Source organism: Propithecus coquereli, unplaced genomic scaffold (assembly GCF_000956105.1).
Source record: "Propithecus coquereli isolate 6110/MARCELLA unplaced genomic scaffold, Pcoq_1.0 Scaffold1, whole genome shotgun sequence".
Classification (NCBI taxonomy): Eukaryota; Metazoa; Chordata; class Mammalia; order Primates; family Indriidae; genus Propithecus; species Propithecus coquereli.
The window spans coordinates 10,602,166-10,722,783 of NW_012133857.1; the positions used below are offsets into that span (position 1 = coordinate 10,602,166).

General features: G+C 46.2%; 3 protein-coding genes and 1 pseudogene across 4 annotated transcripts; 2 read left to right on the forward strand and 2 right to left on the reverse strand.

Annotated features, from left to right (window-relative positions):
• Nucleotides 1-5,647: 5,647 nt before the first annotated feature.
• PTPN23 (protein tyrosine phosphatase, non-receptor type 23) lies at nucleotides 5,648-32,406 on the forward strand. Its single transcript, XM_012663973.1, has 25 exons — nucleotides 5,648-5,836; nucleotides 15,241-15,315; nucleotides 23,739-23,866; nucleotides 24,124-24,200; nucleotides 24,698-24,747; nucleotides 24,854-24,985; nucleotides 25,244-25,324; nucleotides 25,399-25,530; nucleotides 25,617-25,664; nucleotides 26,067-26,123; nucleotides 26,256-26,314; nucleotides 26,489-26,568; nucleotides 26,691-26,805; nucleotides 26,900-26,965; nucleotides 27,348-27,493; nucleotides 27,785-28,096; nucleotides 28,177-28,331; nucleotides 28,433-28,584; nucleotides 28,674-28,853; nucleotides 28,947-30,684; nucleotides 30,781-30,965; nucleotides 31,089-31,193; nucleotides 31,270-31,408; nucleotides 31,501-31,614; nucleotides 31,693-32,406. The coding sequence occupies exons 1-25, from the start codon at nucleotides 5,753-5,755 to the stop codon at nucleotides 32,170-32,172; spliced, it is 4,890 nt and encodes a 1,629-aa protein (XP_012519427.1). The 5' UTR covers nucleotides 5,648-5,752; the 3' UTR covers nucleotides 32,173-32,406.
• Nucleotides 32,407-32,668: 262 nt separating this feature from the next.
• SCAP (SREBF chaperone) lies at nucleotides 32,669-95,726 on the reverse strand. 2 transcript variants are annotated; one of them, XM_012664143.1, is made up of 23 exons: nucleotides 95,598-95,726; nucleotides 67,748-67,967; nucleotides 54,746-54,875; nucleotides 46,400-46,557; nucleotides 45,318-45,538; nucleotides 45,022-45,127; nucleotides 44,213-44,385; nucleotides 43,685-43,811; nucleotides 42,119-42,231; nucleotides 40,888-40,982; nucleotides 39,424-39,522; nucleotides 39,041-39,259; nucleotides 37,902-38,278; nucleotides 37,228-37,416; nucleotides 36,948-37,149; nucleotides 36,758-36,873; nucleotides 36,130-36,655; nucleotides 35,966-36,051; nucleotides 33,982-34,064; nucleotides 33,714-33,880; nucleotides 33,496-33,576; nucleotides 33,169-33,375; nucleotides 32,669-33,071 (listed from the first exon to the last, which is right to left on the reverse strand). In XM_012664143.1, the coding sequence occupies exons 2-23, from the start codon at nucleotides 67,867-67,869 to the stop codon at nucleotides 32,826-32,828; spliced, it is 3,843 nt and encodes a 1,280-aa protein (XP_012519597.1). In that variant the 5' UTR covers nucleotides 67,870-67,967; nucleotides 95,598-95,726; the 3' UTR covers nucleotides 32,669-32,825. The 2 variants fall into 2 exon arrangements, with proteins under 2 accessions (XP_012519597.1, XP_012519530.1); XM_012664076.1 differs by having other exon boundaries at nucleotides 36,130-36,658.
• Nucleotides 77,488-78,633, forward strand: LOC105826263 (annotated as a pseudogene).
• Nucleotides 95,727-106,344: 10,618 nt separating the features above from the next.
• On the reverse strand, nucleotides 106,345-118,394 carry ELP6 (elongator acetyltransferase complex subunit 6). The gene is made up of 7 exons (XM_012664361.1): nucleotides 118,175-118,394; nucleotides 116,434-116,512; nucleotides 115,304-115,374; nucleotides 112,369-112,487; nucleotides 110,762-110,963; nucleotides 108,096-108,242; nucleotides 106,345-106,905 (listed from the first exon to the last, which is right to left on the reverse strand). The coding sequence occupies exons 1-7, from the start codon at nucleotides 118,301-118,303 to the stop codon at nucleotides 106,777-106,779; spliced, it is 876 nt and encodes a 291-aa protein (XP_012519815.1). The 5' UTR covers nucleotides 118,304-118,394; the 3' UTR covers nucleotides 106,345-106,776.
• Between the last annotated feature and the right edge of the window lie 2,224 nt (nucleotides 118,395-120,618).

A 120,618-nucleotide genomic window follows, 5' to 3' on the forward strand; every position in this document is an offset into this window, starting at 1 on the left:
AGGATGACCATTCTCCTGACTTCAAACACTACTAGAAACATGGCGTGAGGTGGGACTCTGTATCAGTCTGGGTTTGCCAGAGAAACAAAACCAACAGGAGATAGATAGATGATAGATAGACAGATGATAGATAGATTTTATGGAATTGGCTCACATGACTGTGGGGGTTGGCAAGTCCAAAGCTTGTAGGGCAGGATGGCAGGCTAGACACTTAGGTATGAGTTGATGTTGCAGAGTCAAGGTAGAATTTCTTCTTATAAAGATACCAGTCTTTGGATGAGGACCCACCTTAATCCAGAATGACCTCATCTTAATTCGATTATATCTGCAAAGACCCTGTTTCCAAGTAAGGTCATATTCACAGATACTGGGCAGGGGATGTTTAAGGCTTCAATATATCTTTTGCGAGGACAATTCAACCCATAACAAACTCCAATTTAATTTTTTGCATATGGGTGACCAGTTGATCTGCATCATTTTTTCAGTAGTCCCTCCTTTCCTCACTATCCTACAATACTACCTCTGAAGTCTAGTGAGTGGATGTGGATACCTTGGGTCTGTTTCTCGGTTTTCTATTCAGTTCTGAGGGTCTAATGTTGTATTCCTGAGCAAATACCCCCATTGTTCCAATAACTTGGCTTCCTAACAAGTCTAGATATCCAGTGGAACAGGTCTTCTCATTTTGTTTCTCTCCTTTAAGACTATCTAGTCTCTTCTAAGGCCTTTGCTTTTCCACATAAATTTGAGAAACAGTGTGTCAACTTCCACACACAAAAAATTGGGAGTTTGGCAGGAATTGCACTGAGCCTATGGATCACCTTTCTTCTTCCTGGAGGCCTTCCCTTCTCACCAGCCCCATCAGTTTCTCTCCCGTCTATAGGTTCACACTATCCCCACCCCATTCTGTGGAGGTGATTTGGCCTTTTCAGCTGGCCTGAACACAGCACACTCTTCTGCCACCAAACCCTTGCGGTATGTTCCTTTCTAAAGTCCCCTTCGTATGTATCTTGTGTGTGTCCATATCCATGACCTGACCACAGTGACCCTGAAGGCTAGATCTGAGTGATAATAGTTCTTCTGTTTCACCCTCCACCCTCCGAAGGCCAAAACAGTGTCTTAGGAATTGGTATGGCCCTTTCTTCTAGTCCCCCCTATCCCCAGTCTATGTACAGCAGTCAGTGCAACCCTTAAAAAACTTGGGTCAGATCACATCCCCAGGTCTGTTCTAAACCCTCTCATGGTTCCCCAGCTCATGAAAAGAAAAGCCCAAGTCCTCACCATGGCCTTCAAGACCTGACTCCATCTGCAAGGCCCTCCCTACCTCTCCCCATTGCCTCTCTGACCCCACCTCTTGCTATTTTCCACACTCACTCAGCCTCAGACACTCTGGCCTCTTTGCTGTTCTTCAGGTATGCCAGGTACAGTCCTGGTTCAAGGCTTTTGCTGTTCCCTTTCTAAAACACTCTGCCTCTGGCTTGTTCCTTCACTTCTTTCAGATCTCTGCTCAGCCAGTAAAGCCTTCCCTGACCACCCAATATAAAATTGCAAATGTCCACCTCTCCACACTCCCATCCTCCTCTCCCTGCTTTACTTTTTCTTCTTACCACAGCAGTTATTGCCATCTAACATACTATTCTTTATTGTGTTAATGTCCATCTCCCTCACTAAAATGTGCCCTCATGAGGGCAGAGATCTTCACCAGTTTTTTCTTTCTCTTTCTAAGTGATTACTGGATTCACCTGTTTTGTTCAATAGCACCTAGTACAATGTCTAAGATGCTGTGGGTGAAAGGTGGCCTTACTAATAACCTATCTAAGAGAGGAAAAAAAACTATCAAACAGAAAGAGGAATAAATTCACAGCACATAATTGCCCCTTTGAAGAGAAAACTTAAAGCACAACTGCCCTCTTTGTTTTGTTTGATTAAACACCTGGAGCTCAACCGGTCTTTAAGTCTAACTTGTTATCTCTAAGAGTTTGTTTCACAGCCTTGAAGATTCCTAAGTGGACAACAGGGGTACAAGCTCCCCTGCTCCAGCTCTTGTTAGCACCAGATTCCAAGGACTCTGATAAAGTCAGCCTCACAGAAAAAAGAAAGGAAAAAATGGAAAACACAAATACGGCCGCTTCTGTTATCAGCTGGCAGCCATAACTATTTTTTCTTCCCTTAGTCCTCATAAAATCCTGAGCTGCTTCTGCTCAGCGCTGACACTTCTGTGTCATGCCCTTCCCACTTTTGAGAAGTAAAATAAACTTTCTTTCTTTAAAACTATTCTAATCTTTAAGGTAAAATAAACTTTTTATTACTTTTGGGTGAAAAATCTTTCTCCACCTGCACTGTGAGCTCCTCGTGGGTCCCCACCCTTTCAGTGGATGTTGAATAAACACTTGTTGAATAAATGAACTAAGAGGGAGGTGACCTAGGCCCAGCCTGGACTCTCACATTCCCTTGTTGAGAGACTTTGGGTGGTCCCCTCCTCAATCCGGCCCATTTCTACATCGGTAAAATGGTGAAGGGTATCTGTGTGTCTTTGAGGGCCCATCCAGCTCTGCTGAGTGTGATAGGGATATTGTCTTGAGAAAAGCTGAGCTCACCTGGATGAATAGGGTGTTTGCTGCCCCTTTGTGATGGGGCTGACTCTTCCCCAGAACCAACCCTGCCAGGGAGGAAATAATGTGCCTTAGGAAGGCACCCCCTGCCCTGGAGACATCCTTCCTGCTGTCTCACCTCCATTGGCCCACCCCACCAATGATCTCAGCATTCAAGGCCTGTGAAGGGCCTCTTGATCTTTGATGCCTTTCACATCAGTTACCCTTCATGTTACTGTGACCCTGTGTTATGGGTTGAATTGTGGGCCTTCCCAGCCCCTCCTCAATTAATGTTTAAAGTCCTAACCTCCAGTACCTCAGAATGTGACTGTATTTGGAGATAGGGTCACCATGTGAAGACACAGGGAGAAGACAGCCATTGACAAGCCAAGGAGAGAAGGCCTTAGTAGAAACCAGCCCTGCCAACACCACCTTAACTTTGGACTTCTAGCCTCCAGAATTGTGAGAAAATACATTTCTGTTATTTAAGCCATGCAGTATGTGGTACTTTCTTATGGCAACTCTAGCAAATTAATACATTCTAGAACTCACAGGGTATGTTATATCTGTTGTTGTCGTTCAACTCCAGAAGCAACATGTGGGGCCAAGCTGTTCCCTTTCCAGAGAGTGAGGCTAGGGAAAGGAAAGTCAGTAGGGTCAAAGCTGTCACTGTAGGAAGCTCATGAGGTAGGGACCTGTCTGCCTGGCTCCTCAGAATCCTGAAGCCTGGCCAGAGCTCCCTTTGGCACCTGCAGTTCCACCCACCTGGAATGCCCACCTCAACAGGTCTTCTTCCCTGGCTTGCAAGGCCCAACTTAGGGCTTTCTACTCCTCCTCCACCTCTCTCTCTTCCTGTTCCAGCCCATACTGCCCTTTAACTGCTTAAGCCTGACCTCTTGCTGGTCTAATGTTTGGGACCTTGGGCTGTCTGTGTCCAGTGGCCAAGCTGCTGCCTCCTTCCTTGCTCAGTGATGCTATGATGTAGCACCTATGCCCCACCCTGCTCTGGATCCAGCTGCTGTGCCTAGGTCTTACAACTCTCCTATGGCTGACAACTCCTTCATCATCAGAGAGCCTGAGGGTAAGCTGCTTTATGCTTTTGCATTTCACTTACTATAAATTGTGTTGGGGCAATTTTTCAAGGTGTGGGCTTTGTCCTCAATTCCCCCACCTCTGACCAGGTGACTTCAAGATAGTCTTCCAGAAATAAGCTCTTTCAAGATGCTGGTAAATTTCCTTAGGTCTTATATTTTCTTTTTTTATCATTGTGGTAAAATATACCTAACATAAAGTTTACAATTTTAACCATTTTAATGTGCACAGTTCAGTGATATCTAGTTCATTCACACTGTTGTACAATCATCACCACTATGCAGCTCCAGAACTTTTTCATCTTCCCAAACTGAAACTCTTGTATCTATTAAACAACAACTCCCCATTCTCCCCTCCCCCAGCCCATAGCAACCACCATTCTACTTTCTATCTCTGTGAATTTGACTACACCAGGTACCTCACATAAATGGAATCACACAACATTTGTCCTTTCGTGACTGGCTTATTTCACTTAGCATAATGTCTTCACAGTTTATCCATGTTATAGCAGAATTTCCTTCCTTTTTAAGGCTAAATAATATTCCATTGTATGTATATACCATATCTTCTTTATTCATCCATCCATGGAGGACCTTTGGGTAGCTTCTGCCTTTCGGTTATTGTGAATAATGCTATGAACATTGGTGTACTTTCATTTTCTTTTGCTCTGACTCCAACTGGCATGAAGGTAGGCCCTTGACAGAGTCTTGAAAGGTTTTGGGGTCTCATTGAAAAGGGGACCTGGGCCCTACCTTATGGGTGAAGACTGTCTTATGAGCCCAGATCCCACATCCCATGGTTTCCACATTTCATCTTGAACAACTCAAAGGCATCTATTTGCAACTTAACACAGACAGACCTGAATCTTTGCTCCTTCCCTGTTTTCCCATGTCAGTAAACAGTCCCCCAGCTACACAAGCTAGAAACTTGGAAACCATCCTTGACATCTCATTCCCTTACATCCATCTACCTCAACTTTTGACCCTTTTGTTCCCAAAATATTCCTCAAATTGGGCACAATATTTTTCTGCCTACTTTTTACCTCTTCTTTCCCAAGCCACAATCACCTGTCTCCTGGAAGACTACAAAAGGCTCCTCACTAGTCTCCCAGTTTCTTCTCTTGCAATCCGTATCTCCAGGCCATTCTCCATTATTTATTTCCAAAACTAGGTAATACATACGTATTTTAAAACAACTGCTCTACAGGTCCCCTCTCCAGAGCAACAACTGTTCTCCAATCCGTGGTTCCCTTCCAGATAGTCTGGGCATCCTTAGGTACTCACGTGGCCGGATATGTCCACCTACCCCACCTACCCACGCGGCTCTGGGCCACCTTTTTACGCTTTCCACTCCATCTAGGTGCTCTTTCCCTGTCATCACAACTGGATGCGTCCGCCTCATCTAGGCAGTGCGCGGCCTTCCAGGCTGGGCTGAGTGTGCCAGTCTCCCACCAGACACTCTTCTGTCCCGAAGCTCAAAAGCCTTCGCGGCACTTGGAATGAACTCCCTTGCTCTCTTCTTAGCCCCAACTCCCTCCGGCTCGGCGCCCCTGTGCACCCTCCCTCAGGGCTGTTTTCACGTCAACTCTTCCGGGCTGTCCGCCCGCCACGTTACCTCTACACAGCACCTGCCCCAGTCCCCCACGGCCTTTGACAATACTTGAGACTACAAGTTCACGGTAGTGAACTCCTCTAACGCCCTTCCTCGGAGGGAGTAGCGCCGCGGGCGGAGCCGGAGCATCTGTCTGGCCTAGGAGGAGGAAGAGAGCTTGCGCGGTGCCTCGCCCCTTAGTAAAGGAAGACTGCTATTCCCAGAAACCTTTTCGCCTCGGGCTGGCGAAGTCCCTTCCTCACTCCCTCCGCGCGAAGAAGACTGAGCATGCGCAAAGGAGACTAAGCGTGCGCGAAAGCCTGGGCGGGCGGGTACTGCATCTCCCAGCAGGCCGTGTGGCATTTTTCATACCCCTCGTGACAAGTGACTTCCGGCGCGGAGGGGCGGGGCCGGGTGCACGGCTGAGCCAGCAGCTGGAGCAGGGAGGGGATCAGTCGGGTGGCCGGCGGGTGCCCGCCGCCATGGAGGCCGTTCCCCGCATGCCCATGATCTGGCTGGACTTGAAGGAGGCTGGTGACTTCCACTTCCAGCCAGCGGTGAAGAAGGTGAGCGCACCTCCCACGTTTTCCCTCATCCGCCGCGTATCTCCGTCGTCTGCCAGCTTGTGACGCCCCCTGCGCGCCCATCAGCTCCCAGGCCCCGTCGCAGGATCTGGAGAGGCCAAGAGGGGCCTCCGCCAGTTTTCCTCAGCCTGTCCCATCCCCCCGCTCCCGCAGACCGTTCTTCCCCCCTCTCCTTTCCGCGGGCTAGCCCCCTCATCCTCGTTGGAACCCGCTTCCCCACTTCTGCCCCGAATCATCCTCAGTTCCCGCTGAGACACCACACTTCCTCCGTGTGACGCTCTGGACCCAGTTCTGCCCTGCCCCTTCTCCAAGCCTGGACCGCCCCTCGGGGGAGCGGTGGGCGGCCCTGCCGGGGACCGGGACGGAGCCTCAGGGTGTGTGTGCGCTCAGCGTGTGTATTTGAGACCGGAGCCCCGCTGGCCCAGACAGATGCCTGACTCCTCTGCGGTGGGGGTCTCTCTGACACTGGCTGCAATTCTGCATGGTTTCAGAAGAGGAAGAATCCTACTCGGGAGCCCCTTTGAACCAAAAGATACAATTCCGTGTCGTTTTCAGGAGGGTTACTACTTTTCATAACTGGCCGGAGGGCATAAACAGTGTTGTAACTGTCGGAGAAACCTTACCAGTCATTGTGTTGGGTAAAGCAGGCAGGCAGGTATGGCGTTGACTGAGGCAAAGAACTTCTGTGGAGAGATCAGGTATGGTGATTGAGATCAGGTGCCCTCTGACTGTAGTTACCAGTCCGGGACCTGTTAGGGACCAGGCTGCAGAGCTCTGCTGCAGAGCTCTGTTGCACCGCGCCCCTCCCTCCCCCAGCTCCCTCCTCCCCCAGTCCGTGGAAATATTGACTTCCGTGAAACTTAGGAAGCTGGAAAGTGCACAGCAGGAGGTGAGCAGCGAGCGCAAGGAAAGTTTCATCTGTATTTACAGCCGCTCCCCATAACTCACATCACGGCCTGAGCTCCGCCTCCCGCCCCGCTTCCAGGATAAAATTGTCTTCCATGAGACAGGTCCCTGGTGCCAAAAAGGTTGGGGACTGCTGCCCTCTGTGACATCTGTTGCTTTGGGTAGGGCCACCTGGTAGCATTGGGGACCAGCTCAGAAGTGAAAAGGAACAACCAGGAGGTTGTTCCATGCAGAGGGCCTTGTGGGCACAGTAGCTGCCAGAGTAAGTCCCAGACCCAGACAATCTAGATGGTAGGCCACTCAGCAGGGTGCTTGAGAAAAGAAATAGGAACAAGAAAATGGGTTTGGAAGTAGCTTCGCAAGAAGCTTTCTCCCATCTTTCTTCATATCACCACCGCCTTAGTTCAGGCACTATTTGTCTATATTTCTTTGTGCCCATAGCCTCTTGGGCCTCTTTTTCCTCATCTGTAAAACAGGAAATTAGATTAATTGACCTAAAATTCCAGAATTTTGTTAACACTTCCCCAAACTTTGCTTTCTTCTCCATATGTTCTTTCATATAGATACAGTACAATTGGATGAAGTTTTCTTTTCTTTCTTTTTTTTTTTCCTTCCCTCTCAACCCAGCTTTTCCTGACTCTGGGAAGAACCCGGAAGAGAAGCTCGATAAATTTTTCTAAAACACAACAACAAAACTCTTCTGTTTTCTGATTTTACAGAATAAAGCCAGTTTCCCATTCAGAATTCTTCCTGACCTAGCCTAGTTCTTTCAGCATTTATTGAGGCCACACTATATGCTTAATCTGTGTGCTTCTGATACAGGTATCCCGGATTCTGTTCACAGCCACTTGCTGTTCCATTACCATGCTCTGTGTGGTCCCTCTTCTGTGCCTTTGGTTGTGGAATTCCTCCTACTTAGAAGAGTTATTATTTTTGCCCTATGGGGTGGTAATGGGGCCCTTTAATCTCTGTAAATTGGTTCTTTCAATGTCTAGCTTATACTTTCTTTTCCACAAAGCCTTCCTTAATCCTTTTATCTGAATTAATCTTTCCTTTCTCTGAATTCCCCTCTTTCCATCTTTTCCCTGGTGATAGTTATGTGTGCTATGAATACCCCATTTTAGTTGTAAATTACCTGAGAGGCATCTCTTGGGTTCCTCATAGCCTAGCAGGGTACCCTCTACATAGCTGGCAGTCAGAAAAAAATGTTTCTCAAATGATTAAATGACAATTGAGAGGGAATTTAGAAATGGTGACCATAAATACATGGGAATCCAGTGGATAAAATCTTAGTCCAGAAACTCCTAGGAGATATTTTTGTTAGAACTTAGTCTTTGCTGCTCTGGTCACTCAGGCCTAGCCAGCAAGGTATTGTGTGAGCATTGACTTCCCTGGGAGCACTTGGGCCTCCATGAGAGGAGTTACTTATTAGCCATTTAGCCTGAGGTGGTATCAGATACTCAAAAAACAATTTTTTTCCTACAGTTGGAGGAAATTCTGCAGAAGCCACTGTAGCCTGGGAACTCTTCCTGACCTGGACTCCCTTCTCCAACTTTAGATCCCCTGCTCTGCCTTCTGCCACTGGTACCCTTTTCCTTCTCCATCCTTGGTCTGAGCTCTGGGAACCTCTACCAGTGACTTGGAGCTGAGGGGTAGAATTTAATTTAGGATAGTAAGGTAAAAATTGGTTGTTTAAGCACTGTGCTGAGTCCTGATAATACAGACAAATAAGAGACAATCCTTTTTGCAAGGAATTCATAGTCTGGTAGAGGAAAGTTAAAAATTAGAGTAATGACATTAGTGTAAGCATAGAAATATTTGCAGTGTACAGAAGCCACAAACCTAAGGAGGGGCCATCAGGGAAGGCTTGCCAGAGATGGGTTTTAGAGGATGAATAGGAATTTTCTAGACAGATAAAGAATTTCTTTCTTTGTGAGGGCTGGGCTTTTGACAAAACCTTTCATGGTTTTGTGTTGGTGGTTAGTATTGATTTTCACTGCTGATGGACATGCCTTCCATTATGGGATAATGTGAAATAGGAGCCAGGAAAAGAGCAAGCTGATTTTGAATTGCAGTGCCAAACTTTAGGTTAGCATACCTGGCCTCATATAATTTTTTAGTGGGAAAGTACTGCTGGTCCTACACTTTTTAAACCTGTGCTTTGGAGACCAGAGTGCTGACTCACCGGAAACTGATGAAGGATGACTTTTCTGTTCTTCATCGGTGAGTGATTTGGCCACAAGTGTTAGTGTTTGAGGCTCTCTTTTCTTTCTGTCCCAAACACTTGCCCTTGACCAACTGTATTTGATCCCAAGTCACGCTCACTTGGACTGAGTTGTTGTATCCATCCCTGATTCATTTATTGAACAAATAGTTATTGAGTGCCTATCATGTGCCAGACTTGGGAATACAGTGGTGACAAAAATCTCTGCTTTCAAGGAGTTTACCTTCTAGTAATCCGCATAGTAAACTATCCTCAAGTGCAGGTGTAGCCTGCACTTGGTTGGTAGCCACCCTGGCTTTCAGTTGGCCTCTCCTCATCTCCCCTCTTCCCACTCTGGCTGAATTGATATTTAAATCTCCACTTTTCCACTAGGCTCCTCCAGAGAAAACCTGCTGTTCAGGGCCTGTCACTGGCTCACTTCAGCCTACCACTCTAACTTCACTCCCCCAATCCTTTCCTATGGGAACTTGTATCCTCTCTTTCTTCCACATCTGGTCATTGTCCTTGTTCCATTCCTTACTGGAATTCCTTTCCTCCTGTTCATCACCCAGGTTGTATTGGACCTCATTAGGATTTCTCCACCTGCCTGGCAATTGTACCATCCTCCTCTGTATTCAGACAGTCTTAACATCCAACACTGGGTTGACCTGTACCACACAGTATACACTCTTATTGCCTCTTCTTAATGTTCCTCTTACTCACATTTAGGTAGAGCCTGGTTTTTCAGGTTTGTGGAATTGTTTCCCTTTCCACATTTCCCATGGGACAGCTAACTGTTTTGAAAAACCAGCTTACACATGTGTGTACACAGACACACACACACACACACACACACACACACACACACAAATGCACATATAGAAAGGTAAATTGGAGGACCAGAAGCCTAAACGGCCCCTGGGTGCTCATCAGTGAGGGGCATGGGACATTGCCAGTTACCTGTGGCGGTGACCTGTCTTACCTCTTAGCACAGATTTACCTGAGCCTGTCTGCCCACTTGAGTTTTTGCAGAAGAATGGCTTTAGGCACAGATGACCTGAACTGTCCACTCATTCTTCTCTGACTTTAATCTCATACACCAAAAGCCTATCTCTATTTCACTTAGGGTTTAGACTAGATTCTTTACTTGGAGAGTAATTGATACTTGTGTGTAGAGAGTGCTTAACAAGTGTCGGGTGAATGACCTAGTCTAGTTCTAGCACCCTTTGGGAGATGTATCTTCAGTCTTCCTCGTGTGTTGTTCAGACTGGCGAGAGGCCATTAAGAAGAGTTGTGGGAGAGAGGTTATGCAGGGGTATTGTAAGTATTATGTAGGGGTTAGAATAGGGAAGGATGGAGGTGTATTCTCATCCTCGGTACTCTTGCCCTGTGGTTTTCTCTGAGGCTTGCTGATGTGGACCAAGGGGCTGAAGATTTCTCTTGGCAATACTTCTTTCTCTGAATAAAATTAGTCTCATTCAAAATTCAGTAGCTGAGCATATGTTGTGTTAATTAGCAATACTATATGTAGGCCTCAATTTTATGTGTATTTCTGTGGAACAGCCCAAGGAATACCCTATGTTTAAGGCAACTTTGGAAATGGAGAAAAAAGAAATGTAATTGGTGAACAAAGGCAATACTAACATAATGATGCCTTTTATTGTCCTTCTTGGCTTACTGCTTTAGTTAGCACCATGAAATTCCAAGATGTTGTACCAAATTAAGAGTAAAGCATACATAGAAGAATGAGAACATGCTAGTATAAGAGAAGCTGATGCAGAGGGACTAATAACTAGGTCAGGAGTCAGGAAATATGGCTTGTAGTCCTAGTACTACCATTGCCCAACTCTGGTTTCCCATTTATCTAATCTGCAAAATATTGGCAGGATCAGGGTGGATGTTTCCAGTGATCTCATCTAGCTACAGAATTCTCTGCTGTTTCAGACTAGCATCATAGAAATAGCATAGCCATTAGAATCACATCTTGGTTTAGGTCCCTCCTGGTCCCATTAATAGCTGAATGACCTTCAGCTGCTACAAATGATTGCATAATGAATCTGGTCCTCACTTTTCTCACCTGTAACATGGAACTACTAATATAAGCTTGTGAGAATCAAGAGTTAATGCTTATGAGTTCTTCGTTACAGGTCTTGTGATATTGTAAACAGTATTTTCAGCTGAGCATCCTCTTTCCTGGTTTAGGAAATAGCTCAAGTCCTTATGACAGCTCTGTTAGACAGTTACACATAGCAGGTAATATTAACCCCCTTTTTACATACGGAAAAACGAAGCCCAGATCTCATAGCAACTAGAGGAACAACCAGGACTTTCCTTTTACTGTTTTTCACTTGCAGCTCCTTTCTCTCCTTTTTTCTTTCCCCAGCGGCTCTGATCCCTGGACATGTTCTCACTTACAGACCTGTCCCCAGATCTTCTCTTATTCCCTCAGAAAAGGATCCTCAACTGCTCCAAAGCCTGGCTGGTTTTGGAGGTTCTCTAGTCCACCTCCTGCCCCTACTTCCTGTCAGTTGTGTAGGCTCACTGGGGGGCTGTCAGTGCCTCTGGTTCTACTCTTGGTCTGCTGCTGGGCCTGTTCTCTGGCTCCATTGGGAGATTAATACGCTTGGCCAGACCATTCTGAGTTCTGCAGAGTTCCATACCATAGTGAGACTGAGACAAAGTCTCTCTCCCTTACTCCAGAACTTTCAGCCAGCTTCTTGCCTCTTTTTTTTTTTAGTGGGGGAGTGATCAGTCATAGAAAATTTTGTCAGGGTTTAGAAAATATCCTCACTGTTCCACTGACTTACTGTGTCGCCAGGGATTCGTTTTCTCTGCCCGTTTTTCAGAGTTGTTTCTGAGCACCATATTAAAAAATAGAAGTGGATTGGTCTAACTTGTAAAGAACATGGGCTCTGGAGCCTAAATGCCTGGGTTTCAGTCATATCTCCATCAGTTATTAGTGTAATGACCTTGGCAAATGCCCTAACCTCTTTTCTTCAGTTTCCTCATTTCCTCATCTATAAAGTGATAAAAGTACCTACCTCTTTGGGTTGTTGTAAGGATGAAGTGACTACTGCATACTCAGTACAATGCCTGGCCTGTGGTAGGAGCTCACTTAGTGTCTACTGCTGCTGATCTTGGAGGACGAATGAGACAGGTAGAAGGTGACCTCTAGGGTCAATTTACTGGGTGTAGGAGCAGCATCTTTCTTTCACCATTGTGTGAACAGCAGGGACGGATGTCCTTAGCGAAGTCATGTGAAGCCTTGTTTCTAAGATACTCAGATATCAATCTGATTCCTTTAGCTTCTTCCATGGGGCCTCTAGGCTGCACTTTTACTCATTTTCCCTAACCTAAGGGTGGGAAAACTAAAACCTATTACTTAAAGGGAATTAAAGAATATGCTCTCATTTAGATAGTCAAATTTTACCTTATAGCTTAGGCCACATTTTATACTTGCGGAGGTTTTGTGGTGGTGGTGTTTTAATTTAGGGGAAGGGATAAGCGGGGAGGAGTTGGATAGATCAGAGTAGGAATTAACCAGGAGCCCATAAATGGGCTTCAAGGTTTCTGTGAACCCCCTATGATTATTGGTAAATCTTTGTGTTTGTGCACAGTTGAATATTTCTAAGGGAATTTCTTTCATGGCTTTTATCACATTCTCAAAGGATTCACAAAAGGCTAAAAATCACTGACAGAGGGGAAAGTGTCTTTCAGGTATCATTTAGCTCTTTCAGCAACTTTTAAAACATTTGTTTTCCAAATTTCAAACATATTGAAAAGTTGCAAGAATAATGCAGTACTCATCCAAATTTTCACTACCTAGTGTGTTTTGTTTTAAAAAGATGGGCTATTTTTCTGTCACTCAGGCTGGAGTGCAGTGGTGCAATCATGACTCACTGCAGTCTTGAACTCCTGCCCTCAAGCGATCCTCGTACCTCAGCCTCCCAAGTAGCTGAGACTACAGGCATGTGCTACCACACCCAGCCTACACTACTTAGTTTTGATGGTTATATTATACCATATTTGCTTTTTCTTGATAGATAGATAGACAGAGATCCCATGAGCCCTTTGAAAGTAAGTTTTCAACATCATGACATTTCTCCTGGACTCATCTCAGCATCTTATTTCCTAAGAGTAAGGACGTTCTTCTACATAACCACAATATTATTATCACATCTAAGAAAATCTATAATAATTCTCTATTATTTATATTTAAATTTGACCTATTATCCCAAAACATCTTTTATGACTCTTTTTATTCAGACTGAGATCCAACCAGGGTTCTCATATTGCATTTAATTGTTCTGTCCCTTTAATCACTTTTAGTCTGTAATAGTCCCCCCAAATGACATTAATTTTTGATAAGATTAAGTTAATCATTGGGTGAAATGCCCGATCTTCTGAATTTTTTTCTGAGTGTCTCCTTTTTAATTTGTCTGTCTGTCTTCTGCATTTTCTGTAAAGGCAACTGTTTGCTGAGTTTACAATACATGTAATAAGGCCCCTACCATTCTGTGATGCTTATTGTTTGGAGTAGGAAGTCACTGGCATGACCTTGTCATGGGTACAGTCCGATGGAGGCATGTTCAGAATGGGAGGAAGTGACATTTTAGCTGAGTTTTAGTAGAGAAGGTGGAGACAACATGTAGGTAAGCATTGATACCTGAAAGCAGTAATTCCAAAGTGCTGTTGGCTGGGTGTCCCTGGGAGGTGCCAGAGGCCAGTCCTCGAAGGCCGTTGGGAGCAGGTTGTGAAGGGTTATGAACTCTGTAACAAGATTAGATTTGGTCCTACAGGCTTTGGGAAGCTACTGTAACACATTCTTTTTAGATTATAATTTTTCTCTGTAGATTATGCCGCGCTTCCCATAATCTCACTATCCTGAGATAAGCATGTTTTGGTCTATGTTTCCCCAGGGTGTGTGTGTGTTTCAGAAGGCTTTAAAGCCTGGAGTGACATCAGAGTTAGAAAGACAATTCTGGCCACTGGGTAAGGGATGGATTTGGAGGGCTGTATTGTCCAGGAAAGAGGTGGCAGTGGGATAGAGAAGAGAGCTTATGGACACAAGGACTTTCAGCAGGTAAAACCAACTGGATAAAAGGGGTTAGAGTCAGAGGTTTGGGAAAGTAGCTGCATGGTGCTGTAATTAGCTCAGCAGTAGCCTCCCTTCTGTCTGTTCCTCTTCTCCTTTTGCCTACTAAGGCAGATAAAAGCTGTCATGCAGCCTTCCAGGTTCCTACTTAGCTGATCCCTTAGCTGTGTGTCATGGGTCCTGCAAAGGGACCCCAGGAAAGGTGGGCGGGCCACAGACATGGTGTGAGTGAGTGTGCTCTTGGATAGAGCAGGCCACCTCTTAAAGCCTTTACCAGCCTCCTTCTCTTTCCACCTCAGAAACATTAGTTAGGGCCTTAAGGAGCCTCATGAGTTGGGCAGGAATGCCCATAGTGTTTTTGGAAAGTAGATCTGGCCAAAACACCAGGCAGCAAGTACTGCAAGAGTGGTAGTTTCAGTTGCCTTAGTCTGTTGATCTTAGTTGAACAAGGGGCCCTTTGGTCCAGGCCTGAGCCTCCAGGCTTGAGTGTATGCTCACTGTCCAGGACAATCAGCTTTTGCCGTGGTGAGTGCTTTTGTGGACGGGCATGCCAGTCCCCTCTCTGATGTAAGCAGTGACCTCCCCTTCTGCCATCTGGGTTATTATTATTACAAACCTGCAGGCCTTTCCTCACAGACAGGGACACTGCAGATCCTGTTTCTGTGGTGCCCTTTCCCAGCCAGAAGGGTGGGTTGGTGAGGAAGTCTCTGTATTCTTACTCTTGTTTGGTACTTCTTGCCTGCATTTGCTATTAGCTTAGGGTTCTGGTTGTTACCCCAGAGCACAGCAGGGTCCAATACTGGAGAGAGGCTTGAGTTTGCAACCCTTTCTGGGATCCTTATTAGAATTCCATTTTGACCAGCTAAGTTCCCTGGCTTTTCCTGAGTTGGCAGAGTCTGGGACTTCATAGAGAGGACTGTAGCATTATGAGGACCTGCCAGGGTATTTACGCAGAGGTACAGTCTTATTTTCCATTTTGCTCTAAGGAGGAGGAGACTCCTCTGGTCAGCATCTTGGTGCTGCCTGTTACTGAGGCAGTTCCCTGGTGGTCTAGGAGACAAGCTTGTGATTGTAGGTCTGGACTCGATCCTGAGCCTTGGCTGGTCATTGTCCAGGACTCAGAGGGCAGGAGGAGATGGTCTCCTCTCATTGGCTTACAGTCTTTTCTCTCTCTCTCCCTAGTTTGTCCTGAAGAATTATGGAGAGAACCCAGAAACCTACAATGAGGAACTGAAGAAGCTGGAGTTGCTCAGACAGGTAGGAGGGTAGTATCAGTATGCAGGCATGAACAGGTTTGGTTTGATAGGGAGATAAAGAAACTACCCAGAACTGTGGTTTTACTTGAATTTAATCAGTCTCCTCTTTAAGACTATTAGGTTAGTTCAGTTTTTCTCCATTGTAAAAACTGCTGTCATAACCTATGTCTGTGAGTATGTGGGCATTTCTAGGGTTGTTGCTGTAGGAATTAGTGGATGAACAGGATGTACTTGTTTTAGTCTACATACCCCCAGGAGGGTCTGCCACCTGCTCCTAGCAGTCTGATAGGTGAAAAGGGTATTTAATTTTAATTTTCAATTATTTGGTTAATAGTAAGGTTGCACAATTTGTTGTTTTTGGTTTTTATTTATTTATTTTTTTATTTTTGAGTCAGGGTCTCACTATGTCACCTAGGCTGGAATGCAATGTCATAATCATAGCTCACTACAGCCTCAAACTCTTGGGCTCAAGCAATCCTGCCTCAACCTCTCAAGTAGCTGGGACTACAGGCTATCACACCTGGCTGATTTTTAAATATTTGGTAGAGTTGGGGTCTTGCTATGTTGCCCAGGCTAGTCTCAAACTCCTGGGCTCAAGTGATCTTCCTGCCTTGGCCTCCCAAAGTGATGGGATTACAGATGTGAGCCACTGCACCTGGCCAGGTTTATTATATATCTTCTTTTAGGGATTGTTTGTTAATATCTCTTGTCTGTTTGTTTTTTTCTTAGGGTATTATAACTTTTATTGATTTGTAAGACTCCTTCATACATTAATGACATTGTTCCTTTATCTTATATGATGTAAATATTTTTCTTAGTTCAGTTTAAAAAAAATTTTTTTTTTTAGAGTTAGGGTCTCTGTCACCCAGGCTAGAGTGCAGTGATGCAATCATAGCTCACTGCAGCTTTGAACTCCTTGGCTGAAGCGATCCTCTTACCTCAGCCTCGCAAGTACTTAGGACTAGAGGTGTACACCACCATGCCCAACTAATTTTTAAAAAGTTTTTGGTAGAGATGGGGTCTCTTTATGTTACCCAGACTGGTCTCAAACTCCTGGCTTCAAGTGATCCTTTTGTCTCAGCCTCCAAAGTGCTGGGATAATAGGCATGAGCCACTGCACCTGGCCAGCTCATTGTTTTTATTTATTGTGTTTGTATTTGTTTTTTTGAGACAGGGTCGTACTCAGTCACCCACCTAGAGTGCAATGGTGTCATCATAGCTCACTGTAACCTCAAACTTCTGGGCTTAAGCGATCCTCCTGCCTTAGTCTTCCAAGTAGCTGGAACTACAGGTGTGGGCAACCGTGCCTGGCTAATTTTTCTATTTTTTGTAGAGACGGGGTCTCTCTCTTGCTCAGGCTGGTCGTGAACTCCTGGCCTCAAGCAGTCCTCCTGCCTTGGCCTCCCAGAGTATTAGGATTATAGGCATGAGCCACCACACCTGGCCTCTAACTTTCTTTTTCAAGTTTTCCATGGCTATTCTCACTCACATATTCCTAAAATGCATTTACAGTCTCTTTGTCAAGTTCTAAAAAAAGTGTTAGGATTTTTGTGAGCTCATAAAATTTAGAGATTGATTAGATAGAATCAACATTTTTATGAGGTTACTTTACTATCTAGGAACAAGATAATCTCCTCATTTCTTCTCAGTGAAGTTCTGTGATTTTCTGCTTGTAGGTTTTACACATATCTTATTAAATTTATTCCTGGATTTTTTTGTTGCTATTACTGAGTGTCTGTCCTCCCCTCCCATTCTGTTTTCCACCCATTATAGTTAGTATAGAGAAAAGCAATGGAGTGATTAATTTTGTTAATTCTCTCACGCTTTCTGATTGTATTTCAGCTTATTTTCTTGGGTGTTTTAAGTACACAGTCATATCATATACACATAATTTTGCTGCCTTCTTTCCAATAGTTGTACCCTTTATTTTCTTGTAATTGTTAGGTACTTCCAGAACAATGTTAATAATCACAAGGTTGACCCAAAAATGAAAGAAAAAGTCATAAATGCTTTCAAAAAAAATCACAAAACTGTCCATCTATAACTTGTTTCTGGTGTCCGAGTTGATGCAGGGTTGCCACAAACCTTCAATTTGTAAAAAATGAATTATCTGCAAAGTGCAATAAAGTGCACAATAACACAAGGAATTGCTTGTATTTTTTTCCTAATTATTTTATGCACTGTTGTATAGCAACATGTTGTGATGTCAGGATTGAGCACAGTACTGGCTGTGGTGCTGGTTTGAGACGGTTTGTTCTACATGCGGAGGGTTGGTGGAAGTGGGGCACCGCAGCCCTCTTAGTGGCTCTCATCTCAGGGGGGGCAGGAGGGTCTGCAGTGTCACTCACTTTGTATTCCTATGTATTAACACATCATAAAAACTGTAAAAACTTGGAAAATAAGAGAAATGTAAAGAACAAAACAACTATGCCCAGAGACAGCCTTTGTACCATTTCCCTTTTATTTAAAAAGCCAGAAGTTAAAATAACACTGCCAAATAACTATTAGGCATTTGCTTAGGTGTGTAATATGTGAGGGAAGGCCCAAACTTATCAATGTGGTAAGCCCCTTTTAATTGATGAAAGATTTGGTTAATGTGGCAAATTTTGTTAAAACAGTGTTTTCAACCTTTCTTAACCTGTGCCCCATAGCAATAACCAATAACTAAATGCTGTTTCTGTAATTAGTATTATGAAAACAATTTTTTGTTTTTTTAATAAAAATTACATAATGTTGAATACTTTCATTTCAGCCTCAATTCCAAGATGAAGAGGACTAAGAGGAACTCTTCATTCATCTTTTTTATATACTAGAATTTCAGTCATGAATCATTCATCCCATTAACAGACATTTATTGAACCCTTTCTTACATCTCAGGTACTCTTCCAGGCACTGTGGATTTAGCAGTTTACAAAACAAAGTTCCTGTGGAGTTATGTGGAATTCTAAATAGATTCCTTGAGCAGGAAGGCACTGGTATGGTACATCGACATTAGGCTGAGTCTGCAGTGGCAGGGAAGCGGGCTGGGGCCCTGCAAAAGGACACCCAGTGAATGAGTGGCTTCATGAGGGATCCAGAGAGTGTGACGCTGGAGTAGTGATTTCATTTGGCAGTGTTTTGAGCGAGGCTCTTATTCTTCAGTTTCCACGTGGCTTATTGAGTGCTTGTCTCAGTCTCCTGAGGTGGCATGCTCCTGCCCCAGTAATCCATGCGTTGGCTCATCATAGAGACATGGTTATTAGAATAACAGGTATGCAAACCAGACCTAAAAGGTTTGATGTAGGCTCAGTTCTCAAACAAGAAACTGTTTTCCTGTTGTCTACAGCATTGTGAAAGAATTGGAAACAGTGTTATCAAGGCTAAGTGCAAACTTGCTTATTTTGCTTTTGAAAAATTTGCCTAAAAATTTGAACAATGAAAGCCTCCAATTAAGGGAGCAGCATATGAGTCCACTGCAGATCCTCTGGATGAATAAATTTATGGAAATCCATACATTTCTGGATTTGGTTGAAGTTACCATCCCATGCTGGTACTAATTTTGAATAGCGGAAGTTGAAAATTTTTTCAGGCCAGGCACTGTGGCTCATGCCTATAATCCTAGCACTTGGTAAGGCCGAGGCAGGAGGATTGCTTGAGGCCAGGAGTTCAAGACAAGCCTGGGCAACATAGCGAGACACCACTGCTAAAAAAAAAAAAAAAAAAAAAAATTGGCCAGGCGTGGTGGTGGTCATCTGTAGTCCTAGTTACTTGGGAGGCTGAAGTGGGAGGATCCCTTAAGCCTAGGAGTTCAAGGTTATAGTGAGCTGTGATCAAGCCACTGCATTCCAGCCTGGGCAACAGAGCAAGACCCTGTCTCTAAAAAAACAAAAAGAAAAGAAAAATGTTCTTACCTGGTAGACTAAATTAAACTGTATCCAAAATTAACGGATCAGTCCTATACTAAAAACAGTCACCAGTACTGCTGGTTTATTGGAAGGATGGATGGAGGCATTGTTGTGTGGCCCATAATAGACAAGAAAACACTTAATGGCTATTGATTTCTACAGTGGTTATTTACATCACTGATACCCACTGGAGTCAGCCACTCCAGTGCAGACTTCAGACCCTTAGACTTCAAACAAACAAACAAAAAAAGGAAACATGTTGCTATATAATAGTGCATAAAATAATTAAGAAAAAAATAAGTCATACCTTATTTTATTGCACTTTGCAGATACTGCATTCTTTTTCTTTTTTCTTTTTTGAGACATAGTCTCACTCTGTTGCCCCAGGTAGAGTGCAGTAGTGTCATCATAGCTCCCTGCAACCTCAAACTCCTGGGCTCAAGTGATCCTCCTACCTCAGCCTCCAAAGTAGCCAGGACTACAGGTGCGTGCCACCACGCCAGCTAATTTTTTTCTATTTTTGGTAGAGATGGGGTCTTGCTTTTGGTCAGGCTGGTCTCGAACTCCTTACTTGCTCAGGCTGGTCTTGAACTGCTGACCTCAAGTGATCTGCCTGCCTCAGCCTCCCAGAGTGCTAGGATTACAGGCATGAGCCACCATGCCTGGACAGATACTGCATTCTTTACAAATTGAAGGTCTGTGGCAACCCTGCATCAAGCAAGCCTGTTGGCATAATTTTTCCAACAGCATATGCTCATTTCATGTCTCTCTGTCATGTTTTGGTAATTCTCACAGTACTTCAGACTTTTTCATTATTATTATGTCTGTTATGGTGATCTGTGATTAGCGATCTTTGATGTTACCATTGTAATTAATTGTTTTGGGGCACCATGAACTGCACCCAAATAACAGGGTGAACTTATAAATGTTGAGTGCATTCTGACTGCTTGAGGCTGAGGCAGGAGGGTCGCTTGAGCCCAGGAATTTGAGGCTACAATGAGCTATGATCACCGCTTGTACTCTAGCCTGGGTGACAGTGAGACCGTCTCCAAAAAAAAAAGTCTTTGTCCATCATCTGCTCTTTCTCTGGGACAGTTTCTCTTTATTTTTTTTACTTTGGGCTATACTTTCCTATTTCTTTGTATGCCTCATAATTTTTTTGTTGAAAAACAGACATTTTAATTCTCTGATATAGTAACTCTGGAAATCAGATCCTTCCCTTTCCCCGGGGTTTGCTGGTTTTTGTTGTGTTCCTGATTGTTGTAGACTGTCTCTGTGCCAAGGATCAGCCTGGGGTATAAACTTAAGATCATCTCAGGCCTTTTCTGAGCCTGCATCTTTTCCCGCATATGTGCGATGACTTTCTAATTTCCACACGTATATGTGGTTGCTTTTGAATGTCTTAGTCTTCAGTGTCTATCTCCCAAAAGAGGAAAAAGAAAAAAACGAAGGAGGAAAAAAGATGCCAGTCCTTTAAGTCCTTTGCAGGTTACTTCAGCTAGAGGTGGAGGAGCTTGCAACAATGAGGGGAGGTGCAATAGCAGTGGTCTCTGCCTCTTTGTCTGAACCTCTGTGATAAGCAGCAGCAGTCAGCCATCAGAGCACAAAACTCCTATATTTGGAGGACAGATCCTTTTTGTCCACATTAGCTCCTGCAGGCTGCTCCTGGAACTGGTACACAGCTGCCTGCCAGGTGCTGAGGATGAGAGATGGGTGGCTGCTCGTGTGCTAGGAGCCAAAATTGACTGAAATTAATGGCAATATACTACTGTACTGTCCAAGCCTTCCCTAGAAGTTGCAAGCCTTCAATATATGCCAGAGTTAAGTAAGACAGATTCTGGTTTTTGTTGTGTTAAGCCAATGCAACTGTTGTCTAGTAGGGGGGACAGATTTCTGGTGCTTCTTATTCTGCTATCTTCCCAGAATCTTCCTCATAAATTGAGTTTTTAAAAAGAGTTTAATTGAACAAAGTTTGAAAACAAGTGAGATAACCTTATCCCCTAGCACTACCACCATTTTGCACATACAAAACACATACTACATACATGGACACAACACAGCCTAGGAGGAGCATTATCACTGATCTCTTTTTATTTTTTAAAATTTTTAAAAACTTAAAATTATTTTTAGAGACAGGGTCTCACTCTAGGCTAGAGTGCAGTGTCACAATCATAGCTCACTGCAGCCTTGAACTCCTGGCCTCAAGCAGTCCTTCCATCTTAGCCTTCCCAAGTAGCTGGGGCTACAGGCAGTCCATGCCACAGCTAGCATCACAGATCTCTAAAGCATCCCCTGAGGCAGATCCTCTAAGGCTGTGATCCCTAACCCCTGGGCCACGACCCAGTGCCAGTCAATGGCCTGTTAGGGACCAAGCCACAGAGCCCCACCCTTGCCCACCCCACCCCAATCCATAGAAAAAATTACCATATTAAAAAAAAAATCCCAGACTAAGCAAGATATAAAGCAAAAACCATGAACTGGGCTTGGTGGCGAGTGCCTGTAGTCCCAGCTACTGGGAAGGCTAAGGTAGGAAGATAGCTTTCGCCCAGGAGTTTGAGGTTGCAGTGAGCTATGATGACATCACTTCACTCTAGCCTGGGTAACAGAGCAAGAAGACCCTGTTTCCAAAAAAAAGTAAAAACCAAATGAACCATTAGAGCAATTTTAGAACTAACACTGGTCAAGTTTTCAGTGAAATAGTAAGTGGGTCAATGCATAGAGACATACAAATCAGAGACAGCATACATAAGTTAACCTTTTGCCATACTCAGAGATTTGCAGTGGAACAAGGGGTGGATATAATTTGGGAAGCTTTAGGCAATCCTTTCTTTGGCCTGAGCCTCAGTTTCCTCATCCGTAAAACCAGGGCTGGAATAGTTGCTTCTCAGACTTTCCTTTTCTAACTCTGAAATAAATTTTTGGCTCTGTGATTACAGGGAGTAAAACTGACAGGTGTAGGGGGTGGTGTGGGGGTGTCATATTGGTGTCATGGCTCTGTCCCACCACATTTAACTCATCAGAGTCTTGACAGACCAGGCTAGGACCAGAGGGAAGACTGCTTCCATTGTTTCCCAAAGATGGCTTTAGGAAGTATAAGATAAATATTTTTCATTTTTTGTATGTGCTTTAGTGACTATTGAAAAAATGTGTACCTAGCACATCAAACCTGTTATTTTAGAGCTGTTATTGCTTAGGATGTGGCTCTAATTTTAAAAGTAGATGGTTTAAAGAAAAATGTTATGTACAGGTGGTATTTGAATATAGCAGAGGTCCTGATGGAGGGGGTGTGATAAGAATGACTAGATTTGAGAAGCCCTGGCCAATGGGACAGGCCCCTGAGGTGGCACCTCAGCAGTGTGGCTGTGACACAGCTTATTCTTGCACTGGGTATTCTAGAGGCCCTACCACCAGGGAGATTGTCATTCCTGTTTAAAGAGGAGACTGAGGCCCAGAGGGGAGATGGTCTCCCAGGACACTGCTGGGAAGTGATGTAGAGTGGGACTAGTGCCAGACTCTTCTGCTATGGTGTCCCACAGAGCGTGTGCGCCCCTCCTGAGAACATCCCTGTTGGCAGCGTGGAGCTGAGCTCAGGAGAGGAACGTCTTGAAGGATTTCTTCTAGTCTTGCTGCTGGGCCCCTCAGCTGCTGCATCCTAGTGAGGGACTCGGGTCCTCTCAACAGGGGTGAGGCAGGCACAGTGCTGAAGCCCATCCCCTCACTGTGTAATTGCTTCTTGGAGGGGGTGTTGTCTGCTTTTCTATTTAAACAGAGGGTTCATTTGCTTTGTTTTGTTTTTTTCCCCCAAATGGGAATAGCTTTGCTGTTCATTATAAAAATTGAAAATGTTCAATATAAAGAATACATAAACAATATAATAATGAAATACATGTTTCTGTTAGAGACATACATATCTATCTATCTATATAGAATAAGATAAATCACTTAAATCCTATCACCCGGAGATAATCACTGTTAACATTTTGGTGTACAATCTTTTGAATTTTTTTCTATCTATATACCTACTTGTATTATCAATATCTTTATGATTTTACACAAATGAGATCATACCATTTGTCTCCTACATTCTTTCTTTGCCTGACAGTATGTCATGGCATATTAATATATGAATAACTACAAACCCTTAAGTTGTCATAGCTGCAGAATATTCGCTTGTGTGGATTGCCTTGACATAATTTATTTAAACAGTCCTCTTTACTGATGTCTTTACTGATGTCTTTACTGATGTTTATGTCTCTTACAATAAATTTTTAGATATAGAACTGGGTCAAAAGTACAGTAAAAATTTTAAAACATGTTGCAAATTGCCTTGCAGAAATGTGGGGTGGATTCACAGTCTGACAGCCTTGGCTGGTGGGATGGTTTGTTGAATGACTAGAGGTATAGCCGTGGCTATCTTTGGATCCCTTGGAGTGTGCAGTTTGCCAGCCTCTATGTGTGTTTCCCAAATTCGTGGCTGAGCTGACCTGCCTGTCCTTTACCCCACATGATGACAGGTCTGTTCTCCTATCCCGCCCCCTAGAATGCCGTCCGTGTCCCCCGGGACTTTGAAGGCTGCAGTGTCCTTCGCAAGTACCTCGGCCAGCTCCACTACCTGCAGAGTCGGGTTCCTATGGGCTCGGGCCAAGAGGCTGCCATCGCTGTCACCTGGTGAGAGCCAGCAGGCAGGGCTGGGGGGTGGGGAGCCTGGATGGTGCCTGGGATAGCCCCGGGGGGTCTGGGTGATAGGAATGTTCCTTCCCTCCCCTTCCCTTTCTTCCCCTTGCTGCACAGGATGGGGAGTGGCCTTGTGTGGTCTCCCCAGGCCTCCCCTTCTGACCCCACATTGGGGTAGCTGGTCCCCTTACCATGTCTCAGGGCTCTGGCCAGCTCCTACCCTCTAGATGACTGGGGTGGCATGTCTGCAGGACTGAGATCTTCTCAGGCAAGTCTGTGGCCCATGAGGACATCAAGTACGAGCAGGCCTGTATTCTCTACAACCTTGGTGAGCTGCCTGATCCCTTCCCCATGGCCCCACTCCCAGCCCTGCCAGCCTAAGATCTCAGCTCATCAGATAGCCACAAAGGCAGTGAGCTAATGAAGGGAGGACTCCTGGGTTCCGACCCCTCCACAGCCTCCCCACAGCTCTGCCAGCTCCTCTACTGTTTGCTGGGCCCGTGGGGAGCCGCTGTGCTGGGGAGAGGCTCCACTGGGCTCGCTGCCACAGAGTTGCCACCGTGTGCTCCGGCTGGGAGAGATGGCCTTTCTTCTTTAACTGGACAGCCTCCAGCTTATGGTTTTGGGCTGCTTCAGGCAGGAGGAGAACAAGGCTGGCCTCAACTTGCCCTGCTGGTCAGCCTTAGCCTGGCTCGAGGGAAAAGCTTGGGGAGCCCCAGAGTCCTGTGCAGACATCCCTGCAGCTTCAGGACTGGGCCCCTAGGACAGGAGTCCCTCCTTCCCGAGTCCCAGGCTCCCCTAACACCATGTCCTCTGCCTCCCCAGGAGCACTGCACTCCATGCTGGGGGCCATGGACAAGCGGGTGTCGGAGGAGGTGAGGCAAGGGGTGGTGGACATACCAGGGGGAGGCAGCCTCCATGGTGTGGATGACTTCTGTCCCACAGAGGGGACACAGGCCATCCTCCTCCCTTCCGTCCCAGGGTATGAAGGTCTCCTGTACCCACTTCCAGTGCGCAGCAGGTGCCTTCGCCTACCTTCGTGAGCACTTCCCTCATGCCTACAGTGTTGACATGAGCCGCCAGATCCTCACTCTCAATGTTAACCTCATGCTGGTGAGGATGTGCTCTGGTTAAAGCCGAGTTGAATCCAGGGGATGGCCAAGGGAGGGAGTAGTTAGGTGGATCCTGGACCAGGCCATGTGCACATGGCAGTGAGGGACTGGCAGGGGCCCTTGGCTTTCGTCTTCTGAGCTCCGGGTAGATCAGGAACAGGCCGTGCTTGTGGGGGTAGGGGAGGATCCCTTGGTCTACCCCCGGGGAAGGGAAAGCCCTCTGCTGAGTGAGGGAGTGCACCTGCACGTGTCACCCCAGGGCCAGGCTCAGGAGTGCCTCCTGGAGAAGTCAATGTTGGACAACAGGAAGAGCTTTCTGGTGGCCCGCATCAGTGCACAGGTAGGGATGGGGGCTGAGGGCAGGCCTTTGCTTTACTCCTGACCTTCACTGACTAGGCCCCATCTTGGCTCCAGGTGGTAGATTACTACAAGGAGGCATGCCGGGCCTTGGAGAACCCTGACACTGCCTCACTGCTGGGCCGCATCCAGAAGGACTGGAAGAAGCTTGTGCAGATGAAGATCTATTACTTTGCAGCTGTGGCTCATGTGAGGGCACCAGGGCACTGGGGCGGGGCTGGGCTGAGTTGCTGCAGCTCAGGAAACAAGTCCTGACATCTCTTCTTCTTTTCCAGCTGCACATGGGAAAGCAGGCCGAGGAGCAGCAAAAGTTTGGGGAGCGAGTGAGTGAGCTATGGCGAGGGGACTCGGGACTGGTTCCAGCCTTGAGTGAGATCCTGGTTTAGTCCTGTCCCTTACAGAACAGGGAAGGTAGTCTTCTGTCTGCCTCACCCCTACATCCCTGGCCACAACCCTGCTGCAGGCCTGGTGTCTTACATGTTGTCCCATCTTTGTAGCCTGCGTTCCTTGGGGTCTGAGGCATGGCAGGCTCCCCACGGAGAGGTAGCTGGGGCAGGCTGTGGTGCTACCTTGGTGCTGTTGGCTGGGCTGGCACCTGGCTACCCCCTGAGCCTATCTTCTGATGAGTGGCCTGATGGCCAGGCAGGGCTGCCTCTGTGGAGGCAGAATGAATAGGAATCTCAGCAGGGAAGGACAGAGTAGGCTTTGCCTGCTGCCCTCCACAGGTTGCATACTTCCAGAGTGCCCTGGACAAGCTCAATGAAGCCATCAAGTTGGCCAAGGTAAAGCTGGGGGAGGCCTGGCTGTCCCTCAGATCCCTGAGGGAACAGGGAGCAAGCCTGGGGGGACTGAGGGGGTGTCCTGGCACTGGCCTTGGTTGGTGCTGAGGCCCCACCCCTATCCCTGCCCCACAGGGCCAGCCTGACACTGTGCAAGACGCACTTCGCTTCACTATGGATGTCATTGGGGGAAAGTGAGTCCGTGGGGGTCGCCCTGGTTCCCTCTTATTGTGAAAGGTCTTGTCCCTCTTCCTGCGTCCTTGGGTGGAAGCCACTGGTGCCAGAGAGCAGAGGCCCACATGGCAAGCTAGGTCCTGGGTCCCCACTGACCCCCCGTGACTCCTCATTCCCTCTGCCCCCACCCCCAGGTACAATTCTGCCAAGAAAGACAATGACTTCATCTACCATGAGGCTGTCCCAGCACTGGACACCCTTCAGCCTGTGAAAGGTCTGGGAGCTGAGGGGAAGCTGAGGAATGGCGCCAGGGTGAAGATGGGGTGGGGATAGGACACAGGTTACCTCAAGGATTCTGCCTGGGCCTGATCCCCACAATTCTTCCTCCCCTCCCAGGAGCCCCCTTGGTGAAGCCCTTGCCAGTGAACCCCACAGACCCAGCCGTTACCGGCCCTGACATCTTTGCCAAACTGGTACCCATGGCTGCCCATGAGGCCTCGTCACTATACAGGTGGGTGGAGGGGCTGGCCCTGTCCTTGGCACAGAGGGAGTTGGGGTGTCTCAAGAGACATGGTTCTCTAGCAACTGCTCTATTGCTTCTGCAGTGAGGAGAAGGCCAAGCTGCTTCGGGAGATGATGGCCAAGATTGAAGACAAGAATGAGGTCCTGGAGTGAGTGTGGGACTGGGAGTGGGGAGGCAGGGGGTATACCCTGGAGCTGCCTGTGATGGGAGAGGAGTGAAAAAATGTCTGTTTGTGCCAGGAGGTTTCCTGACTCTGCCTCCCTGCCTGGGGTCTCATGGGCTGGATTTGTAAGGCAAGAGTCTTGCATCCTGGGAGGAGGATCCCTTCTGTCCCACTGTTTCCAGAAGAGCCCTAGGCACATTCTGTGGGCCTAGGCCAGACCTGGTGGTAGAGGTCGGGGGTGGTTATTTGCTTTCTGCTGAGACCTCAGACCTAGCTTCAATGGCGAAGGCTCACCCTAGCAGGCTCCTTTGACATGGAAGGAGTTGGGTCAACACCCAGCACCCACCTGGCCCTGTTGCACCCACAGCCAGTTCATGGATTCAATGCAGCTAGATCCCGAGACAGTGGATAACCTTGATGCATACAGCCACATCCCACCCCAGCTCATGGAGAAGTGTGCGGCCCTCAGTGTCCGGCCGGATACTGTCAGGAATCTCGTCCAGTCCATGCAGGGTGAGCAAGGGGCAGAGCAAGCAGGTAGAGGGAGTGCAGGGAAATCATCTACTGTAGCCTTCTCCCTGTGTCCCTGTTCACCGAGAACATAGGCTGTGGCCCTGAGCCCTGGCACAGGCATCCACACCCATACCTCCATGGATCACTGTACCTGGTATGCCCTGTGCCTGTAGAGCTCAGTGAGCAATGTAAGCCCTTACCTGAATGGGCAGTTCTGTCTCTTGGGGGATGGGCCAGAGTGGGTGCCTGATCTGCCTGCCTCAGGGCTGTTCCCCCAATACATACCCCTAGTGCTGTCTGGCGTGTTCACGGATGTGGAGGCCTCCCTAAAGGACATCAGGGACCTGCTGGAGGAGGATGAGCTGCTAGAGCAGAAGTTCCAGGAGGCAGTGGGCCAAGCTGGGGCCAGCCTGGCTGTCTCTAAGGCTGAGCTGGCAGAGGTGAGGCGAGAATGGGCCAAGTACATGGAAGTCCACGAGAAGGCCTCCTTTACCAACAGTGAGCTGCACCGCGCCATGAATCTACACGTTGGCAACCTACGCTTGCTTAGTGGGCCACTCGACCAGGTCCGGGCTGCCCTGCCCACACCAGCCCTCACCCCAGGTAAGCCCCACTCGCTCAACCCATGGGGAGAGACTTGAGCTGGGGGTTTCTCTGGCCTCACTGACCACTACTGGCCCCAGAGGACAAGGCTGTGCTGCAGAACCTGAAGCGCATCCTGGCCAAGGTGCAGGAGATGCGGGACCAGCGCGTGTCCCTGGAGCAGCAGCTGCGCGAGCTTATCCAGAAGGATGACATCACTGCCTCACTGGTTACTACAGACCACTCGGAGATGAAGGTGGGCTGGGCAAGCTGGGTGGAGGGGCTCTGGCTCTGAGCTCCACCCTTAGGTGGTGAGAACCTGAGTGTCTGTCCCCCACCCCCCAACATACTCCTCAGAAGCTGTTTGAGGAGCAGCTGAAGAAGTATGACCAGCTGAGGGTGTACCTAGAGCAGAACCTGGCTGCCCAGGACAACATCCTCTGTGCACTGACAGAGGCCAACGTGCAGTATGCAGCTGTGCGGCGGGTGCTAAGCGACCTAGACCAAAAGTCAGTGCCCAGTCGTGTGCCCTTGCCCAGAGTCCCACCCAGAGTCCTATTCCCATGGCTTACCTCATCCTGGCCCTTCTGCCCACCAGATGGAACTCTACGCTGCAGACCCTGGTGGCCTCATATGAAGCCTATGAGGACCTGATGAAGAAGTCCCAGGAGGGCAAGGATTTCTATGCAGACCTGGAGAGCAAGGTGGCTGCTCTACTGGAACGGGCACAGTCCACCTGCCAGACTCGAGAGGCTGCCCGCCAGCAGCTCCTGGACAGGTGGGTATGGCCCTGGGGCTGTGGTGTGGCTCCAGCCCAGACCGGCTGGGCTGATGGGGGTCTGGCCCCACTTCTTCCCTGCCTGTCCCATAGGGAGCTGAAAAAGAAGCCACCACCACGGCCCACGGCCCCAAAGCCGCTGTTGGCCCGTAGGGAGGAAGGTGAGGTGATAGAGACAGGAGACCCACCAGAGGAGCTGCGCAGCTTGCCCCCTGACCTGGTGGCTGGCCCACGACCACCTGACGCCTTCCTGGGAACTGTGACTCCACTCCACTTTCCTCCTGGCCCCTTCTCCAACTCCACAGGCCCAGGACCCCACTTTCTCTCAGGCCCTTTACCCACTGGTACCTACTCGGGCCCCACCCAGATGATCCAGCCCCGGGCCCCAGGGCCCCCCACAATGCCCATGGCACCTGGGCCTGCCCTCTACCCGGCCCCTGCCTACACACCGGAGCTGGGCCTTGTGCCCCAATCCTCTCCTCAACATGGCGTGGTGAGCAGTCCCTATGGGGGGGCAGGGCCACCTCCACCAGTTGCAGGTCTGCCCTCAGCCCCACCTCCTCAGTTCTCAGGCCCTGAGTTGGCTATGGCGGTTCGGCCAGCCACCACCACAGTAGACAGTGTCCAGGCCCCCATTTCCAGCCACACAGCCCCACGGCCAAACCCCAGCCCTGCTCCTCCCCAGCCCTGCTTCCCAGTGCCTCCACAACAGCCCCTGCCCACGTCCTATTCCTACCCTGTAGGGGCCAAGCAAGCCCTCCCAGCCCCTGCAGCCCAGCACCACTTCTCTCCTGGGATTCCCACAGGTTTTCCAGCCCCAAGGATGGGGCCCCAACCCCATCCTTCACAAGCGGCATTTGGGCCTCAGCACCTCCAACTCCAGCATCCGCACCTCTTCCCACCCCAAGCCCCAGGACTCCTACCCCCACAGTCTACCTACCCTTTTGCTCCTCAGCCTGGTGTCCTGGGGCAGCCACCACCCCTGCATACCCAGCTCTACCCAGGCCCCTCCCAAGACCCTCTGCCCCCCCACTCAGGGGCTCTGTCTTTCCCTAGCCCTGGGCCCCCTCAGCCTCCCCATCCCACCCTGACATACGGTCCTGCCCCTTCTCCCAGACCCCTGGGTCCCCAGGCAACCCCTCTTTCCATTCGAGGCCCCCCACCTGCTGGCCAGCCCACTCCTAGTCCCCACCTGGTGCCTTCACCTGCCCCATCGCCAGGGCCTGGCCCAGTACCCTCTCGGGCCCCAGCAGCAGAACCACCCCTGTGCTTGCGCCGAGGCACTGCAGCTGCAGACCTGCTCTCCTCTAGCCCTGAGAGCCAGCACGGCGGCACTCAGCCTCCTGGGGGTGGGCAGCCCCTGCTGCAGCCTACCAAGGTGGATGCAGCTGAGGGCCGCCGGCCACAGGCCCTGCGGCTGATTGAGCGGGATCCCTATGAGCATCCTGAGAGGCTGCAGCAGTTGCAGCAGGAGCTGGAGACCTTTCGGGGCCAGCTGGGGGATGCGGGGTCTTTGGACACCATCTGGAGGGAGCTGCAAGATGCACAAGAACAGGATGCCAGAGGCCGTTCCATCGCCATCGCCCGCTGCTACTCACTGAAGAACCGGCACCAGGACGTCATGCCCTATGACAGTAACCGTGTGGTTCTGCGCTCAGGCAAGGATGACTACATCAATGCTAGCTGCGTGGAGGGGCTCTCCCCATACTGCCCACCCTTAGTGGCCACCCAGGCCCCACTGCCTGGCACAGCTGCCGACTTCTGGCTCATGGTCCACGAGCAGAAAGTGTCAGTCATTGTCATGCTGGTGTCTGAGGCTGAGATGGAGAAGGTGAGGAGGGGTGCCCACAAGCACAGTGTGTTGGGGTAGTAGGGCAGGGGACCTTGGAAAACCAGCCCTAACTCTCTCAGCTTGTCTGTTCCTCAGCAAAAGGTAGCACGATACTTCCCCACCGAGAGGGGCCAGCCCATGGTACATGGTGCCCTGAGCCTGGCACTGAGCAGCATCCGAACCACTGAAACCCACGTGGAGCGTGTGCTGAGCCTGCAGTTCCGAGACCAAAGCCTCAAGCGCTCTCTCGTGCACCTTCACTTCCCCACTTGGCCTGAGTTGTGCGTCCACTGCCCCGGATGGATGGGGGGGCAGGGACAGTCCTTGGTGCTGGGAGGGGTGAGGGCTTCAGATCAGACCTGGCTCATAGGCCCTGCCCTGCCCTGCCCTGCCCCACCCCACAGAGGCCTGCCTGACAGCCCCAGCAACCTGCTGCGCTTCATCCAGGAAGTGCACACGCATTACCTGCACCAGCGGCCCCTGCACACACCTATTGTTGTGCACTGCAGGTAGGAGTGGGCAGCTGCCTGGGGGTTCCTCCTCCACAGGCTCTGGGCCTATCCTCACACCCACTTCCTTCCACAGCTCTGGTGTGGGTCGCACCGGAGCCTTTGCATTGCTCTACGCAGCCGTGCAAGAGGTGGAGGCTGGGAACGGGATCCCTGAGCTGCCTCAGCTGGTGCGGCGCATGCGGCAGCAGAGGAAGCACATGCTACAGGAGAAAGTGAGGGCCTGGGCAGTTGCGAGCTGGGATGGGCCTTCTCCCTTAGGGCAATAGCCCCTGCCCAGCTGACCAGGCCCAATGCCCCTATACAGCTGCATCTCAGGTTCTGCCACGAGGCGGTGGTGAGACACGTGGAGCAGGTCTTGCAGCGCCATGGTGTGCCCCCTCCATGCAAGCCCCTGGCCAGTGCGAGCATCAGCCAAAAGGTGAGGGAGGTTCCCTGGGGGCTGCTGGGATAACCACCGCCTCATGAATCTTTCTCCTCACCTACTCTGTCTTCTCAGAATCACCTTCCTCAGGACTCCCAGGACCTGGTCCTTGGTGGGGACGTGCCTATTAGCTCCATCCAGGCCACCATTGCCAAGCTTAGCATCCGGTCTCCTGGGGGCTTGGATTCTCCAGCTGCCAGCCTGCCAGGCCCTGCAGAGCCCCCAGGCCTGCCACCAGCCAGCCTCCCAGAGTCTACCCCAGTCCCATCTTCCTCCCCACCTCCTCTCACTTCACCCCTGCCTGAGATGCCCCAGCCTGAGGAGCAGCAGCCAGTGCCTGAAGCCCCCAACTTGGGGCCCCCCTCCTCCTCCCTAGAGCTGCTGGCCTCCTTGACCCCAGAGGCCTTCTCCCTGGACAGCTCCTTGCGGGGAAAGCAGCGGATGAGCAAGCAGAACTTTCTGCAGGCCCATAATGGGCAGGGTTTGCGGGCTGCCCAGCCCACTGATGACCCCCTTAGCCTTCTGGATCCACTCTGGACACTCAACAAGACCTGAACAGGCTTTGCGTGCCTGGTCCTTACACTACATCATCTCTTGTGCCCAGCAGGGTCCCTCTGGATAAGCATTCTCTTACTCCCATTCCCGCTGCCTTTGGCCCTGCCTGGCCCAGCCCACATCCCTGTGGGGTACAAGATGCACTGCGGGCCCTGGGTCAGGTTCTCCTCCTTTGTGGGACCTGTTTTTCAGCTCTTTGCTATTGAAATAATAAACTAACCTGTTCTGTGGCCAGAGTCTGGACCAACCCATGGCTGCCTCCCTCAGACCCAGCACCAATAGCTTTGCCAGAGGCTTGGCACCCCCCGTGGATGGTAGGATAGTATCAAACTGAGCGATGGTGGGGCTACCCTCACTTTCCGCACCCAGTTCAGGCTTGCTGGTCCTCCCCCACTTTGCCATACATTTGAAAAGGATCTAGGCACAGGGAGAATTTAAGTGACACGGGAAAAATGCCAGGGGAAGACACAAGGCCCCTGGCAGATATGACTTAAAAAAAAAAATTTAATATTATTACAGTGAGAACGGAGGACAGTTCAGAAGCAGCAACCAGAAGACACTTGGCTCCTTCCCCCCAGTCTAGGTCCAGTGCATTGGCCCCACACAGCCCCTGCCATGCAGACAGCCAAGGGCATCTCAGCTGCTGCCCGCTCTCAGTCCAGCTTCTCCAGCACGGAGGGCACATACACCAGGCTGAGCTCACTGCCAAAGTTGCAGACAATGGCAGCATTGTCCAGCACCAGGATCTGGCGGGCAGGCTGGGCCTCACTGTTCTTCCCCAAGTAGACTGTCTGTAACAGGTCCCCGTAGTTTAGGTCCCAGAAGGAAACACAGCCCTGGCCACCGGTCACCAGTAGGTTGTCTGAGATGACACCCAAGCTTGCACCACAGCCCAGGTCCTAGAGGCAAGGACATGACAGGCTCAGTATCTTGAGTCCTTCCCTGAAACACCAAGAATCCTATGATTCTACTCCCCTCAACTCCCAACCTGCCTACCTGCTGAATGGAGTAAAATTTGATGCCCGTGCTGCGGTCCCAGATGCTGATTAGGTCATCCAGGCCACTGCTGATGACGCAGGAGGTGGTACAGGTGAGGGAGGTGACATCCCCACGGTGAGCAAACATGTGGCTGACCCGGCTGCCGGTCAGCACATCCCACAGGCATATGGCCCCATCTTGTCCTCCACTGGCCAGCACCATGGTCTGGGGGAACACACCCAGGGGAGCAGGGTCATTGCGGTGAAGTATCTTTGTCTACAAGAGTGTTCCTGTGCCCTGGTGGGTGGGGGCCAGCTCCCAGGAGTCACCCCACAGGCCCCTCACCTGGTCAATGTACACAGTCGTGATGGCCCCTGAGTGGCCCTGCAGGGTGAAGAGGCAGCACGAGTCCTCCAGACGGAACACCTGGACAGGGATGAGCATGAAGCCCTGGTCTCTAGGATTTTCCAGGTTACACTTTGGCCCAGCCTCTCCCTGACTGACCCAGAAAGCTCCCACCCGTGCCAGGCCATCCCAGCACCCAAGAATGAGAAGATACCCACTCTCAGTGTGTGGTCTTGACTCCCAGTCACCAGGCGCCCAGCAGCGGCTTTCAGGGCTGTGATGGGTTTTTGGTGTGCACAGGGTACTGTGTGGGTCAGGTGACAGGCCACCATGTCACTGCTACTGTACACAGGAGATGTAGGGGAACTGCCCCGCCCTGCGGTCCCTGAGGACAAAAGGCCAAGTGAGAGATCTCTGAGAAGGCACTGGGCAGGCTCCCCTGCACCCCACCCACTGCAGACACCTGCCCACCCCAGGCCCTCTGACCTCTAAACTGCAAGGGATTAAGGGCAGTATGGGTCTCCAAGGAGAAGAAATCGAGGGAACCGTTGAGCCGCGCAGCCACAATCCTGGAAGAGAAGAGCAGTTGCCAGGGTGGCTCCCTCAGAACCCCCAGTCTCAGGGCTGAGCACATCAGCACACGACACGCATTTGGAAGGTGGTCATGTGGATCAAATGAGCTAATATGTATAAGGTGGTACCTAGTGAATATCATATACGATTGTAAATCAAAACCCAATACAAGTGGGGGGTTCCCCTATGCAGCCTGGAGCTTAAGGGCAGGTTGCTGAGGAGGGAAAACAGGACACAATGTGGGCTACACCGTGGAGTCACAGGAGCCTGCTGTCTCCAGCACATAAAAGCAGCTTCCACTCAAGCACAGCCCATGCCATTTCCTTTCTCCACAAAGAAATAAGGATTTTCTTTGCTCCCCAAAATTCCTAGGCACAGGCCGACAAGGGGAATGGTATGTTTGCCCAATGGTCCCAAAGTCTCAAAGTAGACAAGAGTTCAAAATTTTATTCCAGCAAAAAGCAACACATGTCTACAACCTCTGCTCCTAAATTTGAAGGGCCCACAGCAAACCTGGGAAGGCCACTGTGTAAGAAGGGGGAGGGGGAGGAGGAGAGACTACTGACACCAGAAATTTTGAGGATCAGGCTGAGACATCTGGGCTTTCCCTAAAGTTAAAAACAAGCAGTAAGGGAGAATTTCCAACACAGAGGGACCTGATGAACTTGGCCAGGTTGGAGAGTAGGATGTTGGCCTGTACAAGAATCCCAATGGTGGCAGGAATCCCGAGAGTTAAGGGCAAGGGATGCCCTCCAGCCAAAATGACAACAAAAAGGCTCCAGCTCTAGCTTAGATGGTGGTGCCACCAACAGTCAGGGACCCTTGAAGGAAGAGCCAGCATAAGAGAGGCAGCTAAAGACATTCAACAGAAGGCACCTGGTCATGGGTAGAGACCCCCCCAGGGAGTGTGTGAGAGACAAGAGGCATGCTGAGGAGGGGCAAGTGCAACAGAACAAGGGAAAGATGAGAACAGTGCCAAGCTACCAAAGAAAATACAGGGTTTTTTTGTTTCTTTTCTTTTTTTTTTTTTGAGACAGTCTCACTCTGTTGTCCGGGCTAGAGTGCCACGGCATCAGCCTAGCTCACAGCAACCTCAAACTCCTGGATCCAAGCGATCCTCCTGCCCCAGCCTCCTGAGTAGCTGGGACTCCACGCGTGCAACACCATGACTGGCTAATTTTTTCTATTTTTAGTTGTCCTGCTGATTTCCTTCTATTTTTAGTAGAGACGGGGTCTTTGCTCTTGCTGGAGCTGGTCTCGAACCCCTGACCTCAAGCAATCCTCCTGCCTCGGCCTCCCAGAGTGCTAGGATTACAGGCGTGAGCCACCACACCTGGCCGAAAAGAAAGGTTTTAACAAAGTTCTTCTGAAAATGCATTTTTAAATGTAACTGAATGTGTAACCAGGATACCTGCAAGGGTCAGTATTGACAAGCTAGTAAGAGAAACTGACTTCAGAAGGGTGAGAAATCAGTCCCTGTTGTCCCAGTGGTTAAGAGCCCTGGGGACACACCATGTCCCAGGCCCTATTTCAAGTACTTTACACCTTATAATTCATTCAAGACAGGGTCTCACTTAGTCGCCCAGCTAGAGTGCAGTGGTGTCATCACAGCTCACTGTAACCTCAAACTCCTGGGCTCAACCAATCCTCCTGCCTCAGCCTCCCAAGTAGCTAGGACTACAGATGTGAGCGACCATTCCCAGCCCCTGTAACTCATTCAGCTGTCACCGCTCCTGTCCAAGTGGACTACTCTCTGCTCACAGGTGTGGGGCTAGGCACCAAGAAGAAAGTCAAGTCATACACCAGTGGAAGGGAGCCAGGACTCAAGCCTTAGAGTATGGCATGACCATGAAAGGCTGGGGACAGGGGGCTGAGCCAGGCAACACTGGGCTCTCACCTTTTGTCCAGGAAGACAAGGGCTGTGATGCCTGAGGAGACTTCCTCGCTGCTGCAACATAGCACACCCTCAATGGCATCCCATACCTGCAAGACCAGAGGCTGTGAGCACCTGCCCACAGTGAAGGCCCATAAGCCCCCAGTGTGGACAACCCCTCTGCCTACCTCCAGCCGGCCACTGCTCCGTCCCACCACAATGAGATTGCCCTGCAGCTCCAAGCTCCAGATGGAACCATCTGCGCTGGGGCCCCACGCAAGGGAAGGGGAGCCCTTCTCCGGAGAGCCACCTTCATCCTCAAGGACCTGGGGCAGTGGTGGCCCGGGCGAGGGTGGGCGCAGGGCCGGCGTGTGGGTGGCAGCCAGCCCCTCCTCCTGGTACACCCGCTGCACCAGGCGGCTGAAGTCATAGCCTGGGGAGTCCTGAGTAGTGTGGCTGCAGCCTGCCCGATGCCGGGGCTCTGGCTGAGCTGACTCCGAGGGTGGGAGCTGCGTTGAGAAGTTGGTGTCGATTAAGCAGGAGAGGTCTGGCTGGTCCCGGAAGAGGGAAGGTGGCAGAGGGCCCCGCGGACGGTGTCGCAGCAGAGGGCTGTCATCCCCAGACTCCTCTGGGCCAGCCTTCCCGTTGTCCGACAGCCGTTCCCAGCTCTCCTGAGCCTCAAACACACTGCCAACACCACTGTCCCGGCGCTGCCTGCTGGGGGGCCGGGTGGGAAGGGTGAGAAAGGTTGGGGGCACAAGGGTTACAGGAGTATGGGGGGGCCCGGAGGGGCAAGGGCTGGACAGCTGCACCTACCTTGGGCGCGGGATACGCGTGAGACAGTCCCCGGTCTGCGCGTCCCACACACACACGTGGCCCGCCAGGCAGCAGCTCACCAGCAGCATGCCGTCACTCGCCAGGCACTCGATGTCCTGCGGGAGCGTGCGCGTGTTGGCGCCGGCCAGGTTCCCGGCCCTCCCCTGCCCGCGCCGCTGCCCGCCCTCACCATGAGGTGCCCGCGCAGCACCAGCGGCACGATCTCCGTCTCGGGCGGCGTGTAGCCGTAGTCGTCGCAGGGCAAATCCCCGCGCCTCCGCCGGCCGGATACGCCGCCGGGCTGCCCGTAGTTGCGCGGGCAGAGAATGCGGTAGAGGCAGAGCAGCAGCAGCACAAGGACGATGCCCGCGGCAAGGCCAAGCGCTGCCACCCTGCGCGGGCGGGAGCGCAGTGAGGTGCGTCCCCCACTCCATCTCCCCTCCCCCCAGCCCCTCCCGCGCCGCCCTTACTTGTACAGCGTGACGTCTCCGTGCGCCTGTGCCCCGCCTGGGCCCTTGGGCCCAGCCTCCCACTGCCCATCGGGCAGCGGCCCCGGCGGGGGCCATGCACTGCGGCGGTCCTGAGGGTGCCGCCCCTCCAGGGCCTCCCTCGGGTTCAGGCGGAGCGTGACCGGGATGACAGGCAGCAGGCTGATGTACCTGGGTCCGGACAGTGGTGGCCTTAGCAAGGACACTGCGCTGCCAGCCCCAGTCCCTTCCCTGCTCTTCACGTGGGACTCAGTTCAATCCACGAGAGTCCAGCCCACTCTCTCCAGGTAGTCCTCCCAGCATGGGGGGTGGGGACAGAGGTAGGCCCTTCCCAGCCCAGCTCTGGCACGCCAACCTTGCTCAGTCGCAGATACCAGCACCTGGCTGTGCAGGATATCTCTCTCACCCCTCCAGGCACACAGTGGATCTCATTCTGCCAAGGGACTGGCAGCAACCTGTGACTCCTCAGAGCCAGGGCCACTCACTTGAGTTGTGGATGCTTACAGCACCGGTTCCCACCTCACAACCTCATGAGTTGTTTTAATTATTTGAGATGAAATGGAGAGTTCAAACCAGTGGCTCTCCCATGTTAAGGGGAAAGGGGATGGTGAGCTGATAGCAAGTAACGAGGTGGCAGCTGGCATGGCCCAACTCACCTCTTAGCCAGTGTGATATTGTAGTAGCTGAAGAGTGTCGGCCAGTGGCGGAAGGACAATTTCCTCCAAAGTTCCTCATCCTCAGGCCCCCAGGTTACCTCTGGGACTGGGCTATCAGGGACACCCTCTGCCAGACCCCAATACTCAGGAGGCTCGCCTGGCGACGTCTGGTTCTCAGGTAGTTTAGGGGCATCAGGTGGGAAGATGGAGAAGGCAGGGTCCGGGTGGCTGGCAGGCAGCACACCACTAGGCACAGGCATAGGAGCCAGGGCACCCTCACCCAATGGGCTCTGTTCCGTCACCTGGGCAGCAAGGTAGGTGCGCAGCCCTGCTGGGTCTGTGTATACCAGGATGCCAATCCAGACAACAGTACCAGCCTGCAGTAGAGCATCGGGTGCTTAGTGGGGCCCCTGGGAGGAGGCAGCATAGGGACCTCAGGCCCTCAAGCCCTCCCATGACCACCTGTCAACACTTGTCATTGGAGGGGCCTGGTTCCCTTTCCATGGTCAGGGGTTGAGTTTCCCCGCCTGGAAATGCACTGGGACACCTTTAGGATTGATATCCCCACCCCTAACCTCCACCACAGCTGGGCCCAGAAAGCTGCTACCATTCCCATGGTCAGCATGGCCAGAGGGCCAGCTGCCTGCCCTGCTCCAGAAACCCCAGAGGTCCTAGTCCCCAGAAAGCCTCAGCCTCCTTCCCCTCTCAGTTCAACTCCCCAGGAGAGGCACTGCTGCCCAGCAGCCAGCCCAGCTCAGCTGGTGACTGACGGTACTCAACATGTTCTGATGCCTGCCCACTATGTAGCAGTCAATGAACCCTGACCCAGGGAAATGTGGTGGCCACAGGTGGTTCCATCCCAGAGCACCCAGTCTAGCAGGCTCCTGTCCTGGGGAGATGATAGCTCCTCTACTTGATGACCCTGGAGCTGCTTCTCCCACAGAAAAGCTTGTCTTCTTGGAAACCACTGGGGTCTAGGCAGGGGGGGCACGATGGGCAGCCTCCCAAAGCCAGGTTTCAAGGTGCCACTAAGGCACCTGAGAAGTACCCCCTCTCTCCAAGGCAAAGTACAGCATCATGAGGAAACGTGAGTGCTGGCCCTCCAGAAGAGGACAGGGCAGGGCAGGGGTGGCAGGTACCATGATGAGGCGCTGTGCCAGGCGGGTGCGGGCCAGGAAGTAGATGACACGCAGCCTCTTGGGGAGCCGCAGGTTTCGGAAGGAAGACGGTTGCAGCGTGATGGTGTGGGGTGTGGACGGCCGTACAGCCAGCTGCCTCTCATAGCGTGCTGGCCGCCCCACTGGCTTGGCTGGGGGCAGGCAGGCCTCAGGGGGCAGACGCTTGTTCAGGTCCGCTAGCTGTTGGGGGTGCAGTGATCAGGGCCTGAGTCTGCTGTCCAGAGGCTGCCTGCATGGGACCACTGCCCCTGCCCAAGGTCTGTACCCCTCTCACCCAGAGGTTCCCTGAGCACGGCCAGGGCTGAGGAGGAGGGTGGGCAGGGCAGGGCTCAGCCCACTCCTACCTCCATCCGGCGAATGTCAATAGACAGGACAGTGGTGAAAAACAGCATCTGAAGGAAGAAGTCAGACACCAGGCCCACGACAGCGAAGAGACAGAACTCCTGGAATTAGAGCACATGGCAAGGCACCATTACCTCCTAGCCCTGAGCCCTGGAGAAGGCTGCAGGCACCTCAGAATCTGCAGGGCAGTGGCAGGCAGGGCACAGCAGAGAAAAAGAAAAGAGATCCTGGTCATTCTCCTGAATCTGGGAGTAGCCAAGGACAGCACCAGCAGCTCACCCCTCCCCACCAGGGAGCAGCAGAGACCCCTCACACCTTCTTCCAGAGAAGGCTGAAGGGTGGGTGCTCTCTTGGAATATTCCGGTTTCCCTAGAGGGGTGAGAAGCCTGATCCACCTTGGAAATTTCTAAGACCCACCAGCCTCCTCCTCAAAAAGTCCTCCCCGACTGAGGCCCTGGCCCTGCTCCTGTACCATCAACATAGCCAGAGGCCATGCCTGACCCAATTTGGGGGCTCTCGGAAAGGTTCCTGGCCAGCCACTGCATTGGACCAATGAAGAGAAAGAGAGGGCAGGAGGGATTAATTCTACCCTGAAATAGAAAGAGTGATCTCTGCTCCCCAGGCTCTGTCAACAGACGGAATTTTCTGAGGTTTCAGTTTTCCTCCCCTACCGTTGAGGCCTCTGGCACATCACTGCAGTCGCTACTCTCACGTAATGATGGGGTACAGCATAAAGTAGTCATGTCAGCTGTAATGTCCCAAGACTGTACCCTGTCCTGCAGACACTGCTCCCTTCCCAGGAGATAAACGCTGGAGTCCTTCTGCTGTCTGCTCATCCCCACCCCTCAGCAGACCTGTCAGCCCTAGGGGAGGGCAGGGGACAAGACAATTGCATCCTCCCCTTCTTGCAACTCCTCTTGGAATGGTCAACAAGTCTGGGGTTCCAACTCAGTGCAGGGCCACCTCCACAGCTCACAGCCCCTCAGCTTAGTGAGGGCACTTTGCCAAGAGCAGGGGCCACTCTGGGCAACAGGTGGTAGCCCTCCCACAGGCCAGGCCAGGCCATGCTTCTGGAGGCTGCAGCTACAGGCCAGGCCCAAGGGAGGAAAGACAGGAAGGGATCAGTTCAGGAGCCCCATGGTATTTCTCCCTGAGAAATGGGAAACCAGGCCTGACTGGAACTGCACAGCCAGCCTCCAGTCTCTGCCATGCCCACAGAGCCTCCTCCTGCCATTTGGCTGAATGGGAAAGAGGACAGGGCCTAAGGCAGCGCCTGCCTGGCTAGGCGCTCAATCCTGGAACCCAGCCAGCATTACTGATACTTCAGAGCCAGGCATGCCAGGAGGTCCTGCCTCATAGGCAAGGATGCCTGTGTTGAAGAGGGGTACACCTACCCACAGCTGCACAGCGGGGGAGCACAACAGTTGGTTCCACACTCATCCAAGCAGCAGGCGTTGGGGCCTTACCTGGATGGCAGGCACTAGGGTGAAGTAGCCAATGAGGATGATGCCTAGCTCCGTAGCCATGTTCTTCATGATGGACCAGCTCTCGCTGCTCAGGCCTGCAGAGGGCAACAGGGCATGGGAATAACACATGACCTCTCTGCCACGTGTCTGCACACAACCTCGTGGTCCTCAGAAGGGTAGGCATGGGGAGGGTGCCCAGCCCTCTGAGGCAGCCATTCCACCCAAGTGCCCCAACCCTCAAGACCCAGACTCCAAGGTGTTGCCACCACCAAATGGCTGCTATGGGGAACAGGGACTTTCGAGGCTGGAAGGGTACAGAGGAAAGCTATAACTATCACAAGGATGAAACAGGACGTGGAGGTGAGAAAACCCAAGAGGAAAGCCAAGTGGCACCCACTCTAACCAGATCCAACCTCCACATGCTATTCTTGTCTAGGCTGCAGGGGCCAGCAAGAAAATGTGCCCACCAGCCATGTGGCAGAATAGCTCAAGGGATGGGAGAGCTAGCTGCATTCTTCCTCAAGCCCCGCCCCATGGTGAGCCCCTTGGCCTCAAGCAATCACACGGTCGCAGGTGTAAGGCTCTGAGCTCCTAGTGGGCAGAGACCATTTCGGCTCAGCTCTTCATAACTCCACATCCAGCGCAGGACCTGGCCTATCAGAGAAGCTCACAAAGGTTTGCTGAATGAATGAACAGCCTGCCTCCAGCCCCCTTCCTCATAGACATGGGGTAAGGAGGAGGCAACTCAAGAAACCAGACCTCTAGGGCTAGGCTCTCTCTTTTCTCACTTTCCCCAGAGCTCCAGATCTCCACCTCCTACCAGCGAGGCCAGAAAGGGCTTTTCTGGCAGCTATGGAAGCAGCACCTCTGACTGACCAGCCCCAGGGGCCTGGGCCTAGTGTGCTGGAGTGAGGCAGGAAGAGAAAACCCTAGACACTGAACTTCCGGGACAGAAAGACACCACCAAACAGGAGCCCCACAGCAGAGTCCAGTTTGCTTTCTTATTGACACATGAACTAAGACTCAGTACAGTTCAGCGACCCTATGGTTCCTTAGGGCACATGCTAATAAGCTGCCAGGGCCTAATGGCCCACTGCCTATTATGCTGGAGGCCACCAGGGCAAGGGAGGTTTTGGGGTCTCCCTGTTTCCTCAGGGAGCACACCAGTAAGAGGAACAAATCCCTCCCCAGGCCCTATTGCACCCCCTTCCCTCCTTTCCCACTGTGTTACCTTGGGCGATCCGCAGTTTCACCTCGAGGTCCACTGGGGTGGAAACCACCGACTTGGTGAGCACCAATACATTCTCTAACCCAATAACCACCACAAGGTAGGGGAAAATCTCTCTGGGGACAGAGAAGAAGGTAAGGGACAACGCTGTGGCAGCTTCCCACAGGCTTGAGCCCCCGGGGAGGTTGTGGGGTTTCCAGCCTGTAGCAGAGGCTACTGACTGACTCTCACAAGCACAGGGCAGAAACCCTCCCCTCGCCACCTTAACCCATAGGGGCCGTGTCTACACAGCTCTCAGCTTTCAAGGCTCCAAAGCCTTGCCACAGGGCCAGCAACCATCCAACCAGCACAGGAGAAGGGATGGAAGAGGCCCCTTACAGAGGGCTCTGCTGCCCGGCCATCTGACCTCACATCTCCTGGCCCTTCCCACGCCAGACTCTACTGGCTGAAGGAAACGACTGCTGCTGAGACCCACACCAGTAAGTCCAGGCCAAGCCATCACGGCTAAATGGAAGGGGATGAAACCACCCTAAAGCTCTACTCACTCACCTTGGTCGAGAAGTTGAGTGTGGAGAAGAGCAACTGCTCCTAAGGAAAACTCTACTAGCTATGTGAGCCCACCGTCTCATACTACCAGTGACAGACCGTGAGAGAAGTCTATGCACAAGGAATGCCAGAGAGTTATACCTCTCCAGGATCTCTGTGGTGGAGGCAAAGCAAGTGAGGGCTCTCAGAAGGGTACAGCGGACTGCATGGGGGAAGGGGCAGTGTTCAACACTGCCAGGTTCAGGAAAGGAAGCAGGTGTTCCATGAGCAGGGAAAGCGATAGAAACAAAACACAAAGTCGCTTTTCCTACAACCAGCCTGATGAGCCAAGGTGGGAGACAGGCCAGTTGGTTCGTAACCACTGACAGATAGGCAGGCAGGGCCTAGCCAGAGCCAAGGACAGCAAAGCCTGAGGACAAACGCAGGGAAGAGCTTCCAGACCAAGATTCAGAGAGGAATGGCAAGGGGAAAGTAACCATCAGTGGAAAAGGTGATAAATTATAATGTGCACATATCTTTCAAAAAGCTTACTCTAAAATGACCTATTTCATTAGGCATTCCAATGTTCTAATAGTGAAAAAGAAAAAAAACGTACCTTCTCTATCTCACACTCTCTGTGGTTCAAGTCATTAGGAAGCAATGTGCATGTGTATGTACAATACATACACACACGTACATATCCACATATGCAATACCTATTCATATACACACCTTAAACACACTTATACACACATACACACCCCCTAGACACATACTCCCTCACATAAGCACACAGATACATGTATGTACATATAGACATACACCTATATATGCATAAACATATATATACTATATACACACACATATGTATGAATATAAGGTCAGATAACTTAAAGAGAAAGAAGATGTACCTCTTAAATGTCAAAACTAACAATGTGTAGACATGGGGTAACAGCAAGCATCCAGTCCAGAGAAGGCCAAGTGCCCAGATGTGCAAGGCTCTCTGGCCACCCTGTGGCCCAGTGGAGCCCGCTGGAGACCTACCCGCCATTGAGGGTGGGCGTCAGGCCGAAGAGTGTGCAGAGCCCCACAGACATGAGCAGTGAGCTGAGCACTGTGACCACGGCGGCCAGGGCCAGCCCCCACTTGGATTTGACCATGTCGATCTTGCCTGGAGAGCAGAGAGGGCACATCAGGGTAGCACCTCCCCCAGCCCCTGGGCCACACAGGCCCTTCTTAACTGAGCTCCTGGAAATAGAGTTTACCCTGACAATTGAGGAAGGGAAAGCTCCTGGTTTAACCAAAGAAAGGGACAACCAGGAATGCTTCCCAGTCTTATGGACACAGTACACCTTTCCCTAACCCAGGAAGGGTTTTTTCCTGAGAAGTGAGAAAAGCCCCGGACCCACTCAAGCCCCTGAGACTCTGCTGCAGGATGAAGCCCTGAATTTGGTAACCACGAGGCATGTTCTATATCTCTGCCCCAAGCCGCCTCCAAGGGCAGGGAAGCAAGCGATGTGGAAATGCCCATGCAGCTTAGAGAAAGCCCCCCGCCCCCTGCCATGGACCTACGCGTGGAGAAGTAGATGTAGGCAAACAAGATGATGTAGGTGGTCACAAGGGGGATGAGTTCGGCGATACCAATCTCCTCCTTGAAGTGCACGTGGACCAGGCTCTCCGCCCGAAGGCTGCAGTTGGGGCTGGGATGCAGGAGCATCAGGCGGGCACGCAGGCTACTCAGGAACCTGGTCATGGAACAGAGTGGGGGGATAGAAGGAGTGTCACTCTTGGTTCAGGGGCAAAGACAATCCCTGGAAGGAGGGTCCATCAAGGCCTCCTTCCTCCCCCTGTGTTTGGAGGGAACTTCTCCGTGGTATCTAAGCTTCTCTATAGTCTCCAGGGGCACTGGAAGAATTACAAATGTGGAAAAATTGTCTCAGGAGTGCCCCCTGCTCCTTTCTCAGTCCCCCTTACCTGACCTATTAAACCACTCTGATCAGAAGCACTTCACATGCCCTTGCCAACATGGGGAGCTGCCTGCAGGGCTCCACTGGGAAGGACTCAGACCACATTGGGCTCAGTGGTAATCAACTGATTACCACAGGTAGGAACACCTGTCCTAGGCTCAAGAGGGACCAGAGGAGGTCCGTGCCAGGACACTGAAATTGCCAGCCCTGCTTTAGTCCCTTATGCTTAACCAGCTGTCAGGTCATTCCCATCTAAATGCAGCAGACAGCATCCTTTAATCTAAAAGATACAAGCATTTCAACAGGAAGCCTGGAGACTCTGTAAGTTCCCAGGGGGCATTGAGAACAGGTACCACTCAGAGCTTCACGTCACCCCACAGACCAGTCAGGAACCCAGGGCACTGTAAGCCTTACTTGGCATGGTAGCGCTGGAAGACCAGGGTAATGGTGTATGAGACCGTCCTCTTCCTGGTGTAGAGGCTCACCCCGCTGTACTTTCCAGGAACACCAAACAGCAGGTCTGAGGGTAGAAACCAGCAGGTACTGACAAGAAACGACAGCCACTGCAGAGCTACCAAGGACCCCTTCTCCACCTTCACCCTTGGAAACAAGGGTTAGACCCTGATCTGCCCGAGCATCCATCAAAGAAGAGACGGTGACTGACCCACAGGCACCCTTGCAGGTCCTCAGGGAAGCTGAGCTCAGGCTACCTTTGAGCGTGGCTGAAGTCTGCAGGGTTTTAGGCTCATGCTGGTGGATGGTCCTGATGATGTCAGGATCAGCATGGAAGCGTTCCCGGTCATTCTGCCAGAAGTTCCCGGGGGACAGCAGCAGGCATCCATGTTCTGGGAGTAGGTTCCGGAGCTTTCTGAGGCCTGGCAGCAGGTCAGTTACCTGCAGGCACACCTCCTCCAGGCTCCTGGTCCCAGAGCTGTGTAGGAGACACGACAAGGCACCTGCTGTGTCTGCCTCCACAAGGTAGACCCACTGCACTTATGGGTAACCCTCTGTCATCGGGTTCTTCAATGCTCCCTATTTGCTCCCTGGTATCTCCAAAGAGCCTGATGATTAGGGCAGTGGGGGAAAGCACTTACAGGTGGTCAATAACCTAATCACATGGCTGTCTGACCTTCAGAGTGCATCTGGAGCCCCAAAGTCCATCATCTCTAAGGTGAGGCAAGTGTGGGCATTATGGAAGCATGCATAGCCCTACTCACTAAAACACCTTGGCCAATTCAGTGGGTGAGTAGGAATGGGGTGAAAATTAGGGGCTTCATTTAGTTCACCAAACGTTTGTCAATACCATTAGCTAACTAAAACCTGGCAGTGATGCAGCCTGTGAAGCCAGCATAATCCAGAGACCTACAGATGGGCTAGGGAGCACAACCTAGGCTGGGGCTTCAGAAGGTATCCCCAGGTAGAGCTTGCTTCATGTCAGCAGAGCCGCCACCATTACATTCACATCTCAAAACCCACAGACAGGAAGCCATGCGGATCACAAGTTAGCCAGTTCTCAGTCAGCATGTCACAGAGTCAGCCCAGTGGACACTTAATCTGAGACAAGAACGAAGCCCAGGGCTCCATTTGTGCCACCTGCATAAGTCCAGGGAGAAATGCAGCCACAGTGGACCCACAAGGATGCTGATAAGCTCAAGGCTGGCTCACCCTCCATTCTTTTTGCTTGTTCTATTTCTGCAGAGCTGGTGGGCTCACTGGAGTCACCCCAAGCACGGTAACTCTCCCTTTAGTACAGAATGGGATTCAGAGAGGCTGGAGTCCCTGGGAGGGGTACCTGTCTCTCAGCACATGGTTCCGAATCTCTTCCACCAGTTGGAATGCCCGGGACAGAGGTGAGCGGAACACATCTACTGCCAGGAGGTTCTTGTGCCAGGGAAACACAGAGGACTTCACAAATATCTGTTGGATATAAGCCACTGGGGCACCCACATACTGCAGAAGAAATGGGGGAGGGAGCAGAAAGGTCAGTTCAGCACAAAAGGAAGAAACATGGGTCCAGTTCATCACAGGGCATCTACTAGCAAAGCACTGTGGGACCAGGTGCGGGAAACCTATGACCCACAGGCTAAATCATGGCCCAGTACCCACTTTTCTAAATCAAGGTTTAGTGGAACACAGCCATGTCCATTCCGTAGTGTCTATGGCTGCTTTCGTGCTACCACGGCAGAGTTTGGTGGTTGTGACAGAGATGGTCTGGCCCGCAAAACCCAAAATATTTACCATCTAGCCCTTTATGGAACATGTCTGTTCACTGGGCAACAGACCATAATAAGCTCCCAAAAGGATGTAGCCTGTCTTACTGATCCAAGTTTTGACACTTGCAACAGGGCAGTGGTTTTCGAAGATCAAAAGACCCAGTTTTAAATCCCAGCTCTCCAAATGTATGGCTCAGAAACACTTTTGAGTTCTCTGGATTTCAATTTCCTCACTGTGAAAAAGGGATAACAACATTCACCCTGCAGCATCAAGAAGATGTATATATACCCCACATTCACACATGCATACACACAGGTATACTGAACAGTGTCTGCAGAGATTAACAGAAATATTAGCAACAAACAGTCGGGCACATCACTTTGTCTGACCCCAACAGCCCTACGGGAAGCAAGGAGAGGCGCAGGCATCGTGCTTGCCTAGGGTTTCACACACTAGGCAGGTGGCATGAGGACTCAAATCCAGGTCTTCTCACTGAACATCACACACTTTTCTCAGTAAAACCTGCCATCAACCCTTAAAGAGCTTACAATGGGCACATAAGTGACGAGAGTGTTCACATGTGCAACTCCCAGTGATCAGTGTGTCGCACCCCTACGACCATGCTGGGTCAGCCGTGGAAGGGTTACAGCTATGGGAGGAGCTTAGAGGAGCCATGAGGATAGGGAAGGATTCGTGGGAGAGGGCCAGGGAGGGCATCTGAAGAGCAAGGGACACTGAGCACAGGCAGCCTGGAAGCATAAAGGATTCCTGTCAGGTAATAATGGAGTCACAGGGGAGATGTGAGGTGGGCTAGGATAAAGCCCCACTGAGCGTCTGGATTATAATCAGTTGACAAAGCAAAGCCTGAGTGTCTCTAAGGTGCAAGGGCAACCCAATGAAAGCAGCACGCTGGAGAGACTACTCTGGAGTTACAACGTCAAGTGGACATGAGCAAAGACTGCCCACAAGCGTGATGCTCTGTGAGGTACAGGCTGGATAGGGCCAGGCCTGGCTGAGGGATGAGGGGGCTGTCGCCATGCCTGAGCTGCAGTTGGGAACTCCAAAAGGAACATGTGTGGATGAAGGGAAGGCCATTGGGTCCTTCAACGACACCGTGCTCCAGGTTATCACACTGGCAAGGGCCCAGATGCCGACAAGGCACAGCAAGTTAACACCTCCTGGGCCCGGGACACAAAGGAACAACTGGAAGCAACCACTTGGCCTTTGTGAAGTTTGAGCTTAAGACACTGAATCTCAGTGAAGGCTCTGAGGACAGAAGGTCTCATCTACTTTGTCTTCTGCACCACACTTAGCCCACTAGAATCTGCCAGAGTACAGAGGCACCCGGATGGAGCCCACTGCCACAGGCTTGATCTGCACACCCACACAGGCCTGAGCGGGGAGGAGCACTAAACTGGTAGGGAAGATGTCGTCAGGACCCACTACTCACTGTGCTGGGCTGTGTCATAATCTCTACTTAACATTCAAGTAAGAAACCAACATGGAAATGCGGCACTCTAGTGAGGGTTGGAGGAGGAATAAGGGCTAGTGAGTTTAGATGGCTCTGGGCAAAGAAGGACTCCCAACTAGATGGAGGCTGTGGTAGGCAGCCTTCTAACAGGGTCCCCAGTAATCTGTACCTCCTGGTGCTCATGCCTTGTGTAATCCCATCTCCTTAAGAGTGGGCTGAACCTAGTGAACTGCCTCTGACAAACAGAATACAGCCAAAGCAATGTCACCTTGGAGATTAGATTACAAGAGACTATGATTCCTTCTCCCCACTGGCTCCCTTCTTTTGGAGTCACCACGATGATGAAACCAGCCATCACATTATGAGCTGCTCTGTAAAGGCCTACGTGGCAAGGAATTGAGGGGGCCTTCAGCCAACACCCCATGAGGAACTGAGGCCCTTGATCCAACAGCCTCCAAGGAACCTGTTGGCAGCCAGCCATCAGAGTGAGCCTGGAAGCAGATCCTCCCCCAGTTGACCTTAGAGATGACTGAAGCCTTGGCTGACAGCTCTATTATGGTGAGAGACCCTGAGATAAAGGACCAGATAAGAAAACTGAGGGTCAGAGAGATAAAGTGATGTGTCCAAGGTCACACAGCTGATAAGCAGCAGAGCCAAGATTAAAACCCAGGGCTGCCTGATTCCCAAGCCCATTTTTTCCTCTACAGCCAACCTTCCTGGGTAGTTTTGAACAATGTGAGAACAAGACACAGAAGGAAAGACCCAACACAAGCGGCGAGGGAGAGGAGCTAAGGTCCTGAGTACTCCCGGGGTCTCTGGCCAGCACTGTTCATAACATAAGGTCCCTGCCCAGAGCTTCTTGGAAACCCTGTGTCCGGTTTCAGACTGCCACCACAAACACTGCAATGCTGGCCTTGGAATCTCAGCACGGAACAAGCCCAGCCACCTCTGTGGACCTGCCCAGTAGGGTGTGAACTTCAGGTTTCCATAATGAGCTGGTCTAGGTGAGCCAGGCCAGTGCTAGAGACCTCAGGCTTTTAAAAAATATAATCCTTTCTTTATATTTAGATACAGCAACCTAGAGCTCCAGGTATTTTATCTTTACCCTGACACACCCAGGGACTCCCTTCAGAACATGATATAGAGGACTCCTGTCACTCAGCTCCTTTGGAGAAAAAGGCTCCTGATCCTTATCCTCCAGCCCTGGTGGGCAAGGGTGTGTGGTGAGACGCACAGACTCAGGAGACCCACCTGGATCCAAGTTCTAGTTCCACCACTCTCTGGCTATATGCCTTGGCAAGGGTCTCTATGCTCCCCAAGCCTTAGTCCCTTACTTACTGAGGGAAAAAGGAATAAAATTTCAGACCTCACCAGATCACTGTGAGGACCAAACAAAACAATGCACATGGGGCGGGCGCGGTGGCTCATGCCTGTAATCCTAGCACTCTGGGAGGCCAAGGTGGGAGGACTGTTCGAGCTCAGGAGTTCAAGACCAGCCTGAGCAAGAGCGAGACCTCGTCTCTACTAAAAATAGAAAGAAATTAGCCAAACAACTAAAAATAGAAAAAAATTAGCCGGGCATGGTGGCGCATGCTCGTAGTCCCAGCTACCTGGGAGGCTGAGGCAGGAGGATCGCCTGAGTCCAGGAGTTTGAGGTTGCTGTGAGCTTAGGCTGATGCTACAGCACTCAAGCCCAGGCAAGAGAAAAAAACACAAAAAACACAAATCTCAAAAAAAACACAATGCATGTGAACCATCTCGCAAAGTGTCTAGCTGAAAATATATTAGTTATAACTTTTCCATTATCTCTTAAAACTACAAAAACTAGAGTTGGGCATCCCAGGCACAGTCATCTCAGTCTCCAGGCTTCTCCAAGTTCAATAAGATTGATCTTTTTAGCACACCATTTTCGTTGCGTCATTGCTCTAAGGGAATGGCTTCCTACTGCCTGCAGAACTGAAGTTTAAACTCCACAGTCCAGGATTATCATCCACCTCCAAGAAAAATGGCAGATTCACTGTCTTCTAAATAAGTCGAGCTATTTCTTTATTCAACAAGAAACCTTTCTTGAACTTCTATTATGTGTAAAACATTGCAGTATATAAATTTGAATGAAACAGGACTCCAATAGGGTTGCAAGATAGAGCACAGAGGAGAAGCAGGACATATAGCTGCAAGAGAGCTGGGGAAGGCTTCCTGGAGAAAGTGATGTCGACTGAGGGTAAAGCCTAAGGGAGTGCACGCCTGGTGCACACCACAGGGCAGTTCAAGCATATGAAACTTCCTCCTCCTCCTCCTCCTCCTCTCTGCTTGGCCAGCCAGACTTGATCAATGACAATGACGACAATGGTGATAACCATGAACATTTGTTGGATGCAAACGACAGGCCAGGCACTGCACTAAGCCCTTGTATTCTTTCACTTAATGATAGGATGACAACATACAATGTATTAATAGGTATAATTATTATCCCTATTTTATGAATGCAGAAACTAAGGCACAAAGGTGTTAAGTAACTTGCCCAAGGCCACATAGCTGGGAAATGAAAAGTCTCTGCTGTTTCTGCTTTGTTATTTACTTCCTCTGCTAAAAACATCCTGCTACCCAGAGATAACTGCTCTTCCTCAAAAGTGGCCACGAAGCCACTAATCACAGTGACTCCAACACAGGCTGGACCTGACTCAAGCACAAAGATCTGGCAGGATAGATTAGAGTCCTTTCTGGAGGACACAAAAATGTGCACCTGCAGGGTGCAGCCAACATCCCATTGTAGAGAAGCACCTGAGCAAAAGGGGAGAAGGAAGGCTATAAAAACAAAGCCATCTCCAGCATTCAGAAAGATCCACAATTCAATGAAAAGAAACCAAAACAACACAATACAAAATAGGCACAACATTTGAACACTCTACACAAAGCAATTTAGGCAAATACAGTGAGGTGACCAGTCATCTGGGAAATGAAAATTAAAATCACAATGAGATCTCTATATATATCTATTAGAATGGCTTTTTAAAAACCAAAGAACTGACAATACCAAGAACTCTACAGCACAAAGACTAAGTCTTAATGTATGAAAATTGAAAAAATAGTAATTTAGGAGGTCAAGGGATATGAAAACAATGACACTTCATCTCTGTAGTCCTCTTTCCAAAAACCAAAGTCCAAAGTGTATTCAGATTTCCTTAGTTTTTGACTGAAGTCCTTTTTCTTTTTCAGCGTCCCACCCAGGATGCCACATTACATTTAGCTGCTGTGTCTCCTGAGGCTTCTCTTAGCTTGTGACAATTTCTCAGCTTTTTCTTGTTTTTGCCCATCTTGATAGTTTTAAGGAGTCCTGGTCAGGTATTTTGTAGGGTGTCCCTCATCTGGAATTTGTCTGATGTTTTATTCATGATTGGACTGGGGCTATGGGTTTGGGGGAGGAAGATCACAGAGGTAAAGTGTCCTCCTCTTCACATATCAAGAGTACATGCTATCAACATGATCTATCACTGTTGATGTTAACCCTGATCACTTTATTCAGGAAGTGTTTGTCAGGTTTCTCTACTGTAAAGTTACCTTCCCCCTCTCCATACTGTTCTTTCTAGAAGGAAGTCACAACGCACAGTCCATACTTAAGGAGTGGGGAGGCCAGGTACGATGGTTTACACCTGTAATCCCTGCACTTTGGGAGGCTGAGACGGAAGGATAGCTTGAGAACAGGAGTTCGAGACCAGCCTGAGCAAGAGCAAGATCCCCTCTATACAAAAAATAGAAAAATTAGCTGGGCATGGTGATGCACACCTATAGTCCCAGCTACTCAGGAGCCCGAGGCAGAGGGATTGTTTGAGCCCAGGAGTTCGAGGCTGCGGTGAACTTGTGCCACTGCACTCCAGCCTGGACAACAGAGCGAAACCCTATCTCTTAAAAATATGTAAATAAATGAAAATAAAAATAAAAGAGTGGGGAGTTATGTTTCACCTCCCTGAGGGAGGAGTATCTACATATATTATTTAGAATTTTTTTGCCCAGGATATTTGTCTATTGTTGCCCATTTATTTATTCAATCTTATGGACTCAGGATGGACTTGTGGGTATTCATTTTATACTTCAGGTTATAATTCAATACTGGTTTATTTTATTGCAAAAATTGCTCTAGCAATGACCACTGGGAGCTCTTTCAATTGGTCCCTATGTCTCTTTGACATATACTAATTTAAAATTTTAAAACTCTTTGTCTTCCCTTCCCAACCAGAGTGACATCTCCTCAAGGACAGTGAACCTCTATCTGTCCCCCACAGCATCCTGCTAGGCACACCATAGACATGACATGCAATACACGAGTGTTCAACAGAGGAATGAGTGAAGCAATGAAGGAAGTTTTGGTTCCCTGGTGTGGAGAATAAGTGCCTGATGTGCTGCCCAGTGCCCGAGCCTCCTAATTTTTCTTAGGAAACCATCCTCTCCCATCTCAGCCAGGTGATAACAACTAGGGAAAGTCAACAATGAAGCATCTACCCCTGGCCACAGGGCGTGGGATGGGGATAGGCAAGTAAACCTGTTCAGAGCCAGCTGAGATCCCTCTCAGCCTCCACTGGATTGGAGGTTGCAAAAACATGGGGCTGAAGCTGCCAGAGCTGCTGTCAGGAAGACCAAGAGTGGAGGTGACCCAGGGAGGACAAAGCCAGGAGATGGACTCCTTTTGAGGCCCAAACTATGTTATGCTGAAGTCAGCCCTGCCCCAGGCTATGAGTCACATGAGCCAAAAAATTCCCTTTTCACTTAGTCTGTTTGGGTTGAGTTTTCTGTTCCTCAAAACTAAAACAGTCCTCACCACTCCCAGTATTGCTGGCCTGTATTTTTATCATGGACAGTCAATGGAGGTGAGATAACTGACCACTGAGCTGCAAGACACCAGGTGACTGCCCCAAGGCCTGAGTCTCCTTAATCCTCCAGGGGATGGGAGCTCCAATCAGAAAGAGATAAAATGGGCAATTCTCCTGTTCCTGAGCCCTCAAGTTATTCTGCACATCCACTTAATGTCATCATCACAAGCCAAGGAAGAGCACTAAGGAAGATCAAAGAGCTCACAAACAAACCAACGCCTCCTTACCGCCTTATCATTAAACATCTATTCCACACCACCAGGCCCACTAAACTCTACTAGTCAAGAAACATCCACAAATACAGGCTACCTTGTTGGGATCTGGGAACCACCAGTTCCCTTACATGGTCAGACTGCTTTAGGAGGTTAATGAAGGTAAAAGGTTTAACCAAGAGGGCCCCATAGTGAGCTAATGGCCAAGCTGGGACATGAAGCTACAGAACTGGTTTCTGCCAGCATCAGACTATGTGCCTTCTGACCTTCATAGGCACAGCCCCATGACACCAGATTTGTGCACTTCCCATTGACACCATGTGTAGTCGTAACACATACCCATTTTTCCAGTCTCTATTTCAGCAATAGCAGAGTCAATTTCATAACAAGTTATCTGGCTGCTTCATTAGCCAAAAAGGAAATGGGAAGGAATGTGTTATCACCGTCAGACAGAAAGTAGGAGATGAGCTGTGTTCCCTGGGCTTTGGTTTTCCTCCTCAACAACAGACTCTGCAAGTCCAGCACCAACCCAGGGGCCAAAGCACAATACATGAAGGAAGGGCATTTTGTCCATTACCTGGCAGGTAAAAGGTGAGAGGAGCTAATAAGTTTGTATGAGTTCCAAATCATGAGGGCAGACTTACAGTGAGTGAAGTCCCATGCCTGAGCCCCTCAACTGGAGACTGTTTTTTCTCTTTTATATCAGTGCTCCCCCCAAGAGACAGTCAACCAAGAACAGTATGGTCCAGAAGCAGTGGGCTATGGTCAGGAGACCTAGAGTTCCAATCCTGTGTTGACTCCTTGTAAACTGAGTACCGGAGCCATGTAATCACTCTGAGCCCTAGCTTTCTTATCTGTAAAAAAAAAAAAAAATCAAAACCCTGCACTTTTTACCTGACTAGATTGTGAGGATAAAATAGGACCTAATGGATCTGAAAAAATTAGGTGCACACTGCAAACACTAGACAGCGTTGGGACTCTGATGCTGGCACACTCTAGGGACGCTCAGATGTTCTCCTGACTGCCCGGGGGCAAGGAGGAGATGGCCTCTCTGCCAGGACACTGTCCTGTACCTGCACATGGTATGTGAACAGCCCGGGGTATGAATCCATGCCCAGCTCGCCAGGGCTGGGACAACTGCAGATTCCAGTTTTTCCAGAAGAGCCACACTGTTATTGCATCATTTAGTGTTTCCTTTCAGTAAAGGTTATTCATTAAATGCATAACTAAATATTTCCGGTGCCTTTGTAAAGCTGTTCAAGTACATGAATTCACAAATCAGAAGCTAACCACCCTCCCTCTCACTCTCAAAACCCTGCTTCAGCCAATGTCCACCCAACTCCTGTGCTCTCCTCAGGAACATGCTGAGCACCTACCCACTCCGGTTGCTCATTAGGCTCTCTGTGTTTGCGGTCAGAGTCCACAGGTGGGGGCAAGTAATCCTTCACAGGAGTCGTGAATTCCACGGGTCCTGTTCCTGGCAAGGGGAGCTTCAGCAGTGGGTAGCTGGGATGAACAAAAAGGAGAGAAGAGTTAGGACATTATGAGGGGCAGAGTCTTCTCTGAGATGGCAGTGACATAAGAACCACCACAGCTGCAACTAAATTCTCTCTGCTAGGAAGACTGTACAAATGTACAAAATATTAGAATCACAAAATTTCAGACCTGAAAGTCAGAAGTCATCTAGATAAGAATTTTTCAAACATATTTTAGTCATATAAAGTTTACAAGAAAGCCCAATTAATAAAATAAACTGGTTAAATGTTTTCAGAGACTCAATAAAAGCAAGATGCTTTCTGAAAATGAAACATAAAAAACTTCTTTTCAGCCGGGCGCGGTGGCTCACGCCTGTAATCCTAGCTCTCTGGGAGGCCGAGGCGGGTGGATTGTTTGAGCTCAGGAGTTCAAGACCAGCCTGAGCAAGAGCGAGACCCCGTCTCTACTAAAAATAGAAAGAAATTAATTGGACAACTAAAAATACATAGAAAAAATTAGCCGGGCATGGTGGCGCATGCCTGTGGTCCCAGCTACTCGGGAGGCTGAGGCAGAAGGATTGCTTGAGCCCAGGAGTTTGAGGTTGCTGTGAGCTAGGCTGACGCCACGGCACTCTAGCCCGGGCAACACAGTGAGACGCTGTCTCAAAAAAAAAAAAAAAAAAAAAAAAAACTTCTTTTCAAGTTAGATGTAAGACAAGGATTAAAAAACTGGGAGGAAATTATAAAAATCCAAAAGGATTCCAACTCAGATGGCTGAGCAATTGCTCCATTTAAAAAGACCATGAAGCTGGGCATGGTGGTAAGCACCTGTAATCTCAGCTACTAGGGAGGCTGAGGTGGGAGGAACACTTGAGCCCGGGAGCTGGAGGTTACAGTGGGCTACAATTGTGCCACTGCACTCCAGCCTGGGTGACAGAACGAGACCCTGTCTCTAAAAAAAAAAAAAAAAAAAAAGCAAAAAAACAAATTGTACCTGAGACTACTACAACATAAAAGCATCTTAGGGAAAGATGAAAACCTGCTTATGCTGAGTCGCAAAAGGCACTGCACCTTGACATTTCCCCTTTAGCTATCACCTGACAATCTCGAATATGATCAACCTGGGGAGGACAAACAGCCAGGATGAAATTCCATTGGCAGAGGGATCTAAGTGGGGTTTGCTTCTCCCACCTCCTTCTCCCTTTTTGGACCTGCTTTCTTATCTGTCCAGTTCTGCGGGTGGTACTACCAATAACTGGCCACCAGTAGCCTGGTGGTTTTTCTCAGTAGTCATTCATTCAACAAATATTTAAACATCAACTCCAGGCCAAACATTGTGCAAGGCCCAGAAGTGAACAAGACAGACAAGATCACTGCTCCACTAAAATTTACATTGTAGTTGGGGTGGGCAGTGGTTAGGAAAGCACACTGGAGGGGGATAAGCAAGAGGGAATGGGAGGAGACTGACTCAGACAAGCAGGCAGAATCCCAAGCAGGAAAAGACGTGACTTGACTTATAGCAATTCAAAGCCCATGATGCCCCAGGCGATAGACTTCCCAGGTCACTTCCTGCCAATCCAATCTTCACACTCCCACTTTGTGCCGGTCTGATCACCAGCCACCTGAGGCCTGGGTGGTCATCCAGTTATTTATCTGGTGGTCACCTTAGCCCCAGGGGTCATCCCCTTCCTGAGCCACCTCTGCTCATTAAGGCCTGTCTGCCACTCGTCTCCCTCAGCACAGGGTCCCTTAGACCTCTCCGCCAACCAGGTCACCTCAAAGCCACACCTCCCTTGCCTGAGATTTGGTGCTTTGTTCTCAGAAACAGGTTTTCAAAACACTGCTCCCTCTCAGCTGCAGTTTTTTCCTGCCAGTGTGGGGAGAACCAGAGTCTGCAAGTGCCCTCTGCACCCCCAGCAGTACACCACAGCCCATGAAGGCAGTGCCGACCACTGCCGCCTCCTTTTGGCGATTTTTAATTGAATTCACTGTCTTTTCCTTATTGATTTCTTCTTTATATGTTCTAGATATGAGGCCTGAGACCTTTTTCCATGTATGTGTTTACAGCTATCAATTTCCCTCTTGTGCTATTTTCACTGTATCCCCTAAGTTTTAGTTATATTGTGTTTCTGTTTTCATCGTCTCAAGGCATTTTCTCATTTCCCTTCTGATTTCTTCTTTGACCCATTGTTTTAGAGTACATTGCTTAATTTCCAAATATTGATGAATTTTCCAATTTTCCTTCTGCTATTGATTTTTAGTTTCATTCCATTGTGATTAGAAAAGATACTTTGTATGATTTCAATCTTTCAAAATTTATTAAGACTTGTTTGTGGCCTAACACATGGTCTATCCTGGAGAATGTTCCATGTGCACTTGAGAAGAATGTGTATTCTGCTACTGTTGGGTAGAGTGTTCTGTACATGTTTATTGCATCTAATCTGTTTATGGTATTGTTCAAGTTCTCTGTTTCCTTACTGATTTTGTCTGGTTGTTCTATCCATTACTGAAAGTGGAGTATTGAAGTCTCCAACTATTACTGCAGAATTATCTATTTCTCACTTCGAGTCTGTCAATTTTTGCTTCATATATTTTGGGTTTTTGTTATTAGGTGTGTATGTGTTTATAACTGTTATATCTTCTTATTGTATTGAAACATTTATCAATATATAATGTCCTTCTGTCTCTTGTAACTTTTTTGGTTTAAAGTCTATGTTATCTGATAACATAACCACTCCAGCTCTCTTTTGGTTAGTATTTGCATGAAATATCTTTTTCTATCCTTTCACTTTCAATCTGTGCTCTTATATCTAAACTATAGTGTATATTTCAAGTGTCTCAGAGACAGCATATAAATGGATCTTGCTTTTTTAAAATCTCATCTGCCAATCTCCTTTTAACAGAGTTTAATCCATTTCATTTAATGTAATTACTGATAAAGGATATACTTATGCCATTTAGTTGCTTTCTGTATGTCTTACACGTTTTTTTGTTCCTCAATTCCTCCATTATTGCCTTTCTCCTGTATTTGATTTTTCTGTAATATGCCATTTTGATTCTCTTCTTTCCTTTTCCATATATGTTTAAGGTTAATTTCCTAGTCTTTACCTTGGGGATTACAATTAACATCTTAAACTTAACAGCAACCTAGTTTGAATAATGTTGTTATAGAGGAGATCAATAGCAGATTAGAGCCAGTAGAAGAAAGGGTCAGCAAACTTGATTATAAAACAACTGAAATTAGCCAGGCTGAGAAGCTTAGTTTCAATAAAATACAAACACTCTGCTCCTATATATATTCATCCCTCGCCCTTTTTATTGTTACTGTCACGGATTACATCTGTATACACTGTACGCCCATTAACATAGGTCTATAATTATTGTTTAATGCATTTGCCTTTTAAATCACAAAAGAAAAAGAAGCTCCAAACCAAACCAAAAGTACTATAATACTGGTTACCTTTACCAGTCATTGCTCCTTATTTTTTCTTATGGTTTCAGTCACTGTCTAGTGTCCTTTCATTTCGGCCTGACAGATTTCCTTTGGTATTTCTTATAGGGGAGGCCGACTGGTAACAAATTCTTTTGGCTTTTATTCATCTGGAAATGTCTTAATTTCTACTTCGTTATTGAAGGACAGTTTTGTTGAATATAGAATTCTTGGTTGGAAACTTTTTTCCCCCTTCAGTATTTTAATCCCAATGCCTTCTGGGCCTCTATGGTTTCTGAGGAGAAATCAGCTGTTAATCTTATTGAGAATCCATTGTATGTGGACAAGTTGCTTCTCTTTTGATGCTTTCAAAAACCAAGGTTCAGCTTTTTGGAAGTAGGCATCAAAAGCTATTTTTGGACTTAACTAAAGTTCTTCTGGGGAAAGCACTGCACAGTGCCTGGGTCTGCCCTGGCTATTGGGTGCAGCGAGGAGTCACAGGGCTCAGAGCTGAGACTGCTGGAGCTCTATACTGCTGGAGCTCCACTATACAAGATGAAGCCAGGCAATACATTTCATGGATCTGCATTCACCTTCCACAAAATAGCTGTTCGAAAATACAACAACTAGACACAACCTGTTTCTCAAGATCTGAACTATTAAATGTAACTGTGAATTCCAGGAGTCTGAACATTCCAGTAGGAAGAGAATGAAAGGCAGCAAACTTCAAAGTGTTCCCTTTCTTAGGATAAAATCTCTTAGAAAAAAGTGCACAAGCTTTGAAATGCTTAAAATGGCCCACAGTCCTTCTTCAACCTTGCCCTGGAACCACATGTAACTCCCTGGTTTATCCCCTCCTCTCTTGCTTCTGAAGCTCTGAACCTGTGGGAACAGGCTTGCGCATTCTTCTAGATGACTCCATCTTCGAGGCCTCAGCTGTAGTATCATTTGCTCCAGGAAATCTTTTTCCTTTCCTCAAAGTCTGTTTTGGGACTCCTCCTCCTATGAGTTGCCAAAGTACCCATACTCAACTCTAATGTGACTCTTATCACTGACAGACCTGCTTGTTTCTGTGAACCAATGACGGTGGTTTCTAACTCTTACTGAGCACCTACTATGTGCCAGCCACCAATCTAAATGCCTTCCATCTATTTACTCACATAAGCTGCACCACACCCAATGAGGTATGCAGCAGTTATATCTCTTCTACAAAGTAAAAAAACTAGTATGTGAACACAGGCTAACTGGCCCCAGAGTCTATGCTCTTAACATCACACTACACTGCCTCACACTACATTTCTGTTTTGTTTGAAAATTTTAACCACTATATATTCCTTTTAACTATAGGTAAGAGAAAACTGCCAAGAAAAAGATTCTACAAAAATGCAAAAGCAAAGGAAAGGAATAATCACTCTGTATAGCTACCAAATTCTAGACCAAAAGGAAAGCATGAGGTAATTTTCAGAAGTAAAAATGCTCATTTTTCCAAGGTCAGAAAAAAGGCTAAAGATGTTTTAAGAAAGAAGCTGCCCAGGGATTTCTACCACCCTGCCATGTTGCTTCTGCAAAACTCATTTCAAGGACCAAACTGTATCTTGGTGCATCCTTATCTTACAGGGACAGAGGAAATGAAGCACAACTTTCCCTGTCTTTCCTGTCTCAGCTCCACCTATCCAGCTTTTCAGGCCAAGCACTTTGATTTTGACTCTTCTCTCTCAGACTCCACATCTGGTCCTCAGAAAAATCCTCAGGGCTCCACCTTAAAAACATATTAGGCTGGGCCCGGGGGCTCAAGCCTGTAATCCTAGCACTCTGGGAGGCCGAGACAGGAAGACTACTTGAGCTCAGGAGTTTGAGACCAGCCTGAGCAAAAGCGAGACCCTGTCTCTACTAAAAACAAAAAAAAATTAGCCATCTCTACTAAAAACAGAAGAAATTAGCTGGGTGTAGTGGCATGTATCTGTAGTCCCAGCTACTCAGGAGGCTGGGGCAGGAGGATTGCTTCAGCCCCAGACTTTGAGGTTGCTGTGAGCTAGGCTGATGCCACAGCTCTCTAGCCTGGACAAAAGACTCTTATCTCAAAAACAAACAAACAAAACACCCCATATATCTATTAAACAGAATCAACCAAGTCTCACCATCTCCCTTGCTTACACTTAGCCTAAAGGAACCATCAACTCTCACCTGGAGTAGCATACTAATGTGGATAGACTCCCTGATTCCATCCTTGAAATTACTTCTTTATCTCCTAACTAGGTATGGAACTGAAGTCCAAATTTCTCAGCATGGCTTATAGAGCACATTAGTATCAGAGCCCTCCTCTCCTGCTCTGTCCTGACTGGTATCCCCTAAGTCCCTGTCGGCCATGTACCACACACCTTTCTGCTGCCATGCCTGTACAGCCTGCTCCCTGCATCTGGCCACCCAAGGCATCCCCAGAGTGGTGCCCTACTTATTCCCTCTGATCTTATTTCTGGGCATGCCAGCTCAACTACCAACTGCAAGCACTTGAACCTCTTTGCCTGAAAGTGTTCTACTGCTATGAGAGGCCACTCTTCCTAAGTAAGACAGGCCACAAGTGATGGGAATTAATGCTAACCAAAAACAGCCCTCAACCAATGGTTGATACTGCTATTGTATCAATTAGGAGTCAGCAGACAACTGCCCATGGGTCAAATCCAGCCTATGGCTGGATTTTTGTGTAGTCTGTGGGCTAAGAATAGTTTTTACATTTTTTAAGGGTTACATAAAACAAAAAAAGAAAACAGAGAAAAACGTGACGAAAGCTCCATGTGGCCTGCAAGGCCTAAAATATTTACTATCTGGCCCTTTATAGAAAGAGTTTGTAGACACCTGGCCTGGGCAGTCCTGCTCCCTGACACTCGGGTGGGTAGTGCTGAGGGCATGTTCTGCACTGTTGCTCAGTGTTCCCAGTGAGATTACTCTCAGTTGCCCAAGGTGGTAACTTGCTGGATGATGCACCTTTCCTGATATCTCACTTCCCCACCTCCCTACACCAGTGCTCATTTCCTCTCACACATAAGCTACTTATACTGAAATCCTTGCCTCTGAGGGACCCCAAACTAAAACTTGTGTTTTGTAAGTGAAGTCCTGTGGAACAATGGGGCTTGTGCTGAGGGCCTGGAGTATAGGTTCATGTGTCATCCCTCCTCCCAGGGACAGGTTCTTAACCACCAGTGCCCCTACCCCTTTGCATTCCAGGACCTGGCCTTCCCTTCCCTGCCAAGGTGGTCCATCTGCTGCCACCCTCTGGCAAGGGCCTGAGTGCAAAAGCAAAGACTGTTGGGGTCAGATGCACACACCCCGCTGTGTGTTGGGGCAAGTGAGGCGGCGGCCATCCCCATTCCAGATTGGCAGCACCACAGCACATCTCGTGGGCATTTTGGTGGGCACAAGACTTCCATCTACTCCCTTCAAAGTATATTTTAGTACCTTTAATGGTACTTTTCCCCCTGCTTTTTGAATAAACAGCCCTGCATTTTCATGTTGCACTGGGTCCAATAAATTATATAGATGGTCTTGGCTCTACACTCCTCCCATTCTCACCCCCAGCCATCTGTGATGGGAAGCTCAGGAGTCACTGAGGACATCCAGAGGGAGCAACCACAGAAATGACTCAGAGAAGATGTCATGCAAGACTCTTCCTTGGAGACAGGAAGGGCGGGAGATGCTCTCTCTTCTCTTCCCATGGGTAAAAAATACAGGACAAGAGGTAGGGTAATGAACGACTAGAAGAGGATATTTTTGAGATCCTGATTGCCCTTTTGTTGGGCATAAAGGAGTCCTAGGGTCTTTGGGTAATAAAGGAGTCTCTGATCTCCTACAGGCCTTTGAGAGCTTTTACAGGACCTATTTGTGAGGCCAGGGGTAACTTCTGCTTGGGAAAAGGCTCTGGCTTTGGAATATTGAACAAGTCAGTGCCACAGAGCAGCTGCAGGGAGCTGGTCACTTGAGCTCTCTAGAGTCTAGACTTTAGGACAGAGGTCAAAGGCACTTTAAGACTTTATTCTCAGCTATTCAGTCTCGCTATTCACAGCACAACTGCACAGGCACAGACAGGCTTCAGTTACTCAGATTTCTTTCTTGTTCACTGTGTGTGTGTGTGTGTGTGTGTGTGTGTGGAATGACCACACAGGCACAGAAAGACGGAACCTGTTTCAAAGCCTATTTGCGCACCCAAGGGGCCATGGTGATCACAGAGAAACCTTAGACGTGGGCAGACAGGGGAAAGAGGTTGAGAAGTGAAGACCACCACAACTCAGATGTTCAGTCTCAGCCTAAGGGTATTGCTTTCCTGCAGGGAAAAAAGAGTAGGAAAGGGGCCAAGTCTGTTCTCAAACACCCACAGGTTGCTCATCCTTCAGGAGGTTTAGCATGGCCTCATCACAATTCCAACTTCTTCTCCAAGCTCTCACTATGAGCAGCAGCTTGTGGAATCGCAAGTAACCCAATGACTCTGCCATTACTTTCTGACCTGCACATAGGGTAGTCTAGCTAACATGGCACCCAAGCACAATCCTTCACCCCATGGTGCACCTACTGCTTACCAGGGCAGGTCTGGAGCAACAGCACCCTCTGCCTTGCTGGGCTGCTGCTAGGACACATCTCAGGTCCCAGTGGCTTAACCTCTAGGAAATCTAAACACCTCTTGCCACAGTGTCGATTTGCCACAAGTTTCATCAGATTTTCCCAGAGGAAAGAGCAGTCACTGTGCCCAGGGGCTGAGCAGCAAGAACAGCTAACTATAGCTCACTTGCAAGGCTCATCACTGAGGTCATCTGAAGTAGTATACTTGGCTCTTAGTCACTTAAACCTGCGGCCTCAACAATAGCTCAGGGAAGAAAGTCACACATCCTCAGTGCTGTTCAAGGGGAGACTGGCTCCCCATTTACATATGCCCTCTCTCACTCCCAGAATTCTTCTACTTGATGGAGACAGGCACCTTCCTAAACTATCACTGACCACCATCCCCTCTAGTCCTGCTCTGTTCTTTCCCTGGGGTGATGTGGCGTGGTGACCTGGGTCTTCTGCAGCTCATGTGGCCATTAGATCTGAATACGGGTATTAAGTGCAGCAGTCCTTTGGGTTCAAGCTGAACAAGTCTCTCATCCCAGGAACAATAAAAGGTTAACAATTAAATGGAACCTGAATATCTAAGGAAATTACTTAAAGCTGTCTATTATCAATACTTTGTTTTCTGTAGGCAGCCTGAGGCTCTGGCAGAAGAGGGAGTTGCTCTCGACAGAAAAGCTTCCTGGCAGTTGGGTGCAGTGGCTCACGCCTGTAATCCTAACACTCTGGGAGGCCAAGGTGGGTGGATTGCTTGAGCTCCTGAGTTTGAGACCACCCTGAGCAAGAGCAAGACCCCGTCTCTACTAAAAATAGAAAAATTAGCTGGGCGTTGTGGTGCACACCTGTAGTCCCAGCTACTCGGGAGGCTGACGCGGGAGGATCACTGAGGCAGGAGGTGACCTAGGCTGCAACAGAGCAAGACTGTCTCAAAAAAAGTAAAAGACTGTGATTGTTCAGAAGGGTTTTCTCTCTTCAAAGCAAAACAGGACAACTACAAAAATAACAGGAAACCACAATGCCATCAGAGGGTGAAACCAAAGGAGGAAAGCAGATGCTCAGAGGAGCATGCCAGGGTATTGGCCTTTTTGTTGAGGGAGTGGTAAGCTGAATGAGTACCCCCCACAGTGAAGGAGGCGAGAAAGATGCCACTTATTCTTCCTGCAGGGCTTAGCTCAGGTGTTCTCCTCCCAGGAAGCCTCCCTGACGTCTTCTCCCTTTGCACCATGGCTAGGTCATATCTGCTATGCACACTATCCAATGACACTGGTCTCAGACTGTAGGATTTTGAGGGAAGGGACATTTCTGCATCATGGGTCTGGCACAGTGCTTGGCATATATTATAGTCACCTTTATTAAGGTGGCTCTCAAACCCACCTTTATGTTCTCACCTCAATTTCTGTTGAATAGGTCCACTTTCCTGAAAAGGGATCTCTGTTCTCTGTCTAGGCAGATACTATCTGGCCGTTTCTGGCCCACCACACACAGCTGGGACCCTCTTTCTTAGGCCTCTTGTTCAAGGAGTAAACTCCTTGTAGTGGAAGGTATCAGCACCAGTGTTCTTCAAAGAAATCTCACCACCATGGTAAAGTGGAGAAAATATAGCTTTTGATCTGCTTGATGGACCTGCCAGCTGCAGCACCAACCACTTACTAGCCCTCCATGCAAGTCTCATCACCTTTAAAAGAACTAGGAAATAATCATCTCCAAGGATGTTAGGAGATTGAATGAAATGCCACATGTAACGGCACCTGAAAACCTACAAAACTGATGATCAATAAAGATTAATCTTCCTTCCTTCCCTCCGGCCCAAACCAACCCTAAGCCTCACCCATGCCTTTCTCAGAACTGAGGTTCAGCCAAGTGCTCTTGGGAGATATAAGGTAGGCATTTGCCCAGCTCAGCTGTACCTGGGCCGTACTTGTAATTAATATTGTCATCATCACATCTACCTATTCCCCAACCCTCCATCCCATTTTAATTCACCCAAAGCTAGGGAAGTGTCCTCCATATTGAGAACTTAGCCTTTTCATACCAGAGGCCCTCTCATCATCTATCCAGGGACAGTATTTTGAAACACTTGTATGATATCAAATTATTCATTCAAAGATAAGATCCAACTGCACCCAAGCAACTGCTATACACATTCTATGTTCCCTGCCCAGGAAGCTGCCTGGTCTCAGCCCACTACACCCAGTCCCCAGAAGATGAATGGCAAAGGAGAAACATTCTTTCCTTTTCCTGTAGCTAGAGCTGTCTTTGTAAAAAGGGAATAACAACTACCTCTTCAACAGCAGTGATAATGACCATGAGTGTCACCACAATTGCTGCTAGAGAAATCGAAATAGCCAGGTGAAGTGGCTCATGCCTGTAATCCTAGCATTTTGAGAGGCCAAGGCAGGAGGGTCGCTTGAGGCCAGGAATTTGAGACCAGCCTGTGAAACATAGTGAGACTCCATCTCTTAAAAAAAAAAAAACCAGGCCAGGCGTGGTGGCTCACGCCTGTAATCCTAGCACTCTGGGAGGCCGAGGCGGGCAGATTGTTTGAGCTCAGGAGTTCGCAACCAGCCTGAGCAAGAGCAAGACCCTGTCTCTACTAAAAATAGAAAAAAATTAATCGGACAACCCAAAATATATAGAAAAAATTAGCCAGGTATGTTGGTGCATGCCTGTAGTCCCAGCTACTCGGGAGGCTGAGGCAGAAGGATCGCTTGAGCCCAGGAGTTTGAGGCTGCTGTGAGCTAGGATGACGCCACAGCACTCTAGCCCGGGCAACACAGTGAGACTCTGTCTCAAAAAAAAAAAAAAACCCAGGTGTGCCTGTAGTCTTAGCTACTTGGGAGGCTGAGGCAGGAGAATCACTTGAACCCAGGAGTTTGAGGTTACAGTGAACTACGATCATGCCACCGCACTCCAGCCTGGATGACAGACCAAGACCCTGTCTCTTTAAAAAAAAAAAAAAAAGATTAGAATAGAAGAGTAAACACTTTTAGCTCAGAGATGTGGCAGAACTTAAGAGGAATTTAAGAAAGACACAGCCTAGTGGTTCTCAGAGTGTGCTTCCCAGGCCTGGCAACTTGTTACAGAAGCAAATTCTGGGGCCCACCCCAGACCTGATGAATCAAAAACTCCTAGGTGAGGCCCAGTGATCTGTGTTTAACATGCCACTGAGGTGATTCTGATGCTAGCTTATGTTTGCGAACCACCACTTTAGCATATAGGCCAGGACTAGAAATGTATGAGAGAGAGAGAGAGAGAGAGAGAGAGAGAGAGAGAGGTATCAATTAACTTAGAGGGAAAAAAAACAAAACAAAACAAAACCCCAAGAGCTGGGTTCTCAGAGCAATCCTAATTCATTACTTAAAGGACATAGCTACAAGTGTTTTATCTTGCACAACACAATTTAGCAAAGTCTAAACACCAACACAAACATACTAAGCCAGAGTGAGGCAGGGTGACAGAGTGCCACAGGTGCAGGCAGCAAAGCCTAAGGCCTGGATTTGAACCCCAATTTCCCTACTTATTAGTTGTGTGGTCCACACAAATCTCTAAGTCCCCATCCCCCTTTGTTGTTTTTTTTTGGTTTTTGTTTTTTTTTTTTTTGAGACACAGTCTCACTCTGTCACCTGGGCTAGAGTGCCATGGCATCAGCCTAGCTCACAGCAACCTCAAACTCCTGGGCTCAAGCAATCATCCTGCCTCAGCCTCCAGAATAGCTGGGACTACAGGCGCGAACCACCACACCTGGCTAATTTTCTTCTATTTCTAGTGGCCTGCCTAATTTTTGTTTCTATTTTTAGTAGAGACGGGGTCTCGCTCTTGCTCAGGCTGGTCTCGAACTCTTGACCTCAAGCGATCCTCCTGCCTCGGCCTCCCAGAGTGTTAGGATTATAGGCGTGAGCCGCTGCACCCAGCCACCCATCCCCCTTTGTTAAATGGAAGTGTAACTGGACCGTTTCTGAAGGTTATTGTGAGGATTGAAGAGTCACTCTATACCTGAAGCATCAACATGGCATCCAGCAGGACACTTTCCTACATCTTTCTTATTGCTAATTAGGGAAGAACTTGAGATCATTAACAACTGAAATGAACAAAGAGTTCAGTCCTGAGCCATCTTCCCTCTAGCATGGCACTGAAAACATCTAAAATGTTAGACAATGAATCTGGAAAACAGAATTCTTTCCAGAAAAAAGGGTAATAAGATAGGCTCTTTTTGTGGCTGTCGGTGTTTTAGAGCCAAAAGGGTCATAAGATATCACCTTACATCAAACCTCTCCTTTTACAATGCCATTGTCAGCCACAGTCTTCAGGCTTAGACAAGGTCCTATGAAAGACAGACAGGAACCAAGGGCAGCTATAGCTCTTACTACAGTCCCTGGTGAGTGCAGCAGGTCCCAAGAATTAACAAGGGGTCAGAAGGAAGCTCTGATGAGCACAAGAAAATGACCAGAGAGCAGAGAAGCAAGTCTCTAGGTTGAGTCTGCAAGAGAGTTATCCAAGCAACTTTGCCTTGCAACACTCAAAGAAGGTTCCTGTTCTTAACCAGGTGCTAAGAGGAAATTACTACTGTTGAGAAAGAAAATTAAAAGACCTTTCAGTTATCTCGCAGTTTCTTAAAAATGTATAAACATTATTTTGAGATAGACAGAGTACCAGTGATGTGAACAAATCAGGTGCAACATTAAGTCAGGGCCAGGCTGGACTATTTTAATTCACTGGCTAAACACCCCAGGACTACAGTTCTCCACTCAGCAGTTCCAATGAGCTCAAGTTCCAATGGTGTAAAAAGCACACAGAGTCCAAGGACTCCATAGTGGTTACAGTTAGGAAACCTACTGTCCCAAGACACTGGCCCACCATACCCAGGGCAACCCAGAACATACCAGCAGGCTAAGATGCAAAACCCCGTGAAGAGGATGATGGGGATGGGGTAGGATGCACAGAGCAGCCCATGGTTGTAGAAGGCCTGAGATATCTTCTCACGCAGCCTTTCAGTCAGGGTCATCCTCAGCTGAAGTCACCTTGCTGCCATCCCGGAAAGTGACCATGGATCAGCCTGGCATACGTTAGACAGCACTGACAATGGATACCATCTGTAGCTACCTGGTCAGAAGGGAAAAAAGTCAATTAACAAAGAGCACTTAGTTCTGCACACTAGGGTTGCTGGGGGAAGGCAACAGTTATGTGGCCAGGGAACAGTTTTAGAATGCCTATATGCAAGGCCTGAGACATCAATCCCAACACAAACACATGCACAATCTTAGTCATCTCGCAAACGACTGTGGGCAGCTCTCTAATCAGTCTAACCAAAGAAGCCAAAGAACTGCCCCTCTAAGCTCTAGTAATAAACTCTCAATCTTCTTCAATATTAGGCATTGCTAAAAGGCCACTCCCCAGAAGGAATTTTTCTCACATGTGGCACAGCAAAGGATGCCTATGTAACAGACATCACCTGCGGCTGCTCTCTACCACACAGGCATTCCTCCCACCCTCTGGTGTGTGTAGGCCAGATTGAGAGAAATCCTTGGGGAAAACCTTGACAAAGGAATGGCTCCCCCCAAAAAACACATTCTTGTACAAATAGTGATTCACTGAAGTGGGGTCAGCCCTCAACATAAAAAAGCTTAGGCCCCTGACATAAAAGTCATCAAACAACATTCAATCTGGCAGCAGTATTAGGTTGAAGTCTCTTCTCCTGGTCCCATGGTTGTTCCTGGGAGTGTGTGAACAGAGGGCCTCTCCTGTTCCTGCCCGCTCAGCAGCTGTCCCCTTCTTTGATTAACAGAAGCCCAGTGTCGCTCAGAATTTGGCCTGAACAGGCTATCAGTCGAGGTGCCCCTCCCTGATCCAAGCCATACCAGTTGGTCCTCTCTTCCTGAACTTTGAGTGGAAAGGAGCAGAAAGAAGCAGAAAGAAAGAAGCAGGAACTGGATATTCATGATACTTACTCATCCCCACAGAGGTTCCTGCTCCTAAGACCCCCAGGCTGTTCTGGCTCTAGTTCTCTCTGAAGACTAGCTCATCAACTTTTCTTTCCAATCTGTAAGCCACTCGAAATCCTTCCAATAAATCCTCTTTTTGTTTGTGCTAGCGAAAGTTAATTTCTGTTGCTTGCAAACAAGGAACCATAAGCCAATAAAATCAGAATAGAAAACTCTAGAACAAGGCCCAGAGATCCAGAATTCTCTTTCTGAGACCTCCAATGGAATCCAAGTTCAAATCTACTTCTCTTGTTACATGTTGCCATTTTCTTTGGTTTCCTTTGTGCCAAAGGGAACCTCTCCAGATACGTGTCTTGGCTTGGTTATGCTCACTGATGAAAACCCAGACAAAAAGATGACTCCTCAGAGAAGTGTCAAGACCAGAAACGAGAAACAAAAGGAGTTATACCACAGCCAATCCACAAGACAGAGCAAATGGCTATCACTCCTTCCACCTTTCTGAAAGCACAAGCCTTAAGTGTACATGCAATTTTCCAGTCAAGAAACCTTCTAAGGGAATACAAAGAACCCTCTGTGGGTCCATCCAATATACAATGGATAGAGGAGGCAGCAGGCAAGAGCTGCTGGTCTGAGAAACAGAGCTGCTCATGATAGTACCACCATTCATGAGGCTCATCTGGTGCATGACAGGTCAAAGAAATCTCAAGCAGTGGCCCCAGAGTAGGAGAGTAGCTATCGTGTTAGCCACCCAGCATATACAAGGACTTTGAGGAAGCAACCAACATTCCTGCTCCTCCTGTGCCCCCTACCCTCCATCCTGCCCCCATGGAGAAAACAAACACAAAGGAGATGTACACCTGCACAGAGACACTATCGAGAGGATCCCTGAAGACTAATGGCCATAAAACAGTTATGACATTTTCAATCTAGGTCCTTAACAAGCCCCATATCTCTTCTGTTAAATATTTCCCAAAGGCAGGTCCTCAAGGAAATTCTGATCCTACCAACCCCAATTCCCTTCCCAGGCCTCTCTGGCATACACACCAGCCACACAGGAGAAAGGAGGGTCACCTTTGCAGCCCAGCTCTTATACTTAGAACTACTGATATGAGAAAAAGCTATCTAATTCATTTCCATTCTACAGCAAATACACATCTTTCTGACTTCCACTGATCTTTATTAATTAAATTAATTGTTAATTTTTTACAGCACCAGGAAAACAAAATCCAAATTATAATTCATTACACAGCCTATCTACCTGAACCTAGCAAGAGAAGACATTTATCTTTTTACAGCATAAATTTTAATGCAAAGCTATTCAAAGCAAATTTACCCAACCTGTACCAAAAACCTATTTTTCTCACATTGCCTTATGCTTACAGGTTGCTTCAGATCAAAATCTATAGCTCTGCTTCCTGAATTTAAAGAGACACAGTGTTGCCCTGAAGGCTTGAGTGGACCACATTACATAAAAATATGTAAACAATCCTGCTGCCTGCCATTCCCGGAGACCCCACTACAAGCAAAAACAAAGAAGCTTGTTATTAGAAACCCAAATTACAGTGTTTCACATGTAAAGAAAAAAAAGTGCTGGAACCAAGGCAGAAGAACAGCCCTGAGGAAGCCTACAGAGAGGACAAGCGCAGATCAAGTCAGACCCACAGGCTCAGAAGGGCATTCAGGAATGGACTGAGTGTGTGAGAGCAGAGCGAGGAAGCTCATCCCTCCTTGTCATAAGTTTGCTTAAGGTGCTCAAGACTCTGAATTCATCCCAAATGAGAAAATAAATGTGGAAGTTTTGGAAAATTCCATACAAACACACAATATATTAACCTAAGACAATAAAAAAAAAATGATGGCCTATATTCACCAAACTCTCAGCATTTATAATTCTCTTCAACCACCTCATACATATCAAGAACGAACCAAGAAAAATAAATGTGCTAAAGGCCCAAGGGGGGTAGAGAGAACAGATGAGGGTAGAAGAAAAAATGCAACAAACTATACAGACTGCAGGCACTGTCCATTTCAATGAAGGATCCCAAAGTTTTCTATGATCATTCACTGAAAATCCTGACCACCTTCTCCAAACTTCAGTCACATCAGGGCTATCCCATATGTATGTTCCTACCACAAATGTTTGCTATCTTATTTCTCTGGAATAAATGCCTAGAAGTGAGATTGCTAGGTTGTATGGTATGTTTAAGTTTTCAAAAAAAACTGCTATAATATTTTCCAGAGTGCCTGTTCCATTTTGCATTCCCTCCAGCAGCATGAGAAATCTAGTTTCTTCACATCCTCACCAATATTTAATATTGCCACTATTTTTTATTTCAGCTGTGCAAATAGGTATGTACTGATCTCTAATTGGGCCTTAATTTGCATTTCCCTAATGGCTAGTGATGTTGAACATTTTTTCATGTTGTTTATTTGCCATCAGTATATCCTCTTCCATGAAATGTCTCTTCATTTCCTTTGCCCATTTTCAATCTGGATTGTTTTTTTTAAAAAATAAATTGAGATATAATTCACATACCATAAAATTCACCCTTTTAGGATATTCACAGAATTGTGCAACCATTACCACTATCTAATGCCAAAACACTTTCATCACCCCAAAAAGAAACCCTACATCCATTTGCAATCACTCCTCATTCTCCCCACTATCTAGTTCCTGGCACCACTAATCTACTTCCTCTATAGATTTGCCTATTCTGGACATTTCATATAAATGGAATGATACAATATGTGTCTTTTTGTGACTGACTTCTTTCACTTAGCATAATGTTTTCAAGGTTCAACCATGTTGTAGCATGAATCAGTACTTCATTCCTTTTTATGTTTGAATAATATTTCATTAAGTGGCTATGCCACATTTTGTTTATTCATTTATCAGTTGATGGACATTTGGGTGGTTTCCACTTTTTGGCTATTGTGAATGGTGCCATGATGAACATTCCTGTGAAAGTTTTTGTTTGAACAACTGTTTTCAATTCTTTTGAGTCATCCATTCTCAAGAGTGGAACTGCTTGGTCATTAGGTAATTTTCTCTAATGTTTTCTTTTCAAATTTGTTAGTTTTACATTTGTGATAGTTTTAAATTTGTGATCCATTTGAGTTAATTTTGGGACAAGATATGAGGTTTAGATTCTTTTTTTTTAGCCTACAGATAGCCAAGTGTTCCAGCACCATTTGTTGAAAAGACTATCCTCCACTGAATTGCTTTGAAACCTTTTTTAAAAAGCAGTTGGCAGTACTTGCGTGGGTCTATTTATGGGTTCCCTATTCTGTTCCAGTGTTCTATGTCTGTCCATCCCTCCACCCAAGATCAGTCTTGATTACTGTAGCTATAAAATAAGTCTTGAAATGGGTAGAGTGATTCCTCCCATTTTATTCTTGTTCAAAACTGTTTTAGCTATCTAGTTTCTCTGCCTCTCCACATACATTAGAATAATCTTGTTGCAATCTACAAAAATCTTGCTAGGGTTCTGATGGAAATCGCATTAAACCTGTATATCAATTTGGGAAGAACTGACATCTTTACCATATTGAGTCTTCCAATCCATGAACATGGTATATTTCTCCATTTATTTAGATCTTTCATTTCTTCTATCAGCATTGTTTAGTTTTCAGCACACGATACCTATACATGCTTTGTTAGATTTAGACCTAATATTCTTTATTTTTTGAGCCTTGTGTTTTCTAGTTTTAGTTTCCAAATGTTCATTGCTAGCACATTGATTTTTGTATGCTGATCATTTATCCTGCAAGTGTGTTAAAATCACTTGTTAGTTCTAGAATCATTTTTTGTAGATTCTTTGGGATTTTCTATGTTGACTGTCATGTCATCTGCAAATAGGGACATATTTACTTCTTCCTTTCCATAATTTCTTTAAACATTTTTTTCTGCATCAACCATTCTTTCTCCTTTCCTTTTGGGACTTCAATAACATGAAAGATAAACTTTCTGTTATTGTCCCATGGGTCCCTGAAAGCTCTGTTCATTTTTATTCAGTTTATTTTAATCTCTGTTGGTTGAACTGGATAATTTCTATTGTTCTACCTTCAAGTTACTGACTCTTCTGTCTTCTCCATTCTGTTACTGAGTCCTTTCAATTAATTTTTTCTTTAGTTTGTCATATTTTTCAATTATAAAAATTTAAATTTCTAATTGTTCATTTCAAGAGTGTTCACTCTTACTTGGTAGAGCAAAATTTTAATTAATATTTTAATTATACTTTTGGCTTTAAATTTTTTGATAATTCTAACATCTGTATCATGTCATGGCTGCCATCTGTTGTTTGTCTTTTCCCTTTATGAGATGTTGACATTTTTCTGATTCTTCATATGTGGAGTAATTTTGAATTACTGGACATTTTGGATGACTCTAGATCTTAAGTCCTACGAAAATTGTTGAAATTTTTGTTTTAGCAGCAATCAGCCAAATTAGATCCAGTCCATAGATTGCTACCCACCTTCTGTAGGCTGTGGTACTAACGTTTTTTGGGTTTTTTTGTTTGTTTGTTTTTTGAGATAGAGTCTCGCTCTGTAGCCCGGCTCACAGAAACCTCAAATTCCTGGGCTGAAGCAATCCTTTTGCCTCAGCCTCCCGAGTAGCTGGGACTACAGACATGCGCCATGTGGTACTAATGTTAGATCAGTTTTCAAAGCCCTTGAAAGACTATTTTGATGTTTCCTACACATATAATCCAGTGGCCAGCATGGGAATACTTGGTCAGTAATCTATTCCACAGTTCAATCCTCAAAGTCTTTGGTATGCTGTTTAGGGTCAGATGCATATATGTAAGTTTGAAGGAAGAGCCCAACTTTATTCATGAACTTTGTTGAGTTCCTTCCTCTCTGCAATCTTCCTAACACTTCCCAGCTCTCAAGGCCCCTTTTCCTGGTCTTCTGGCTAGAAAGCCAGGGTTTTAATTTCCCTGATATGCTAAGAACCTCCCACAACTGTGACTGCCTCCAGGGCAAATCAATGAGACAAAAGAAAGAACAAAATCAAGGATTCCCTCCATGCTCTTGGGACCGTCTCTATAAATAAAAGGACTCCTCTCCCACCTAGATGCCAATGTGACTGCTGCCCTCACCACTACAGAAGTGCATGGGGGACAGGGCAGGAGAAAATGGGGGAAAAAAAAAAGGCAAACATTATGCAAGACTTCTTCTTTTACCCCAATCCTGACCCATGGGGATCCCCTTTCTTGTTCCTCAGACTAGAAAGAGAAGGTTTCTGTTGGACTTCTTTCTGTTCACACCCAGTGCACAGTTCCAGGTTTTGGGCTGCTTTTGAGTATAGGCTGAAAGATGCTGTATGGATTAAAAAACAAAACAAAACAAAAACATAAACTCACTACCAGTTCACTGGTACTTTGAGTTCTGCTTTCCTTCCTCAAACCATCTGCTACCATTTATCTTTCAGGGTACTCAGATAGCTGATTAATGTATTCTGTCCATGATTTTAGTTGTACTCTGTCAGAGATAAAGGGTAGAATTTGCATACTCTATCTCAGTCAAAATCTGAACATCTACATTTTTTAAATATAAAAATCATCATAAATTTCAGGATTCAATGCCATTAAAGAAACTTTCCACATTTTGGCTGCTGGCATTTTTCTCTCAATCACATCATCATTTCATTGTGAGAACCATGTAGTGCCTTTCCATATGTAACAAGTTTTCTACAAAGGGCATGTATTACTTTTACAATTTGAAAAAATAAAATAAAGATTATATGCAAAAAATGCACAAAAGGATAATAGAAGGAAATGTTAGCAGTGGCTGCTGGTCTTCATGTGGTGTGATTACATGGAGAAATTTTTCAAGTCAACTCTATGCTTTTAAATTTTTTACTACTGAGTACTGATTTTTTAATTTTAAATAAACTTTGTGATTTTAGTACAACATATTATAGAAAATCATACGAATTACAAGCACACAGCTCCATGATCACCACCAGGTAAACATAGCCATAAAACCTAAATACCACTCACATCAAGAAATAAAGTATTACCCCAAATGCCCCTTTTATGAGCCCCAATACTGATCATTTTCAATTATAAAAGTAATAAATATACATGTTGATATTCAAATAGTACTGAAATGTATTTCTGATTTTAGTTTTTGTAATGCTTATCTATTCATATGTTGTCAAAGTGTATAACATTTACTTTTTCAACTGTTACAAAAATCTGTACTTTTTCTGTAAGTTTTTTTTTTTTTTTTTTTTTTGAGACAGAGTCTCAGTATGTTGCCCGGGCTAGAGTGCCGTGGCGTCATCCTAGCTCACAGCAACCTCAAACTCCTGGGCTCAAGCGATCCTCCTGCCTCAGCCTCCCGAATAGCTGGGACTACAGGCATGCGCCACCATGCTCGGCTAATTTTTTCTATATATTTTTAGTTGTCCGATTCATTTCTTTCTATTTTTAGTAGAGACGGGGTCTCACTCTTGCTCAGGCTGGTTTCGAACTCCTGAGCTCAAACAATCCACCCGCCTCGGCCTCCCAGAGAGCTAGGATTACAGGCGTGAGCCACCACGCCCGGCCATTTTTCTGTAAGTTGATTCTAAAACTTGGTAATCATTTTAAAGGCATTTGAAATACCTTATAATGCAACTGTCATTCACTATGGAACCAAGCAGTGCATTTGGTTCCACAACGATGGACCTGTAATTTTAAATCACTAAATACTTGCCTTTTAAAAGAGAATGTTTGGCTGTGGAAAAGCAGTTCCTCAAAAAGTTAAACACACAATTACCATATGATCCAGCAATTCCACTTCTAGGTATGTACCCAAAACAACTGAAAGAACAGACTCGGGTACTTGTACAATGTTCGTAGTTGCATTATTCACATCAGCCACAAGGTGGAAACAACTCAAATGTCCATCAACAGAATACACTGAAATGAAATATTAATATTATAAAAATAAAGTACCAATACATGCTATATAATATGCATGAACCTCAAAAATATTATGCTAAGTGAAAGAAGCCAGACACAGAACGTCACAAGTTGTATGATTCCATTTATATGAAATACCTAGAACAGGTAAATCCATAGAGACAGAAAGCAAATTGGTGGCTGCCAGGAGTTGGTGGGAGGAGGGAATGAAGAAGATAAACTGCTTAACGAGGGAGGGGGTATAGGTTTTCTTTTGGGATGATAAAAATATTTTGGAGCCAGACAGAGGCAGTAATTGCAAAACACTGTAGATGTATCAAATACTACTATAATAAATTATAAACTTTAAAATGACTAATTTTATGTTATATGAATTTCATCTCAATAAATAAGGAAAATAGAGATATTCTCTTCTTACACTCCAACAGTTGCTCAAACTCATGGCACAGTTTAGTTTGTCTTATCTGGACTGTGTATGATTTCTTGTACAGCTTTTTATTTTTCCTGGACTTTCTAGTTGCCTTTTCTTTCTCACTGCACAAAAGCAGGACATGCTTTTATCATGTCACTATCACCTCCCAGCTCCTTACTCACACTATTCATCAAACGAATCCACCGCCATCTTCAAGACATACAATTCATATACAAAGCTGTTATTCTGCCTTTTCTCATCCCTCTGAAGATGAAACAAAATAATCTCATTCAGAAGAAACATTGTATCTTATATTGTACTCTTGACAGAGTGTGTATCTCAGCCCCAAATAATTAAAACACTGACAGTAAGGTTATAAACAAGACATGACAATGACTTTCCCTACTGCTAGTAAGAAATTATGCTAGATGTTTTGTAACTAATACATTCAGAAATTTACAAACCATATTTTTCTCCTTTCTGCTATGCCTTGCCATGATACTTAACGCTCCCGGAAATAGCAGAGGTGGCAGGAGGCTCCAGAAGTTCCTGATCAAGGCCAGAGTACAAGGGGATAGGAAGAAATAAAACCCCTGTCCAACCTATGTTACCAAAGGCATAAAAGAAAGTGATACGTAAGTTTGAAGATCTTTTAGATACTTGGTACAACAAAAAGTCACCACTGAGAAGTGCATCTGACACATGCAAGGTCATAAAACCCAAAGCAGACGACTCCTCAAACCACAAGGTTATTTTTTCTAAGATATCTACTTAGAAAAAGCATGTCAAAATTAATCAAAATATGCAATGTGGCCACGCACAGGCTTAAAATTTTCAACTAGCAATTCTACTTATTTTGTAAAATAAATAAAGATACACACAGATTTTGCTACAAGAACATTCATCAAAACGATGAAATGGTACTCTGCGTAGCCATTAAAAATGAGGTTGTTTGATTCCTGAGACCTACCTGTAAAACAGTTCAGAGAAAGAGATGAAGCCAGTTTGGCAAAATGTTGATATTGTTGAATCTAGATCAAAAATTACCATACTTTTTCTATAAAGGGCCAGTTAGTAATTATTTTAGGCTTTGTGAGCCATACAATCTCTATCAAAACTACTCAACTCTGACACTATACCAGGAAAACAACCAGACAGGATGTAATCAAATGAGCATGGCTCTATCCTAATAAAACTTTATTTATAATAACAGCCTTCATTTCACCCTCCACCTGCAGCAGCTGCAGCTGACACCACCCCCACCCCCAAAAAGGAGGCTGAGTGGCCTCAGCTGCAAGTGGAGTAGCAGCTCCCATCAGGAGACCATCTCTTCTTGCAGCCTTGCCATGGAGACCTGCACACGGCCAATGTGTATTTCTCCATCATACGCTGACCCTGGCAAAGCTGCCAGAGATATTTTCAAAAAAGGATTTGGTTTTGGATTGGTAAAACTGGATATGAAAACAAATTTATGCAGTGGGGTGGAATTCTCAACATCTAGTTCATCTAAAACAAACCCTGGTAAAGTTACCAGGACCTTGAAAACCAAATATAAATAATGTAAGTACGGCCTGACTTTCACAGAAAAATGGAACACTGGTAACACCATGGGAACAGAAATTGCAATTGAAGACCAGATTTGTCAAAGTTTGAAACTGTCATTTTACCTTCTCACCAAACATAGGAAAAGAAAAGCAGTATAATCAATCAAGTCCTCTGACTGGGCGCAGTGGTTCACACCTATAATCCTAGTACTTTGGGAGGCTGAGGTGGGAAGATCACTTGAGCCCCAGAGTTTGAGACCTGTCTGGGCAACATAGCAAGACCCTATCTCTACAAAAAATTTTAAAAGTTAGCCAAGTGTAGTGGCACATAACTGTAGTTCCAGCTACTTGGGAGGCTAAGGCAGGAGGATCTCTTAAGCCCAGGAGTTTGAGGTTACAGTGAGCTATTATGATGCCACTGCCCTCTAGCCCAGGAAACAGAGGCAGACCCTGTTTCAAAAAAAAAAAAAATTAACTCCTCTTACAAGAAGGAGTGATATTGACTTTGATTTTGCCAGACCTGCAATCCATGGTTCAGCTGTTTGGTTATGAGGGCTGGCTTGCTGGCTACCAGATGACCTTTCACAGTGCTAAATCAAAGCCAACAAGGAATAGCTTTGCATGGACTATAGGACTAGGGACTTCCAGCTACATGCTAACATCAGTGATGGGATAGAATCTGGAAGATCAATTTATCAGAAAATATGTAAATATCTTGACACTTCAGCAAACCATGTGTGGACATCAGGTACCAACTGCACTCGTTTTGGCATTGCAGCTAAACATCAGCTGGATCCCACTGCTACCATTTCTGCAAAAGTCAACAACTCTAGTTTGACTGGAGTGGGCTACCCTCAGATTCTGAGGCCTGGAGTGAAGCTTACATTGTCTGCTCTTGGGAAGAGTATTAATGCTGGAGGCCACAAACTTGGGCTTGTCCTGGAGTTGGAGGCTTAACTAAACTGAAAGAAACCTCTGGGGATGGATATCAGAAGATTTGGCCTTAATATATTTCCATTGTGATCAAGCAGGCTTTTTCCCTCCAAGGAGGTGATCAAAAGAAAGGATCACCTACATAAGAGCTGTATTTTAAATATTTAGACAGTTATTTGTTAGGTGGTTTCTAGTTGAACTGGTTAGCTATTTAGTCAATGCTGCAATCCTGCAGTAACCTATGCATTATTTAAATGTATATAACTGTTAAATGTGTTACTCACTAATATTGCAATAGATCTTTAGGAAACTGGGGGGAGGTCTTCATTTATAAAAACAGACAGTGGGCCAAATTTGGTGCACAGGCTATAGTTTACCTATCTCTAATCCAGATGATGGATACACGGAGGTTCTCTATACTATAGTCTTTTTGTACATGTTTAAAACTTTTCATAATTTAAAAAGTTCAAAAACTGTATCTATAACCATGTGCCACACAAAGTAGAAAAACTAAATTTTTGAATCTTAAAGATGATCATACTTTTCAAAATATTCATGAATAAAATATGGGATAATGAAAAGGAGGAAGCTGGCGGGGGTAAAGATAAAACTTTGGTCACAGCGTATTATTTGTCAAAAGTGGGAGATAGACACACAATGTTTTTATACTGTTCTGTGTGACATTTTCCATAATAAAAATATTTTAAAAAGTAATCTTACTATTATAAAAGTAATGTTTTAGAAAAATATTTAAAGGTATGAACATATGTTCACAATTTTATTAAATGAAAAATGTAGATTACAAAATAGCAATAGGATTTATACCTGGGTGGTGGGATTATGAGTAATTTTTATTTTTCCTATCTGTATTTTCTCCCCAAAATAATTTAATACAAGTAGTACCAGTAGCAGAGTAACAGTAAGTAGTACAGTACAGTAACAATAAGAATAGCTGCCATGGGAAGAGCCACCATTTATTAAATGCTTACCTTGTACCAAACGCTAATTTAAACACTTTACACACATTGTCTCACTTCATCTTCCCACCCAAGTCAAAACAGAGCCAAGGTAAAAAACTACTACAACCTTCTAGCTGAGGAGACAGAACCATAGAGCTGCTCAGAAAGGTGTAAAATAAACATCTTGATGTTATTTTAGAAACATATGAGAAAACCTATCCCTGGACTATGTTTGGCCTAAGAGAAAATAGCACAGATTCCTTACCCAATCACCCTCACTCCTTCCTTGAAAATACTATATATATATATGCACCAGGCCTAGGATAAGCATGAAGGTGAGCTCACTAGCTCTACACTAAGCAAGGAGAAGATACTCTTTGAACGAGCTATATGGATAAGGGTTTCTACTTGCCAGGCACAGTGGGTGCAAGAAAGAATAAAAAAACCCCATTCTTGAAGGGCTCAGCAAGGAGAGAAATGTGAAAAGCAATAATCAAAAGCAATGATAAATCAAGACAAGGTCAGAAAATACTACTCCCGTGTAGCAATACAACACTTTATAGGTTCAAATTGCTTTCCTACATTAATGTATTTTCACTAGAGGCAGAAATAGCAGGCATTAAAATCCCCAATTTACAGATGAAGAAACAAACCTAAAGATTTTATTGGGCTGGGTCTTGCCCACCAAAGCCCATCTCTTTATCCTCTCCTTCAAGTGATTTCATTCATTCCTCTAGTTTTAAATATCATCTATTTGGGCGCCCAGACCTCTCTGAGCTCCACACCCATATACCTCACTACCTCTGGCATTTTGGCTATAAAACCACACATGGTCTCACTACAGGCATTTCAGCCGTAAAACCACACACGCACTCGGGGGAAAAACTCACATGCCGCCAAATCAAGTACCAAAAATACCAGGGCCTATGAAAAGAATGGTGTTGGGGCAAGCCATGGAAACCTATGGAATTTTCTGACTAGAAGAATAACCCATTTAGTAACTATCCTAATGAAAACTGGAGTTTTTGTACCACAGTATTTGTACCAGTATCACAGTCAGTAAATTCAGGGGTCTTTGCTTCTTACTTGAAGCTGTTCGTATCAAATAAAGACCAATTTTGTCAAAAGAAAAAGTGATCTAGGCTGAGGCTTCTCTTTTTTTTTTTTCCACCCTACACTTGCATCAGAATAGGCTGAGGCTTCTCTATTCACACTCCTCAGCCTCACAAGCAAGAGCCCTGAATGGGACAGTGTCACCACACCCACCACTCCTTGCACTAACAGAAGCTACTTCTGTAGAATTCTCAGCCTCTTTTTCCTCCTTAGAATCTTTATGTATTGCTACAGCTTTCCTTCATTATGAGAAAGCTTGCCACTGATCACTTCTAAACTTTAGCATGCTAGGGAAAAAAATCATCTATGAAGCAACATGACTTCGTGTTACTGAAACCATTCCCCAGTTTACAAGCTCAAATGAGCTAATTCCCTTTAAAAGAACTGTATTAGCAGCATACCTGATTCACCACTTAGACCTCCCACCTGAATTTCAGTCTCCACCCCACCTCACAGACTGCACAAGCACACTCTCCAATCTTGCTCATCAGCCTGTCTTCTCATCTGCAGAGCTACCAAGACAGAAACCTAGTCATTCTCAATTCCTCTCTCCCCCTCACCAAGTCCTGCCAACTTCCCAGCTGTGTCTTTCCTGCCCCCTTTGCTGCTGCCATGCTCAGGCTTCGGTCTAGCCTTTCCACCTTCCAACCCTTACAGATCCCTTCTCATCCCTCTACAATCCACCTTGTCTCAGAGGTCAGAGTGCACACAGATTTTACCAATCCCTGGGCCAGATCCCTTCTGTACTTACAACAAAGCCCAAATGCCTGTCCCTGGCACAAAGGGCTCTGCACAGCCTGCCTCAATCCTCCCCACCTTCACCTTGAGTCGCCTCCCCTGCTCTCTTCCAATGCCTCATGCATGCCAACCTCATTCCCATCTCAGGGCACGGGTGCATACTATTCCCTCCTTTATTCTCTTTATAGGCTGGCTCCTTTTCATCCTTCAAGGGTCTCAACTGAAATGTCACTTCTACAAAAAGACATTCCCTGACCATATGTTCTCCAGTTCTTCTCTTTATTTTTCCTCACAGAGCCTATTTTTTCTCTTTCAGTGCATTTAACATTCTGTAATTGTATGAGAGTAGTTTGTTCCCTGGTTTTTTATCTGTCCCCTGTAAATACTATAAACGAACTCCCTGTCTGTTCACGATTGTTCATCAGGACCTAGAACAGTACTTGGCATATTAGAAGCACTTAATAAAAACTTACTGAAGCTAGGCACGGTGACATGCACTTGCAGTCCCAGCTACTCGGGACACTGAGGCAGGAGGATCACTTGAGCCCAGGAGTTCCAGGCCAGCTTGGGTAACAAAGCGAGACATCAACTCTTTAATAAAAACTCACACACACATACACACACAAAAAAAGACCTGAGAATAAACTTAACAAGAAATGCTGAGAAATCTCTTAAACTCTTGAGGGACACCAAAGAAGACTTGAACAAAGAGAAAGTTATGTCGTGTTCTTAGTGAGGAAGATTCAACATCACCAAAATGTCACTCTTCCTACATTAATCTAAAAATGTAACACAGACACAAGAAAGACAAACAGGACTTTTTTTTTTAACTAGACAAACTTATTCTGAAGTTCATATAGAAAAACAAATAGAGCCAGGAAAGTTCTGAAAAATAAAGATGACAAAAGGGAGAACTTTACCAAATATCAAAACATGTTATAAAGCTAGAATAATTTAAAAAGTATGGTATTAATACTAATACATAAATACACAGATTAATGTAACAGAATAGAAAGTCCAGAAATAGGCTCAAATGTACATGATATGTGGCTAAGTATATCATACACCAAATAAATGATAAAGAGAGTATTTAATCAAGTGGGGGAAAAGATGAATTGTTCAATAAAAGGTATTGCAACAAATGGGTTCCATCTTTAAAAAAAATTAAGTTGGAGGCCGGGTGCAGTGGCTCACGCCTGTAATCCTAGCACTTTGGGAGGCCAAGGCGGGCGGATTGTTTGAGCTCTGGAGTTCGAGACCAGCGTGAGCAAAAGCGAGACCCCGTCTCTACTAAAAAAAATAGAAAGAAATTATCTGGACAACTAAAAACATACAGAAAAAAAAAATTAGCGGGGTATGGTGGCACATGCCTGTAGTCCCAGCTACTCGGGAGGCTGAGGCAGGAGGATCGCTTGAGCCCAAGAGTTTGAGGTTGCTGTGAGCTAGGCTAACGCCACGGCACTCACTCTAGCCCGGGCAACAGAGTGAGACTCTGTCTCAAAAAAAAAAAAAAAATTAAGTTGGATCCACACTTCACAGTAAAATAAATGCCAAATGGATAAAAAAATGAAAGGTAAAAAATTCAATATAAAAAGTACTTTAAGAAATCACAGGATAATTTTTCATAATCTCTTACTGGGGAAGATCTTTCTAGGTATGAAAAGAATGCAGAAACCTAAAAAGGCCAATAAATAAAACCAATCAGGAGCTAAATTTTTTCATGACAAAACTATTTCAACTAAAAAGATAAATAACGTGGAAAAACATAACTGTTATTCATGTTGCTGATGAGGTGCTAAGTTCTCTCCTATATAAACAATTTTTACAAAACCACTTAAAAAAAATACCAAAGCTCAACAGAAAAATGGGCAAAGGATATGAACAACTTTTTCACAGAAAAGAAAATGTAAATGGTCCTTCGACCTGACTGCAACTGAAGAGATACAAATTAAAACTACTCCTGAAATAATATGAGTGTTCATTCTACTATTCTTTCAACTTCTCTGTAGGTTAAACTAAAAAGTCTCTTGGGGCAGAGGTGTGAAGTCTATATAGAGAAACCATTTTTTTGTCTATCAAACTGGCAAAGATGAAACCATGTGGTACCACACTGTTAGAGAGGGTTTGAATAAACAGGCACTGCCACACACTACTTAGGGGCATAGGAAGATAAAACAGCTATAGGAGTTTATCTGGTGAGAGCTGTCAAAATTACAAAAGCACATGCTCAACAACCCAGCACTTCCACCCCTGGGAAGTGACTGAAGAGATACTCTGGGCATGTGCAGGCTGATGCACACAGAAGGTTACTCACACCAGCGTTGTCTGCACTCGCAAAATTAAAAATTCCCTACAATTCCACTGATAGAGCTCTCGCTAAATAAATTAAAGTATATCCTAACAATCAAATATTATCCAGTTGTAAAAGACAATGAGGAAGCTCTTACGTATTAATAATGAACTATAACAAAGAAACATTCCAACAAAAAAGCATGGGACTATAGCGTGCTACTTCTGTGTGAGAGAAAGGAGGTCTCTGTGTATTTGTCTATATATGCACAAAATCCCTGACTGGACATATGAGAACTGATAACACCAGCTGCCTCTGGGGAGAAGATCTGGTACCCAGAGGCAGGACGGAAGAGAAACTTTTCCATGTATATTCTACTGTACCTTTTGAATTTTGTGTCATGTGAATGTATTCCTGCACTGAAAAGCTAAAATTAAAAAACAATGAACAAAGCTTTCCTGTGGAAGCAGCAGCCCTCCTTCTCTGAGCTTCTGTAACTGTTTCCACCCTGCTTCTGTGTTATTCTGATTCTCTGGCTTCCCCTGATTGACTGTGGTCCGCTTGGAGAGAATCACAATTGAACCACCTTGCATTCCCTAGAGCACCTAGCACCTCATTTGGTGCCGAGTGGAAAGTCACTGCAGGTCTGTTCACTGTGCGAAACTTGTCCGCTGGTGCAAACAATTCGTCTCTTCTAGAGAAAGAAAAGTTTTTTTTGCAAAGTGGACCAATGCTCAGGGCATGAAACTCTGCTTCTCTAAGCAACAAAATTAGCCAAATAAGCTGGAATAATTTTGAGGAGACCAAGGTAACAGTACTGAAAAAAGAAAGGAATTTCAGTTAATGAATAAAGACTGATTTCAGAGAATTTGAAGCATAAAAACACACATGTTCAAGAAGATGATTACTGCCACATTTTAGAGTAATTGTTGGGGTGGCACAGCAACACCCAGATTGAAGGAAGACCAAATGACATTAATTGGTTATGATGGCTGTCACAAAAAACCATGTAATAATGCCAACCCTCTTCATAATCGAACATCAACAAATACATTAAAGATTTTTTGACACAGTGCCAGCTACTACATTCTTACTCCCTCTTGACCTGGTCAATAATGTCTAACAAAGGGATTGAACTGACCACCACTAAGAACATGGGTAAACAATCCATTTTACAGCCAGAAGCAGGCCAGGTGCAGTAGCTCACACCTATAATCCCAGCATTTTGGGAGGCCAAGGCAGGAGGATCGCTTGAGGTCAAGAGTGCAAGACCAACCTGACCAGCAAGACCCCATCTCTAGAAAGAATTTTTAAAAACAAAAAAATTAGCTGGGCACAGTGGTACATGCCTGTAGTCCCAGCTACTCAGGAGGCTAAGACAGGAGGATCGCTTGAGCCCAGGAGTTGGAGGTTGCAGTGAGCTATGATTGAGTCACTGCACTCCAGCCTGGGCGACAGAGCAAGACCCCATCTCTGAAAAAGCAAGCAAAGCAAAGCTAAGCTAAGCTAGAAACAACCCAGGCTCCCATGGGGGCACCCCTGTCATTTCATAGGATAAGACTCTTGATCCAGGGAGAGAGTCCCCTCTGCCTCAGCCCTGGCAGGTGCTGGTAAACGGATGGCTAGGACCAGCCTCCTGATACCAGCCACACATGAGATCATTGGGCCACAAAGGCTAGAGACCACTTGCCTGACTTCCCACTAGAAGTGTGCTCTGCTGGAGAGCACCAAGGCTCTTGACAGTTTATACAATCTAATCCCAAAAATGGGAGCTGTGACCAGTCTCTGTTTTATTACTACTTCAAGAGCTCTTAAAATAAATGTTGCATGGAAGATAGTTCCATTCCAAACACAAAGAGTGCAAAGAGCTGTTTGTGAGAGGAAGAGTGGCACAGAAGAAAGCCAAGAGATGAAGCTCCCCTGAGGCCCTTTTCCTTGGAATCAGGGTCCAGGAGCCCCTAGAGCTCTCCCCAGCATACCTGCAGACTTCACTGGCCCCTTCCAACAACTTCTCTCCCAGGAGGCCCTCTACCCCTGTAGCCCCTTCATGCCCACCTGCCACCGAGGGCCTCTTGTCCCCATGCCTACCATCCTGCTCACCACTGGACCCATACTGGGCCCCAAGACTTCTTCCACACTCTTAAAGGCAAAGGGTGGGGTGCGCTGGACTTGCAAACCTTCTAACCGACACAGGTCCCTGTCAAGTCAATCTATGAAGCCTCACAGATAAACAGAAATCACATCTACATGGTGCTCATTCCCAGGTATTTGGTCAAAGTCTAAAAAACAGGTTTTGTTTCTGTCTCAAACTGCAAGGTCTGCTACAAGTTTTAATTGCTCTTTTTTTATATCTGTAGTCTAGTACTAAGCAACATTTTCCAGCTAATAGGACAACCATAGATTATGACAGGCTCTGGGACCACACAATTCTTCCAAACGTTCACGATCACTTGTCAGACTGGAATAACTGGAATATACTTGTCTCCCTGACATTTACTAGGCAAAGGAACAGAAAGCTACAGAATTTCAGAGCTAGGACAGATAAAATCACCCAGCACAATTCCTATTTTTAAAAATGAAGAAACTGAGGTCTAGGGAGGTCCTGCCACAAGACCAAGGTCACACAGCAAGCAACAACAGTCAACACTCTGGTTCCAACTCCCAACTCAGGAGCACTTCCATGACAAAGAGTTGATTCCTCAGCACCTCTCAACAAAATAATTTGTTTTAACCTACTTAACAGCAGTCTAGCATTCAGATTTAAATGTTGACTATAATCAGTGACAAAGTACTGTACCTTGTTTTGTGGTAAATATATATGTAACATAAAATTACCATTTTAACAATTTTTAAGTGTTCAGTGGCATTAAGTACATTCACACTGTTGCACAGCCATCACCATCATCCGTCTTGTTTCATCTTTGCAAACTTTACCTTTTCCAGAAGTAGAAGTTTAACTTTTTGCTCTAACTAGAAGTTTACTCTATTACCTGTCAAAGTTTTGTTTTAACAGGGTCTCGCTGTCATCCAGGCTGGAGAGCAGTGGCATCATAGATCACTGCAGCCTCTAATTCCTGGGCTCAAGGGATCCTCCTGCCTCAGTCTTCCAAGTAGCTAGGACTATAGGTGTGTGCCACCATGCCTAGCTATCTTGTTGAAGTTTTTACTGTCAAAGACAGTCATCTGGCAACCTCTGCCCCCTAGGCTATCTGTGTATTATGGGTACAGTGAAGCCGCCATTCTTTAAATCTAAGGCATTGCCTGCTTGAGGAAAGATTGCAAAACTCCTTAATAGACTGAGTCATGACTCTTATGATCAAACACCATCAAAGGCACCATTGAAAGGGCTGACCACGAAGACACTGCCCCAAAATGGAAAACGTCTACGATATGTTATTTCCTAGTCTTCAGTGACATCATGTGCTTCTCAGCCTCCCTTGCTGCTTCCTTGCAGGCTTTGTTCCTGGCCAGCTTTCCTCATCTGCCCTTTCTTTCCAGGGCTTCTCATCCTGTCTCCTGGCTCCAAGTCTTGTATCTGTTTGTTGATGACTCTCACACATGCATCTCTCAAACCGCTTTCCCAAGCTCCGTTATTTATACTCATCTCCATTCAGATGTCCAATAAGCACCTCAAATCTAACAAGACCAAAACAGAACTCTAGATTTCCCCCAAATATCTGTTTTTCCCAGCCATCTCAGTTATTTATACCACCAGCCACTCTGTTTATTGCTCAGGCCAAAAGTTTAGGAAACATCCTGAAAATAAGCCCACATCTCAATCAGGTTGTTTTAACACATTTACCTCCAAACCAGATTCCCAACCTAATCAACCAAAAGCATCTCCGTGGCTACTCTCCCATCATCGATCATATGGACAGTAGTAATGGCCTCTACTTTCCTGCCTCACTCCATCCTCCATAGATCTTTTTTTTTTTAATCCACCCATCTGCACACTGAAAACCAAGACCTTGTTTTTTTGTTTGTTTGTTGTTTTTTTTTAAGAGACAGGCTCTCACTATGTCACCCAGGCTGGAGTGCAGTGGCATGATCATAGCTCACTGTAATCTTGAACTCCTGGGCTCAAGCGATCCTCCTGCCTCAGCCTCCAGAGTAGTTGGAACTACAGGTGTGTGCCACCAAACCCAGCTAATTTCTTTTATTACTTTTTGAAGAGATGTGGTCTTGCTATGTTGTCCAGGTTGGTCTCGAACTCCTGGCCTCAAGTGATCCTCCCAAAGTGCTGGGATTACAGATGTGAGCTACTGAACCTGACCATACATCTTTCTCAAGCACAAATCACTAATGACACTACCCTGCTCAAAATACTCCAATGGCTTTCCAATACATTTAAGTAAAATCCAAATTTATTACCAGGCTACAATCCCTACAAAATCTGACTCCTACCTACTTCTCAGACCTTCCCCCCTTCTCGCCTACCCCAGGCTCCAACCATGTGGGAAGTTTGTGTCCCACCTCTGGTTTTGAGTTTCTGCATTACCCTTTTATTTTTTTTTTTTTAAAGAGATGGGCGTCTTACTCTGTCGCCCAGGCTGGAGTACAGTGACAGGATTATAGCTCACTGCAGCCTCAAACTCCTAGGCTCAAGCAATCCTCCTGCCTCTGCCTGCCCCTGAGTAGCTAAGATTACAGGTGTATGCCACCATGCCGGGCTAATTTTTTCTTTTTTTTTTTTTTTTAAGAGATGGGGTCTTCCTATGTTGCCCAGGCTGGTCATGAGCTACTGGCCTCAACTGATCCTCCCACCTCCTGACTTGCTGGGATTACAGGCACGATCCACCACACCAGGCTCTGCACCTCCCATTCTGCTGGGAAAGCTTTCCCCCAGACTTTACATGACTGCTGCCATCAATCTCACCTCTCAGGGCTCACAAAGACCTGTCCCAACCCAAGTTAAAGCCCTTCTTCCACTACTACCCATCAATCCATCTCTACCTCATTTACAACAACAGCAAACACTTAAGTAGGGCTATCGTATACCAAACCCAATTCTACATGCTTTAACTAACTTTATGTTTTCCACAGAACCTTTCATTGAAAATTTTTTTCTTTTTTTTTTTGAGACAGAGTCTCGCTCTGTCACCTGGGCTAGAGTGACTATCCTGTTTTCTCAGTATCAGCTGAAGACACTGTCCTTCAGCAATGAACAAGGCTGAGCCCCTTTTTTCAACAAGCTTATGTCCCAGGGGGAGTGAAGTAACATATAGGATAAATAAAGAACATTTGAGGCCGGGAGTGGTGGCTCATGCCTGTAATCCTAGCACTCTGGGAGGCTGAGGCAGGAAGACCACTTGAGGTCAGGAGTTCGAGACTAGTCTGAGCAACAGCGAGACGCCACTCTACTAAAAATAGAAAAAATTAGCTGGGTGTGGTGGCACATGCCTGTAGTCCCAGCTACATGGGAAGCTGAGGCAGGAGGCTCACCTGAGCCCAGGAGTTTGAGGTTACAGTGAGCTACGATGACACCATTGCCCTCTAGCCGCAGCAACAGAGCAAGACTCTGTCTCAAAAAAAAAAAAAAAAGAATATAATCATAGTAATGCTTAGAATTAAAATAGGAAGAAAATATATTATAAATTTTATGGTAAAATCTGAAACAAAAAGCAGAATATCTGGCCATTAAAAACAATAAACCAGAAGGTTAATACAGAAAGCATAAGCCAGAGGACCCTAGATATAAACCCAACTCCGAGCTGCCTAGTGGCCATGGCAAAGAGGGAAACATGATTGACACAAGCCACAGTGTATTTTATCTTTTTTTCATTTTTTTCTTTAAGACAGGATCTTGCTCTGTCACCCAGGCTAGAGTGCAGTGGCATCATCATAGCTCACTGCAACCTCAAACTCCTGGGCTCAAGCAATCCCCCTGCCTCAGATTCCCAAGTAGCTGGGACTATAGGCACATGCTACCACACCTGGCTAATTTTTTTCTATTTTATGTAGATGCCGAGGTCTCGCTCTTGCTCAGGCTGGTCTCAAACTCCTGGCCTCAAGTGATCCTCCTGCCTGAGCCTCCCAAAGTGCTAGGATTATAGGCATGAGCCACTGTGCCCGGCCCTACAGTGTATTTTCTGCAAAATTAAACCAGTGGCTCAAAAGAGGGACAGCCATTCCAGTCATTTGACCTGAAGAAAATTTCTCATCAGCCTCAGAGGTTTCCTTGAGAGGAAAGACTGCAACACAAACTGATGGGGCCATGCAAAATGGGTTGAGTAAAAACAACTGGAAGAGGGGCCACAATCACGCTGCTTCCTCATGATCTAACTTCACTCAAAAACAAAACATTGCAGATCCGAAACAGGTGCATTAAAGCACCTTCCAGCACAATCCCATGGATGTTCTTTGTCACAGTTGAGCTTGGGATGGCTTTCGCAAGGTGAAAAATTCAAGATTATCTTCCCTGACAAGAATATGAGATGGAACATTTATATTCTTGTCTTAATGACAGTCAGGTCTTAATGTTCCTAACAGTCAGTGTCGCTGGGGGTGACAAATGCAAATCATCATCAAACCAAGGCTCAGGCCTGAAAGAAGGGACCTAATTACAGTATGGGACCTAATTACAGATGAGGCGGCATGAACATGACCTGTTAGAGGGAGGTAGGGTTGGGTAGGCCAGTTTGGGGCAGCTCACGAGGTGCTGACTATGATAAGCGATCTTCTGAGTGATAGTGCAGTCCTCAGAAAGGTGCAACCCAAACCCACAGCCAAATGCAGCAAATTGGGTTGGACAAGGCTACTCAAAGGAGAAAGTTACTGGAAAACATAAAAATAAATGAGATTTTATGTTTAAAAAAACCAAAAATGTTGCTGAATAGTTTTTTACGTGAAAAGATGTTCACGATATAATGTGGAAAATGAATACAAAACAGCATGATCCCATTATGCAGAGAAAGAGTGAGCAAGGAAGCCTGAGACAAAGCCTAAAAAGAGGCCTGGCAGTGGTTACCACTGGGTTACAGACAATGTAAACTTTGGGTTTTTTGTGCTTGTCTATTAATTTTTCTTCCACATGGATGACTTAAAATCATTATTAAAACCATGGATGATTAAAAACCAAACAAAATAATCCTTCAAGAAATTTAGAAATACAAGATTGCAGGAAAAAATGGAAATAGCACTATAATCCAGAATGCAATCTTACTATGACATCATCTAAAAGAAGGAAACTGCTAAAACAAGAGCCAATTATGTACTTGGTTTTATACTATAAAACTGATGCTGATAGGATTCAGCGGGCAAACACATTGTAAGCACTGGCATCATGCTCTGGTTTGGGGTGCATTTGTACAGAGTTCTCAAAATGTGGTCCCCAAGCCAGCAGCAGCATCTCTTAAGAATTTGTTTGAAATTCAAATTCCCAGACATACCTCCAACCTGCAGAATCAGTGACTCAAGGGGTGGGGTTGAAACAAGCCATTCAGGTGATTTTGATTCAAGTTAAAGTTTGAGAACCACTGGGATGGATGATAGCAATGTCTCCTGTTCTGTAAAAATAGCTTGTCTAGTTAAGGAAATAGTTCTTGCTCAAAACCCATTCTGTTGGCCAGGCATGGTGGCTCATGCCTGTAATTCTAGCACTCTGGGAGGCCAAGGCAGAAGGATCCCTTGAGGTCAGAAGTTTGAGACCAGCCTGAACAAGAGTGAGACCCCGTCTCTGCTAAAAAATACAAATAATTAGCAGGGAACTACTAAAAATAGAAAAAATTAGCCGGGCATGATGGTGCTTGCCTGTAGTCCCAGCTACTAGGAAGGCTGAGGCAGGAGGATCACCTGAGCCCAGGAGTTTATGGTGGCTGTGAGCCAGGCTGACGCCACAGCACTCTAGCTCAGGCAACAGAACAAGATTCTTTCTCAAAAAAAAAAAACAAACAAACAACAACAACAATAACAAAAAACCCATTCTGTTATTTTAATTGAAACTCCTGAATAAAAACTATTCAATTAGAAAATGATAAGCTGGAAAATGATAAGGATATTTTAAAAATTAGGTACAATTCTGGAACTGCTCATTCTGAAATAATGTATCAACACTGTAGTAGAACAAACTGAATAAAATCAAGTTTAGTTTTCAAAAATGATAAGGAACCAATGTATTTGAAATTTCGATATTTAGATGACTTGAAAATACTTTAAACTTGGGGAATGCACAAATGTAACTATTACAACTGCTATATTTTAGTGAACTGATTATTTTAGTCCCTCTGTCCTGACTAAAATTAACATGTTTAAAACAGAAAAGGTTCAACAAAACTTTAACTTCTAGTTTTGTCTAAGGGGCCATGTCACTCACTACAGCTTCAAATTTAAGATTGATGCTATATTTGAGACATAAAGACTATTGAAATACCAGATCCTCTTTCACATTCATGACTGCAATTTTTTTTTTTTTTTTTTTGAGACAGAGTCTCAACTGTGTTGTCCGGGCTAGAGTGCCGTGGCGTCATCCTAGCTCACAGCAACCTCAAACTCCTGGGCTCAAGCAATCCTACTGCCTCAGCCTCCCGAGTAGCTGGGACTACAGGCATGCGCCACCATGCCCGGCTAAATATTTTTCTATATATTTTTAGTTGTCCAATTAATTTCTTTCTAATTTTAGTAGAGATGGGGTCTCGCTCTTGCTCAGGCTGGTTTCGAACTCCTGAGCTCAAACAATCCGTCCGCCTCAGCCTCCCAAAGAGCTAGGATTACAGGCGTGAGCCACCACACCCGGCCCATGACTGCAATTTTTAAAATAATTTGTAATTGGTTGTAACATGAAATACCATTCTCTCTGATTATGTGGAATTACACTAGACTTCTGACTCAGGAACAAATGCACAACACCTTGCATATTTTATGCTTTTAGAAAATAAACCAGTGGTTCCCAAACGTTATGGTCATGAACCCCCAACAGCAAAAATTCAAGTACATGCTCCCAATATATGTATATTTATATATAAATTATATACATGTACTACTGTGATAATATACTATACATTATAAAATACAAAATAAGAATCAAATAAGGCTGAAATAAACATTAAAATTAGTTTTAATTTTTTTTTACTGAGATAAGCATGCACTCCTGATGCTTACACACATCCTCTTTGGACTCCACTGGACCCAGCAACCCTGCAAGCATTCTAGGGCAGTACCCCTGACTGCTCAAGCAGCAACTGTCAAATGGCAGCAGCCCAATTGCTGTCTCCATCTTGCTGAGTTCCACCATCCCCACACTCCAGTCTGTGACACTGGCTTCCTCCCCCTCCCCCTACTACCTTCATCACTACCCCTCACCTGCCAACAACCAACAGAAGACCGTGAAGCTAGCAGGTGCAAGAACAGCATAAAGCATGGACTCTGTCTTCAGACAAACCTCAGTTTGCACACAGATTCTGCCTCTAACTCTTCAGTCCCCAACCCCTGGGCTGCAGCCCAGTACCATCCGTGGCCTGCTAGGAAAACAGGGCCTCGCATCACCACCTGACCTCCGGCACCCGCCTCCACATGGAAAAATTGTCTTCCATGAAACCGGTCCCTAATGCCAAAAAGGCTGGGGACTGCTGCTCTCACTCACTAGGTAACCCAGGGCTAGTCAGATAATGTCGCTAAAACTCATCTGTAAAGGGGGTGATAACAGTGTCATCTCATTTGGTTATTATGAGGATTATGTGAGCTAATAAGCTATAAGCTAATATTAGAGCACTTAGCGCAGTACCTAAACAGCTCAAATGCTCAATAAATATTACCTATAATTTTTACTTTCGGTGGCAGAAGAAGTCACCTGGACCTTGTTTCTTTAGCTAACTCAGGAAGGTAGCAAGTTATAATGGAAGTAGCTCAGGTGGCAGAGTCCAGCAGACCTGGTTTGAAGGCCCGATCCACCATTTATTACACAAGCTGGGTAACCTTGGGAACCCAGTTTCTCTATAAGGAGTCCTCTCAGCTGTTCAACATGAGTGATGACCCCAAACCATACATGCAGTACCTGTCATAGCCAGTAAAACTAACAATGGTGGCCAGCAAATAATCACCAATAGTCAGTAAGCAAACAGCACATGAACCTAAGTGTCATTGTGTCATTCCAGGGTCCCTGGAACACCTTCATGTACGTGGCTAGATATTGAGAGAGTACCTTCCACCAAATGTTAATAAATACATGTGCACTGAGGACCACAGATAGCCATGGTTCCTTTCCCAACTGGACAGTTTACTTGCTCATATGTAACCTAAGGCAAATGAGAATCTTTATGCCTGCTTTCTATTCATAAACTTGGTGTAAATTTTTACCCACCTCATGACAATAAACTAATCTAGACAGGGGGCATGGGGGATTCCCAAACCAGTGATTATTTATTTATTTATTTATTTATTTTTTTGAGACAGAGTCTCACTCTGTTGCCCAGGCTAGAGTGAGTGCCGTGGCGTCAGCCTAGCTCACAGCAACCTCAAACTCCTGGGCTCAGGCAATCCTACTGCCTCAGCCTCCCGAGTAGCTGAGACTACAGGCATGCGCCACCATGCCCGGCTAATTTTTTCTATATATATATATTTTTAGTTGTCCAGATCATTTCTTTCTATTTTTCAGTAGAGACGGGTCTCACTCTTGTTCAGGCTGGTCTTGAACTCCTGACCTTGAGCGATCCACCCGCCTCGGCCTCCCAGAGTGCTAGGATTACAGGCATGAGCCACCACGCCCAGCCTCAAACCAGTCATTATTAAGTACAGGAGACCTCTGCGGAGGTGCTGTCTTTTTCACAATAGCAAAAGAAAAGGGAGACCATTCAAACACTAGATGAGTTTATAATAAATGAAAACCAATGCTTTCAATTTCAATTTACAACCAAAAAAGTGAATATGCAGATATATTTATACTTACATATATTGTGTTTTGTATACCATGTGTGCTCAGTATGAATGCTGCAAATGTGTAAAACACCTAAAATCTAAACACACTTTAGAAGATATAGGTCTTCAATTAGGCATCACTCCGGGATACCTGAAATGCATACCGCACTAACTAGACACTCTTCATCTTGATTCCCTAATAAAAACTTCAATCTTTAGCACAATATCTGAGATGGCAGCACATTCATAAGAACACTGCATAAACAGACTCCACAAAACGTTTGGTCAAATAAAAGAAACGCACACAAAGCTAACAATATTAAGGAAACCTTTTCTGTGTTCGCTTCACAAGAATTATTAAAAATCCCCAGTTTAATCACCCAGCTCTGATTGTCACCACGGAAGGTAGAGCAGTAAGTGACCCGCACTAGGGGAGACTCACCCGCCCCCTTCAGAATTTCCACCTGCACAACTTTCTTCGATTCGGTCTAGATCCTGGGCTCCTTTCAACTAACGCTATCATGACATTATAATCCTGTATCATATTGAGATAATAAACCCACTCATAAGTAAACAGAAGCAACATGAGTAAACAAAGTTTAGATTTAAGCAATACAGAAAACTAGAAACCAAACAGGACCCAGCAAAGAAGCTACATGCTGCCTCTCAATCAGATCGTCCAAAAGAGGCAGGCGTGGATAGCATGCTCTCCCCCGGACGCTGGAAAACCCAGACAGCACCAAAGCAGGTTCTAGAAACGACAGCTGCCCTGAGCAGGCGACTAGGCCAGGGGGTGCGACTGCGCGAGCCCCTCTCCCGGCAGCAGACTCTCGGGGCCCGGGAGTAGGGGTGGGGACGCGGCGGCCCTGCCCCCTCGCAGGGCTGCAGACTCCCGGGCCGACCCGCAAGGCTGCTGGACAGCGCCCACGCCCGAGCACTCTTGCCCCAGGCGGCCCCATCCCGGAATTCCCGAGTCCGCGCGGCTGGAGGCCCAAGCCCAGGCCTGCGGGCAGGAGCCGTGGGGACGCGCGAGGCGGTACCTGTGGCGACAGCAGCACCCGGGCGGCGGTGGCAACGGCGGCGGCGGCAGAGGCAGGGCGCGGCGTGCGCGCTCTCGGACCGCGACCCGGTGCGTGGAGCCCGCCTTCTCCCTCCTAGCCGCCGGGGGCCTGCAGAGCTCCCCGCCCCTTCACCTCTCACCTCCTACCTTTCCCCTCCCGCCCGGCCGCCCTCCGCACGTGCTCCCTGCGGCGTGAGCATGCGCAGTGGAGCCCGCTCACGGCTCCCGGTCGCCCCCTGGCGGACACCCGCCACACAACCCCGAGGGAGGTCTCGTGGGCTGTCCCGGGCCCGGCCGGGCGGGGCGGGAAGCTGAGATGGGGCCAAGAGGCCCGCGCGAGAGCTTTTGACAACACGTCCCAGAGAATCACCAAGAATATGCACAAGATGCTCATGTTCCCTGTTCCATAACAGCAAAAAATTAGAAGCAGCCGAGATAACACTGCAGGTGTAGGTGGGTTGAATAAATTATGTCGATAAACGAGTTTCCCCACAGCCATTTAAAAAGTAAGTTTTATCCTCGTTTGAATAGTGGCGAGTAAAAAAGAAAAAAAAATTAAAAATAAGTTTTATGACTGCTTACTGAAGTTGAAAGATGTTCTTGAAAGAAGGTTCTAAACAAGCTGAAGAGTAGGATCCCATTTGTATTAAAAACAGTGCAAGAAGGGTCTAGGGTGATGCTGTGTGGTCATGGTTACCTTTGGGTGGGAGAATTATGTGGGGGGTGCTGGGGCTTTTCCCATTTGCTGATCTGCATTTAACCGTTTTCCACATGGAACAGGTATTTGTTGCAGTAGCAATCGCTGCATTCATCGAGTGTTTACTCTGTCAGGTGCTGAGCTGAGCACATTGCACACATCTTCTTCATCTGATTTTCCTGAAAGTGGGAAGTAGGTCTTGTTTCGGGGTCTCACAGAAGGGGAAGGGGCCCGCCCCATCGCTTTCCCAATCCGGGGTACAGCCCGTTGCGTTTGTCAGTAGACCCACTCGTGGGGAAACCTCAATCACACCACCTCATGCCTTTGCTTGACCTGGGTCTCAGAATGTCAGAAGTCAGTGTCGCCCTTACCCTGCTGCCCTGGAGGCACTCAGCCACTCACCTGCACCCACCCTGGGGCTACCTGGACAAAGCAGCCTCTGTTCCTGCCCTCGAGGACACCGACCAGCGCTGACATTGCAAAAAGTACAGATGTAGTCACCTATGCAAGGTAGGAATCAGAGGTGGCCCTTCTGGCTGCTGCAGCCCCTTTGCCCTTCTATGCTTTCTTCAAAGTCATACCCCTTCCTTCAACTCAGTTCCCACTGACTGAATTACCTCTCCAAGATTGCCAGTCTGGCCTTCCTCCCTACCTACCATGCTGTTGTCACAGTGAAATTAAACAATATGACGGCCAAGCGTGGTGGCTCATGCTTGTAATCCTACCACTTTGGGAGGCCGAGGCTGGTGGATCACTTGAGGCCAGGAGTTGGAGACTAGCCTGATAAGAGCAAGACTCCATTTCCACAAAAAACAGAAAAATTAGCAGGGTGTGGTGGCACATGCCTGTAGTCCCAGCTACTTGGGAGGCTGAGGCAGGAGGATTGCTTGAGCCCAGGAGTTGGAGGCTGCAGTGAGCTATGATGATGCCACTGCACTCTAGCCCAGGCAACAGAAGGAGACCCTGTCTTACCAAAAGAATAAAATAAAATGATTGGGACAATTTGGCCTTAACCCAAAATGACCTTCAGGATTATGCCTTGTGTTCAGAATTTGCTTTTGGCTTCAAATGGGAATTGTTATTCTATAAAGAAAGAAGCCAGGCATGGTAGCTCATGCCTGTAATCCTAGTGCTTTGGGAGGCCAAGGTGAGAGGATCACTTGAAGCCAGGAGTTCAAGACCAGCCTGAGTATCACAGCAAGACCCCATCTCTAAAAAAAATTTTTTTTAATTAGCTGGGTGCACACCTGTAGTCCCAGCTACTCGAGAGGCTGAGGCAGGCAGATGGCTTGATCTCAGGAATTGGAGGTTGCAGTGACCTATGATCCTGCCACTACACTCCAGCCAGGGCAACAAAGAAAGACTCTGTCTCAAAAAAAAAAGAAAATAAAGAAAGAAAAAAAAAAGAAGAAAGTCTATTCAGTTTTTTTAAATTTTCTTATTGAACCTACCATGACCCTACAGGACCAAGTCCCAACCTCTTTCTTTTACTGCCAAGTTCCTAAAAAGAATGTGGTCCCAACTGGTGTGTGACTATAATCCAGCTACTTGGGAGGCTGACGCAGGAGGATAGCTTGATAATAAAATATAATGTATGTGGTCAGTAGTGACAAGATCTAAGAGCTGTGCCTAGAGAGGCAGATGGATCAGGCAAAGGCTAGACAGATCAAAGGTGGTCTTAGGTATCAGGGTATGGAACAAATATTTTTTTCCTGAAGAGGAGGAAAAACATGGAAGAATGTAAGAGACTGGTTTCCAATTACCAAAAACTTCATTGCTTTCTAAAAGTAGACAAATGGCAATTTGTAATGCACTATGAGTTGATTTTTAAAATTGCTTCAGCAAGGTTTAGGAACTATGGCTGTGATCTCAAACAGAAATTAAACAATCTAATGCAGCAGACTTCTCAGCAGAAACCTTATAAGCCAGGAGAGCGTGGGATGATATAATCAAAGTGCTGAAATGTAAAAACTGTTTCATTGAGAATATTGTAACCAGCAAAAGCTGCTCCTCAGAAATGAAAAAGAGACAAAACTCTCAGATAAACAAAACTGAGGGATTTTATCACCACCGAAACTGTATGACAAGAAATGCTAAAGAGAGTTCTTTAGGTCAAAAGAAAAGGATGCTAACTGGCAACCAAAAACATGTGAAGGTATAAAACTTACTGGTAAAAGTAAGTACACAGTCAAAATTGGAACACTCTAGTACTACTGTAACGGTAGTGTGTAAATAACCTGTATCTTTAGTATGAAGGTTAAAAGACACACAAAAGATAAAATGTAAAGAATCAAAGCATAACACTAGGGAAAATCACTTAATCATAAAAACAGACAGAAACAGAGGAAGAAAGGAACAAAGAACCTATAAAACAACCAGAAAACGATGAACAAAATGGCAGCAGAAAGTCCTTATCCATCAATAATTACCTTGAATGCAAAAGGCTTAAATTCTCCAATCAACTCAGATACGAAGATGGCTGAGAGAGAAGTATAAAATGACTCCCAGGTATCTGGTTATATCATCTGGGTAGAAAGTAGTGTCATGAATTGTAAGGAGGAGGGGGAATAGATTTCCTGTGGATAGGAGATATATTCAAGGCCAGCCTGGGCAGTTTTTTAAAGGGATGCTGTCTCTTTAAAAAAAAAAAAAAAAGTGGTTCCAAACTTACCTCACAGCATAATCACCTAAGAAATATTAAAGTTAAATCAGAGTCCTCTTGAGCTCTATCCACTGACCCACTGAACCAAAGCCTTCTCTCCAGAGAGTCAGAAGCCTGTCTTTTAACAACTTCCATGGCACTCTAGCCAGACTGTCTTGGGAACTGCTGTCACCCCCTCTTTACTTACCACCCCTTCCCATACAACCCTCCACCAAACATGTGTTTGCAGGAGACTGATGCTCAGCAAAGTCTGGACACTCTTCTCCAAACACAAGAGGCTCCAAAACGGACAAGCACCTAGTTAAGTCCTCTGTGCCTTGACCCACCGGGAACAATTCTCCACTACACAAGGAAGACCCACCAATAGCCCTGTGGAGCCCCTGGGGGAACTAGTTAAGTCCTCTGTGCCTTGACCCACCGGGAACAATTCTCCACTACACAAGGAAGACCCACCAATAGCCCTGTGGAGCCCCTGGGGGAACTGAGGCTCATGGGCCGCTGGTAAGTCTGCTACAGAATGCCCCCCATGGAGTAGAGTGAGGTGGCCATGATTTTATGGCTTCTCCTATATTTTAATATGAAAACACATAGAAACATTGAACGAACTATACAGCAAACACCCATATACTCTAGATTCTACAACTGTTAATGTTTTGATTAGTATCTCATGTCTGTCTAAAAAATCTATCCCTTTATCCATCAATCCATCTTATTTTTGATGCATTTCCAGGTAAGTTGTAGATACCCAATAATATTGCAGACACTATTTTTACATACAGTAATTCAGATGGAACAGCTCCATTTGGCCCTAACTAGCCAGTTCAACCTTACTTCAGATTGTTCCCCACGAGGAAGGCAAATTCAAAAATTTTAAAAACTAAATGCGGCCGGGCGCGGTGGCTCACGCATGTAATCCTAGCAGTCTGGGAGGCCCAGGCGGGCGGATTGTTTGAGCTCAGCAGTTCGAAACCAGCCTGAGCAAGAGCGAGACCCCGTCTCTACTAAAAATAGAAAGAAATTAATCGGACAACTAAAAATATATAGAAAAATGAGCCGGGCATGGTGGCACATGTCTGTAGTCCCAGCTACTCGGGAGGCTGAGGCAGAAGGATCGCTTGAGCCCAGGAGTTTGAGGTTGCTGTGAGCTAGGATGACGCCACGGCACTCACTCTAGCCCAGGCAAAAGAGTGAGACTCTGTCTCAAAAAACAAACAAACAAACAAAAAAACTAAATGGAGCCTGGAAATCATCAAGAAATGGTAACAATTCCCAGTACTTGAGTTTCTACCCTGGGCCAATTCTCAAACCTGACCTTAATTAATCCTCAGGACAATCTTAAAAAATAGAGACTGAGTCTATTTTACAAATGTAGAACCTTCCTCTACAGAGGGGAGGAGGTGTGCCCACGGTCACTATGAGAACTGACCAGGCAGCCTCAGTTTGGGACCCAAGACTCCCAAGTTCCAGCTCACTGCCCCACTGCCTCAGCCCGTCATGATCACAGAGAAGGGGTGTTTCACAGAAATATAGTTGTGTCTTCGCAATCGTCTGCTCTAGGCATGGTGCTCACAATGAGTTAAGCATTAGTGATAGCAGCTGGCAACAAGATACAGTGGAAAGAGTTGCTTCAGGGACACACTCCCTAGATTCAAATCCTGGTTCTGACACAAACAGCAGCTGTGTGGCTAGGGGAATTAACCTCAGGGAACCTTGACTTAGGAATCAGGTTTTAAGATGCAACCAAGAACACCAACCTCCGTGGCTTTTGAAAAAAATTTAATTGGGAGTGTTGAACACATGTAAAATGCCTAGATTCCAATAAATGGTAGCCACTCTAATAACCACGATACAGTCACTAAAAAATATTTAGGCTGGGCATGGTGGCTCATGCCTATAATCCCAGCACTTTGGGAGGGTGAGGCAGGAGGATTGGTTGAGGCCAGGAGTTTGAGACCAGCCTGGGCAACACAGAGAGACCCCATCTCTACAAAAATAAATACGTAAATAAATTAGCTGGGCGTAGTGGCTCATGTCTAGTCTTAGCTATTTAGAAAGCTGAGGTGGGAAAATTGCTTGAGCCCAGGAATTTGAGGTTACTGTGAGCTATGACCAGGCCACTGCACTCCAGACTGTGTGACAGAGCAAAACCTTGTCTCAAAAAAATAATAATAATATTAATTTAAAATCTCAAAGTTGCATTGATATTCATTCAATATTTTTATTACCTACAAATTCCTACCATGTGTTAGAGACCAGGATACATTAATTCTCTTCACTAGAGAAGTTAACTGTCTTAATGTGAACAACTTTACAGGCAATGTAAGGGTTATTACAGAGGTCATAATAGCCAATAATAATGACCAACTATTGATTGTTGGGTTCTTGCCAGAGGCAGGCTTTACAATATATTATCTCATATAATCCTTCTGATGATCTTTATAGGCAGGTAAGATAAACCCCATTTTAAGGATGTAAAAATTGTAGCATACAGAGCTTTAACAACTTACCTGAGGTCACACAGCTGCTAAGTTGCAGAGGGAGTATCAAATGTTGATCCCAATCCCAAAGCCCCTGAACTTCTGCCACTGAGCTTCCAAATGCTATAAGGGAAAGGAAATTGGTTGGCAGGAAACCAAAGAGCAGGCTATTTGAGTAGAGCCATGTAAGGTAAAGTTTGCCAAATGATAAGAACAGCAGCAGTGGCTAGTACTTAAGCCAGGTACTAGGCCTACTTTATTTTATTTTATTTTTTGAGACAGAGTCTCACTCTGTTGCCCTGGCTAGAGTGAGTGCCATGGCGTCAGCCGAGCTCACAGCAACCTCAAACTCCTGGGCTCAGGCAATCCTACTGCCTCAGCCTCCCGAGTAGCTGGGACTACAGGCATGCGCCACCATGCCCGGCTAATTTTTTTTTATATATTTTTAGTTGTCCAGATAATTTCTTTCTGTTTTTTTTTAGTAGAGACAGGGTCTCGCTCTTGCGCAGGCTGATCTCAAACTCCTGAGCTCAAACAATCTGCCCGCCTCGGCCTCCCAAAGTGCTGGGATTACAGGCGTGAGCCACCGCGACGGGCCACGAGGCCTACTTTACATGCCATCATTTATTGATGCTGACAACCCGAATAAACCCCCTGAACTGGGCACTCATATCTCCTTATTTTGTAGATGAAGAAATTGAGGCCTAGAGAGTTTAAATAACTTGACTAAGATCACTATAGTCGATAATTTCAGTGTTCCCTTCCCTACAAGCAGATCATACACACACACCCCTGCCCACTATCAAGAGGCTGTGGAACCTCCCCACAGAGTGAGTGCACTTACCCTGTCCGTTGTCAGCCTTGGCCCCGTGTCTTGCTTTTGGTAACAGAGTGTGAGTGAACATGACCTACACCAGGTCTAGAATAAGTTTTAAGAGCTACTGCTTGTGTGAATAAACCTCTTGTTCTTTCCCTTAGCCAGGAGAACAAGTCCCATATTGGAACTATTCCTTCCACCTGGGTCCCAGGATGAGAAGCCACATGGAGAACTGTAGCCACTGACATGAAATGTAAATGAAGGATGTTAGGATTTGGGGCCTGTGTATTACCACAGCAGAGCTGTAAGTGGCGGAGTCAGGATCCTAACCTAAACAGGTATGATTTAAATGCCATAAAATCCACCCATCTTAAGTGTACAATTCAATGATTTTTAATAAATGTACGGTGCAACTATCATCACAATCTTATTTTAGAACATTTTCATCACCCCAAGAAGAAACCTGGTGGAGCCCATTCTTGCTCCCAGACCCAAGCAATTACTAATCTATTGTCTGTCTCTACAGATTTGCCTTTTCTGGACATTTCATATAAATGGAATCATATAAGACCTGGTCTTTAGTATCTGGCATGTTTTTTGAGGTCATACATGTTGTAGAATGTACTGCATTCCTTTTTTATTGCTGAATATTATTCCACTGTACAGATATACCACATTTTTATCATCAATTGATGGACATTTGGATTGTTTCTACTTTTTGGCTATTATGATAAAACACTGCTATGAACATTCATATCCAAGGGTTTGTGTAGATCTATATTTTCATTTCTTTTGGGGAGATACCTATGAATTGAATGGTTGGGTCATATAGTAAATCTATGTTTAACATTTTAAGAAACTGCCAAACTGTTTTCCAAAGTGGCTGCACCATTTTACATTCCCTCCAGCAATATATGAGGGTTTCAATTTCTCCACATCCTTGCCAACACTTGTTACTGTCAATGTTTTTTTTTGTCAATATTTTTTATACAGCCATTTTAGTGGCTTTGTAGTGGTGTCTCCTTGTGGTTTTAATTTGTATTTCCCTAATGGCTAATCATGTTGAGCATTTTTACATGCATGTTGGTCATTCCTATGTCTTGCTTTGGTGAGATATCTACTCAAATCTTTTGCCCATTTTTCTACCTGGGTCATGTATCTTCTTATTACTAAGTTATAAGAGTTCTTTCTATATTCTGGGTTTAAGTCTCTTGTTATATATATTATTGCAAATATTTTTTCAGGAAAACAAATACAATGAGTAAATATTTCAGAAAAAAACCACAAAAACTAACACAACAAAGGAAGTAATCACAAATAAAGACTAATAACAAAGAAAAAACTTTTAATTACCTCCCAAAAGTTACCTAGCCTTGACCTACGGAAGTCCTAACTTAGAATTAAAAGAATTAAGAATTTCAAAGTATATGGAAAACAGTAAGTTCTTCAACATGGATTGTGAGGCATATGTTGTTCTAATGCTCAAACCTGATAAAAATAATACAGACACATAAAAATTATAGGTCATCTTCTCTCATGAATACAGATGGCATAATATCACACTAATAGATAAGTCTTTTTGTATTTTATTTTTAATAGATAAGTCTTAATAATAAATTTTAAAACTTTAGCAAGCCTAACACAAACAGGAGATTATAGAAAATACAATGAATACCAATAAGATAAGACAGAGAGGAATTCAAGGCTTAGATAAGACAGAGAGAAATGTTGTGATGCTCATCACATCCACAGGAAAAACACTGCCATTACCTTGATGAGGCTGAAAAAATCTATAGAATTCAATAATGATTACTGATTACGTTCTTAAAAAGGGTGGCAATAGGAGATTGAAGAGGAACATTTTCTCAGCCTCATCAAGAATAGCAATTTCATTCCAATGAGGACAAAAAATACATTTCTGAGTCCTGAAGAGCTAAGATACTGTCACAGACAAAATAGGAACATTGCAAGGTCTTATTCAGATACCTCCATAAATTCTCCCCCAACTAAAAAGCAAAAACAAATAAAGGGGGAAACAATTGCTCTTTCCTGTGAACATCGGCCTCACATTACTTGAATTATTTTTATGGCCCTCATCACCTTCTCACTGCACCACACTGCAGATGCCTTTAAGATTGGTTTTTGTGGTTGTTTTTTTTTTTTTTTTTCGAGACAGAGTCTTGCTCTGTCACTCCAGCTAGAGTGCAGTGGCATCATCATGCAGCCTCAAACGACTGGATTCAAGCTACCCTCCCACCTCAGCCTCCCAAAGTGCTAGGATTATAGGCATGAACCACTGCACCCGGCCCCCTTCTCTGTTTTATTTATAACACTTACCATGGTCTAACTCTACATACATCACTTCTCAATTTTGTTGATTGTCTGTCTCCTCCACTAGAATGTCAGTTTCATCAGTTCCTTGAGTGACCTATTTTGTAAACATTCTAAAGAAACCAGTAGTTGTCCCCAGTCCCAAATAGGAATAGTATATAAAATTCATGACAGCATATTTGACAACTATAAAACCAGAACCTAGGCACCCACAGAATAGCTAAGCAAATTAGAATATAATATGGGGGGGGCAAGGGCAACAAACGTAACCTAAACATCTGTACCCCCATCAAATGCTGAAATAAAAAAAAAAAGAATATAATGATACCATAAAATGCTGAATAGTCATTAAACATAAAAAATTTAGTGAAAGCATTTATAAACTAAGTGAAGAAACATGATAGCAACATCCACATCATGTAAAAAATAGTGCCTTGCCCATTCAAAACTGTAGCTCAAATGAAGCTTGCATAAATACTGACATATCAATAAAAAAATCATTAAATTCTTTAATAACTACTTTCTCTTTAAGTGACTTATACTCATAATTTTCAAATATTCTATGAGGTCTGCAATATTTTGAGAATAAAAGCAGCTACTGTTTCAGTGGGATAACCTACACGATAGTCAGTATGATTTGAGGGGAGAAGTGATAAATTTTTCTCTTTTACAAAGACACAAAATGTAAAATTTTTACAGTTAATTTAAAATTAGGCCAGGCATGGTGGCTCATGCCTGTAATCCCAGCACTTTGGAAGGCCGAGGAGGATCACTCGAGCCCAGGAGTTCAAGGCTGCAGTGAGCTATGATTACACTACTGCATTCCAGCAGGGGTGAGAGAGCAAGGCCTTGTCTTTAAAAAAAAAGTTAAACAACAAATCTGAAAGTTCCTCAGTATACTTCGAAATAGCATTGTTTTTTCATTTTATTTATTTTTAAGATAAAAATCATTGTGGTATAATTTATATACCAAAAAATGCTCCCATTTTAAGAAAATACCCCTGGTATCCACTCTAAGGTGACCTTGACTAAAGGACTGAGTGGGACCAGTTGTCATCTACAGAATGCTGAGGCAAGAGCTCACCTCCTATAGTCTTCACAGGTAAGGAAGGCATCAGCTTCTCACCAAGGCCCCATCCTGCCTGGCAGCAATAGCATCCCTTACCCTTCTCACCAAGGCCAGACACATGACTTGTCAGCATATGGGTAAGGTGCCACAGAAACAGAAGTTGAAGGGTCACACCTCCGGTTTCCATGACTATCAGTCTGCAAATGTGGAATTTGGAGTCAGGTTCCATTACCTACTGCCTGCTCTACAGCCTTGAGTGTGCTTCCAAACCTCTCTAAACCTGTTTCTTCACTGGACTTGAAGGGAAAATATCTTTGCAGGATGAGATGAAAATTAAAAGAGATAGGCTGGGTGAGGTGGCTCACACCTATAATCCTAGCACTCTGGGAGGCCGAGGCAGGAGGATCACTTGAGCTCAGGAGTTTGAGACCAGCCTGAGCAAGAGTGAGACCCCATCTCTACTAAAAATAGAAAAATTAGCTGGGCATCATGACATGTACCTGTAGTCCCAGCTACTCAGGAGGCTGAGGCAGGAGGATCATTGAGCCCAGGAGTTTGAGGTTGCAGTGAGCTACAATGACACCACTGTACTCTACCTGGTGGGACAGAGTAAGACTCTGTCTCATTAAAAAAATAAATAAATAAAATAAGAGACAACCCAGAGGAAGCTCTGATGTGGGAACTTAATACTTTATTCCAGCCATGATTATTCTAGTTATCACCCTGGACGCCTGCCATCCAGGACTATCTCCTGGCTGGCATATTCACACCCACTCTCGCTCTAAAAGGCACAATAACCAAAAATGGGCAGTTGGGGCAAAAGTGTAATTTATATGAAGGCTCCTAAGGACCCCTTTTGCTGGGGTTCAACATCCAGCCTCTCCCTCGGCAGAGGCAGGGGCGTGCGTGCCTCATTGTTTCTGAACAGGGCCCAGGTGAGCCAAGGCCTACCATCGTTGCACCATTCAACTCTCCCTGAGTCACAGCAGAGCTGCCAGTCCAGCCTGAAATACTACTACGAAGATGTAAAGACCCATTCCTGCTAGGCTGCTTTATCTTCCACATACAAAAACAGTCCAAGGTAGTTTCAGCTCCCCTAAATCAGGTCACAGAACAGCAGGAGACATTCCTTTGGCGAAAAAGGACACACTCTTGTCCTGTATCTTATACTGGTAAGTGAGGCTCCGATCCCGCTGGGCTGTGGGCTGTGATGGCCTCCTCCACAGGATCCTCAGCTACAGAGACAGAGAAGAATGAGAGAGGAGCAGCCACCCAGAGCATGCGCTCCATTGTGAACCCCACCCTGCCCTCGCCGTGACCTTCAACGGAGGGCTCTGTGAGATCAGTCAGACATGCCATGCAGTAATGGGACCAACTTGAAAAATAAAGCTCATTACCAGCTAACTAAAAATAAAGGTTTCCCCCTCCACTACAATAGCCTTATTTGCTCATTACAGAAAATGTGAAAGAGAAAGAAAAGGAACGGAAAAAAAAGTCCTCCAGAGGAAAACCACTATAGTGTTTTATGTATTTCCCTTTGGTCTTTTTTTCTGTGCATGGTTTTATAATTGTTGGCTAGACTAATTTTGAAAATCACATCAGGATTTGTACATTCAACACAGAGGCTGAGGAAGGACAGACATATTTTTGATTATGTTTCACTGACTAGAATGCTCTGGGGGACTGGCTTGAGACCGCAGCTGCCCAGCACACCCTCTAGTCATGTCCTCATGCCACGCCACAGGCACCACAGACATCGCGTTGCTCCTCTGCTTTTTCCACCTCTCAATGACTCTGCTCAAGACTCCCAACCACCTGTACTGGGCCAAGAGTGGTCAACGTGAAGTTAACCTGGAATCTGTGGCAGAAGCTCAGGAGATTCCAAAAGAGATTTAGAAGGCACAGAACCAGACAGTAGCCCCTTTGGAGGGGTAGAACCTGGCTCCCCTTCCAGGGCAGCACTCTCAGCTTCTGCCCAAGTATTCCAAATGTTCTGATAAGAGGTAGCAGTGGCAGCAGCAGCAACCCTCGTCCATGGGTATGGCCTCCCCAAGTCTTTACTTTAAAAGGAGCAGTGCTGACCTGAATATACAAAGCCTGCTGTCATACTGCAGAGGAATTCCACAGATATTGATAGCATGGCCCCTGCATTCCACTTTAGACAGCTCCTTTTTAGGAGAGCTCCACTTTGGTCACAAATGAGACCACCATGGAAAACGTGCACTGGTCCATGAGGCAAACACCATCTGGAGCTAGTCTCTGACTTGCAGTCACACAATTTCTGAGGTTTCTCCTCCACCTGAAGGAATATCCCAACCAAACAATCTCTCGGGCCCAGTAATCCCTCCCTGTGCAGTCTGGAGTCAAAGGCACAGGGATCAGAAGCTCGTTGCCCAGTGACCCCCTGACCCCAGCCCCTGGGTACCTGCCCATGCACGTCCCTGCAGAATCCAGTGGCCAGGCCCTCAGTCCGCAGGATCAGGTGGCTCTGATGACTGAGACCATTCAGCAGGATGTCATTCTCCTCGTCCTTAGCATCTCCACTGTCATGCACAAGGACCACCATGTTGCCCTGCATCAGACACAAGATGGAAACTTGCTCCTTACTGGAAGGGACATCCAGGGTCAGGGAGCACCAGCCTCTTAGTGCCTCCACTCCTCTGCATATTCTCTCAAAGATCACCCTCTCTGCTGCCACTACAACCAGCCCCTTTGGGGGAAAAACCTCTACCTGGGCTCCCAGACCCCCAGTCCAATTATCTACTGGACAGTTTCACCACCATATCCAACCTATACTTCCAGCTCAATTCATCTAAACCAAGCTTACCCCATGGTCTTTAAAATTAGCTCACTCCTGAATTCCTGAATGTTGTTACCATTCTGCCAGGCACCAATTCATCCAGTCAAAAGTTTCTGAGCACTTCCTGTGTACCAGACTCCTCAGTGGGGATAAGGGACAAGGGATGTGGGCTCTGGAGACAGACAGATGCTGATAATACGGGATCACGAGGCCAGGAGAGAGGGAAGCATGGGGTGCTAGAGGAATACAAGCCCAGAGGAGGAGGTCAGGAAGTGGGCACATTTGAGCTGAGTCTTGAAGGGCAAGGAGGAGTTAGCCAAGCAGAAACGGAGGAGAAGGGCAACCCCACTGAAAAGTGACAATTGAATAATAAGTCCTTTCAAAGGAATACTGCCCAGTTGTCAAAAAGAATGAAGCAGATCCATGTGTTATTTTTGGGCAATGGACAACAAAATATATCATGTGTTAATAAATGAAAAAAGACATACCCAACAGTGTGAGTGGCAAGTTACCAGCAATGTGAAGAAAAATGCAGGGAGACAAATTACATACAAATATGTTCATAACAGCATAGACTCTCTGGAAGGATACAGACATTGGAGGGAGGGAGATAATTAGAACTTTTTGCTAAAGTATCTTTTATACTGTTTCTTTCTTCTTCTTCTTCTTCTTTTTTTTTTTTTCACTATGCCGAAGCTTTACTTTTCAACTAAAAGAAATATTTTTACAAAAAGAAGGTGGTAGCAGGTCATAGACCAAGCTGAGCTACAAAAGATGGCTTTTTTTTTTTTTTCTTCTGAGACGGGGTCTCACTTTGTCACTCAGGCTAGAATGCAGAAGCATTATCATAGCTCGCTACAACCACCAACTCCTGGGCTCAAGTGATCCTCCTGCCTCAGCCTCCCAAGTAGCTGAGACTACAGGCACACGCCACCATGCCCAACTAATTTTTCTACTTTTTATAGAGACGGGGTCTTGCTATTGCTCAGGCTGGTCTCAAACTCCTGGCCTCAAGTGATCCTCCCACCTCAGCCTCCCAAAGTGCCAGGATTATAGGCATAAGCCACTGCATCCAGCCCAGAAGGTGACTGACTACTCTTCTCTCACCCCCAACCCTGAATGTGCCCTTCAAGCCCCTTACATTTCCACCTCCTTCCATTTTCTCCACATTACCCTGGTTCCTGGCCCTGTGAATGCAGCTGGGACAGCCTTAGAAGTTCCCAGAACACAGCTTTCAGGCAGGACTTTGCACATAGGAGGTGCTCAACAGGAATTGCTGGATACCCACACCCCTGGCTAACTCATTCAGCTCCTCACTCTCAGTGCTCTACACATTCAGCCTGACCACACCATGCCAACATCCACACTTTCCTATGGGCTGCATCATGGCATACTAAAGAGTGGCTACCATGGGCCAGACACTGTGCTGGCATGTCACAAGCTTCATCTCACTTAATTCCTGAGGTAGGCAGCACAGCCATTCCTATTTTATTGGCTGGTCTATTATTATTGTTAAAAACTCTATTACGGACCGGGCCGGGTGGCTCATGCCTATAATCGTAGCACTTTGGGAGGTCAAGGCGGGAGGATCACTTGAGGCCAGGAGTTCAAGACCAGCCTTGGCAATAGCAAGACCCCATCTCTACAAAAAACAGAAATAATTAGCCAGGCGTAGTGGTGCATGCCTGTAGTCCCAGCTACTCGGGAAGCTGAGGCAGGAGGATTGCTTAAGCCCACAAGTTTGAGGTTGCAGTGAGCTATGATGAAGCCACTGAGTTCCAGTTCAGGCAACGGAGCAAGACCCTGTCTCAAAAAAAAAAAAAAACAAAAACCAAACAAACAAAAAAAACACTCTATTATGGCAAAAATCTCTATTTTTGTCTCATAATTTTATAGTAAAGGTAATATTTTATATCCTGTACTTGTATTGTACTTTCCAATTTTTAAAGTAGTTATACCCATTATCTTAGCCGATCTACAAAATACACTCAGGGATGATAATAACTTGGCCCAGAACACACGGGCCACGTATGTCAGAGCTGGGACTGCAGCAGTACCAACATGTGACCAGCCCCACTGAACATATCCCTTTATATCTGAAGGCTTTATTTTTTAGCAATGGCGAGTAAGAGAGAGTAAGGTGTGTGGATCAAAAGATTTCTGAGCCTGCCAGAGTAAAGCCAAAACCCCAAGCAAATAAATAAAAAGATCACTGCAAGCAAGTGAGGTCTGGACCAGTTTGAGCTCTTGGAGGTCACAGGTGGGAGCACAGAAAGCAGTTCCATTAGTACCTTTAGTTCCCAGCACACGGTGGCTCTGCAGTAGTGAACAAAGTCCAGCACAGCCACTGCCCCCACGCCCAGGCTCAGGAGCAAACTGAGATCGTCCACCAGCAGCACTGGGCACTTCCACACAGCCTCTCCATTGTCCACAGGCTTCAGGGCCTCCCTCACAAACTCAAACAATGGTTGCAGGTTCCCAGGGTTGGCCTCCCTGGAGAGACAGAACAAGTCGGCAGAGTTCACTCTCTCTACAAACATTTATCAGGTACCAGGTGGCACCACAACAGAGGGCTGGGGGAAGCAAAGAACCATATCATAGTCCTTAGCATCAAGGGGTTCACAATCTAGTTGGAAAGGAAAGGCATGTACGGGTGCAGGGATAAGTTTTACTCCAATTCAAATATTTCTTGAGGCTACTAGGTACAAAGCACTGTGCTAGAAACTGAGGGCCACAAAAACAAACAGACCCTAGGGCCTTTAAGAGAAACCATACAGCCTCTCAACCCAAGAGCTTAAGGGATCTAGAAGATTAACTTGGATTGGGCAGGCAAGAGAAGCCTTCCCAGGAGGTCATACATGGCTATAAAAAGTTAAACTGCAATTCAGGTGCCCTGGTGGTAAGGGGCAGTGGTCTAAGGGCTGCTTGCATGCAGCCTCCATCTTCCCCAGTGACTACTCCCAGCAGTCATTTCCCAGCAGTGGGTGGAAGAACAGAGCCCTGGGCCCAGGGCAACTGCCCCACTGTGTCACGCTCCAGCGATGAGTCCTGGCATTGGGTTATCTTCACTCATGACAACAACTTCCCACCCCCTGGGATGACGAGGTGTAACCAGCCCCTGTATTCAGATGAAGAAACCCCAGAGGTGCTAAGGGATGTGTGTGTGCAGTCACACACAGGTGAGGGAACATGGCCTCCTAGCAACCGCATATAGGTGTATCTGAGAGACGGAGGCAGTGAGGAGAGTTCCTGTGTGGACTCCTTTGTGGATAAGGAAGAACAGCAACCAAGTGGGGAGGCTGCACAGAGCTAGGTTTCTGGCTGATGTTCAAAAAGGACAAAAAGCAGGAAAGACAATCTCAGACCTCTGATGTTGAATACCAAACCAAGGGACAAAAACTTTTTCCTAAAGGTCCAGAGAGTAAATATTTTAGGATTGCAGGTCATATGGTCTCTGTCTCAACTACTCAGCTTAGTTGTTGTAGGGCAAATACAGCCGGGGGCAATATGCAAACGAATGTGGCTGTATTCCAATAAAACGTTATTTACAAAAACAGGGGGCTAGCCCCCAGACTGTTATTTGGTGACCCCAGTCTCAAGCCAAGAACAAAGCAAAGGTGTATGCTAGGGATCTGAGCCAGGGTTAGAAAACAACAAAGCATATTATTCTGCCATCCTCCCAGCAACTGATCCTTTCTATAGCTTTTGGGACAAAGGTACACCCTCGGCCCCATGATAAAAGCCAAGGGTTTTCGATAATGCTGCAACACCAAGTGAAGAGCTAACTCCTAAAGCCAGTTCTGTCCTCCCACACATGAGGAGAACATATCACACAGCAACCTTGCCTGGGCCCATCTGCCAAGTATGTAATTCTGGGCTGGGCTGCAGGCTGTCTGACCTGAGAAACTGCAGGGGGTGTGGCTCCTCATTAGCCTGGAAGAAGACATCCATTGAGGACTTGAGACCCTCAAGGAACACAAGCTGTCCACGTTCCCGAGCCAAGGTCAGGCTGACACCCTAAACACAACAAAGAGTAGAGTGAGGTACCTTGTGCTTTGTGGGGGAACCCATCAGAAAGGCCAGATGCCAGCTCACAAAAGGGCACAAGACATATTTCATACCGCAAAAGTGTACCTATCCACCCTACATATGGACCCTTGTCTTCCTTTCCTTGGGTGCTCCCAATCCACAGTCCTCATTCTGTTTTCAGATGTGTATTTTCATTTAATTGTCACATTTTTTAAAAAAATTTACATTCTTTTGTTTATATATCTATTTTTATGATTACCCAATAGTGGTTTTTAATTTACAATAGTAATACAAGGTTTCATTTTAAAACAAGAAGTAAACAATATTAATAATAATAAGACAATGGGAGGTCAGATGCAGTGGCTCGCAACTATAATCCCAGCACTTTGGGAGGCCAAGACAGGAGGATTGCTTGAGACCAGCCTGGGCAACACAGCAAGACCCCATCTCTATAAAACATTTTTTTAAAAAAATTAGCTGGGCGTGGTGGCAAATGCCTGTAGTCCCAGCTACTTGGGAGGCTGAGGTAGAAAGATCACTTGAGCCCAGGAGTTGAAGGTTACAGTAAGCTATGATCAGGCCAGTGAGAACCCATCTCCTCTAAAAAAAAAAAAGAGAGAAAGAAAGAAAAAATAAGACAATGGGTGAATGATCAAAGTCTAGAAAATGCTGCTGTAGGGAAAAGGGCCAAAACAAATTGCTTTGTTTACCCATCACTGGCATGGGACCTCAAGGTTGTCCTGAGGTTTTAAAGAACACAACTCATGGACTACAACTCTCAGGCTGCCTGAAATGTAATAAGAACTCATGATAAGTAAGTTTTCTCTTCTCTTTTCCTTTAACCAAAGAAGTGCTCCCATGAAAGGGCAACATGAACCCTTGATGCTCTTCTAGTTCAGGGGTCAGCAAACTTCTTCTGTAAAGGGCCAGGTAGGCTTTGCAGGCCATACAATCTCTGTTGCATACACTCATTTCTGTTTTTGTACAGTGAAAACAGCCCCAGACAATTTGTAAATGAAGAGTATGGCTGTGTTCCAATAAAACTTTATTTTTGAGAAACAGGGAATGTAGAAATTTAGTCCTGCTCTAGAATAGGATTTCTTTTTTTTTTTTTTTTTTTGAGACATAGTCTCACTCTGTTGCCTGGGCTAGAGTGCTGTGGCGTCAGCCTAGCTCATAGCAACCTCAAACTCCTGGGCTCAAGCAATCCTCCTGCCTCAACCTCCAGGTAGCTGGGACTACAGGCACGCACCACCATGCCCGGCTAATTTTTTCTATTTTTAGTTGTCTGGCCAATTTCTTTCTATTTTTAGTAGAGACGGGGTATCACTCTTGCTCAGGCTGGTCTTGAACTCCTGAGCTCAAACAATCCGCCTGCCTCGGCCTCCCAGAGTGCTAAGATGAGCATGAGCCACCACACCCGGCCCAGGACTTCTTAAATATGGTTCTTCATGAACCACTAACCAATTAAAAATCCCTTGCAATACCAGATTAAAACACAGATCCCTGGGCCCAACTTCAGACCTCCAGAACAAAGGCAGGTCCCAGGATCTGCATTTCAACAAACACCCTAGGGACAGTGATGCATTCTATTAATAAATATGCAACCCATTGCTCCATTTGTGCAGAAACAAGTCACATGGAAATCTTTAGACTCTCCATGCCACTAGATCAGGTCTCAATTGCTCATTCATACACCAAATGCCCAATGTCCTCACTATCCAACACCATTTGCTCCAACAGCCAGCCCGACAGAGAAAAAGACTCCTGATCTTCACCTTTTTTCATGCTCATTACCAGTCTTCTTATGTAAGTGTAATAATATGTCATGAGTATGGAAGCTCACACTCTAGTACTTCACATGCCAAGTTCTGTGCATGCCATTCCTGCCATGTTGATGATGAATCAAAAATAAAAGAAAAAGTAGCCAACCTGGACACAGCTTTCTCACCCAGAAACACAGATGCTATGGCCACAGAGAAATGCTTTAAAAATTTGGAATGCAACATGTGTTCTTGACATGACTGTTCTCCCTTAGCTCATGTCCTGACCTCAGCAACTTGCTCCTTCTCTGCAAAGGATGGGAAAGAGAGAGTCTACTGTTCTCTCGCCCCTTATTTACTTTTGCCCAACAGAGCAGCAGTGACTTGGCCAAACACTAAGACTGGAATTTTTAAACATCAGTGCTGATGGGTGGCCTGCTTCTCTCCTTCTCTAAGGCTGGCCTGTACCCCACCCCCCACAAAAAAAAACAGCCCATCTCCCTTTAGCTCCCATTTTTCCAGGCAGTAAGTCAGTCCACTTCATCACAGGTAATGGTCCAGGCTAGGTCAGAAGTTCACCAGCCTCTTGGCCATCTTATTCCATTGATGAAGTGAGGGGCAAGCAACAAAAGTGCCTCTCCCCACACTGGGATCTCAAGCCCTAGACTTAGGGAGAGACAGCAGGAGGCACCCAATTTCACAGCAGAGTAAGGTGCAATCTCCAACCCAGCAGAACCAAGGTTAAAGCCCACACTGAAAAGGAGAAACCCTGAACTGGTCCAGAAGCAGTAGAGAAGTGTTTGATTAATTAACATCTACAAATGGCAGGCCTGATTCTATGAATTCTCAACTAATAAAACATGCTGAGATGCTGCCATAGCCCTTCAGATAAGGAGTTCAGGATCCCAAGATTTCCTTCTTCCATCCTTTGCTAAGTTCTCTACAACACAAACAGGAAAGCCCTGCCTTGGACCATGCTCACAAGTGCGTGGTACACGTACTCACTCGGGAAACCTCACCACAGCGTTCTAAAATACCTACCAGCTTCTGTCCCACGATGTTGTAGTGGCTGAAGGACTGGATGAGTGCCACAAAGCAGACTTTACAATTAGCTAGAAAACAAAAATAAAATGATTCTTAACAAATCTTGTACTTACAATCAATCTCACAGACTTCATACCTCTGGAAACAAAAGCACTGAGGCAGATCTAGAGACCCAAAGGCCTTGCACCCTGACGTACCCAATTTGATTCTAAGATGTACTTTTTTCTTATTTAAGTTATGCCTTATTTCACTGATTCTAAGATGTATTTCTGTCCGATGTATTACTAAGTAATTTTGTTCTATTGTAAATAAATTGTGTCTTTTTTCAATTGTGTCTTTTTTTGTGTTTATTGTTGGTATATAGGAATACAACTGATTTTTTTAACTGGTCTTTCTTTTTCAAATGTTTTAATTTTTTACTTTTAGTTATTATGGGTAAAACTGGTCTTTTATCCAACAGGAAATAAGAGAAGCACAAAGGAGCTCCAGCTACTTGACTGGAACTTATTAATTCTAAAATTTATCTGTAGATTCTCTTGCTTTTTCTAATGCTGACAATCACATCATCTGAAAAAGAAAATCACTTTCAAAGCTGTGAATTATCATTATTATGACTAAGAGTGCCAAAGGTCTAGCTTGTATCCCAGCCTCGAAAAGTACATGCTCAAGGAGAATCCACTGACAAATGAGTCTTTTTTACATTTGGCTATTTTCTTTTTCTAATCTATTTCCATATGTAAACTGCAGTGGCCATGTTCTTTAGGAAGCATCTACTACCACAGCCAAGTGTCAATAGTGACAAGTGCCCAGAGATCAAGATACTTAAGAACTAAGGAGCAACCAAATCAGGAGGCCACAAAAGGACCTCCCTGAGGCAGTGCCCGCACAGTGTGTGGGGAAGGGGAAGGTAGGACATGGAAACAGTGAGCACATGCCACTCTTAGGCAGGGTTAGGGAAGGAACAAGATGGTCCAATAATCTGTTACCCAATAAAATAGTGCCCTAGTTACCCAAACACCAAAGCCCTGGTTAGTAAATGCTATTCTCATTGCTTCCTGAAACAGTTTTGGTTTTTGTTTCATTTTTTGCTTTGGGTTTCTTTTCTACAGCATCAATGAGTCCCATACCTTTGAGGTAGAAGGAGAGAAAGTGGTGCACAAGGAAACTGCCATCTGTCTTGGCATCACAGAGTAGAGTCAGTTTCCCCTAAAAGTGACAAGGAACACAAAAAGGTGAATTAAACTCCTTGGAAAAAGGTCAATGCAGTGTAGAAATCTAGTCAGTCGTGTCTACCCTAAATTACTACACCTATAGAGTGTAATTTTTAATGATATATAGGCTAAGTTTACTCAAAAAAGAAAATAAGTTAAAATTATGGAAAAATCAATTACTAAAGTTATCAATATTAAGTTATTCATGACAGGTAAGCATACCTCAGCCTCCACTTTTTCAAGGCAAAACAGAATAAAATTCCTTCTCTTCCTCACTCCTCACCTTAGTTATCAGGAAAAAGTCTTAGGGAGAATTAGATCCTGAACAAAGGATGCTTTTACCATCAGATGACAATGAAAACTGCCAGGATTGGAAGGGGCCTTCAAAAAGGTCTTCTGACCTAACTTCCTATTTCTAATTCTGATACCATTATGCCCTATAGGGTAGGTGAGAGGGGAGGAAGTAGTTGTTGATGGAGACCACCATCAACAAAATTCTCCCAATGGCCCTACTTCAGTCAGAGCTCTGATCTTGAAGAGCCCTGGAAAGAGCTCTAAAGGTGGTCTCTGCAGTGCCTGGTTGCCTTGCTCCAGCTATCTCTAGTTCTGTCGGTGAGAAGGAGGGTCAAGATCCCGTGGTACCATACATAACACTTCCTTGCCATGTGACCTTAGGCAAGTGCCTATCTTCTCTGGGCCTTTGTTCTTTTCACTTATAAAATATGAAAGATCACACAGTCAGACCTTAAGGGTTACTCCCAGTGCTGTCATTCCCTAGCGTCCACTTGAATCCTCCATTCCCTCACTCTGAGAGCTTTGAAAGTGCCAATAGTAATTGGCAAGGTAACCAGAGCCATCTGGAGGCTTGGACAGACTGCCAGGCAACTAAAATCCACAAAGATCTATTAAGAGTTACAATTCACCTGGCACTATGGGTCATAAAAAGGCCTTACACACATGTATCCTGGCTGCCTGAAGGAGTCTACCATTTCATTAGGAAGACAAAGGTTACGAAATACAAGATATGTTCCTGGAAGAGGTAACCCCTGCGTTAAAGTGCGAAAGATCTGGAGGTGCCCCGGAGTGTGAGAGGAGTGGAGAAAACAGTGGCCGGGCTGTGGTGCCGAAGGTGGACTTGATGCAACCCAATGCTAGCTCCTTGCAGCTTTGAACAGCTCAATCAGAGACCACGAGGAGAAAGTGTTAAGAGGAGCAGCAGTGTTCAATACAACATGCCCAGTGCTCAGAGGCGGTTAAGAAGCTGTTCCATTAGGACGGCCGGAGATCGAATTCTCCTCTAGGGTCTGTTCTGTAACCTCCTCTGGGCTCCTAGTAACCCCCACCCCAGTGACGACGCACAGGGCTCCCCAGTATATGTCTGTGAATACAAGCCAACCCAATTATCGGACATGCTTCCTAGGGACTTTTAAGGGGACGCGCGGCCTCTGAGAGCATGCGAGAAGGTCCAGAGGCCCACCTTCGGCGGGCCCAACTCTCCAGTCCCAGCCCCGTTGGTTCTCTACGGACTACAACTCCCAGGCGCCCGGTGCCCGCGGTCGTCGCGCTTTTCGCATCCCCTAGTACGCGCCGCGTCCCGGATGCAGTATGTCGCCACGCTCCCAGGACCCGCCCCCTTCCGGGCCGCGCGACATCTTACCTGCTCCGCCCTGTCGGGGGTAATGTTGAGAAGGTTATTGAGTTCCGGGAACATTCCGAGCTCCGGGAACGAGCACTCTGGATGAGAAGCTGGGGTGCCGCGGAGACGACGGAAGCTGGCGAGCAACATACACCCACGAGCACCAGTCGCGCGCGAAGAGGCGCGCGTGCGCAATGCTACTCTAGGAGTCTGCGGCGGCCAATCACACGGGCGCCTCGTTGGGGCCGCTGCCGGCGCACGCGCGTCGACGCGTATCGCGTTCACGGTGGTGGTGGGGGGCGGTCCCAATTAGCCAGGCTAGTTCCTTGTGGGTCCGCGAGGCTCTCGACCTCACCTAGTGGCCCCCAAGGTCCCGCGTGATCGGGTCTCCTCCTTCTCCTTCCCTTAACCTCCCTCTCTGTTCAGCCCCAGGCCTCCGTCCCTCCACAAGTGGCTGTCGAGCCCCTTCTGTGTGTCCCACACTGCTAGGAGCTTGGGCTATATCAGTGAAGGAGACAGGTGAAGATGCCTGCCCTGGCGGAAGCAGAAAACAAGCATAATAAACACAGGTTATATCTTGAACACTTCTATGGAGAAAAGCAAAATCAGGATCAGGGAGTAGCAGTGGGGATAGGGGTAGGTTTCAGAATTAAAGAGGTTGTGAGGGTACGCCTCGCCACGCAACTGTGATTGGAACATGCCCCGTATGCCCCTTCGCAGGGCCTTTGCACTTTTTCCTTCTTCCTAGACTGCTCCTTTTGGCAGATTCTCAGCCAATTAAAAAGTCCCCCACTTCCCTTAACTCCTTGCTCAGATGTCAGTTTATCCATGAGGACTTCCCTGAGCACACTACTTAAATCACAAACTGTCCCTTCCACAACACTTTTTTCCTTGCTTTTATTTTTTCCATAACATTTATGTCTATTATACTGTATATAGTTTTGTTCTAGCTCAATCAGCCTCACATCACCAAGGACAAACATGTAATTCCACCGAAGTCAAGATTATTGACTCATTGCAATGAAGGAGATAGCACACCAGTGTAGTCCTGGGACCTGTCACAAGAGGAAAAGAGTTTGCCGTATGATTTGGGAAAGGGTGGAGGTCAGGTGAAATTTAAGTGAAGCAGTGTTTTGATAGACTCAAAGCAAAGCACAGCTGTGTGTAAAGGTGTCATAATCTGGCCTGGACTGCAAAGTGGCCCCAGGGTCCTGTTTCTGTGGAAACTACAAGGTTAAGATAGATGTGGAATGTAGTCACTTATCTGAAGCTTTGCATCTGGAATGGAAATTGAGACTGTTTCTCTGTGTCAAGGTGACTCAGATCCTGCAGCCTAGAATGGGATGTTTCATGCTTACTAATACGTGAGAAAGACAAAAACAGCCACTGACATCCAGGAGTTGGCCTGGCACACACAGCTAGGTCTTGGCGTTCTCCTGTTGAGCATAAACAATTTCACAGAACATCAACAGACTGATTGTGATGGATCAAAACAAAACCAGACCACTCTGTATCTTGTTGAATACAAAACATGAACATTATCCAAGCCACAAACTACCAAACATCTCGTTTCCCAGGTATTAACAGAACTGCTTCTTTACCAATTACAGCTTTAGCCTGATACAAGTACTTTATCAGATACAACCTTTGCAAAGATACCTCACTATAGATAAGATTTATTAAGATGCCCAATCATAGAATTAACCCCACTTTCTGACAGTATCCATTCCCAAGCAAAACCGTGAATCCTTAAACCCTCCCCCAAATCACCTAACAAGCCCAAGTCCTATAATTGTTATCTAACACTCTCTTAATGAGTCGTCCCATGATTCCCTATGATGTGCATTCTCCCTCACAGCAATGAGTAATAAACTTAACTTTTTCAACAGGTATGTTCCTAGTGGTTGTTGCCTGGAGGAATCAACATACAATTTCAAAGAGCAACATTTTCTAGAACAGAGTTTTTTATTAAGAAAGCAGTAGTCACTCAAAGAAAGAGATTATTATGAGACTACAGCAGGAGCATATCCTTGAGAAAAATGTTTGCTGTTAAAGCTGGCTTTATCTGTGTTGATGAATAGCAGGACAGGTTTTTACAGTCTGAGCTAATTTTACCTTTCTTCTTTATTTGAACCTTCATATTAGAAGGTAGGATGACTGGGATTTTTGCCTGTCTTATTTGCTGATATTTCCTCAGTGCCTAAAAGAGTGCCAGGCACATAGCAGCTGCTTATTTTGAGGGAATGAATGTATGTATTTTTCTACAACTTGATTTATTTGTTCAATATTGTATTTGTGAGAATCATCCATGTAGAGATGTATAAATGGGGATTATTCATTTTCACTGTTATATTTCATTTATCCATTCTCCTGTTAGGCATTTGCACTGCATCCAGATTTTTGCTATTATGGAACAATTCTGCCATGAATATTCTTTTTTTTTTTTTTTGAGACAGAGTCTCACT

Bases quoted from the DNA above. Each gene is read 5' to 3' on its own strand.
- SCAP (XM_012664076.1), bottom strand. From the start codon at position 67,869: ATGACCCTGACTGAAAGGCTGCGTGAGAAGATATCTCAGGCCTTCTAC. The intron at 46,558-54,745 runs GTAGGTGCTCAG...TTTCTTCTGCAG, and splicing joins CTAATGAGCAACCGGAGTGG to TATGTGGGTGCCCCAGTGGC. The intron at 36,052-36,129 runs GTAGGCAGAGGG...CTGGTCTTGCAG, and splicing joins GGAGCAGTGGCCGGCTGGAG to GTATGGGATGCCATTGAGGG.
- ELP6 (XM_012664361.1), bottom strand. From the start codon at position 118,303: ATGTTGCTCGCCAGCTTCCGTCGTCTCCGCGGCACCCCAGCTTCTCAT. The intron at 116,513-118,174 runs GTAAGATGTCGC...TGTCACTTTTAG, and splicing joins CCCCCGACAGGGCGGAGCAG to GGGAAACTGACTCTACTCTG. The intron at 108,243-110,761 runs GTACTAATGGAA...TGTCTGATGCAG, and splicing joins CCGTGTGCTGGGAACTAAAG to GGCAACATGGTGGTCCTTGT.
- PTPN23 (XM_012663973.1), top strand. From the start codon at position 5,753: ATGGAGGCCGTTCCCCGCATGCCCATGATCTGGCTGGACTTGAAGGAG. The intron at 28,585-28,673 runs GTCAGTGCCCAG...TCTGCCCACCAG, and splicing joins CTAAGCGACCTAGACCAAAA to ATGGAACTCTACGCTGCAGA. The intron at 30,966-31,088 runs GTGCGTCCACTG...CCCACCCCACAG, and splicing joins TTCCCCACTTGGCCTGAGTT to AGGCCTGCCTGACAGCCCCA.